The 144,179-nt window shown below is 32.8% G+C and overlaps 1 pseudogene; it reads left to right on the forward strand.

Moving 5' to 3' along the window:
* Positions 1 to 50,999: 50,999 nt before the first annotated feature.
* On the forward strand, positions 51,000 to 108,032 carry LOC149579789 (serine/threonine-protein kinase Aurora-2-like; annotated as a pseudogene).
* Positions 108,033 to 144,179: the final 36,147 nt, after the last annotated feature.

Raw genomic sequence — 144,179 nt, forward strand, 5'->3', positions numbered from 1 at the left:
GATTAATGATCAGGATGGTGTGGGGCAAACAACATTGGACATAGCAGTCACAAATATGGAGAAAGACGACCTGCATTTCTATGAAGAAAAGAACATTTTTAAGGAAGCAATTAAAGCATGCCACCTCACACCATACTTGCCAATTAATTGATTATCAACCTGCGGCTTTCCTCCATAATGGAAAACATTTTCAAGAGCTGGAAGACATAAAGCTGCCAACATTTGCTGTGGATAGACAGCGATACATATATATATATCAACTCGCCAAATGTGTGCAGCGATACATATACATGAAGTTGGTCTCTCAAAGTGCTGCGACCTATTCGAAGAAATGTCTGTGAACCTAAATGTTTTCCAATTCTTCTTTGATCATTGTACACTCATTGATAACGAGACTGCATATAATACATTCACAATGTATTTTCAGATTACCGTAGCATGCACTATAGAGTGCATTATCATCTTTAAGCTAGCAGGGCGAAGATAGTTCAAAGCCAAGGAAACTGAGCCTGCGGTTTCTTAAAATATTTATGTCACCTATTCATTCTATTGCCAGATCTCAACCTTGAAGGTGCCGATAGGGAAGGCTTCTTAAGAGCTTTCATGGTGGAATGTTTGCAATACTTGAGATTGCTCTTAACTTGTTTGACATAATGCCCAAATTAAAAAAAAAGGTGGTGAGCATGAATAGAACATATAGAGCGCTAGGGAAGCATGCAAAATTCTTAACAAAATGAAATGCTTGTTCCTAACCTATAGCCATGGAAGCTTCATTGATTACGTCACTCAAATTCAGCTGGAAATAAAGAATGTGGTGCGGGGTTGAAGACATCCACCATATTTGAAAGAAAGATTGGAAATCAAACCATGAAGTACAAGTACCAGAGGCCGGATTATGCTCCTATTTTAAGAAGTACACTTCCAGATATCAGTGATACCATTTTAGGAAGTATCTGCCTTCAAGACTTCTGGTCATCTCTTGTAAATGAAGAAAATACTCCATTAGCTAGAAAGATATTGGAAAGTGGCTTGGCCCAAGCAGCCGGACATCCCATTTCAGTACAATGCCTAGAATTAGTGTTGGAGTGCATGAAGGATTATCATCCCAACACTAGAGAAGTTATTTCATTGAATAATGAAGCAATTGTTCGTCTAGACCCTGCCTCTATTGCTATTATTTTTCGATTGCCCACTAGGATGCAATATGCTAGCATTAATCTGAGAATTGCCAAGGAATATTTTACTGCCAATCAAAATCAATGTTTAAATACTGTGGCAAGATCATGGTTCTTCCAACCAAGAAGAGGAAAATCTCAATTAGGCAAATCCATTCATAGATCATCACTGAAAGAAGATGTGGCAAACATGGTAACTTTGTTGAGCAAGATCGTTGGTCTTCGAGATTCACACGAGTTCAAAGGTTGGATGCTTCTATTCATTAATATGGTTTGTGAAGGAAAACAATATATTAATTGGGCTGAAATTATCAGCGACTCACTGCATAGACAACTCACGGGACTTCAAGAAAATGACTACTTTTATATGACTTCATATCTTTTCTATGCTATTGCAAGTACCAAAAGTTGGCCAGGACTTAACCAACAGGGCGTTTATGATGACACAACCATCATTTATAATCATCTTCCTCAAATTCAGTATGATAATAGCTTGCACCATTTCAGAAGAGTGAATGACGTATTCACCATGCTAATTGTAAGGGAAATTCAGGGGAACATTGGACTCAGGATTTCACCAGAAGCAGCGATGAAAGTACAAAAATATGGAAGCATTTTCATACAATTCCCAAAGTTCACTTATATCTGGCTAGCCGCCTATGATGGGTGTCCGCTAATGTTACCTAAATTTGTTGATGATAAACTAGTCTTAATTGAAATGTGCAGGCAAATTAGTCAAATCAATAAACTTTGCCAAAATAGGAGGATAGATGAAATAGCTTTTCCTATCGACATCGGATATTATAGTTGTGATACTACATCAGATGCTAGGAACATTGAAAGATCTATTGCCACAGTAAATTTGCATCCTTACACGATGCATTTCCCTTATGACAGTAAGGGCTATGCAGTGAATGAATTAAAGTTAAATCCCAGTCTTGGTCATTTCTCAGCTCTAGAAGACTTTTGGGAGGATTGTGAAAATGACTTTGAAGTCAGGAAGAAAGATTGGATGCGGCTTACAGTACGACAAGTAATAGACTTCAAGTTGGACATTGATGTGATAGGTGTAGATGACGATGAGGTTTCTTTAGTCGATCCTTACTATTATGAGAAAATTGAATTGCTAGAGCTCCCTCCTATTGATTGGTCAATTCCTAAATTAAAAAGCTTGAAGGAGAGGTCTTCCTATGTTCTTAAAAGAACAAGAGACTGGATCGGTAAAGTCAGAGCCGAAAAAGTAACTGGTGAATTTCAAAATAAAGAGAGGAGAAATAATATAGGGGAATCGTCTCCGATGGCGATAGAGGAAACTTCTAGTGAGAATATACAACAACTAGATACAGGTGCTCAAGATCGAGATGAAGATCTGAATCAACCAGATAAGTTTACAGTCAAAAGAAAAAGGACAAGAATGAAAGGTAGAATGAATCAAGAATGAATGAATCCAGTGAAAAAGATCAAAGAACTCCTCAAATTGCTGAATCGCATGTCCCTGTTACATCCCCTCATGATACAGTGATTCCTCATTTGAGTCTCCCTCCTCCTGATATGCCAATAATAGACATCACGCAGTTAGATAACCCATTATCTAATTCAGAAGACTTAATGATGGTTGCTAAAAATGTAACAAGTGACGTATAAGCTTCAAAAATTACACATTCGTGGTTCCAGGATAGTCTTCAAAAGAGGAAGAAAGTTGTTCAAATTGTCCCACCTCCATTTGATATGATCTCTAGCATTCTTCAGAAGCCTCCTAAGGTGAAAAAGACCAAGGTGATGTCCAAGTTAGCTATTGATAAAAATTCAAGCAATTTGTGTGTCGAATTAGCCAAGCCTATAATTGAAAAGAATGTTGTTGAAGCATCTAAGTCAGATTTCATTCTAGAAAAGGTTGACCTTGGTCCTTCTAATGCAAAAAGAGAGTTTCAAAATTTTGAACTGATTGCCACTCAGATGTTGCAAAGGGCGAAGGAAGAGAAAAGAGCCAAAGAGAAACTCAAAGAACAAATTTAGATGATGGTGGCTTATATTAATTCAATCAGCAATCCTTCTAATGCCCAAGCCATGGTCACTCTACCAGTTCTAACAGGTCTTGATGGTATTTTAGATCATACTGTTGTTGACAGAATCGACCAACACAAGTCACATAGTATGATGATTGAAGCTTGGATAAACAGGATGATAGAAGATGCTTCAAAACTTATAACTGGAGTGAAAGAGATATATGGGAAAGCCATCGCACAGATATAGGAAATTTCTAAGGAGCTGGAAAATAGCAAGGAACATAAATCCAACTGGCAAAAAGTAGCTGATGAATTAAAAGAAATGGCCAAGTTAGATACGAGCACCCTACTTCTTGAGAAAATTATTGCTGATCCAAGTGACAACCAAATACACATCTGGGGTAAAAGTGTTGGTTAGAAGGTGATAAACATCAGCAAAGGGATCACTGAATTTGAAAAGCTAATAGCTTCTTTGGAGCAACTGAAAGCAAAAAGTACAGATGAATTAATCTCTACTATCACAGGTGGGGTGCCAGTAAGTGATCTTCAGCATGTTGATTGTCAGTTTCTCCTTCATTCCTTCAGTGTTTAGATTCATTTAGAAATAGAGAACCATGTATCGGATGCTAAAACTATGATGAAGCTTAGCCTAGTTGCAGTCACGCAGGGAGATTGTAACATTTCAGCCTATCGACAGGAGTCAGAAGAAATTCAAGATAGATACTTCATAGCCAAACTCAGGATGGAAAATGTGTTCATTCTGAACTATGAATCAATGATGATCATCCTAGATGCTTACAGGGCTTTCCGAGATAGATCAATTGTGTCTGGGTAGATAGAGTTAGTAGCTAGAAGAATCAATGATTGTATATGCAAACATCTTTAGGAACTCTACCTAAAGTTTTGTTTTTGCAAGTTTCCTTGTAAAAGGTTAATTTTCTTGAGGTTAGTTAACCTTCCAAAATTACGTATTTTGGAGGTGGTTATTAACCATGAAGAGGTAGTTATCAACCTCTATGTCTATATAAGGAAACCTTTTGGCTTTGTAAAGGGACTTTTAAGTTGGAAAAATAAAAGAACACTGTGCTGAAATTTTGATCTAGGGATAAATTTTGGAAAGTATGTACACTTTTTATCTCTGAATTGAAAAATCTCTATTGCTTCCTTGGTGCAAGGAAATGAAATGAGATGTGCTTTGGGTTTCTTATCTTAAAATCCAAATTGTTATATGCTATAGTAGACATTCTCATGGTGCTATGCAAGTGTTTATGAATGATAATGAATGTGCTTAATAATACTGGTTGCTTTCAAGCGTAGCTCTTAAGCACCTCTGTTATTGATTTTGTTTACCGAAGAAGGTTGTGATGGCGTGTGGTGCATTCGTATTCCATGACTTTCTCCTGAACTTTGAAGTTTTAGATTCTTTAATCGAAAAGCCCTTTAAAAATTATATCATACAAGGGAGTTGCCCCTCAAAACACAGAGGAAGGTCGCATATTAAGGGCCTATCCAACTGTTGTGAACGGTTTGCCACACACTCCATTGGGAAATTCTACTGTGACAAATCTGTTTACCAACAATTTCATTCAAATTTTATTAGTTTTTTGTAATCTTCTATTCCATGTAAACTTGGTGCTAATCTTTAATTATATGCATTGTTTAGATATTATTCTCTTTGGGTAGACTCATGTCACTGTAATTACCTGTAAATGTTGTTGTGGGGGTATAATGGCCACGTGTTGGTTACACCCTTGATCGTTCTCTATTTTGATCTGTTGATGTCAACATCAATTTTACTGATCGTGTGTTATTACCCCACGGTTAAAAGACATTTTTATTTTTAATTATAATATTATTTAGTTATATCATGTTATCTTATTTTGATTTTAATAAAGCCAGGAAAACTTATGTTGCGTATTTTATAAAATTATGAAATAAAATCAAATTAAAATTGGAGGATAACTATAATAAGTTAATCATATTTATTGAAGAAAATTTTGAAGTCATATAGTGAATCATTTACTTTAATACTAATTAAAGGAAAATTGTGCATAATATTGTGAAATAGTTAGTGCACATCAAAGCAAAAGTAAATATAATTTGTAAACATAAACTATTAATTTGATACTTAACGAACCACTACAATTTGTACTGAATGCATTACTACAATTAATTAGATACATAATACATCACAATAAATAAATTTTAACATATCACTTAATAGGCATTCCAAAATTGGATATTGTAAAAAATACATTTGTTAAGCATGTAATAGTGTATAAAGTGTTACAAATTACTAATGTGTCTAAAAAGACTTTTAGTAAAAGCAATGGATAAAACATTAAAAAATAACATAAATTAGGTATCAATTATCCTCAAGGTGCCTTATTGTATTTTCTTCATGCTTATGCATGGAAATTTGTCTACCCTTATAATTTTCTCATAACGATAATATGTGAAAGGAGGAATTATCCTCAAACACTGGAGAGTATTTACATGTGAAACTGGCACAAATGTCAATTGGTGTAGGGGCACCTAGGGATTACCTAGGCAATCTAATGTTTCATTTTTATTTTGTGTGGGTGTGAGCCTTAGGACATTTTGGATGTGTTGGATATAAGGTCATGTTGACCATGGTAGTACAGTACAATTGGTATTTTGTTCATAGGGTCTTAGAGCCTCTTCTCCTTCTTGCATCAAGCTTCTTCCTTCAAGATGGTAGTGGAGTTTGGCTCTAAGGAGAAGATCCATCCTTATAATCCATTAAAGCTCTTCTATTATTAATCCATGGAATGTTAAATACACTTTGATACATGAGGTTTCAACTTCTTTGATTTTCTCTTTGGTTTCTTTGAGTCAAGGCTATTACACTTACATACTTGATGATGCACTAGTACATTTGGGCTCATTTTTTGACCTTTATTGGTCAAAATTTGGACCAACCAATTGGTTGAAATATTTGTCGTCAAAATTTTTACCAACTTATTGGTTGGTCAAAATTTTGACCAATACATTGGTCAAAAACTGTCAAAATTTTTGGCACAATTTCTGCGAAGCATTGTTCAAATTTTTTTTGAGGCTCACACTTGTTGAGGTCCACTTCGGCAATGGCCCTTCTTGTGAAATTTTTGTCTAAAACCTTTCTAATGAGATAATGTTTTATGAGCTCTTCATTAGTGGGATGGAATGTGAATCTAGGAGGTAGTTGTGCATCACCCATATCATGACTGTAACTAAAGTTAAGAGCCTCTATTATTGATGCTTCAATAGAGTATAATAATAGAGGCTCTCAACTTTAGTTACAATCATGATATGGGTGATGCATAACTACCTCCTAGATTCATATTCCATCCCACTGATGAAGAGCTCATAACACGTTATCGCATTAGAAAGGTTTTAGACAGAAATTTCATAGGAAGGGCCACTGCTGAAGTGGACCTCAACAAATGTGAGCCTCAGGGAGGGTTCAATTCCCTCCTTTATTATTCACTATGTGTATAATCCCACACACCCATTTGATCTCAAATGATGATATGTACTAAATGCTGAGTGTCTATGCTGAGTGCTCCAAAACCATCCATTTCATGCCTTCATTTTTACACAATGTCTTTCTAGTTTCTTTCTACTCGCATGCCCATTTCATTTCATATGATCATCTAAAAATTGTGTCACTCTAAACTCTCAACTGTTTCCTCTTGATTGATCATCTCATAACTACTGAATGAGAGCTTTGGGATAAGCTATAGGAATCCATCAAAGCATAAAGGATTTTTTCAGATGGTGTAGATGAAGTAGTAGTATTTTCCTTGGGAGACATGCTTGAAAAATGGAAGCATAGATAAGTCATGTGAACTATTTGATAGGATGCCTGAATGTAATATGGTCATCAAAAGCCATGGTTGCTGGATATGCACAAAATAGATATATTGAGAGAATATATTTGTTTAAGTTGCAACTACCTTGGTAGACATGCATGAAAAATGTGGAATCCTCGAAAAATATTTCAATTGAATCCTCCTCTTGGAGGAAGGCTACAACAAATACATAGTTCAATTGAATGGTCTATAGATACCATCATGATCAACATTTTGAACAATCCATGGATGTTGTAAAAGCTTGTGTAAAGGCAACCTCTTTGAGGAATCTTTTGCAGTAGTTGTGTAACCATGATAACTAAAAATTTATATAAGTAGTGAGATAGACATATCTAACCAAATTATCTTCAGAATATCAAGGCAACGTATACTAACTTGAGATATTATATCTTTAGCTGTAGCAGAAACAAGTGGCTTTAAAGGAAATTTCAAATCTACTTTCACGATCTTGCATAAAAAAGCTAGCCATGGTCAAATCCATGCTTGAAATAAACGAATATAACAACCCTTCAAGTATAAGGCCTGAAACAAAAAAATATATATACTAAGAACTAAAACATAGTATGGCTTCTCAGACCTTTTGTAAGTGTCTGAATGATCAAAAAGACATCCTTGCAAGTTTAAATTGAGTATCATTACAAATATATTCATCCTTGGCACTTACCTTTATGCCAATTAACAAGTTCTCTAGCTTGATATCTTGGTGTATGACATGCTTTTCACGGCAATATATCAAATAATAAATTAAAGAAATACCAGGGAAGGCTTTGATGAAAAGTAAATGTCACCCAAAAGATTAGAACATTGTAGGATATGCACCTGATCATAAAAGTATCCAAACATTCGAAGTATATTTGGATGGCAAAAATGACTCTGAATTTCAATCTCCCTATGCAAATGGTGCTCTACCTGTGACTGCTGGAGCTGGTTCTTGAATAGAACTTTTAAAGCCACAACAAATTTTCTTTGTTAACACAAGTGAAAATAACTAGTAAATAATTAAGTGATAGTCCTTCACTAAAAAAAATTATGCCATTCAAAATCTTATTTCTCTTACCATATGATAAATGGGAATCATGCATTAAACTTTTCGTCTCCCTTGGTTGTAAATGGGAATCTCACTATTTATAATAAAAGAAAACATAAGAAACATTTTTTAATGGATACAAGAGAGCAAATATAACCCTAGGGGCAGGATCTAGGCTATAGGGATGTCAGTGTCATGCTGTGGAGCACCCCTCAGGCATATTTCTAGAAGAATTTTTTTTTTGAAAACAAACTAGGATCCAAGCTATAGGAATGTCACTGTGGATTAAGGGTTATGTGTTAGCCCAGGCCCCATTCTAATAAGATGGCCATGATTAGCTTGTTATAAAAATCTAAAGCCACTAAGGCTGAGGCTAGGTTTGAAACTCAGTTTCTGTGTATTTCAACATGGGTATGGAATTGAGTTTTAGTTATGTGATAGCCTATATCGATTAAGATGGCCATGATCAACTTGTTAGGTAGAATCTTAAACCAATGAGCCTACTCAATTTCAAAGTAGCATTCCCCATAGAATCACAAAAACACTAAAAGACATTGGCCAATTTTACCATTGGATTTGGGATTTCCATAATGTAGTCCAATTGATTAGATGTCAAGACAAAAATGCATTAACAATAATTGAAAACTAAAAGTGAGCTAAAAAATTGACTATGGTTGAATTAGAGAATTCTACGAAGAGATTTAGACTTTCACTGACACTACAATTTCACCCACAGAAATAACTTGTTAGATAAATTCTAAAACCAATGATGTCATTTTTTAAACTCCATTGGATTTTCCTTTTCTTCTGTCAATGTCTACTTGGGCGGGGATTGAGTTATATGTTAGCCTAGGCCCCTCATACTGATAAGATGGCCATGATTAGTAGATTATAGATGAAACAACATGCTTTACCTTATAGACCTAAGGAGTGCACATATAAGAATCATAGAAAATCCTGCATATCATCAACGAGCATAAGTACCTGTACCACACATATATATGGACACATGACAAAACTTGATTTTTTAAAATACACCAACAATCCAAAACTAGTCTGTAGGTCAAAAATAAAATCAATTTCAACCCACATAAGGAACAAACCAAGCACTATTTCACTGATCAACCATCTGACTACAAAATCATGAGAGATCACAACATTGCTAGTTAAGGCATGCCATTTCCAACGTAAAATTATAGTGTTGAGGCATGTTTAAATTGTAAACCCTCCTAAACCATACTAAAATAGAAACAAGAAACAAAACACCCAAACATTAAAATTCTTTCATATCTCAGCTGCCATAAGCTCTTTGTAGATAGAATTTTAATTTTCATCTTCAGTTGGGAAAGATAATATTGGCATAAACAATAGATAGATGTGAAGACCAATACATGGATCTATTTGCATTGTGTACTTGTTACAATAGAGATCATATATAGATGTGAGCAATTATATTTACATAATATAGTTTTTAACATTAGTAGATCACTGCACAACCCTATTTGCATTGTGATACTTGCTACAACATAGATCATTTGTGAAGTATCTAACATCATGAATAGTTGAAAGCACTGTTACATGAATATCTTATGTTTCAGCTAAGAGTTTATTTGTAGACTGAGTGCACAAGCATATACTTTACAATGCATGGTGGTCTTCAGCTGTTATATTTTGAAATGACTGTGCCAAAATTTGGTGTTAAATACATTTTTATATTCATATCATCTTTTGTAATGTGCTCTTTAAGTTCTTGTCATAGAACTATTTGCAAGAGACTATTAGCATTTAACTTTTTATTAAAAATTACTTTTCTAACAAATCATATATAAGATATTTGTCCCATTTCAAAGTTTTTTGACTTAATTTATATTGTTTGAGCTGACCAATCCTACTCAACCATACCCTTGAGCCAAGTCTCACCAAATCTTGGAGAGTACCTAGTTAAGTCCTGCTCCAAAACTTTTGAGTCTTAGGCTTGTCCTGAGCCTTAATATTGGAAAATTCTAATACCTGAACATAACAGCCCTAGTGATTGAAATTTCAAATCTTGAGAGTTGAGGGTCATATGATATGAGTAAGATTTGAATTATATGATAAATTGATAGTCAAATTGGATTTTTATGTTCTCTAAATGCTCTAATTTCATTTTTGTGCTTAATTATAGGGTTTTTGTTTTGTTGATTTAGTGTTGAGTTTTTATATCAATTCTATGTTGTGTCCTAAGTGTGAGTCAAAAATTTGGAATGCCAATCAAGTCTGAGTCCAAATCTTTGAACTATGCGTTCTTGTGCATTTCAGATACCGCGATAATTTCCATATTTGATATTGAACAAAGATCTGTTGATTTTTACCTCAAAATTTGTGGTGTAATCATGACTATGCCATGAGACAATTTTACATATAGGTTCCAGTAAAAATTCTTGAGAGAAATTGATGGAACCAAATTTCTTCATGCATTAACAATAAGGTGACTTAATGAAGAGAAGATGAATATTATTGTTATGTTTAATAAAAAGACAACTAGTCAACAAACTTCCAATTGTTTTCAAGACAAGAATTATAAGAAATAAAAGTTCTAAATAATGCATTTTTCTTTAACTAACAAGCTATGAAAGTCACATTTCGTTGAAACGAAGACAAAAATGGAGGAATGAATTTGCACAAAGTAGATATGGGAATCATATTTAAATTGGAAATAAAACACATTTCAGGCTTACAAATAAGGGTTGTGCCTTCAACACTATTATCATTTTTGCTAATATCCTAACTCTCTGATGTCGAAACTGATGAGGGAGTTTTAACATTTACATCATTTTGATCCAACTATGACCTTGATAACAACATCTTGTTTTTAGCCCAAAAATGTAGTATTCATCACAACAACTCTTGTTGTTATAGAACACTGGGTTATTGCTTCCTGATGTATACTGACCTACTAGGAACATAACTAGTTTTACCAAACAGTTGATAAAATCTATTTATTTATTATATTTATTTTTAATTTATACATTTGAAAAATGGCTTTCCTAAAATCTTAGAAGAATACCATGTTGCTCATTGATGAGGGTAGAATTAAATTGAAATATTTAATAAGGCACCCATTAAGTCTAAATACTATGGGGAAGTTCAACGAATTGAGAGCAATGAGAAAAACATCCCAATTGTTTGCAAATTTTATAAATTCAAGAAGGAAGTAAATGCTGAATTTTTAAAATAAGAAACATAAAAAGAAGTGTACTTTTATAATACCTATATTTCAGGAAGCATCCCTATATTATATGCAAAAGCAAGATTTGCTGCAGCGCCAATTGAGCTAAAAAATTTGGTTGCCTTTGTGCCATGAATCCTGTAATCCCTTGTCGAGCTATTGATACCTAAATATCAAGATTAATAGAATATTCTTATAGATAATCCAAAGAGCCAATGATTCATATAGATAATTTAAATTAGAGGTTAAAATTAAGATTTATTATTATTATTATTTATTAAATTCAAATAGACTGGAATCTAAGACCTTTCGTATAAGAAACTCTCAAATTAAGATTGTATTATATACTAAAATGCAACTCTTAAATGTTATACATTAATAAATAAATTAAATTTGAAAAAAAAATTAATAAACATAAGAAAAAATATTGAAACAATTACCAACAATTTTAATGAGTCAAGTTAATACCTATTTCCCCATTGAGCACGAAGGTCAAGAATCAAATGTTCTTCCAGTGGAGTTATATTGGTGTGGTTCAAATTAGGGCAAAGATAGTTAAGCCATCTTAGTTTGCAACTCCTTCCACTTCTATTCAGCCTAGCCTCATTCTCTAAGAGATTAGATAAGAAAAATTCAAAGGGATATTGAAGAAATCTAAACAATGATAGAATTTTTTTCTTGAATATCATGCAACTCCATGCAAATAAGGAACTCCATGCTGATAAGGTTAAAATGACAATATGAAATAAAAAAAATTATACATAAAATTAATATCTATATCCATCTATCAGCAACAAAAAAATGCATGATTAAAAGATTAAATGGTGGACAATATTCATATTTTAAAAGAAAATCATTTGCTAGAAAACAAAGCTAATGTAATGTATATTAGTTTCTGCATTTTTTTCTCTATGTTTATTTTTCATCGAGTCATACTCTATGATTTGTCATCACTATGATTTTTCAATTCATTTTAATGAAAAGTTTATGTAAAGAAAACGTCTACAATTAAATCCTTCAAAGTTCTATCATAATATACCTAGTCTACTATATGGTATGTCTATGGAGAATTATGTATTGAGTAGGGTTGGAGCCCCAAAAATTGTAGACTTGTTGTTGGAGTTGTTTGGGTTGGTACTCGTGTAACATTGTGTAAGTTCATACTTGTGGTGTATAAGAGCTAGAGTTCTCAAAGAGAGGGATTGTCGCTCCTTAGAGTTGAAGCACTTAAAAGTTGTAATTGGATTGAAGATTTATGAGACTGGATTAGTTTTCTCCCTCATTGGGTTTCCACATCACATTATTACATTTTGTGCTTTTTGATTTCATAGCATAATTTTCTATTGTATTAGCTTGGATAGATGACTCAGGCCATAGGTTGAAACATGATTACAAACTTGAGGGTGATACCCTTTCACATCATGGGATGATTAGTTACTCTCCAAGGACATTGCCACTTGTGATATATGCAAATGAAGAGGTAGACTAAGAGTGCATCATGCTTGTTATGGTGCTTGGGAATGTAGTTTCCTCATGTGATGCATTGGTCTTGGGGATTAATCTCGGTTGGGTGTCAATATTGGGATTTCTCAACAAGAAGTAATGGAATTGGTTGGGATTCATTGGAGTGACCTTGGAAGATATAAGGATTCATTGGACTTCTAAGGCAATTTGGACTAAGGCATTACTCAAAGTTCATGCTAAGATTATAGGCCACTCCTATGCTATGAATAGAGTGTTGAAATTGCTGATATCAAAATGTATTTCACAAATTCATGTTATGGGTAGCACTAGTCTTGGATCATTTTAGACCTACCACATGCAAAGTGTCCATTTTATGTTATTTTGAGCTTCATTTGGTTTCAAGAATACTATAATATTCTCTACTTAACAAGGCCAACCACATAAAGGTGGAAACTCATATAGCCTCACACACTCCCCCTAACATCAATCTAAATTACCCATTATCATCTAATTACATACTTCTTTCATTCATTCATCCATTTAGGAACTATAACATTCAATTAATACAATCACATAACATTCATTAATATGATATAAAATTCAATAATATCACAATACTAATCAAGACTTCATTAACACATAACAATATTCATTAACATAAAATAAAAATCAGTATTAATACACATCATTCATAGATAATTACTTTAAAAAAAGTTCTTTAATTATCCAACAAGGTTTATCAAAGAGCATTTTTAAAACTTCATTTCTCCTTTTTGTTTTTCTTAGCTCTCTTAAGAAAAGAACTCATAGGAGCATCCATATCTGCATCGTTCTCCTCCTCTTCTGGCATGTGTAATGTCAAATTATGATGACTCCTTCTCTTTGGAGGAGCAGGAGGTTGCTACACTAAAGGGGGCTCTGTTGCAAGAACAAGTAAATAGGATAAATTGGCATACTCTTTTTCTTTTTTTGACTGTTACAAGTCTATAATTAAGTACTAGTACAACATAACATGCATTTTTCTTACCTGACAATGCCACATCATGTATATTAACATTTTGATCCGCCACCATGTCAACATGTTGAACACTTTGAACATGCTCTACTCCTTTAGCATGATGTTCAACATGCTCTGAAATATTCAAAAAAAGGATACACGTCAAATTGCAATTGAAGATGTTAAATTGTATTCATAATTTCATAATTTAATTCCAATAGAAAATTAATACCTCCACCACTATAATGCACATCATGGCCTTTGTCACGAGTAGGTTCTGTGGTAGGATATGAAGGCTGCAGTAAAACGTTATGCACATTGTTATGTAGTCAATTTACATTCAAAACTAATACCAAAAAATAATCTTCTCAACTATTCAATTTCATTTACTTTTCATCTAACCAATTTACCTATGAGATATCATTTGGTCCATTGGATTCTTGGGCAAGTCTTTCAAATTCTTCACATAGGTGTGCAACCATGACTTTGTAGCCTTCCTTCAAGGCAATTTTTCTATCTTCATCTGTGAGCTTCACATTGAATTCTGTGCCCTGTATTTTTTGCTTAATATCGTCATTTTTCCATGTATGGTTTCATTAAACAAAATTGTTTGCAACATTATATAAAAAAATGAAAATGAAATTTCATTACTCCTACTTACAACTCGAGACTAGAGATTCATATAGCCACCAGAGCCAAGTTTGTGTTGGCCAAACTTTTCTAGTCTCACTTTTGCAGCCACAGATGTATCTTGCAATCTATGAACAATTTCAAACATCTTAGATTATATATTTACAAATATAAATAATTAGTGCATCATTACAATGTACTTAATACTATCATGACATACCTTTTTTTGGCCTGTACTACTTCATTTACTCTATTTTCACATAGCCTTTTCTCCTTCACATCTTCTATTACTGCATTCCACTCCATTGGTAGAATCATAGGAGGATGGTCGTACTTTGTGTTATCTTTAAGAGCCCTTCTATATTGATCCCTTGCAGTCTTTCTATGCTTTGATGCTCTTTTGAGAAGTAGGCCAGTGTCAAAAATGTTTTTTCCAAATTTCTCCTCAAAAGATGCAATAAGTTGATATTTTAATTCCATAGCTTGTAAATTCCACCTTTTAAAAAAAAGTTAGATTGTTAGATCAATAATTGCATCCCTCCTAAAAAAAGATGCTTCAAATCATTGTGTAAGAAACACTTGTAAATCATTAAACTATAATTTATTTGCTTGGTCATCGTACTTGCATAAAAGAGACTGTGTTCATAACAATGCAGGAAGGACTTTGTAGCTTACACTGAAGTCTACTTTCAAGAGTTTGGAGATAGAGTGAAACACTAGATCACTTTAAATGAACCTTATGCCTACATGGCTATGGAACCATTGAAACCATAGGAACCATTGAAAACCACAAAGAAAAATAGTCATTGATTCCTTTCGCTCTTGTACTCTGTAGGAACCATTGAAACCATTAAAATCTGACAATAAGTTATTCTATTTAAACCATACTAAGCCACTATACAAGCATAAATCAATACAAAGTCACATTCAAAAAACATTATCAATAATAAGTATTAACTCTTGGGAAGGTAAAAGCTAATTTACATAGTATAGCTTCTATTTAAAGAAAAAAATAAAAGCACATTTAATGATCCCCAAAGAGGTGTAATAGAAAAGGATTAGGTTTAACTAGCTCACTAAAGTTAGGCACAATTCAAGAGGTAGTTACAATATTCCTCTAGTTTGATTCTTCCTACTTTCAAATGCATTGCATGAAATAAAATTCAAAGACTTGCATTTATATATTTTAGTTGCTTTGCAATCTGACAACATACCTGTGTAGATGACTAGTATCAATAGGTCAGGAAATTTGGTAGGCTATAATGATAAAATATAGAACATATGGTAGGCTATAACAATAAAATATATCCATCCCATGACAATTCATGTCAAATGGGATCAATTAAATCGCATGTTAAGCTTTGAGTTGACTATACAATAATGCAACACTCAAATCTGAAAGAAGAATCTCAGTATTGGAACAGCCTACATCACACCTCCACAAATTCACCACCACTATTCCTTGAACAATACAATTATACAGACATGATTCCATGAAAGTTGTGAAACTTAATTGAATAGTATCATAAGTTTACAACCACAAGCCAAAACTAAGCCAAGTAGGCATATATACCTTAGATCTCTCAGGTTTAACATCATAGGAAAATCCCCTTGTACCCCACCTAGCCTCTGGTTGCATAAATTCCACCTAAATTTTGTTTTAGCTATAACCAAAAAAGATCAAAAGGATGATTCGCAATCCACAATCTTAACAAAACTAAGATCTTGGGAGAAATAGCCCATATTATCTACATGAATGGCAGTTTTCTTTATCATCCCTATATCCTATGTGAACTCACAACTACCTTAATAACTACAATCTAAATTAATCAAGGATGACCTCCATCAAGCACACTATACAAATTTCTTTAGTCAAAGCCATACCTTTTGCTATATTAGTGGAAAAATTTCTCTAATCATCCATCTTGATTGAATTGATTCCATAAATAGTTGTGTTCCTACATATTATTCTTTTGAAATATTAGAGCACTCAAATATAGTCTCTTAAACCCATACATACATCACATAGACTAATTTTGTTTAATCAAGGGTAACTCTCATAATCAAACACATCAAAATTTCATCAAGACATCCCCCATCTATTTGTTTAGCTCATCTTTGCCTAAGTTTCTTGACATTCACTTTATCTTGGGAGCTTAAGTTCCTTTACAAGAAACCTTGTAGAGAGTGTTGCATTAACCTTTAAACAAATATGTGTAGTGTAGCCTTTACCTTCCCACTTTAATCCTTAAGTTAACCGATATCCTGATTTTTGAAGAAGGAACCTATCTTCAAAGCAATGGGTTAAGGATTTTAATGATGATAGTCTAAACATAACAAAAATCAGTCTAGATTAAACCACTTAAGTTATGTAGTAACATGGGCATTACAGTAGAGGATTTGACATGCCTTTCACTAAAATCTAAAAACCAATAATTATTTCATAATGGAAACATTTATGCCAGCTTGGTTTGTATCTCAATTACAAGAAAACCATCTGATATTCTTTCTAATGGTAGGCTTTGATAGTATCAAGGGCATAATGAAGCACTTTGCAACAATCACAAAGGAAATCTTTTAGTTTTCCATATACTAGTTCAAACTTAGATATATCTTACTGATGTAACAACATCCCACCATTAAAAGTGCTAGAAAGGAAAGAATATGCAAACATTTGTAGATTAGCATAAGATCCATAATACTAAAATGTACTTGTAATATGCACTTGGAGATGATGCATAGAACCTCTATCTGCAAGAGTCATTCTATGAAAATTCCTACAAAAATAACAAAGTTCCAGATACAAGCAAACAATAATGTGCTACTCATCTTGCATCCTATGCCTTCCCACACCTGAGATATTAATATCTTTAATTTATGAAATATTAAATGCTGCCACCAGAATCTCTTCAAATTTTCAAGCTACCAACTAGCAGCCTGTATAATATTTTTGCACTTTGATTCTCATTCAACCACCTCAAGCTACAGAAGCCTCTTCTCATATAAAAAGTATGCTACCTTCAAAAAATTAAGTTATGCCTCTCAGAGCCTGATTCTATTCCAGCCTATGGAAGCCTCATGATCACATATCTATATGCCATAGAGATGTGTTAAGGAGACATCATACTTTAAAACCACAAAAAAAAAACACTTTAAAACATCTGTTTGATAAATAGTTCAACCATAACGAACACTTAAAGACACAAGTAGTCTAATCGTATTTGTCTGTGATACTGGAGAAAATGTTTCATTATAATCAATGCTTCCTATTGAGTGTACCCTTTTTCTATCAATTTACTAGCTTTATTCTAGAAGCCATGGGAATAGGCATGAGATAATTGATGTCAAGCTTACTACTTATGTATGTAAGATATATTGCAGAGGAAAGCCTATTAGCTAATCATGTTTACAAATTTGTGACTCCTCGCAGGCTTAGAGCAATAGCAAAGTGCCAAGTATGAAGAACACTCAATGACTAGATCATGTCAAAACTATAATTATGGAACTAATAGTCAACAAAGGTTTATAAAGGGCTTTTTTTTTTTCCTTTCATCCTTCTTTTCTAAACATTCAAGTGGCCCCTGCTTTTTAGGTCTTATTTTGAAGGAATTTTGATTGATATTGTTTCTCCATTTTGGGCAGGTGGACTACATCCTGGTTTTGATTCCCATGAGGATGTTGTACATGGTTGGGTATGGATCAAATTACCCAGAGAGAGTTCACCATAGAGGCTCATCTTTGCCTTCAATTGCTCAGCACCCATAGGCCATTGGATGCAACACAAGCTTCCAAGCCCTAAATAACAATTCCCCCAATCTAAATCTTCTAATTGGAGTACTTGTGGGTGGCCCAAATTGCAATGATCACTTTTGTGATGATAGAAATGATTATGAATAGTCTGAACCTTCTACCTATATCAATGCTCCACTAGTTGGCTCTCTCACTTATTTGGCCCACTCCACTCACTCTTAAAACATACTACTTTTTCTCTATCAATATCAGTATGGTGATAGAGTTGGGTTAGCTACTTTTAGTATGATATATGGACTCTTGAGAGTGTACTCAGTAAGAGTATGTTTAGCTTATTGTGAGGATGGCTCAAAGTTAGAGCCTTAGTCCCCCATTGCTTGATTATGTTGTGTTTTTCCTTGTGATCAGCTTTAACAAATAGATAATGATGTTTATGAAGCATGAAAAAAGGCTTTTGAGATCACTCTATCATTTTTTCCTAAGTTTTTAATGTTGGCTCTGCCCTCTTTGAAAATATTATGATTAACAAAGGCTCTTTTTGAATGATATTCCATCTGCCGCCAATCTGAGTACATTGTGAGTGTCTTAGTAGCGAGAGATCACAACTATAATTGAGTATAAATTTTGAAGGAATTAATATTTTTCTCTCTTTCCTATTAAAAGATGTAAAATTTGACATTTACTAACTAATTAAAGTTCTAAAATTTGACATCTACTAATTGAGTCTGCCAAAGACTATGTCTCTGAATAGATAAATCCATTCACAAAGAAGAAGTTATAGACCTTATTTTTCCAAATGCTTCTAATTTTATAACTTCCATTAACAATGAAGTCTAGGTAATGCTTCATCGAAATAGGACTTAGAACTACAAGAAATGGATCAAAATACTTTTGTTTAAAATGTTAGGCTTTCATTGTCCCATATGAGAGTCGATAAATTAGATGGATGTTTCCCTAAAGTGACATTTCTAATTTGAATGGATATGTCTAGTTTGGAAATATTGTGGAAACACTTCTCTTTAACACATTTTTTCAAACACTTGGCATGTACCCTTAGATTCCACACCTTTTGCACCCTTAAATCATAGTAGCTCATTAAATTGTGCACTCAATAATAACATCTAAGGATAAGATATGATGAAAAAGAAATAGACATACTAATGCTCCAAGAGTTTAAGGCTGTCGGGTTCTCTCTGGATATTACCTTGAAATGTAAATGGAAAGGTGTGACAGTATTCACCTCTTCTCACCAGAAAGGACAGGGAGGGGATGCCAATTTAGTAGGGCCTAAATGAACCAAACACATTCCAAATTGGAATTGTTCCCCTTGTCATTGACTAGTTTGGAACACACATAAAATTGATGATAAAGAGATAGATATCTCCAATGTTTATTCTGGCAATGATCATAGAGATAGAATTGAATTGTGGAAATGGATGTTTCAATTAAATAGAATTCCATAGATCACTAACAGTGACTTTAACATCGTTGAGGCTCCTCAAGACAAGATTGGAGGTGACAAGTTTGAATGGAAAGGGTGTGAAATGCTCTTTTGGTACAATATGATTAATAAGCATAAACTTTTTGACTCCTTAGCTGGTTGCAAGTACAATTATAAAGGTAATTTGGCATACTTGGTATAGTTTTACAAAATGGAAATAAGAGACTTAAGAGATTTTATGTTCATATGGATGTTTTTAGTTTTAGGAATGATGACACAAGTGTCAGTGTTCAAGTCAGCCCCTATACCCTATTGAATCCCCACCCTATTATTGTTGATATTTTTCAAATTGGTAGGGCTTGTTTGGAGAAGGGGGGAAAGATGGATTAGTTTTGAAACTTACCTAGCTAAAAGATGAAGATATTAATACTACTGTTAATATTATCAAATGATTTAATGAAGTGGTGGTGAAGCACCAACTTGCTATTGAGAGTTGATCCCAGAACATCAATAGCTGCTAAACCCTTTTTGAGGTAGTGCATGACCTCATTTGGGATATTTAATTTGATGGGTTGAAGTGATGAATGGGTTATGAAGTGGGAGTTATTTTGATATCCCTTGAAGGAAAATCAATTCCTCATTCCTTTTACCTAGAATTCCACTAGACAAATTATATCATTGAGTACAAAGCCCTAATCGTGTGGGTATATGTTGTGATTACTATAGAGATTAAAAGCCTTCATATACATAGAAATTGTATGTTGATAGTGAATCTAATAACAAAAATCTATAAGGGGAACCAATCTAGGTTGTCTCAGTATATAGAATTAGCATTGATTTTAATCAATTCTATTGCTGCACCATAGATAGTATTTCAAGGAGAGATAATTGGTATGCAGATTCAAAGGCTAGTGTAGCCTCTTTGGTCTAACCTGAAATCATCACCAATTCATATCAATTTGTGCTACAAGTGTTGAGATCTCATGTAGTATCTAAATTGCCAAGCCTTGGTGATCCCATTTGTATACATGTAGACTCAGAACAATGGTTTGTTGGCATCTATGGGTATCTGAAGAGAAAAAAATTTCCTAATAGAGTTGATGAAAATGCTTATATTAGGATAAGAAAAATCTTTGGTTGCTATCTTGTCTTGTCAAATGTCTTGCATTGGAGATCCTATAATGGTCTCCTCCAATGATACTTAACCAAGGGTGAGATACCACTCATTTTTTGAGAGGCTCATCCAGGCAACACTAGAGGACATATAGGTGGTAAGGCTCTAGTTCAAAAGCTAATTCATGTGTAATACTATTAGAAAATGATGGAGAAAGGATCCTTTTCATTTATCAAGAGTACTCACAATGCCAACAACATAGAAATTTGATTTAAGCTCTTAGACAGGCTCAGTAAGCTCAAAACTCTCCATGACCCTTCTAGACATGGGGTTTAAATATAATTGGAAAAATATCTCTGCCACTATTTAAAGGCCATATTTTTATCGTCACGACCTCATAGTATTTTAGTAAGTGGGTGGAAGGGGGCCCATTAAGGTCTACCATCATTGAAATGATCTATAAATTCCTACTAGACAATATCTAGTTTCATTTTGGTTTATCTTCCACTACTGTCTCAAATAATGGGACATATTTTAAAAATGAGGTAAAATAGTTATAGAAATATTTTGTGTCCTACATCACTTCTCTATACCTTATTATTTTCAATCCAATAGTTAGGCAGAAGCCTCTCACAAGACCATTGAGAAAATATTGCAAACATTTGTAACTAAGAATGGGAGAGATTGGCATACCCAATTAACCTATGCTTTTTGGGCTTATTGCACTAGCGTCTTTGTAGATACATGATCTAATCCTTATAGCCTAGTTTACATAGCTGATGCTATCATGCCCCTAAACTAGAGATACCATCATTATGTGTCTCCCTTAAGGGAGTGATCAGTGATGACACTAATAGTTTGAATCATATGCATGAGTTAAAAATGTTGGATGAACATACTCTATGCCTTTGAGCTTATTAGAAAGCACTCTTTAGGAAATATAATCAAATTTTTCTTTCTCATAACTTTAAGGTAGGTAATATAATTCTTTGCAAATCCAAATGAATGTAAATGTGTCACCTAGTCAAAGAAGGAAATTTAGCCCAATTGGCTGGGGCAATATGTTTTCAACTTTTACTTATAGGTATGGAGCCTACAAGTTAGCCCCCATGGGCAATACCCCTCTCAAGGAACCCATGAATGTGGTACATTGATGATGGTGTTATGCCTATATGTATCATGCAGTATGAATCCAAGTGATCCCCATCACATATTGTCATCAACATGAGTGTTTATCTTTGTGGTAAAAACCATGTTTGTGATATGTGTGTGCATGTATGGTGTGACTACAACTATACAACGTACATAAAGAAAGCCAAGATAAGAGAAGAATGTAATTTGAAATCCAAAAACCTATATAATGCTAGAGTTCCTATAGAGTAACCTAGTCAATATTTCTACTAAACAAGAGTTTGAGGCCTAGTCCAGAGACTCCTTCTAGATGTTGCAATATTTCAAGAATCAAGGTGTCAAAACTAGAGAAAGACTTAATTGGATCAGCCATGGTAATAAGGGTGCTAGATACTTCTTCTAGACCCAAAGTACAAGTCAAAGTAGTTACAAGATATCATAAAGCACCATACAAGCCTCAAAGGTTGTTGCACCTCCTAGGCTCTAGCACACGAGTCCAAGTCATTGGTGAGCTATACACATGTAGTTGCAAATGATGTCAGCCGTATAGTTTACAAATGTTTAAATGTTCAAATCTAACACTAACAAATTATTTTACAAAAATTGATATAAGTATCATACATAGATATGTTATCACATTTGGTCATTGTGGCATGTAAGACCTAAAAAATATACCATTACAAAAATGTTCATCCAAAGAACATATTTTTGTTTTGAGGGTTTACATTTACTTGATTGATGAGGGTTTGCAAATTCTCATATATGGTTGATCAACATTAGTTTTAGTCACACTTTGGCATCTGCAACTAGGTATTGAAATTGGTTTATTATTTGAGCTTGCACTTTGCTTTAGATTTTATATATTTTCTTAAGGTTTTTCGACTAGGGAAATAATAAGATTTTCCTTCTTTACTATTTTCAAAGAAAAATAAGATAGAGAATGATAGTCAATTCCCTTGCAACAATCAAAGATGCAACATTCTACTCTGGAATCACACACACTACCATTGCACCATCATGCCATGGAGTACAGGCTCTACAAGAGACAATTAGTGAAGATTAATGTTGATGTTCAGTGAAGAAATAAAACTAAAATAAGCATGCAACTTCAGCATTGATTGACTCCACTTTAAACTCTAGCTCCACCACTTCATCTTCACTGTTTCACAAATGATTTCTAGTTTACCTAAGTTTAAGAGTAGTTTAATTTAGTGTTTAAGCAAGATGTGTGCTTTCCATATGGCATGCATTAAATTATAGTTTTTGATGGATAGTTTACTCTCCTGGGATAATAGTGTTCAGTAGTTTGAACTACCATAGATTATTATTTTGTAATAAATCATGTTATCCTTGCATATGTTATGATGTGAATGAGTTAGTTTGGTTTGGTTTAGTTTTAGTTTTCTTAGGAATTAGAGCTGAAGTCTACGGTGATTGCAGACTATTAAATAAGCTTCCATTTTGTAATTTTTTATTAGCTGTGAATAAAATCTATGTTGTCTCTCCTAAAAACAAAGAACCCTTGTTTTGAGTATTATTTTTATTGTGTTGTTGTTGTTCTTTAAATCCTACATTTGGTATCAGAGCTTAAGGTGTTTGGAATATAGCAGCATGGAAAAAAATTTGCAAATTCTAGAGTTTGATGGAGTTGATTACTAATATTGGTCAATCAAGATGAAGACTTTTTTTATTGGAAAAGATTTTTGGGAGATTGTTGAATCAGGATATGAAGAGCCTGCAGATTGGAATACTCTCCAACCTAATGATAGGAGACTGAAGAAAGAAGCTGAGAAGAAGAATACAATGACATTGTTTCACATTCAGATGGCTCTTGATAAGAGCTTGTTTCCCCGAATTGCTAATGCACAGACAATAAAAGAGGGTTGGAAGACTCTAAAAGGTGCTTACCATGGCAATGATCAGATCAAGGTTGTGAAGCTACAATCCTTAAAAAGAGAATATGAGAACTTGAAGATGAAGGAGATAGAGAGTGTGGGAGATTTCTGTGTGAGACTAAAAGATGTGACTCATAAAATGGCCACTTTGGGTGAATGTATTGCTAAAGAGAAAATAATACAAAAGGTATTAAGATCTCTAACCCCAAGATGGAATAATATACCAATTGTCATAGAAGAAAGAAAAAATTTAACTACCATGGAGTATGATGAATTAGTTGGATCTCTCATATCACATGAGGATAGAATAAGGGACACATCTACTAGTGTTAATGAGAAGGCTTTTGCTTCCCAATTGCAAATTTCAAAGAATGATGGTGCTAGCAGTAGTAGTAACAAAAATAAAGGCTCAAGGAGGGGCCAAAATTAGAATTTTTCAAGAGGATCCAGAGGAAGAGGAGGTGCTCAAGGAGGAAGAGGTAGAGGCAGATTTAATAAAAGGAACATCCAATGCTATCATTGCAGTAAGTATGGACATTTTGAGAGAGAGTGTAGACTGAAATCAGGTAACAATAATGCAAATTATGCCCAACAAGATGAGGATCCTCCCTCAGGTAATTTATTTTTATGTTATGGGAAAGATGAGAGTAATTTGAATGATGTTTGGTATTTGGATTTTGGATGCTCTAACCATATGTCTAGTAACAAGAAAATATTTTTAAAGCTTAACAATAGTTACAGATCCAATATTACCCTTGGTAATAACAATATAGTGGATGTTGCGGCCAAAGGAGCCATGGATGTTCAAACAAAGGAAGGTATAAAAAGTGTTCAAGATATTTATTATACTCCTAAGCTAAAGCATAAATTATTGAGTGTTGGGAAGCTATGTGAGAAGAATTATAGAGTGGTATTTGATAATATGTAATGTACTATCTATGATAAGAATCAAAAAAATAAAGCGATTACAGTTGATCCTATGACAAAGAATAGGATGTTTCCTTTGAAGTTTGGTCAAAATGACAATCAACTTGTCAATATGGCTTATGAGGATAAAAGTTGGTTGTGGCATCTTAGGTATGGCCATTTGAATTTCAATAGTTTGAAGAATCTAACATCAAATGCATTAGTTCTTGGATTGCCTAAGGTTGAAGAGCATAAACAGATTTGTGAAGGGTGTGCAAAAGGAAAACATGCAAGGGAATCATTTCCAAAGGGCAATGCATGGAGGGCCCAATACCCACTTCAGCTTATTCATTTAGATATTTGTGGTCCAATACAAACACAAAGCTTGGGCAAGTCATCATATTTCATTACTTTTATTGATGATTACTCATCCATGTGTTGGGTATATTTTTTGAAGACTAAGGATTAAGCCTTTGATACATTCAAGAATTTTAAAGCTCATGTAGAGAATGAGAAAGGGAACACTATCAGATGTTTGAGAATAGATCATGGGGGAGAGTTGTATTCAAAATATTTTTAGAATATTTGTGAGATGAATGGGATCAAAAGACAACTCACAACTACATACACACCCCAATAGAATGGAGTGGCTAAAAGGAAGAACCATATTGTGGTAGAAATGGAAAGGAACATGTTACTAACCAAGGGTTTGAACAATTCTTAGTGGGTTAATTTAGTTGTTATAGCTGTATATATTCTCAATAGGAGTCCTAAAAGTGCCCTACACAAGATGACTCCATATGAAGCATGGTATGAGAAAAGGCCTAATGTAAATCATTTTAAAGTTTTTGGTTGTTTGGCTTATGTTCACATCCTTGATAAGAATAGGAAAAAGCTAGATGCTAAAAGTGAATCATGTATTTTTGTGGGTTATAGTGAGGAAAGCAAGGCTTATAAATTATTCGATCCTATTACTAATAAGATTGTTGTTTCAAAAGATGTGACTTGATGAAGGGGGAGTTTATGGTCATAAAAAAATACATGTTGAAAATCCAAAATCAATTTTGGATGATAATGATAATGAGTAGCCAGCTAATGGTTCTATTTCAAGATCACCAAGCCCACCAAGAAACCCCTCACAAATTCCAAGAGCAAGTCCATCCTCAAGTCCTCCAAGAAAATAAGAAGATTGAGTGATATCTATGAGAGGTGTCAAAATCAAGCACATGAAGAAGATCCAATAGGTGAAGTAGTAAACTTTGCATTACTTGCTAAAGCTGATTTTGAGGCATCATGTTTTGAAGATGCATGTGCTAATGACGTTTGGATGCAAGCAATGAATAAAGAGATGGATTCCATTCATAGGAATTAAACATGGGAGCTTGTAGATCTTCCACATGAGAAGAAGAAGATTGACACAAAATGGGTCTATAAGACCAAGTATAATAGTGATGGGAGTCTTGAAACACACAAAGCACGATTGGTTGCTAAAGGTTTCACTCCAATGCATGTCACTGATTATGAAGAAACTTTTGCACTAGTAGCAAGACAAGAAACTATTAGGATGCTAATCTCTCTTGCAGCTCAAAAGAAATGGAATATTCATCACATGGAATTTAAAAGTGCCTTCTTGAATGGGTACTTAGAAGAAGAGGTATATGAGAGACAGCCACAAGGTTTTGAGATTCAAGGCAAAGAAGATCATGTGTACAAGTTGAAGAAGGCTTTGTATGGCCTCAAGCAAGCACCATGTGCATGGTATGCAAGAATTGATGGATATTTTTAAAAAAATGGATTTAAAAGAAGTACGAGTGAACCTACCCTTTACTACAAACAAGAAGGTAATGATATTCTCATTGTGAGCTTGTATGTTGATGATTTGTTATATATGGGTAGTAGTTCAAAGATGAAAGATGAATTTAAAGTTGCTATGATGAACGAGTTTGAGATGAAAGATTTAGGTCTTATAAAGTATTTTCTTGGCATGGAGGTTTATCAAGGTAAAGATGAAATTTTTATTTGTCAACAAAATTATGCAAAACATATGTTGAAGAAATTTGATATGGCTGATTGTAAACCTATTTCCGCTCCAATTTCTCATGGAGTTACATTATGTAAAGATGATGTTGCTGAAATTGTTGATGAGACATTATATAGGAGCATTGTGGGGAGTTTGATGTTTTTAACTCACACAAGGCCTAATATTTCTTATTCAATTTCATTAGTTTCAAGGTATATGAAAAATCCATCAAAGGAACATATGAAGGCAGCCAAGAGAATTTTGAGGTATGTGAAAAGCACAGTAGATTTTGGCATTCACTATTCTAGTAATAAGTTTGACCTTGTTGGCTTTAGTGATTCAGATTGGGGAGGTAGTTTGGATGACCAAAAATCTATATTTGGTAATTGTTTTTCTTTGGGTTCCAGTTTGATTACATGGAGTTCAAAGAAGAAAAGTATGGTTTCTCTCTCTTCTACAGAAGTGGAATATGTTGCAGTCACTTCAGCTAGCACATAGGCTTTATGGCTCAAAAAGCTTCTTGAAGAAATTGAAGAGATACAGATTCACCCCACTGTGATTTTTTGTGACAACATAAGTTGCATTAAATTGGCCAAGAATCTAGTTCATCATAGTAGGACCAAACACTTTGATCTGAAACAACATTTCATCAGAGATTTGGTACAAAATAAAGCGGTTGAGTTTAAGTACATCAACACAAAGGAGCAAATCGTAGACATCTTCACAAAGGTAGTTGCAAAAGATTAGTTTTCAGTACTTAGAGATCAAATTGTGAGTCCTCTTAGCATCAAGGGGGAGTATGAAGATTAATGTTGTTGTTCAGTGAAGAAAGAAAACTAAAATAAGCATGCAGCTTTAGCATTGCTTGACTCCACTTCAAACTCCAACTCCACCGCTTCATCTCCATAGTTTTACAAATGATTTCTAGTTTACCTTAGTTTAGGAGTAGTTTAATTTAGTGTTTAAGAAAGATGTGTGCTTTCCATATGGAATGCATTAGATTATAGTTTTTTATGGATAGTTTACTTTCCTAGGATAATACTATTCAGAAGTTTAAACTATCGTAGTTTATTATTTTGTAATAAATCATGCTATTCTTGCATATGTTATGTTGTGCAAGAGTTAGTTTGGTTTGGTTTAGTTTTAGTTTTCTTAGGAATTAGAGCTGAAGTCTATGGTAATTGTAGACTATTAAATAAGCTTCCATTTTGTAATTTTTGATTAGCTATGAATAAAATCTTTGGTGTCTCTCCTAAAATTAGAGGACCCCTATTTTGAGTATTATTTTTATTGTATTATTGATGTTCTTTAAATCCTACAATTAGTAATGTCTTTATGAAGTAAAGTGATTAATTCGTCTACAAGTGGAATATCTAATCTGTGAGATCAAAACATAAACATAAAATCCTGCATTTGAAATATTAGAAAACAATCAATACTAGACTCAGATTAGCAAGCTATTCCACTGCCAAGGTCAAGACCTCAATCTTCAGGTAAAAAGAAAAATATTCTAAATTAGACCAAACAACAACATAAATCATAGTTGAAAAGTAAATCGGCACTCCATCATTTTTAAATCAAACATATATACAACTTTGTCGTCAAGATAACTCTTTTGACATATATTTCTTAGATATTCCATTCTATTCTAGCATTGCTAGCAAAACTTTTTTCTTTCTTTTTCTTTTTACCTTTTTTTTGGTTTTTGGTAAAATTAACTTGTTTTCATTATAAGAGGTGGTTCAAAAAATCAATTTTTCAAAAGAAAAAAAAAAGCACTTTGGTTTAGAAAATATATTTTTCAAAAGAATGGATGAAATACTTATATTCATTGTTTTTAAGTGATGTTTATATGAGTGAAGCATAGTCTTGGAGATACCCTATTTGAGACGCCTATTCTCATAATGTGACTAAGTGCGATATGTAGATGCCTCAAAAGAATATCTCTTGACTTTATATATACATATATACATATATGTACATATATATACACATATACATACATATACATATACATATATACATATACATATATGTATATAAATATACATATATGTATATACATATATGTATATGTATATATGTATATATGTATATGTATGTACATATATGTATATATGTATATGTATGTATGTATGTATATATGTATATATGTATATATATGTGTATATATGTGTATATATGTATATATGTATATATATTTTTATGTATATATATGTATATATATGTATATATGTGTATATATGTATATATGTATATATGTATATGTATATATATGTGTGTATATACATATATATGTATAAATATATGTATATCTATATCTATATATGTATATATATATACATATATATACATATACATATATATATACATACATATATATACATATATATATATACACGTACATATATATATATATATACATATACATATATATATACATACATATATATACATATATATATATACACATACATATATATATATATACATATATATATATATATACACATATATATATATATATATACATATATATATATATATACATATATATATATACATATATATATATATATACATATATATATATACATATATATATATATATACATATATATATATATATATATATGAGCTAGTTATTTTATGTTAAATAATTATACATTTGATATGAAGAATTCGTACATATTTATCAAGCAATAACATAAGTTACATAATTGATTATTTATATTATTGAATAAATTGATACTATAAACTTTACATTCTCACATCATAAATATTCAAATGTGTATCATGTTATTTAATGCTTAGAACTAATAGATCTAAAGTATAAAATAGTCTTCACTAATTTCCATATACAATAATAATTAATACATAGTTTGTAAAATAATTTTTTGCCTCAATTGTATTTCAGGTGTAGCTATGATATTGGTGATAGATTTGGGCCAGCTGCCTCCTATCAATGATAGAGAAGGATATGACAGCAATAGATGAGCAAAGTTTCTATGACAATAATTCAAGATTGTTGTTACATTAGATAAGATAATCAGACAAGATGGGGAAAATCTTGAACAACAAATATTTTGACAACTTTTGAGAAATCTAAGAGATGCAAACCCACCACAAATTGATGATTGGAGGTTGTTGATGTCAAGGACCCCTATCGACATAGATGTTGCAACAAATTTTTAATTTGATAATGTTGCTCGTTCTCAATAAATGGAAATGTTCACACTCATAATAAAAAAATGCTACATTCATTGAAGCATCCCATTGCACATAGTGCTACATAAAAAACAAATAGTGTCAATACAATAGAAAATTGTTCAAATGATGAGCTTGATTTGGATTTACTAATCTATAAGGATTCAAGAGTCGTGCTAAATTCAAATCTATGGATAGAGGTGGTTTTTTAAATGGAGATCTTGGTTATATTCAAAAAATTATTTATAGGCAAGGTAGTGCTCCACCTAAGCCTCCAACATATGTGATGGTTGAGTTGGATAATTATTTAGGACTACCATTCGAAAATCATTGCCTAAAAACAATTCCAATAACACTATTACTAAAGGGTATAATAGTTCAGTTTCCATTGAGAATGGCATCAACATTGACTATTCACAAATCTTAGGGATTGACTCTTCCAAAAGCAAAAATCAATAGAGGATGTAGAGAAAGAACAAGATTGATGATAGGCAGATTGGATGGACCAATCACTGCCTCATGCTTCTAGTCTTCTTAAAGACTTCAAGGGTGTCTTTCTCTCCTACCCTAGCACCTATAGGACCCTTTTCTTAGTAGGATACCTTGGTCTCCTTAATCCAACCTACCTACCAATAAGTTTGGTATGCTCATTTCACTTCTTGTTGCATTCTCGCTCAATTGCCTTAGCCCTTAAACCATATTCAAAGGCCTAAATCCTTCATATGCTTTAGACAACCTTGTAGAGGTATAGAGGTGTCCTTAGGGACTTCAATGCAATCAACTAGATGTGTTAGATATCTCTCTTAGTCTAGTTTCTTATCTGATTTCAACAAATTCCCCTATTAGGTCTATTAGCCCTATTACATCTCCTACTATGAGAAAATAAGGTTTTTCTCATATGCTTTCCAAAGGAACCCTACAATATTTTATAGGTTTCCTTGTTCATTAGACTTCCTCTCAAATATATTTTGGGTCTTGAGGTCATATCCTTCCATCCATTGCCCTAACTCAAATAGTTGAAAATTAGGCTTGTTAGGCTTCATAAACTGCTCCAACAATCAAGATTATTTTGGGCTTGTTCTAGCATTGGTAGGATCCTCTCCACTTCATGTAATGTTTGTAAGACCTCCTTATTCCATATCCAAAAGTAATTTGAACTCTATCTTTTCTTCTCTACAAGTAATGATGTACACTTTATGGTCTTCCCTAGTCGGACTCACCACAAGCTCACCTAGGGAAAGACTTTAAAAATGCTTCATCTATCTTTGATGGCCCTTTCTTCTATACACATTTTTTACATGGAGTCTAATCACTATTCCCAAGAGGTCGTACATAATGGATTGTGGGAAAGTGAGTTAAAACCCCATCTTTAACAACTACCTAGACAAAACTAATGACTATGTAAAACCAAAACTATTTCACCAAAAGAAAAGAAAAATGATCACAATCTCCATATACCAACATGTTGAATTGAGAAAACATTTAATTCAAAGGATACACAAGTTACAATACTGATCTTGAAATTCTAACCACCTAGTATCATCAATAACAAAGAAAATGTATTTAAATTGCTTTAAAATATTGATTGCCAAAATACTCAAGCCATACAATGAGCATCCAACCTTTTTCATTGATCTTGGCATGTCTTATATAGGGTAGTTGGGTGGTTATTTACCCCTTATGACTCGTGTCCATCGAATTGCAACTTTCTTGACAATGTTGCTCAAAAAGCTTTTTAAAAGCTGTAAAGTTGCACAATGCAAATTTTACATATTTTTAGTAACTTTTCCCAACTTAGTCAGATGGGCTCCATTTCTTCCCAAACTAAAACCAAAAACCTCAACCAAGGTAAAAACCTCACCCTAACCCTTCCTAGACTCTATTGACCATGTCATGATGTTATCATCATGCTTTGGGCCAATCAGAGGGCTTTACAACTTGCTAGCCCCTAATTGCACCCTCTATATTGGGAGAAAAAATCCCTTTATGCTTCTCCATTTCTTTAGCAATCATCTATTTATCCAATTTAGGCATCACTTGGGCTAGTGTTGTTTCCCTAATTTGTCTTTCAATTATACTTTTTCTCAACTCTTTCATATAAAATATTTGGTAATGAGTTGGAAATATCTAGAGGATTGGTCATAAAAATTACCATCATGCCATATATGGCTTCCTCTACATTATTTTTCTCTATGCCTCCTAACTTGTCAAAATGAACATGTGTAAAACCTGAACAATCTACATTGGCCTTAATTTTTTCCCACAAGTTACCAATTTTAGAATAGGGATTGTGGCTTACCACCTTGAATTGGCTCAAGTCATTAGACTCTATCTTCTCCTCATCTAACTATGCATGTGGCTTGTACTTCTTTCTCAATCACTTTTACTATGACTGCTCCACAGTCTTCTTAGGTTTCTCCACTGGTTTTTTCTTTTCTTTTCTCTTTTCCTTAGTTTCCTTAGGTGTTTCCTTGATTTCTTCTTCCTCAGAACCTTCAGCATCATTGCCTTGATCTTTTCCTAGACCTTGTGTTAGTTTTAGTGGTTCTTGGCCTTTTTCTTCTTCTTCTTATTTTTCTTCTTGTCACCAAATCTTTATTTGATTTTCTTCACTAGTTTTTTCTTTTTCCTAAACATTGAGGAATTTTGTAAGTTAATAGTTATTCTAGAGTTAGCCTCATCATAGTTTCCAAATGATGGTGCATTCACAATTTCCTCTGCTAATAAAGTCATGATTGTTGCTATGACTTCATCTAGATTGATCTCATATGGCAATGATTTTAACCATCTTACCTTGGGTATTGTTGCTTGCACATATTTGTAATCTCCATCCACTAGGAAACATACATTATTGTAATATTGTTTAACTAATGATACATGAATCCTCATTCTCTATTTCATGGATTTCTCAAAATCCTCAAAGTTGTCTCCAAAATACTCAATCAGCTCTACAATAAACTATGTCATTGGCCTATTGGTTTCTCACACCACTTTACCAAAAGTGGGAAATGTGTTTTTCACATAGAAGAATGTACAAAAAATCAATTATCCATACTTACATGATGCACTTTTGGCTTTCCTAATGGATTCCCATTTTTCTGATAGATTTTGTAGTTACACCTTGGTAAGGTCATAGGAATGATCTTTATTTACAACTTTATAACCTAAATCCACTACCATACAAGAAACACTATTCAGTCAACTTGGGTCAAAGAATTTGTGAGATATCACCCTAATTGCAAAGGCAACCAAGGGATCTAAAATAGTACCTATAGACATCCATCTCTTGTTCCACACAACACCTATATTCTTTTCAATAACCTCCTTTGTATTAGTCTGCATGCTCTTAGGTCTATCTAGGGTAGGGTACCCATTACTCTATTCACAATTCTTCTTGTCATTCTAATTGGTCTATTCTCCAACCAAATTTGATTGTCATGTTTGTAGCTCGATATAATTGTGATTCATTTTGTTTTAAACATCCAAAGAAAGTCTAAGGCATGAGTTAACCCTTTCTTCTTGCAAATTTTATTCTCTTCCCTCAAAATTCCATTATCACATAGCTTACTATAGACATTTCTAATATCCATGTCTCCTACCTCGTGAACCTTGCAAGTATAACAACATCTCACATCCTAAATCATTAAAACCTTTCATGGTATCATAGATAATGCACTAGATCATTCTCCCTTATATGCAATTTCAGGAATAACATAAAATGGGGGTTTTCTTACATCATTACTAATTAATTGAATATCAAAAATTTCCTTCCACTCTTTACTAACTATTGCAAAAGAGCTAGCTACTATTTTTTCCTCCTAGCATTTATAATAAACAAAACAACATAACTCAACACAAGTTAAATACCTCTCAAATTTGTCAAACTGTATCGAGTAGCAACTGAATCTAGTTTGCAAACACTTGAATATCCTTTATCAATTCACCTATATGCTCTTTATGCTCTTCAAACTCTAGTAAGTGCAAATGAGTCAAAAATTGACTATAGAACCCTTCAAATTTGACATTAATTTCTCAGTTCTTACATAGTTGTAAGATCTGATATCATAGGAATTTCAACATGCTTGACTAATATAGTGAGCTTGACACTAACTACCATATCTCCTTAACATTGCTATAACTATAATTCCCTTTATTCCTGCTAGCAAATAAATACTTTCCATGCTTGGTGCAACATAGAAAACAATAAAAATTAGATTTTCTCTTGGTTCTAATCACTTCATTGCATCTTAATTCATGCATATATAATATTTTCAGATCGTAGATTCATGGAACTGATGCATAATATAACTTTTAGATATCAATTCCACACATACCTTTGATTGCCTAGTTGCGATAGTGTGATCACCTGATCCATTGGATGAAGTGATATCATCTACACTTTGTGTACTAAAATATTCCTTCTTTTCCTATGTCTTTCTCATCTACATCTTCAACTTTTCCAAGTCAACCATTCCATTATCTTTAATAAATTCATTGCTTGGTGTAGGTGATCAAGTTGGAAAATTTCTACTAACATGACTAGTCTTGAGATAATTAAAGCATCCAATCTCATTCAACTATCTATTTTAGTTACCTCTAAAATGTGTCCTAATACAATTTTTAGAAATGCGACCATAGTCTTGGAAATAGTGGCAATTGTACCTTGTGTTATAATCCCAATCATATGAATTTCTATTATGTTTTACCTTTTTCTTTCTTTATTGATGTTCACCTAGATTTGGATGTGCATTCATATGCCTTGTGTCCGTACTTATGATAGTTGTAATAATAATCTTCAAATTTTTGAGTGTTGGTGATCTTGTTCCTACATTCATGTGCATGTTGTGCTTTCTTCTTGCACTTGTGATAGTGTCCCTTGAATTTTTTCTTAGAGTTCTAATTTCCATTGTTGCTCCTATAAACATTTTTTGTGTGCCCCAATTTTCCTAAGTGATAAAAAGTGGGCTTGAGGTTCTTTCCTATATTATTCCTTTGTTCACCACCATTACATGATTCTCCTTTTTTAGTTGTTGAATAGCCTAAACTAGTAGCATCATTGCTTGATCTTGGCGATTCCATTAGTTTTTCAAAGTATTTGATTACTTCACTAAGCTTATTGAGCTTCTCTTTTTTAGTCTTCAATTCACTCTTTAGTAGGGTATTCTATGTTTCCAAAGTAGTAATTGCAATGCCTTTCCTATTCAATTATTTATTTACAATCATCAATTGATTCATTGTATCATGTTTGAAAGCTTTCACACATATGATGTCTTCTCTTCAAATCTATTACCTAAAAGTCTTTTGTTTTCTTCAATAATGACTTTATTTGAATGTAAGATTTTATTTTTAGTTTAGTTGTATCACACAACAATATTGATTATGCCTCTTGTTCCCTTTTGAAATTCTTGACTTCTTCATTTAGGGTACCATTCCTTTTCATTAGATCTGCAATTGTTGCATCAAACTCTCCTGAGTTTCCATTCTCAAATAATCTAGTAGTATCTACTTTTTCATATTGAGTTTCATCTTGTTTAATAGCTACATCTTTCCTTCTCTTCATTAATGCTTCAATTCATATCTTTCCTCCTTGAGTTGATGTACAGTAAGCTGTATTTTAATATTCTAGTTCTCAATATAGTCTTTCTCAATTGGTAGACTTCCATGTTCAAGATCTTACCTCCAAAGTTGTCAAACTTTCCTTCAAGAGAACAAAGCTCTAAGAAAAAAGCTATGATATGAATTGTTGGAAATAACAATGGGAAAGTAAGTTCTGAGATGGAAAAGGAGGGTTGGGGGGGTTAAATAAAAACTTCAAAATTTTTCCTCTAAAACATATCACCATCATCCATCTCATAACTTAAGATATAAATTGGAATAACTTGACATGCATCACATCCATTACATAGAGCAAATAAACACATCACACAATAAATTTGGTTTCCCAGAAACCCTCCAATGAGAAGGTAAAAATAGGGTGGGCATGACACGAACAAATTTTCAGTACTATAGTAGTAAAGTGTGACCAATTATGGTTACGAAGTGTTTGATCATAAACTATGATTTACCCTATGAGGGGTCTACCCTATTAAAGGCTTACAAAGTCTATTAGGTCTCACCTTGCTAGAGGATTTTAACTCATAATTAAGTAAGGACTCGGTTAAGAGATTTACAATAGCTTGTTAGGATATTTACTCTGTATCGCTTGTTAGAATGATTCAACACCATGATCGTTTGGTTAGCACTCTTTTTCTTAATGTCAGATCTTGTCTCTATTGGTTGATTTTTTATCCTTCTGATAATATCTATCTTTCTTTAACCTTTCATTTCTTGTTTTTGTTCCTCCTAGACTGATTATGTATTACATAACTTTGTCATATCCTCCATAGCCACCATGAATGCTCTCTCTGCTCTTAGCATTCATCTCATCACGCACACACACACACACACACACACACACACACACACACACAAACTCCCTAGATTTTTCCTACTTAAATAAATATAGTGGAGATGGGCTAAGTAAAAATCAATGGCTATGATTGACTCATATTGTTTCCTTAAACTTCCCTTAACATGATTGGTTGCATCTATTGCATAGGGATTTACAATATGATTACATACTTATCTCTTATAATCATAAATTCATGATTATGCCAACCAAAAATGGTTTACAAAGGAGTTTGTGCCATAACAAATAACTATGCCAAATATTGTTCACTCGGTATACAAAGGATCTAATGCTTGGCCTTCATTGTGCTCTTAATGTTGTAACTTGACTTTTGAATAGCTCAACACTCTTTGTTTACTCAACACCTAAATCACAAGGCATGTGTAGACTACTCAGCACTAGAGTGACTCAACACATGCTATCTACTCAACACATACTAGTGGTTGACACTAACTAGTCATATTTTCTAAGCATGTATGGTCTGGTAACTTAAAGTCGACATGCTTTGATCACTTGGCTCGAACTAATTTCTCAGCTCACTCAGATCACTCAACATGCACTATGCACTCAGCATGTACTATAATTCTTCTAGATAATGACTAAGTGTTTTGTCACTACCTTGTCAAAACCAACATGAGATTGGCAATTTTCCCATAAAATTTCCTTGTCATGGTCATATATCCATTCAAATCTCCTATCAAGGATTTAACAAAGTGATTCTTATTTAGTATAGGGCCTTATATTGACAAATTATCTAAATACAAACTCTATAAACTATTCAAAAACTACTACTCCATAAATTTAAATTTATAGTCAATTTATATTTCTAATTAGTCATTTTTAATTTGAAAATGCAATCTACAATGACAGAAAGGGTAGATTGGGATTGTGCGAGTATGTTAATGTTAATTTTTAGCTCTCTAGATTAAATTTGACAACTATCTATATGCAAAAAAAATTAATCTTATTATTAAGAGAATATGCTTAAGCAAAAATTAGTAAACACTACATAAAATATTTGTTCTTATTTATTAAAGTGGGGAGGGCCTAAACCCACAAACTTAAAGTAACATCAAGTCTTAGAGAAAATGAACTAGAAAGATCACAAGAAGTGACCCTACAAAAAAATAATTAACTAGAACTGGCAACTTTAAAAAACCTGAAAAACCAAATATCATAATTATGTTGGGTGAATAAAAAACCCCAACCAACTAAAAAGTTAAGATAATGCAAGTTGCCACCAGCTAAAGCATAAAGATTAAAAGGTTAATATCACAAAGGTCCAGAATAGACCAATCCAAAAACTGACACCAACCACAATGAACAAACCAACAACCATAAATAAGCAAGACAAACACTAGGTACTAGCAACATGAATCAACCACCTACTTCTATAGCTCCTTGAACAAGTCTAATAGGGACAACTTAGGGTGAGAAAGATTGAAGTCACTTAACCCCCGAGAAGTCTCCTATTGACCTTCCTCATTTCTCTAAGGTACCTCTATGTGAGCGTTCAAACTCCCAATTTCCCCTTCCATCATAGTTTGGACCTAGATGCTTTAGGTGATGAAATTTTTTTATTTCCTTGCCGAGTTGGGTCTGCTCCTTTTAAATTTACACAAAGGCTTTTAGCACCTTGTAAAATGAAGCCGTCTTTGTAGATTGGAGAGTCAAAGTATCCAAATCAATAGTTCTATCCTCTTTTTTGGGACTAGACCACACAAGGGCTCTTTGGATATGCTAGGGTTATCAAGGTAGCTTAAATCCACCATGGGAGAGGCTCCATACATAGTAGAACTTGAGGAAAGAGGGGTCAAAATTTGGGACAAAGTCTCTAGGGTCCAATCTATTTTAGTGGCCAAGGAGCCTTTCTCTGAGTCCTCTAAAAATTCCACAATTTTATCTTTGAAATCAAGGAGCTCATATTTTTTATTCTTTGGAGATATAAATCATTAGATTTTGTTTAAAATTCATATAAACAACTTAAGTTAGCACAAAGAAATAAATGTAGATAAAGAAAATATAAATAGAATTAAGTCTATTAAATATAATTTTTCTTTCTGAAGTGCATATCTATAGACATTTCCTCAAATAGATTTATTTAAGAAATATATACTAGTTGCTACATTAAAATGTATATGTTTCTATTCACCACCTTTTGAATCATATATAATGACAAACTTGTGTTCATTTTTAAGAAATCATTTATCGAGATATCATTAACTCTATAATTTTTTCTACTTGCCTCCACTAATTTCTAAAATTTATTAAATCAATATCATAGATCTTACATTTAGTATATAGTTGTCTAGTTCAAATTCATAGTTACATGATTGTAGTTGGGACATTTGAAATATTATTCCTATATTTATTAATAAGCTTTAATCCATAGAATTTTTTTATAGGTGATATATAGAAACTTAAATTATTTATTATTTATTAATATTTTTAGACCAAAATGGACTTCACCTTAAATCACCGAATTGGCTAAAAATCACTCACCTTAGTACGCTCATGGGATAATGATACACATGATTAGATAGATGACGTTGTACTTTTGCTCTATAATATAGACTCCACTTTTAATGAAAAGATAGTATATTAATGACTTTTAACATATGGATAAATCACCATATGTAGACTTGTCATACCAAACTCGACATAATAGCATGCTTAGATTTAAAGTAGGTAGTTTCCTCATTATAAAAGGTGGTTCAAAAAGCTTAATGTGATTTTCAATTTAATTTTATAAAATTTTAATAAAAAGTTTTTAATTATATAACTCGAAAGAAATTATTGTATTTTTTTTAGCATTCAAATATTTTTTTAAACAATCAAAATGAAATTTTAAAAAAATCCACTTCATTGTAAAATTAATTAATAAAGAAAAATGTATATATATAATCCTAAACACTATTGCTCTCTTTAATTTGGAAAGCATATTTTATTTCATATGAAACATTTAATTATATTGGTGACCTAAGAATATAAATTTTTTTGGTCTTATATAAAATTTGTGGAATGCAAATGTAAATTTCATGAGAATCTTAATATGAACAAAGGATCTCAACAAGCATTTAACATCACATTGAATATTAATGGTTTATAGATAACAAAAATATCTTTGATAGATATATGGGAGACATTAGGAAACAAGGGAATATAAGAGTAGCACACACAATATTCAATGGAGAAAATGAAAAAAATAAAAAATAAATTAAAATTGAGGATTGCAAATGAATGTCATAATATTTGTGAAGAAATAGGATGAGGGAACAAATTTGAATGTAAATATTGAGATATTTAATGTTCTTCAATTAAAATTGGTCCTTTTTTTCTATTTTGTTAGTTATAAAGAATTAGTCATTTTATTTTTGTCATTTTGATTTGGATTAAGGTAAAAATATATTTTGAGGGTACCCGAAGCCCAATAGAAAAAGCCAAAATCAGATCATGATCAATAGAATAAAAGTCCACCAAGACTTTACAAAGACCTAGAACCTATAGTTGTGGCAATAAACCAAGAAATCAATTTTTACAAGGACCTGGAACCTAAGTACATGCAATACATAATAGGATACTAAAACTAATACAAGACCAGTAGCGAATATTAGAACCAAAATCCATGACCAAGGAAAATAGAGATGCCCTACGCCAACTCCATTGTTTCCTTTTATTTCCTTTTATCATTTATTTTCTCTGTAGGATTTATTATTTTATCTCTCTCTTCATAAAAGTGTTAAGCCTCTTTGGAGTCCAAGTTTTATTAATCTATCCTAATATTGCTGATATGGAAGGCAAGAACCACTAAGAGAAAATTAATTTGTGAGCCTTTCATGTTGGAGGTCCTCGGAGTCTACTCGATATTAATAAATAAAATAATTAATTACAAAAAATAGTAATAACTAATCTAGGCTTCGATGCATAGCAATCAAATGAAATATGAGTGACATGGCAAACATTTAAGCATAAGAAAAGAGAAAAAGTTGAAATAAAAGATATTCAAAATACATCAAATAATTATAGATAGAAAATCCTAAAAAAATACATGAATAAATATTAGAAATCAAGTAAACATTCTAAAAATTAAGAGACTCAATAACATATAGATATCAAAATAACAAGCCAAATTACCATATAATTAAGTGTGACATAATTGTAAGTTATCTATAAGAAATTCAAATTATATATATATATATATATATATATATATATATATATATATATATATATAATTTGGATTGAAATTCCTAAATAAGAGAGTAGTATTAAGAATTGCATGACTTTAGAAAAATAAATATAAGTATTAAAAAGATTTAATAATTTTAGTGAACAATAACTATATAGAAAAACATATTAGAAAGACATTCACATTATTTGATAATATTTATTTTTTATATACATATTTTATTTTATTTCACTAAAGTAGTTTTTCTCAATCATTCAGATCTAGTGATTCTAGTTTTAAAATCTGAGTTTACCAAGTCATTATTGTACTTGTCGCAAGCTAGTACTATTGTACTCAGTTTGCACTTTTACTCAATTAGTTTTAGAACTATGCACCAATCATTGTGAATTATTTTTTGATTGATAAAATATTCATAAGGTTTAATAACAATTTATTAATATACTTTATTATTGAAATTATTTCTCTCAATCATGCTTGGTTCATTTGATTTTGTCTTATAAGACCCCTTTTTGTGGAGGTCTCTGGAGCATATTGCTTTATTTTCAGTTATTTTTCGCTTAATTTTGTTTGTTTGTTATATTTTCACCTAATTTATTGTTCTCATGAAATTATTTATAATTTTTTGATAATTAATATTATCTACCTTTTTATTAGTTGATACTTACTTTCATTTCAAAATCATTAATAACATTACTATTTTAAATTTATTTTTTATTAATTTTTCTTAATTTTTTTGTTGATTAAATAACATGCTATATATTATATTTTGTTTGATATTTTACTATAAATAGTGTATGGTAAAAAAATATTAAGATATATTCATTAACAAAATAGTTCTCTCATTTTAAAAATGAAATCAACTAACATTAACTTATTTTATTTTATTTTATTTTATTTTATTTTAGAATATATTTTATAATACTATACTACATAATTAAAAAAATGATTTATTTATTTCTAAGTATTTCATATACTATATTGATTAATCATAATACTAATACTAAATAACTATTTCTATTACAATACATTTACAGCAAGTACATGCCACTACGTGGCACTTGTTATTTTTTTTGACCATGAGTCCAATTTTTGACAAATTTGGTTTAAAACTTGGCCCTTATGAGCAAGAAAATAAAAAATGGTTAAGCACCTATATTTCTAAATTTTGACTAGGCATTATTGCTTCCAATCCATCTCTTAAGTGGATCATTAATTTTTAATCATACTATATTAATTGATTTACTTATACCATAAAATAATTTTATTTTACTTGAAAAGAATAGTCTTGTTCAAATGTTTCATTTTTATTAGGAAGAAAAATAACTCTCTAGGAACCTTCTATCATTAGATTATCATCACTATCATCAACATTTATGTTATTGTTAGTTAAGGCATACCTGTTTTTGTATGATATTTTTCTTATCTTTGTTTACATTATTCTAGTTTTCCATGTTCATCTTTAAAATTATTTCTTTCCAATGGAAAAATTTCTCTTAAGCTCTTATTATTTCCATTTGAAAGAGGTATGTTTGATTTTCATTTTCCTTCATCTTCCTAATAATAAATATTGGATCTATTAGACTTTGTTTATGAATTGTATATTCCAATTCTATTCATCATCAAGAATCACAATATTGCTCATGGGTTAGGTCCTAGAGTATGTTACTATAACGCCCCACCAAGGGATCCAAAAGAATTAATCTAAATTTTTATTAAGTTTTCCAAACAATTTTTTTTTAAATCATGAAAGATAAACCATTCATATCAAACACATAGTAGTAGAAGCATAATATACAATCAACCTAAGCATACATAAGCATACATAATGGTTACATTCTTTAAAGATGCCAAGACATTGAGTCGCATTTAATCTAACTAATACTAAGTCTAACAACTATGACATCCACATGAAAGAATAGTTAAAGAGTCCAATGTCCATATAATACATTTAAGATTAGTTAATAGTAGGAGTCTAATTAATTATTAGTCAATTTTAGTAAATGGATTTTTTTAAATGAGGTCAAATTAAAAGAAAAGAGATATTAATAAGTGGAATTAAATAATTGAATTATTAATGAGATTAATTTTACTTAAAATCAATGAAGATTATTTTAAATAAATGATTGTTCTTGAAGTGTTTTAAGGAAATTGTAAACTAATTATTTGAAGGTTGATAAGTATTATTCTTATAATTTGAATAATGGGAGATGCTCTTGGCATTAAGGGAGTTTCATTTAATTATTAGTAACATTGATTTTAGTAAATAATGCAACAATTTTATTAAAAGTCAATGGGAATTAGTTTAATGATTTAAATAAGTAAATAATTATCTTATGATTGTTTCATAAAATTGTTTTAAAATAATGGAGGGATAATTCGATGTTTTATTCAAAAAATAAATGGGTTGAGTTGTAGATTAAATGAAGAATCTTATACACTTGAAATGTACTTGGAAACAAAATCTAAAACTTAATATTTGGCTTAACCATGTGATTGTGAAAGCAAACTAAAATATGTGTTTGTATCTTGTTCTTTATGCTATCCATGTTTGGGGTTTGGGTGCTCCTAGAGTGTTGACCAGTTAGGATGTCTACCAGAGGCTTGGGAGTTATGCAAATGTGATAGCATGTTGATGTTATTTGATCTCAATCTTTCTAAAACCAACCATGGTAATGTGATGGCATGCTCTATGAGATGTTTGTATTTACTAATTGTTATTGCTTTCTAGTCTTCTTGTGTGAAGCTGAGGTGTATGTATTTGAGACACTTAACTTAACCATTTTTGAGTCATCGATCAGTTATACTTGGACTACTTTCCAGTCACCATCATGGGACTGAAGTGTTGATTTATTTCTTGATGTTTTCATATTGTGACATGTTTTGACTTGACCATTTTGGAGTCTTCGATCATTATTATTTACTTTGAGATGCCTTTTTGGTTGCTCTTTGAGAACAAATTAATATGGTGATTTATAATTGATATGGACATTGAGATTTATACAGTTGCTTGATGACGACCAATGGATATTGTGATTATCTTTGATATTGTGGATATTTGATGTTCTTATTGTGGATTATCTTTTGGTATTTTCCCAGTCGCTTGTATAGGACTGAGGTCATTTTTTGATTTATGATTCCATGAGCCTAGGGTAGGTTATCTACTTATAGTGCTGAGAAGTGGCTTGCAATGGGGGCCGAGGCCCTAAGTGGTTCCCAGGGTAACTCATTATAAGTTATTTTAATAATTGAAAACATTTACACTAAATGGGGATTAAATAAACCTAATAAGATAATTGTCTGTTCTCACCCATGCCTCGAGTGCTAGTACAGACTAGGATGGGAGTAGAGAGAACACTTGGTTGCAACTTTCCATTCTGTAGTATGCCTCATCTATATGAAAGGATACTAGTGGCTGCATAGGGATCACTAGGGAGCCAGGGTCTATTGAGAGACTACCAAGGTAACTCTAGCATGATCTGTGCGATGACACTTTCCCGCTTGCATAGTAGGTTTCCTACATGTCTTTGTTTGCCTCTAGGATTAGATGTTGGTTTGCATTAGAACCTTTGAGTTAGTATACTTATAGGATTCCCTGGACCTAAAGAGTATTTGTGTTATTTGATTTGATATCCTATTTGGGACTTGAGACTATCTCCTCAGCATGGTGGGAGTGGGCCATTTAGGTCCCATGCGGTCAGGTGGTAGTGCTTTTTCACTCTTACCATATGAGATTTGTTTGAGACACTATGGCTGATGCATTCTTTGTTGGCATCTATCTTCATTATGTTCATGAATTATGATGGTGGACACGTATCCTTACATTGTTGATTGCATATTTTAGACAATGACTATCTTATGCGTTATTCTTGCATGTTAGATTTCTTCATGCATATGTTGTAGTATGTTTTAGGAGTGACATCCCTACTATCATAATACCAATTATCTTTTTGGTGATTTGGGATGTTACGCATGGAGGGATGGCTAGGGCCCATGATGATCTAATGATGTTATTTACGATTGGGAGGAACCGTGCACTTAGATAATTATGTGTTATGATTTACGGTTATCTTTTACGATGGTTGTTTTATCTTTATTGATGGATGGATGTATCATGTATGTTAATGGTTTCATTTACTTTATTGCACTTGTATCATGGATTAGATTAGGATGATGTATCTTTATTTCTACATATGTTTATTCTTTTAAGCCTTTCGTACCCTGTGTCATGTATAGTGGATGATTGAGCATTTCGAATAGGCATTTGAAAACAAATGTATTATATGGACATTGGAATCTTTAACTATTCTTTCATGTGGATGTGGTAGTTGTTAGACTTAGTATTAGTTAGATTAAATGTGACTCAACATCTTGGGATCCTTAAGGAATGTAACCCATTATGTATGTTTATGTATGCTTAGGTTGATTGTATATTATGCTTCTGCTACTATGTGTTTGATATGAATGGTTTATCTTTCATGATTTTAAAAAAAATTGTTTTGAAAACTTAGTAAAAATTTAGGTTAATTCTTTTGGATCCCTTGGCAAGGCATTACAGTTACAACACATCTATCTTTCCACAATAATTATTAATAATAATGATTTCCTTATTAGTAATGTTCAAAAAAAAAATTCACATTTGTATTATTTCCTAACTACCACAAACTAGAGGCATGGCTACAGAATCTAATAATCAAAATAAAATATATGCACAAGGTTTAAGATTATATATGCTAGAGAATTCAACCCTAGGGGTATTAGAATGTAAAGGAAATTATGATATTGAATTACACACCCTATCCATAAAATGAAATTCAAGTAAGTTCACACATTTATTGGTATCAAAAGATAAATCCTTTTATAACTATTTATAGAAACAGAAATTACTTTTCTTTTTTATTTATATATTAAAATCTAGAGAAACTATTTAATGATTTATCAAAGACTACAATAGAATAAAAAAAATATTTTATTGTTATTTCAATAAATTATTTGTCTCTTGAAAGAATTTGGTTCGCTTAATCTAATTACCTTAGATTAATAAATATTATATTTTTATGATAAATGGAACATCTAAGCCTAAAAGTGAATGAAGCCTAGAAAATTTTATATTGTATTGTATTGTATTTCTTTTCTTGTGCCTTTGGATATAATAATTTAAAGTATATAAGACATTTCAAACTATAGAATCATCATCAAGAGGGATCCTTGGTACATTTTATAAACCTTTATTTCTAAGAGCTTGCATTCATGGAAAGTTATTGAAATTTTTCATCAACCAACACATTTTGTGGTTGTATTTTGTGATATTGTAATCAAACATGAACCTAATACCCAAATCCCTAAATGGACAACATAGTTCTTTATAGTTATTGAGCTTCTAATTCCATAGCATTTCTCTACAATCACAATGATGTAACTCTATTTGCCAAATGTTTGAAGCTAAAAAGTGTTGGATATTTGAGATTTTCATTTATATTAAGCCTTTTGGGATCCAATTTCCCACAAAATACACCACAAGACTAAACTCTTCTATTCAAATCCTTGGTGGGAGGTTTGGAAACAATTTAGGAGAACCTCGTTTACTCATTTCAAAATTGGTGATGGGTTTCCCAATATTATGCTACACTTTACAAGATTAATTTGATGCAAGTAATCTTAAGTCCTTTTCTTCTTTATGCTAATATATATTTATATACTTTAAGATGCAATGCAAATTATTGTAAGTGAGAAAGAATGCATAACTATGTATTTATTTATTTAAGATTAAGTGCATTAGTGTTTAAATAGAGGGTTAGTTTTCATGGTCAATTGCTAAAATGTGGATCCATGTGTCATAGGATCTACTTTGGTGGAACCTAGGCTAAATTATTTTCTTTGGTTTCTTTTGTACCAAGATCTTCCTATAGGGTTTTAGTCTAGTTCATTTAGAAGAGATTGTTCCTCATTGTTACTTCCATATTAATTTAGAAACTATCACGTATCTTATTTCATTTTATCCTCAACACTATAAATATTATTTCTTGATGTCATTATTTCTTTCTTGATACTTTCTCCAATGTGTTAAAAAATAGTGTTAATAGCTCTATGTTAAAGGTACATAGATATAATTAGATCTATCTTTTTTTTAACTTGGAGAGGCAAAATTGATTTTGAATTAGATAGATAGATTCTTTGTTTTAACATGGAAAAACAAATTTGATTTTCAATTGGATAGATAGATGGATATGGTCATGGATAATAATTCCTCAATGTATATGAAAATAAGTACAGATTATTCTAATGTTATGCTACTAATTCAAATTAAAGTAAAGAACGTGGATTTAGAGGTTTCTCTTGTAATTGATTATTTTACGTTAAGATTATTTGAGTTCCCCATTCCTCTATTAGTAGAGATTTTTATTTTTATTTTTATTTATTTTGTGTGTGTGCATGTGTGTGTGGTGGGGGGTGCCTCTGCAAGACAAGACCATTATTCTTTGCAAGGCCCTTTACATCCTCCAAACTCATAAATGAATCCCTTCTCCATGTAGTCATTCCTCTACTACCTAGTTAGGCACAAGAAACCTTTCCCACACAGACCTTGGTTGTTTTAGCATGTTATTACTACCATGTTGAAGACACATGGTGAAGAATATTCTATTCAAAGTTAGAATCTCACTAATTCCTATGTGCTCTTGCAGTGCAATTCCAATAACATCTCATGACCAACTTAAAAATTTGAAAAAATAATAATAATAATCTTAACATGAATATTTCAAAATTTAATTCAGTTTCAACAACTTTTATATAGATTATACATTACATTTGATATATTAATATATCAAATATGTCATTCTTAAACATGAAAAAGAATATAAAACAGCAAAATATAGATGTGAGAAAAGGTTTTCCTTGAACCCAACTATGTACAAGAATAGCTAATAAAACAAATCACGTAGGAACATACACACAGTTAATTGTTGAATAGCGGATCAATTCCTTTTCGCTGCATGTGATTCGTACCTGTTGGTTTAAAGCTTGTTAGCTTGATTTCAGACAATTGCCGGCTTAAAAATAATACGACTCAATGTTTTGACAACTAATTTTTCCCGAAATGTTATCTAAATGATATGTTTTCCTCTCGCTTGCGTCTATATCTTTGCTCGCAGCGTCATCTGCGTTATGCTTTGTGCTGTCTGAAAAAGTTAATGATTGTGCGCTTATTATTATAGAAGATGGGGAAAAGGCCGTGTTGCTCAAATGTAGGAATGAAGAAAGGGTTTTGGACACCGGAAGAAGATTTTCGTTTAATAAATTGCATTCAAATTCATGGAGAAGGGAATTGGCGAATTGTTCCTCTGATAGCAGGTTGATAATCTATGCCATTTGTAAGTTGCTTATTAAATGTTACAACTGTTCTGACAAAGCTTTCCTGAAAATTTGTGTTATTTGAAAGGGTTGGCGCGTTGTGGAAAGGCATGCAGGCTGCGTTGGATGAATTATCTTCGTCCTGACATCAAGCGCGGCCATATCTCAGCAGATGAAGAGGACTTGATCTTAAGACTTCACAAGCTGGTTGGCAATCGGTAAAGCGTTTCTTCAGCTCTTCCCATTTCCACTGAATTAGGTTTAAAAGTTTTTTTTGTTTCCTTCGGTAAAGAAAACTTGTTTCATGAAACGTAGGTGGTCGTTGATAGCTGGCCGCATTCCTGGTAGAACGGACAACGAGATTAAAAATCACTGGAACACTCATTTGAGTAAAAGGCTTGGAACACCCATGCCAATTTTCAAGAAATTCAGGCACACTCTGCTGGGAAACCACCAAGTTCATAAAGAGCCCATGCAAAATTTCAAGCAAATAAGTGATGGTTACTATTGCAACATTCAAATTCCCTCAGATTCCACCACAATGTTAGGAGCAGAGTATGATATCTCGTTAGATGCTCTCACCGTCATGAATGATTTTAGCAGTTCCTTCAAGCAAATAAGCGATGGCTACGGGGATCACCAGTTATCTTCTCTTCCCATGCCATTCACTTCAGCAGGTTATGAGAACATGATAGACCACATCAATTCTGGTGAAAATCTTGTGGGGAGAGAGAGCAATATGCAGCTACAAAGTACATTGTTAGGAGCAGACCGCAACATTCAGATTCCTTCATCTCGAGTGGAAATTGATAAAGTTGAAGCTAAGCATGGGAAAAGTATGGTTGTTAATCCAAGTACAATCACTGCTGAATGTTGGGAACCCTTCTCTGCTTTGTCTGATTGGCTGAATGCACCGAACGGTTACATTCGTTCTGTTGAAGACTACTGGGGATAGGTGCTGAGTACCATGACGACATTGTTAGCAGATTTGGGGCTATTTTGAGGTGCTTCAAATAATCAATGTAATGCTTTGTAATGTACATCTACGCGTGGGAGCAGTAAATTAAATAAAGATTTGTCTTAACATTGTGCAAGACAAATAAGATTTTTACATTTTATTAAGCTATTTAATTAAAATCTCCTTTCACTAATTTAATTTAATTTTAAAGAGGTAGGAATGATGTGGAAATATCTCAAATATTTGTCGCTTTAGGGTTTAGTGGTTTAATATGTAGAAATGTTTTAAGATCTGTTATGAAGTATTTACTTGATTAAGATAATTAAATAGGTATGAAGATGAATAATATAATAATTTAAATATTTGTAATATTTATATAGAGAAATTAAAAGTAAAATTTTGTGTGTGGGGTATTGTTGGTCCATCTATATTCATCAATAACAAAGGTTTCATAAAGTACAAAAATCCTAGTGAATCATGATGTTGAAAGTAAAAAATTATGAAATATTTCAAATCTTGTTTTAGTTAAAATAATTTTATTTCATATTAGATGAGAGACTTATATTGTAAAGTCCATGGCATAACAAGAAAAACATATAGAAGATTCATGCATATAACTTTTGGAAAGATAGATATTCATTTGCTCTATCAAGCCATTTACATCTATAGAAGTAGTATTACTAAAATCATACATTATTGTAATAGTTGAATGTGCATGTTTTCCTCCCTTCCATTCTATTTTGAAATGACCTAAAATTTATTTTTTCACACTATGTTTATATATAGAATCCAATTTATGTTAATAGTTGACACATAACTAGAATTTTAATTGATTTTGGTTTTTTGCACTTAAAGGAACTGGTCTGTATAATTAAAATTATCAAATTTGATACAAATTTTTAGATCTACAAGTTTTTTAGTGACTTTGTTAAGAAGTGAAGAAGTGAGATTCCATCATTGGTGGATGTATCTCACTGTACAACAAGACCACCATATTGTGGAGGCAATCTCACCATGCGGTGAGGAGATAAGGTGTGTGCGTGGTGGGCCATACAACAATTGGAGACTACCATACATGAACTTGAGCATATAAAGAACAACTTCACCATATTGTGGGACAAATCTCCCACAATCATAATATAGGTATAGTGAAGGAGAAATTGGTTTGGCATACAATCATACTATAGATTATAGAGGTTGAAGGGAGTGTTTGTCATGTAGTGATGCTCTCAGCCAGTGATCAACAATTGGATTGGTAGACTATTTTTCTTATAATAGTTTATGTACTAAATCCTAAAATGAATTGGAGTATGAATTAAAGGCTGCAAAAATTTATTAAGTATAAATGTGATAAAAATCAAGTGGATTAAATAGGAAAATATGAGCCTATGAAAATATCCAGAGTCATTCTATGTAAAAATTGTTTATAGTAATACAAAATTCCTCAAGGTGTTTTTTGGGTGGTGCATTTTTCATGGAAGGGTTTCCCACAGTAAATCTGGTGTTTTCTCTATAACTTATGTCTGATATTTTATTTACTTGCACATATCTACAAATTTTTTGTTCTATATTTCCCTATTAATTTGGCATTTAGAAAATGTTTCCACACCGTTGCTTTCGTAAAAAGTTGTATTAGAGCCTAGCCATTTGTGTTATCCTTGTCCGGTAAGGTTTGGTTTTTTGTGCCAACTTGGTTTCAATGGAGTTAACAAAATGTTTTCTTTGTAAATTGAGATAGATGGTACGTCAAGAAGAGTGGAAATTTAAAAATTCAATGGCACAAATTTTGAGTTGTGGAAACTTAAAGTTGAGGATATGCTAGTCAATCGAGACCTATGGACTACTGTGTCTCACATCAAGCCTTTAGGTGCAAAACAAGAAGATTGGGAACTTGCAAATCAAAATGCTAGAGGGTTGATAAGACTAAGTCTTGCAGACTCAGTTTTATTGAATGTTCATGAAGACAAAACTACCCATTCATTATGGAAGAAATTGGGAGGCATTTATGAAGGAAAATCTTTGGTAAACAAGACTTTGCTAAGAAATAAATTTTACTTCTTGAAGATGGATGAAGGAGTGGCTATGGAAGGGCAGTTAAACTAATTTAATATGGTGATTTCATAGTTGACATCTATTGGTGTGTCCATTGATGAAGATGAGTGTTGCATGTTGTTTTTGTGCTAGTTGTGTGACTTGTGGGATCACTTAGTAATGGCCATTGGAAGTACAACTAGCAAGTCAAAAATGGATAAAGTAGTTGCCACACATCTATCAGAGGAGATGAAAAGGAAGTCCACTGATGTAGAAAAGGAAGCCCTCGTTGTACAAGGAAATTCTAATGACAAGATTAAGAAAAAGTACACAAAATCAAAGTCTTCGGAGCAATTTGGCACTCCTGGAAGGAAGTCCAAGGTGAAGGGAGGGAACCACAAGAAGAAAGGTCATACCCAAAATGATTGCAAGGACTAGAAAAAGAAGAAGAAGAAATAAAATTTTAACACTACATGTTCTCAAAGTGACAATGATCCCTTTGTAGTGACCTTGATAGTGCCTACGTTTGATTATGTATTGGTGGTGGATTCAAGAGCATCATTCCACATGACATCTCACAAAGAGTGGTTCTTAAAATATGAACTATATAATAGCGAAAAGGTATTCTTTGTGAGTGATTCCACACTCGAGATCATTGGAAGAGGAAGAGTCACAATCCATTTCTCTGACAAAAGAGTAAAGTGAATTGATGGAGAACTTTACATGCCTAGTCTAGCTCAAACTGTACTTTCTATCAACAAGCTAAATGATTGTGATGTGAATATCAGGATTTAACTGTGTGATTTTTGAGTCAAACTCGATGACCCATGTTTCATGAGTAGTGATTCAACATGAATCTATCTCTCATGAGAATAAATGGAACACTTAGCACTCATTGGATCTAGGTGATGCTCACAGGGGTGAATTCGAGTTCAAGTAGCATTTGTCCATCATGGTTACAAGATGACTAGGGGCTCTACTATTTTAGCTAAGGGTGAACGCATTGGAACATTGTATAAGTTGGATACCAGACTTGTATGTTGTAATAGCATATTTTACAGGTCTGATAAAATTAATATGGAAACACATGGTGTAAATGTGATGAAAGTTAAAATTCCTATAGATAAAAAAATGCTCTAACATTATAGGCTTGGCCATATTGAAAAGAAAGGTTTCAAAACCTTGAAAAATGAAAAATTGGTTGAGGGGATGGTTGATTATAACCTTGAATTTGATTTCTACAAACATTGCATATATGAAACCATGTTAAATTTTATTCTGGTTCTAAAAAAATATTCTTGTTTGTTCGACTATTTTCACTCATATGTATTTTGTCATGTGGATGTTCCTTCTCTATCTAATTGAAGAAATTATGTATAATTTATTGATGATTATTTAAGATTCACTTTCATTTAGTTTTTGAAGAATAAATTATAAGTGTTTATTCATATTAAGGAATTTAAAAATCTTGTTGAAAACTAGACTAGTAAGCAAATTAAATGTTTAAGGATAGATAATAGTGGTGATTTTTGTAATACATATTTTGACAAATTCTATGTAAATCATGGAATTAAGAGGCATAAGACAAAACCTTATAATCTTCAATAGAAGAGAGTAGCAGAAAGGATGAACCAACCATTGATGGAGATAGCAAGGAGCATGTTGGGAAGTGACAAACTGGAGTAGAAGTTTTGGGCCAAAGAAGTGGTTGTGGTGTGTTATTTGTTGAATCTTTTTCTTATGGCAACACTGGTCAATAAAATTCCCATGGAAGCATGGTCTGGTAAGAATCCCTCATTATGAAATTTGTGTGTCTTTGGCTATAAGGCATGCACTCATGTACCTAAAGTGAATAGGTCCAAGTTGAAGAACAAAGCCATTAGATATAGTTTCTTTGAGTATAACATTGGTTTGAAGGGATACAAATTATGGAACCCACTTAGTGAAATATTGAAGGATAGAAACACATGAATTGTTAGGAATGATCAATGTCCCCCACCTAGTTTTAGTGATTGTTCAAACTTTAAAGCTACAGAAGAAAAAATTGGTGCTCTATCATCAATTCTACAAAAGGTTGTAAGAATTCAAGATTTAAAAACTTGTTATTTGTGCAAAATCAGAGAAATTAGAGATTTTGAGTTGAGTATAGCTTGTGAGAAGTTGTGCAATAATGGAGTATTTAAGGATGAATATAATATTTTTTCTTAGAACCTGTGCCCTAGATTTTCCTAAATTTTTCAAAGAAGAATGGATAAAGATTGTATTGGGTTGTATTCATGATATGAAGGTATAGTTAGAAGGTAGGCCAATTAAGATAAAAAAAATTCATCATACACTAAGTAACAAGATACCCTACCTTGGACAGACCAAAGTCAATAAGATGCACAACAAAAAATCAAGTTGAGAAATTGACAAAAGGTATATGGAACAATCAAGGAATGTCAGACCTTGTTGTCAAAATTGCACTAAGAGTGATTACACATAATTTTTATCACTTGAGCAGATTAAATAGTGTGCCATGCATTAAAATCAACCTACATTACACAATTATTAAAAAATGGTCATAGTTATGATCTTGCCAAGGTGTAACTTCTACAATTGATAGAGATTCTTGGAGCTATAAGTAAAGTGAAGAATACATTGTGTAAGTTTGGCTCTTTGTTAGTTTATATATTTTTATATGTACAAAATTTATTTCCTACCATCAACATAGTAGCATGGGATAGAAACAGACCATCTATAGAGAAAATAAATGACTTGATAAGTTAGCTAAGATAAGATTTTTAGGTAATTATGGATAGCTATTTTGAGGAATTCAACAATAAAATGAGAAATTGTATGAGGATTCCTAAATACATTATAGATAAGTATTTTGATGATATATGTTTCATGGTAGACACAAATTTTTGTTGTGTGTATATTGTACTGTGTAGATTTGTGTGGTCAAGGCCAATGCCTTATGAGGTAAATGTTGATGAAGTCACAATAGTAATGACTACACTTTTGTTAGAGGATATTCATGTGAATTTCGAGCCACTTGGCACATATGACTAAATAAAGGAAAAAATAAATATAGAGACAAGTGAGCCCAAGAAATATAAGAACAGAATGAGGACAATCAAAGGTCTTGAGGGAAAAGATGACAAAGTAGAAGAATTTGAACATACAGTTGAAGCAAAGGAATCTAAAGGGAAAGAGCTAGCTATTGTTGAGCCCAAGGAAACAAAACACAAGAAAATAATAATTGTTAATCCAAAGATTAAAGAAGATCACAAGAAAGGTGTGTAGAATGATGTTACACACTAAGAGCAATAAGGTAGAATACTAACAATATCCAAGATAGCTTAGCCCCCAATTGCTAAACCAAAATAAATTCTAGTCAAGAGGAAACCAACCAATTCACTGAACCTACCTAAGAGACCAAAGAAAAAGTAGTTGTAATACAAAAGGAAGATGATGATGAAGAAACAAAGTGACAATCTAAAAAAAATTAGATTATGTTGAGATGGCCTCCAACAATTGTGGATAAGGTATGTCAAGAGATTAGTGAATTAGAAAGTTTGATAGGATTTAAAGGCATCAATTTTGATTATTTACCTATAGAAGATCAAGAGAGTCTTGAAAATGCTATGATAGATATGATGATAAATTCAAATCTACACCTATAGAGGTGAGTAAGAGAGCATAACTATATTGGAGGAAGAATATGAGTTTCTTATTCCATGGATTGATAAAGAAGACAAGGAAGGAGAATAAACAACTGGAAAAGTCAAGGAATAAGAGGATGATGTAGTAGAAGTTGAAAATCTTGTAGAGGAAATTAGGAAATTGATAGAAGGGAATAAAAAACAAGAAGTTGTCAAAATTGAGGACATTCCTAATTCAACCCTACAAGATTAGAATGTGTTGACTGAAGAAGACCTTAAAAATATTGAATTAGATACCTCTCTACCAAGAACCAATCTAGTATTACTAAAAATCAAGGATTGTCCAAGGATTAAAAGTACCAAAATTGATAGTTTTGATGTTATATTAGTTACTGTTGATACAAGTAGCAATGAACAAGGCAAGGCTATAATTGTGTTTCCACAACTTACTTGTATCCCATGTGCCATAAAGTTGAGAAGGTTGAAGAAGAGAAAGAAAAATAAATGGAAGGAGAACCCAAAGAGCAATAGGATACACAAGCTCTTATACAACTGTTGAGTGCCAAGTTAGCTAAGATACTAATTGTTACACCTAACTAGTAGGTTATCTCTACTCAACATGAGCATAAATAGGTATCTAGATCAATTGAAAAGGGTAAATAATTACAACTATCACTACCCAATGATACAACTCCTTGATCTCAGATAGTAGCAAAATCATATGAGATGATAGAAGAGTCAATAAGTCTAGATGAGGTAATCACTTTACCCATGTATGACTTAAATAATTTTACATTGGAGAAAATGAAAGAATTACAAAGAAAGAATAAATGAGAAGAGAGCACAAAAAGAAGAAGGTGTTACATAAAATCACAAACAATTTTGTTGATGTATTTAGAATGACTAACATTAATAGTTAGCATCCAATTTTGGATCAGTTAGTGTACATAGTTGAAAAAGTTCAAATAGATGATATTGAGACTAATGATAAATTTATGCAATGGTCTGAGAGAAATTTTGAGCACAAATTTTTGTAAAAAGTCTCTGGGGAACTTGTAAATAGGCAAGTGGAGCTTTCTAGTTTAGTCAAACAAATGGAAGAAAAGTTGAATATTATTCATTCTTTATATATGAAGCTAAGTGACGTTGAGTTCTTCACATTGGAGGATTAACGATCAATTGATATGATTCAGGAAGATATGAAGGAATGTTCACATTCATTTGGCAAGGATGCAAGTTCAAGCTCACCTTCATATGATAAGTTGACATTTGGTCAACTTGTTATCCAAGTTACTAGCTAGGGATAGTGGCATACAAAACAAATTGATTGCTATTCAATTTATGCTACTACCACATTTAGAAACCATTCAAAAGGAATTATGCATAGCATAGAGTCCATTAAAGAAAGAAACATATCTTTCAAATGTTGAGAGCTTAATTGATCTAGCTATCGAGCTAGAGATTCATATTCAAGTCATGGAATCCAGAAAAGATGGATGGAATAAAGGACTTGATGAAAATTTGGCTACTCATAAAACATATTTTCATAAGTACAAGATTGCCCCAACAAACCCCAAGTCATAAGTGAAAAAAAGGGAGAAATATCTATAGATAACAAGGGGAAATATAGAAGATGACAGAAATCAGAGACAACACTATCAGATGGAACAACATCAAAGATTTTAGAATTGTATATACTGTACAAAAGAGATTCAATTTTTTTAAACTAAGTTACAGTCTCAAGGGGATTATTATTTTTAGCATGGAAAGATAACTCATCAAAAAGTATTTTTCCCACTAATATCAAAGGGGGAGATTGTTGATCTCTATGCCTAAGTTGCCTATTAGTTTCTAACACTTAGTCATTTCCAAGGTAGCATTGGATGGTCGTCACTATGATTGAGCCATCCAAACAAGGCTGAAAAACAAAGGATGTAATTATTTGTCATCACATACTAAGAGAGAATATAAGCTAAGTAATATAATTGAGACCAAACAAGAAAAAAGTTAGTTATTGCCGAGTGAACAGAGTATATTGAGTGAGTAGAAGAAAAGTTAAAGCATGAATGTTAGTTATGTCCAAGCATCAGAAATTTCAAGTGCTAAGTAAACCAGTATTGACATATGAGTTTGTAATTGCACAAACACTTATGTACAAATCATTTTAGCCGACCTCTACACAATATTTATAGATCAAAGAGACAATTAAGGAGGAGATTGCATCTTTTTTTAGATGGCATTAATCTCTAGACGAGAAGATTAACCAATCATAAAATCAAAATGGAAAATGGCAAAAGGATAAAATATAGATCATTGATCCTAATCTAGAACCTTCTAGGATTATCTATTTAAGATGGGTTCCTACCCTAGAATTGTAAGGAGGAGTGTGTATGTGAAGAGAAGCAAAGTGAAGGACAGAACAATATAAGTGAAAATTGAAGGAGTTCAAAGAGTGAAACAAGAGAAGTGAAAGACAAACAAAGGTATCAGATAAGGAGATCAAATTGAGATTTTAAAGAGAGGAGATTCATAATAAGATTTTAGAGGAAACCAAATGGTCAGGTACTGAATTAGTTTTAATAGATTGAGTCAAGGAAAATCTCTTAACAAAGTGGTTCTAATAGACCTATTTCCAATCTCTTAGAAAAGTCCTTACTTTATTGTAAATATAAAATCCTTTAACAGGGTAAGACCTAACAGTCTTAAATTCTTTTAACGGTGCAGACCCCTCATAGGGTAGATAATTTGATGGGTAAGTGCAAGAAGTTGGGTCTCACTTTTGGGCAAAAACTGGAAGTGCTTTTCCTATTTTTGAAATTTCTTGTCAATTGATGTCAAAATTTGAGGCATTCAGATATTGAATATAAAAAAACTTCAAAAATAATTTTTTTTGTGTTCAAAATCTAGTTTTTGAATATATAATTTATTTTTATACCCATATGATAGATTTTTTTTTTTGGTATGGATCTTTAAAGACCACTTTTTCAACATGCCTATCTCAGGACCATACCGCACTCATGTACGGACAACATAATTTAACACAAATAAATGAATGTTTATAAATCCTTTTAAAGAGAGTTACCTAGTACACCGAAGATTCATGACAATATTTTTTCTTAATTTTTTATTGAATAATTTTTATTATTATTAATTATTAATTGGCTATAAAGGTAAATTTTAAAACCTCTCATGTACGGACACCATAATTTGATCAAAATTTTACTTTTTTCAAAAAATCATTTTTTTAACGTCAAAAGAATTGTATGTAGATTGATGAAATATAAATTAATTTAATAAAATTTATAAAATAAAAAAGTTATTAAAGTTTTAGTGAACTTCACTATTTTACATTTAGGAATGACCTTTCATTAAAAAATAATGTAAAAATAGTAAATAAAATCATAGCACTATAAAATTTATATTTTTGGAATTAGGACAATGAGAGCTCTAATGGATTTTTGTTTCATAAAAAAATTTGATCAAGATGATCCTCTAAAAATTATGGCAAGGCGTCAATTTGTTAGTTTCATGCCTTAGCCAAATCTTGAGAGGTCAAGGCATAGGCTCGGCCTCACCAAGCCTATCCCAAACCAAAATCTGAGGTAGGAGAAAAAAATCTTGCCTAATGTTGTAAGAAATGGGTACCCATTATTTAAATTCAAAAAATGGGTACCCATTTTGAAAAAGTCAAATCGGCATATAAAATCCCCCCAAAAAAATAAAATTTTAAATTTTTAGAAATAGGTACCCATTTTTTACTTTTAAAAATTGGGTACCCATTTTTAAAAATATAATTTTTTTATGTTTTCAACAATGGGTACCCATTTTTTGAAAATAAAAATGGGTACCCGATTTTTTTTTAAATGGATGCCCATTGTTTAAATTTTAGAACGGGTGCCCGAGCCTAAAATGGGTACTCGTTTCTAAAAGAGTATGATCTCAATCCATGGACTTCTGCAGAATTGAGACACAACTCCTTGCTTCTACCCTGATATGATCTAATTGTAACCCTAATAAGTTGAATTTGTTTTTGCAATAGTGAAGATTTGTGGATTTAATCCCTAGCCCAATTTTACCTTCATATTGAAGTGTTTCTAGGTAACCCAAATCATTGTGTTATAGGTTGATGATTTTCATAAATGTTATGTTTAGATATATTTCATTTCAGAATTACATGTTTATGTTTATATCGTATAAGATCAGAGATATGAGATGAATTAGGTGTGGATTATTCTATCAATGAAAATTAACATAAATCCTAATTCCCCACCCCTGCCCCCACCCCCCCATATTTTGTTTCCCATTAATATTTCCAACACCATTTTTATCTATACAATTCATGAAGAATTAAGTGAGTGAGTGAGTTGTTAGTGTAATTGGAAGGTAGTAGATTTTAAGTTAGGATCTCATAATTACTTTTCAATTCTTATTTCCTTCTATATATTGATTTTCATTCCTCTTTTATAAATTGAGTTAGAAGAATTTTATGAACTTTATATATAAAATCTTAAAATTTCACACATAGAATAGCCTTGTATTTATTTGGGTATATATGTCTGCTCTCATAAAAACTCAAATAAATATATTTAATAAACCATCATCATGAAATTAAAATGAGAATTGAATCATGAATGATGATATCTTTAAATCAATTAGAAATAAAATCCCAAGTGCTTTGATCTAGGCAGTTGACTCTAGAATAGGTCCTCTAAGATCAAGGTCCCTACATGGACCGTGGATTCATCTCTGAATCAAAGGATAATATAGAGGCTTTAGTACCTATTCCATCACACACTCCTATCACTAAAAAAACCAACATAGAGGCTTACAAATACAAACTTGATCATATAGAAACATTTCAGTTACTGATAGAGGCACTAGATGGGTTACTAGGGTTTATTTTTTGAAGTCTATAAAAATTGATAATCCTTAAATGAAAGAATACATAATGTACCACAAAAAGTGTAGTAGAAAAACTCATCATGTGAAGTATTAACTAGCATCCTACTATAATCATAAAACACATGAAGGAAATGTAGTGTCTCAAAAATAAACCCCAAATCATGTCACTAGGGTGGTATTGTGCATCCATTCAAGGAAAAAACATATTTTTATCTAATATCATTTCTTAAGAGAAAAAATTTCTAAACAAGAAGACAAGTTAGAATATTTACCTACTAAGGAATAATTCGGAGATATTTTTATTATACCATTAGAAAAAGGACACCTTTGTGCAACTTCATGATGAGTTAGGCATTAATTCCTCTCCTCCTTTAAACTAAATACATAGAATAGATGCATATTTTTATGGAAATGAATTATAGTATATATTATGATTCCTAAAATGATGCAATTTCTACTCTTTGGAGGAGTAAAGATTTTTTTTTTATAAATATGTGATGTGCTAAGACAAGTAGATTGTGAGACCTTAAAAATTAAAGTTCAAGATCACCAAAATGGAGAGTCCATTTAATTAATTTCTTTTCTATTTTAGTAATTTGAATTTTTCATTGATGTCAAAATGATTTGTGCATTAAAGATAACCTAATGTAGTGATGTATGAGGAGTGTCATAAGGATGATATGAAATAAAGAACATTTGAAGTTTCATAGGTAGGATATATTAGGGTATCATATATATAGAAGATGGAAGTATGTGATATTTGAATATGTAGAAAAGAATATTTAAATTCCTTAAGATAGAATACTCTATATTTTCTAGTATAAGAAAGTGATGGGTTGTAGTTTTTATAGTATAGTTTTTGTTATCCTTGATTGATGATGCAACTAAGAATGCTATTAATGTATTTAAAAGCGTCATATTCATTGTTATGTTGTCATTGATGTCATGTATTAGTTCATTAGAAATTATGATAACTTAGTAGAGTGTTATATCAAGTTGATTGATGAAGAGGGTTTGATTGATGAGAAGGATCCAAAAAAATTATGTTGAAGACAAAGTTGATAAGTATGGTATTCAACGGGCACTTGAATGAGTTGGAAAATGATTATGTAATGTTAGTTTGATTAGTTTACATTCATGTAATTGTAATGAAATGTGTTGTACATGCTACATTGAGTGACAAGGTAAAAAAAAAGAAAGGCAATATTCACCAAGTGACTACAATATTTACTGAGCAGTTGCCTCAGCATGTAAAAATTTAGTGTTACTTTTAAATGAGTTCAGTATTGTCAGAATGATGTTTTACCCAAGTGAAATTTTATGTTAACCGAGAAACATCAAGAAGAACAAGTTTGTAAAGATGGAACCTAAAGCCAAATTTTGATGGAAATAAAGAGTGTTCAAGAAGTATAAAAGCACAACTTAAAGTTTGAGAAGGATAAGGATGAACACAAACTTCTATGAAAGATCTATTTTCTAAGTGGCTAAATGCAATGAATCTAAGATTGAAAATTGTGATTAAGCCCCAATAATTGGAAGAATCTTGAAGCACGAAGACTACTATTTAAGAAGTATTTGAGATTTTTTTTGGTTCCTAGTTGAATGTAGATCAAATATTAAGGATAGAAAAAGCACAAGTTATGGAGATTTTTTCAGCATAAAAATAGATTGCTTCGGTAAGAAAGAAATAGATTTGTATTTCACAATTTACTGCTGAAGCTAAGTATGTTGTTGTTGTAATCAATTGCTCAAATATTATATATGGATTAAGAAATTGTTGGAAGGTATGCAAGAAAAGATAACCAAGCCTATTACTATTTATTGTGACAACACTAGTGCAATAAGTATGTCGTAGAGTCTAGTGATGCATGCAAAGACAAAGAATATATCAATCAAGTATCATTACTTACACAAGTAAGTACAAGAGAAACAAGTGAGGCTTAAATATGTGAAGTCTAAAGAAAAAATTATAAACATATTTACGAATGCATTGCCTATGGATGCTTTTAAGTATCTAAGAAGTAAACTGGGGTCCTGTCCTATCAAAAATTCACTAAGTGAATATACATGTTGTATCAATTCATGGATGAATTAGAAATATCTTTGTTGAGATGATGCAAGAGTTCATAGTTTAGGAACATTTCTAAAGTTGTGAAGATGACAATGATGAAACTAATGTAAATTATACATGAAAGGTACAAGGATTATTACAAAGTTTTGTAAGTTTCACATTGGATATTATTATGACCTTTGGCATTATTTTCAAAGGGTGAGAGGACAGTAGAAAATTAAGGTAGAGAATCTATTAAGGGGAGAGAATCTGTAAAGAATAACATGTCTCAAAAGAAGAGATGATATAAGTAAAAATTAGAGAATGCTATAAAAATGGGGAAAATTTTGGAAAGAAATAAAGTGAAGCTAACAAAAGAAGATCATATCCTAAGGGGAATAGATGTTGATGATTGTTGTTGCTAAAGGAATAGGCTAAGTTACAAAGAATCTAATGATTAAGACAAAGAACTAAACTATTTTATTTTTTTCAATGCATACATTTCATTATCTTATGTAATGTAAAATCATATTTATGTGTTACCATTAATGCCAAAGGGATAAATATTTGTCCCCAGTTGATGATCCAATTGAGAATAAGATGAATGTTTGTAAAAGAGTCATATCAATTTTTATGTTGTCATTAATGTCAATTCTTAGTGGATTAGACATTATGCTAACTTGTTAAAGTGTTATATCAATTTGATTGTTGAAGATGACTTGATCGATGAATAGGATTTAAGGAAAGTATGTTGAAGACAAAGTTGATTAGTATGGTATTCAATGGGCATTTGAATGAGTTCGATAGTAAATATATAATGTTAACTTGACTTTTTTACAATCATGGAATATTATAATGAAATGTTTTATACAAGCTACACTGAGTGACAAGGTTAAAGAAGGAAGACAATATTCACCAAGTGACTATATAGTGTTTACTATACAATTGGCTAAGCAAGTGAAAATTTAATGTTTTTTATAAGAAAATTAGGTTTTACAGGGATCGTGAAACCCAATAGTTAAAACAACAATGAAGTCCGATAATAAGCATGAAAGCCTAGCCAAAACAAAGGCAGCCTAAAAGGCCAGTTCAACTTACATCGAAAAAGCCAAAACAAGAAAAAGCCAACTTAACAAAGAACGACATTAAAATAATAGCAAAAGATAGGAAAAAGTAAACCATGATTATTCTTCTATCTTTTGCTCGAGCCCTTGCATTGTCTAAGCTACTTCATAGACTTTGTGAGTCTCCTTCCCAATCTACTCTTGACTCTTTTGGGCTTCTCGATCAAGGCTGATGAAAGTAATTTCTATTGCCACATCCTCCTCAACCCTAGCTCTTTCTCTATCCTTGTCCTCACTCTCATCCAGCAGGCCTCTAGCTTCTAACATTCTAGTAAGGAATAGAATGTTATCGTTGATAGAATTGAGGATGGAGATCATCTGATTCACTAGATTATGATTATAGTTTTATAGGTTTAGGATTCTCTTCTTAGCTAAACTGATTCTTTCCTCCTTATTCTTTTGATTTCCCAAACCTGGCTCCTTCCTATTGTTTTCCATTTGGCCAATTTTTTCCCTAACCTCTTCTAGTTCATAGTAAAGCCTTTTGATTGACCTGGAGTTGTCAATCATGCTATTGTGAGAATTATTCAACAAATTCATGCTTGTTTCCCTACTGTTATTGCCACCATAGTAGGATCAATGAGATCTTCAAACTAGAGTTGGCCCTATTTTTCTTCCAAAATTTGAGGATTCATTATCTCTCTAACAATACCCATCTTGGATGTTCTAACATTGAAATTTCTCCAAGAATTTTGCCTATCCTTAATAATCACTTCTCCACCCTCTCCTCCAATGTTCTCCTTCTCCTACTCTTAGGAATGGATAGGGGAAAGAGGAATAGCAGAGATATCCGGTGCTAACCCCAAAACCCCCTCAACATCCATCCATTTTTCCCTCTTTCTTTTCTTAGCAACAGGTTCCTCCCTCTTAATTTCTGTCTTCTCTACCTCCTCATCATCAAATTTTATTTCCTCCCCTTCCTCATTGTTTTCTTCATTTTTAGGCCCATGTCCTCTAGGGCTCTTCCTAATTGGGGTAATAGATGAGGGTGATTTTTTCTCCTTCTTACCAAAGGAAACATTCTTCTCCCCCTTTGAACTAATACTTTCAATATCCTCCAAGCCAGAGGAAAAACTAGAGTAGTCTAATTCCTCAGAGGCATCCGCGCCAGGCTGAAGAGATTTGCTTAAAGTTTGAGCTTTAAAATGCTCATGAATTAACAATAATAATCCCTCATGTAGGGTAGGATTCACAAAGGGTTTTATCTTATATGATGTGATGGCCTTGCTCATAGAAGTAAACAAGTAAAAGGGGAAAGAAATCATGATTCCATGGCAGAAGTGGTTGAGAAAAACAAAATGATGGGTTCTCACACAGTCAAATCTAGTATCCAATGAAATGTACTCTATAACAGCTCGTAAAAAATACCTCCAAAGTTATTTGATGGAATCCATTTCATAGTATGTTTCACATTTCACCAGATCATTCCTCTCCTCTATTTTCTTTGCAAAATCCTTGATGGCATTCACCAATAGCTTCTTGTCTCTATAAAATTTAAAGCCCTCCACCAAAATTTTAGACATAAAAGTAATGACTTCCTCTATTATCTAAAATGAAACTCCATTCACTTTGACTCTCTCATCCTTCCAAGAGTTGACCATACTATTAGTTACATCTAGATCAAAGCCATTGAGTTTAGTGATGTAATTTGCTATACCTCCCTTCTCTAATTGCTCCCATACTTTTTCCCTTTCTTTATATTTTTCTACTTCCCCCATAGGCTCCTTTCTACTTCGTTCCCCCACCATTTCTATGCTCTCCACCCCTACAATTCTCATAAATAGCAACCTTTGCAGACCCTTCTCAACCCTATGAAAGCTCTAGCTTTCACATCTTTGAGAAGTGCAAAAATAATTTCGTATACCCCAGGAAAAAAGGCAAATAAAAAAATCAACCCACAAAATGTGTCAATATGACACTAATAAACTCACTTCCTAATTGTGTTTTCTGTAAACACCATTATTACAATCACTCATACCCTAGCTTCCACTAATAAACATTATTGCATTAAGATCTCCACTGTACCATAGATTTTTTCCAGTTCGATAAGACTCCTTACTTCTGCCAAAATATTCCCACCTAAATTCTAGGTCATCACCTTATCTTGCTTGACAGCTTCATTGGAAAACTAGTCTACCATAGGGTTAGCTTCCCTGTAAACATGGGTGACATGGACACATTCAAAATTCTGAAGGAGATTTTGGATTTCTTCAATTAAATTAGCAATAGACCATGACGGTTGAGTGATTCCTTTAATCAATTTGATAATGTTATTAGAATCACCCTCCAACCATAATTTTTTAATCCCCATGTCAAAGGCCAGTTTTACTTTAAGGCAAGTAGCACTAGCTTTTGCAAAATGATTAGTTTGCAAACCCAATGGATGAGATAAAGCCGCCACCCCTCCACCATAAGAATATTTTATGATTCCTCCACAACCCAAAGGGCTAGGGTTACCATTTGATGCACCATCAAAATTTTATTTATGTCATCCCTCGAGAGGGAGCAACCATTTCACATCCTATGTTTTTGTCCTCATGTTCTTTTCTTTCTCCCTCTTATTACCACCATTTTCAATATCTCCCCCCTTCATTACCTCATATTTTTCCTTTATGCTTGTATAAATCTTCTCTCCAAGAACAAAAGTAATTTCCTCTCTGTCTTTGAAAATTCTATTTTTTCTTTCCTTCCAAATTCCCCAACAAAAATGAGGCAAAGTCCAGGTACTAAAATCTAGCATGTTTGAACCCTTGAACATGCTTTTCCAGTGGCAAAAGAAGTCTAGAAGATTATCTAGTTTGCACTAGCTTACCCCAAAAAAATTTGTTATGTTATCCCAAACCTCCCTTGAGAATGAACAATGTATAAACATATGATTGATCGATTCTTTCTGATTCTTACAAAGGATACACCTATTAGGCATAATATGACCTCTTTTATTAAATTATCCTATGTAAGAATTTTGTCTTGCAAGGCCAACTAGTAAAAAATATTGATCTTTGGGGTAAGACTAGGTATCCAAGCTTTCGCCCAAGGGGGTTTCTCTTTTAGGCTCCAAAGAGAATTGTAGCCCAAAGTTACCGAGTAAAAACTATTAGGATTATCACCTAATATAACTTCATCCCTCTTGTTATTAATAACCATAGAGTTCAACATTGTCATGATTGGCTTGAGATCCTCAAAGATGAGAGACGGGTATTTCCATCCCTGGTCAGTTCTATGATCACTAACTTTCGAACCAAATTGCCTAATACAATCATTAGCCCACATTTCAAAAGTAGGATTATTAATAAGAGGTCCTTGTAGCAACCAATGATAAGTCCAGAAGAGAATATCCTTCCCATTCCCCACTTTCCAAACTACATTTGCCTTGGCTAGCTCTCTTGCTTTAAGAATACCATTCCAAATAATAGACCTGTTCAGAATATCTTCATTGTTTAGTAAGAACTAGATTGACTATCTTCTAAGGTACTTATTAACAAAGATATCTCTCCATTCCCCAGTACTATTAAAGATGTACCAGATTTTTTTGGCTAGGAGGGTCATATTAAGATGCTTAAGTTTCCTAATACCCAATCCTCCATAGCACTTTGGAAGACATACACTATCCCAAGCCACAAGGGGATAACTATTTTTCCCTTCAAGACCCGACAACAAAAAATCCCTCTAAATATTTTCCATCTTCTCTAAAAATTTAATTGGAATACCAAAAGGGCACAAAGCATACATTGAGAGGTTTTGGAGAGTGGATTTAACCAAAGGGCATTTTCCTGCTTGACTAAGAGAAGCCCCTTTCCAACCCACAAGCTTCTTACTAAACCTGTCAATGATCACATTCCAGAAGGAATCAGGCAACTTAGCACCCAAAGGGAGTCCAAGATAAGTAGAAGGAAGCTTTCCCATTCCACATTCAAGGATCCTCGCAATTTTCCTCTACCTATCCTCGAGAGTATTAATAAAGAAAATTGAGCTATTTTCCCAATTAATAAGTTGTCTAGATCCTCTAGTGTACAAGTCTAGAATCTCCTTAATAACCTTAGCCTCCTTGACTGAAGCTTCCCCACCCATTATTGTTGTTGGACCCATTTGCCATTGCACCAAAAGCCATGACTGTTAGTGAACATGGAACACCACCTGTGGGCAGGGGAGCACGTCGCATCACCCAAAAATCTCCCTCTCGATGCTCATACAAGTATTAAACTACTTTAGGGTTATAACATGTCACCCAATGCCTAGGCTACGTCCACCAAACAGCAAGTCTGGTCTTATTACAATCCAGTGATTACAACCTGATTATAATCTGTAATCCCTTACAGCTCAATACTGCCGCAAGAACCAATTTTGCATCACAACATAATAAAAAATACCCAACCCTAAACCCTTTTATACAAGTATTAAACTGCTTTAGGGTTATAACATGTTGACCATAATTAGCCATAACTTTAGTGGCGAATCTACGAGTGGTGAATAGTACCAAAAAAAAAATTGTATGTACAATACTTTCCTTATCAGTCACCACAATATAACAATTGTGTCATACAAAAATTGTTGATGAGAGAAAGGATCACACCTAGAAGATGGTTTAAACCCTTTTAGGCTTCCTGCTTGTTTGTTCTTCTCAATTAACCTTCCAATACATTTTGCTAAAATAATAAAAAAAATTAGCAAGAGGGGGTCCCCTGTCTAAGCACTCTCATAGGCTTGAAAAAATTAGAGGGAGCGCCATTAACCAAAATTGCAAGAGAAGAAGTAGAAATTAGCTGAGATATGATCTTACAAACTTTTTGATCAAAGCCAAAAGCCTAGAGCACCAAACCAAGAAAAGTCCAGCTGACCCAATCATAAGCTTTTGAAAGATCCAATTTGAAGAGCATTCCATCTTTCTTCCCTGCTTCCATTGAATGGATAACTTCATGCACCATCATGATCAAATCCAAAATCTATCTTCTAGGGACAAATCTTGTTTATTGTTGAGATATGATCAAAGGAAGAACACTAATCATTCTAGAAAGAGTTACATAAGCTAATTGGTCTAAATTTATCCAAAGAATCAGCTCCAGGAGTTTTAGGAATGACAACCAAAAAAGTAGAATTAATCTCTTTTAAAATACTTCTAGCTCCAAAGAATTCTTGAACAGCCTTCACAACATCTTCCATAACCACCTGCTAGTAAATTTGGAAAAAAAAGGTAGGAAAATAATCTAGGCTTGGGGACGTATCTGCTAGCAAGGGAAAAAGAGCTTCTCTAACTTCCTAAGCACTTGGTATAGCTATCAAAATTTTGTTTTGATGGGGTTGAATAATCTATGGGATACATGAGATAATTTCAGTCTGATCCAACTTCAATAACAAAGGGTCCCAAGACAAAAGAGAGGAGAAATAGGAAACAGCCTCAGCAGCAATTTCATTCTCTTTTGTCAACATATCCTGCCCCTTTTTTAAACTAGAAATTTTGTTATTAGCTTTATGCTTAAGAGGTGAAATGTGGAAGAACCTTGTGTTCTGATCCCCCTCTTTTAGCCAATTAATTCTTGATCTTTGCTTCTAGAACTTCTCTTCATTACTTATAATATTATGCAAATTAGATAGAATAGACAACTCAACATTTCTGTTCAAATCATTGTACACTTCTTGTTAAATAGTTTCCTGAATAGCAGTGAGTTTGACAGACAGGTCCTCTTTATCATGAAAAATATGACCAAAATCCATCTGATTCCAAACTTTTATCATTCTCTTCACATTACTCAACTTCCTCGCTACCGTAAACATGGTGGTACCTTCCACTTCTATTCCCCACCAGTGATAAACCTTATTCAATAAATCAAGATGTGAAGTGCACATCTTTTCAAACCGAAAAGGGATATTCCTTCTTGGTTCTATAAAGACAACCAAGAGAGATATAAGGGAGTGATCAAAGCAATCTCTAGGAAGTAAAGATAGCTTACAGGAAAAAAAATGCAACCAGTCCAAAGAGATATGAGCTCTATCCAACTGAACCTAAATACACTCCCCTCTAGTTCTTTTATTTGACCATGTAAAAGCTCCTCCTGAAAAATCTATAACCAAATAAGCTAAGCTATTTATGAAATTGGAGAGGTCCATTTTACTTTCCCAATCAGACCCCAGACCTCCCTTCTTCTCCTCATCCACTAACGAAGTATTAAAATTCCCCATAATTATCCCTTTTTTATGCTACTGGTCTGAACCAAATCATAGACTTTGGACCAATAATTCTTACTCTCCCTTTTAGAATTAGGAGCATAAATATTCAAAATGAACCAAAAATAATTGGAATACATATGGATAACTTTACAAAAAAGAATGTTACCATTGTTATACAAGGTAGTGAATTTGAACTAGTTATTATTGAAAAGGGTCAATAATCCTCCCAACACTCCTTCAAAATCCAAGGCTTCCCCACTCATGTTATTACTAAAGGATATTTTAACCAAACTCTCTTTCTTCATCTTAGTTTCTTGTATCATCATAAAATCAAGTCTCTGATCTCTAATCATATTCCTAATGATTTCCTGCTTATGGGCACCATTAAGGCCCCTTATATTCCAAGAGATTATCTTCATTTAAAACTAGGGGAACACTCTGAAAGTGTTCTCTGGCTTCCATCTTCCAAACATCTTCTAGTCTCATCTTCTCTGACTTGGCTAGCATGTCTCCTTCCTCTTGATCTTGACCTTAAACTTAGGTCTATTTTACTACGACTCCTGGTCTTAGCTAGTGAAACTGGAGAGGGTTCTTGATTACTTTTCTTTTTAGGCTTAGGAGATAAGGATCTTTTCCTCTCTAATCCCTTTTCCAAATTGCATGAAACATTTGGATCCTTCTTACAAGGTAAGGGGATAACCAAAACATCTTCTTATTTTTCCCTCACTAACTCCCATTCAAGAGAAACTTGTTCCCCCACTTCTTGTATTTGAGAAATAGACATCTTCAAATCCTGAGGTTAGCTTTCGACCTCTATCCTACTCTCCTCTTGAACAGTAACCGGTTTTGCTCCATTTGCCTCCTTGGCTTTTAGAACTATAGGGTTAGCCTCTGCTTCTAAGCATTCAGGATTCATTGACAAATCTTCCTCCTCTCTAATAGATGAAACAACTATCTCATCTTCCCTTGATTCTCTAAGGACTGTCTCTTTACTTCATTCAGCAGAGATTTTCACTATCTTCTATGGTTGTTCCACTTTCATTGCTAGTTGTGTAGTCCCATTAATCTTTAGTGCTAGTTTAGCCTGCACATTAGTCTTTGGTCCAGACATGACATCCTTATCTACCGTAGAAGACATGTTGGCTAGTTTATGACCTCCTTTAGTAAGAGCATTCTCAACCTTCTAGCCTCCCTTAATGTCCTTCCCTTTCAAGATCATTTTCTCCTTTCCTTAGGAATAGGATGAACTCTTCTTCCTTTCTGCTTTAACCTTTGGGCATTGATTTGCCTTATGTCCAATTTTCAGACAGTGAAAACAAGCAAAAGGGATACTTTCATAGACAAGCTGTTGAGTATGTGTTCCCTGCTGAGAATGAAAGCTCACAACCTCTAGCATGTCATCCCCTTCCCTAACTCTGATACATATCCTTGCATATGTTAGCCTACTTTTAGAAGCTATCACTTGGTCTATTGAAAAAATTTTCCCAAAGGAATTTTCTACTCCCACAAACACATCCTCATTCTAGAATTCTAAGGGCATCTCTCGAAGTTTGACCCAAACTAGTGCTTGCACAAAGAATGATTCATTCAAATCTAGTTTCGATGAACATTTTGGAAGCACAAGAGTAGACTGACCTATACTCCAAGGTCCTCCACACAAGATGTTAGACGCATCCTCTTTACAAGTAAAATCAAAAGATAAGAAGCCTTTTGCCATGGTGATTACATCGACTTGTCCCTTTAGATGTCATTTCTTCCGAGTGAAAGATCTCACTATGTCTATGTTTGGCCTCTACCCTATAAACTTTCCCACCAGAGTAGAAGCCATTGAGGCTATAGAATGGTCTACCATCTCGTCCGAAATAGCAATTGCATAAGACCCCTTACCCAAACTAGAAAGAATCTTAATCGGTGGGAAAGAAGACTTACCAAAGGGTTTAATACCAAAAAGAGACAACCATTTTGTTGGACACCCAGACTAGTCCACCTTGGGTGGTAGAATAGGTTTTTCTGACCTCTATTCTTGTCACATGGGTCCCCATCCCCATTCTCCATCGCATCTCCATTCTCTATTGTTCCCTGACACTCTATAGACCCCTCCTTCATTCTTGGATTCTAATTTCCTCCTCCCTGTGGAATCCCGCCTAGGATAGGTTTCAAATTTTGAACACTGCCCTATCCTTTCCCCTAACCGCTCCCACTCCCACTCACCATCCCTCCTAAAATTTTATTAACCCTTGGTTGTAAGCACTACAGGCAAGAATCCCCATTATTTCACCAAGAGTGAATGGAAAAAAATTCTCAATTAAGATCCACATTAGAGAATGGCACTGTGGGGACTTGAACCTTAGTTGTAGTTTCTACAAGAAAGAAGCCCCACCATTTCACCTAAGGGACAAGCCTTATAAATTTTATTAACCCTTGGTTGTAAGAAATACAGGCAAGAAGCCCCACTATTTCACCAAGAATCAATGGAAAAGAACTCTCAATTAAGATCCATAGTAGAGAATGGCCATGTGGGGACTTGAACCTTGGTTGTAGGCTCTATAGGCAAGAATCCCTACCATTTCACTAAATGGACAAGCCGAGTGAAAATTCAATGTTACTTGAGCAAGTTAAATTTCTTTTTAATGCAATTTTATCTAAGTGAAATGTTATGCCCACTAAGAAATAGCAAGAAGAACAATTTTGTAAAGATGGAACTTGAAGTCAGCTTTTGATATAGAAATAAAGAATGTTTGGAAATTTTAAAAGAAGGATTCAAAGTTTGTTACAAGATCAATGATTGGAAAAATATAGTGAACATTTGATGATGAAGAAGGATAAGGACGAAAGAAAAGTTATATGAAAGTTTTATTTTCTAAGTGGTTACATACAATGAATTTGAGATCGATGATTTTGATTAAGCGATAGCAATTAGAAGAATCTAGAAGAAAAAAGAAATTTATTTACGGATTACTTGAGAATTTTTTTGGTTGTTATTTGAGTGATGATTGCATGTTGAGGAAGGAAATCAAACTCTAAAGTTTATGAAGAGGAAAGAATAGCCATGAGAATAGAGAAAAGTGAAGGAAAAGGTTAGAGTAGAGTTATAGTGAAATAGTGAAAGTGTGAATCATCCAACAAAGAGATAGGAAGATAGAGATTAGAAAGAGACCGAGAAGAAAGGAGACTTTATAAAGAAAGGTAGTGCTAAAACAAACATATCAATTTATATAGTTAATTTCTTATCAATGTAGAAAAAATAATGTTAACCTAGTATACCTAATAATTTTTTGAAATCCTACATGGTAACATCAATTAGTGATGTTTGTAAGTCCTTTAGAGTAGGCCACTCCTTAGACATGATCAAGGAGTAACAATGTTTAGATGATGTTTTGGTGTAAATTCCCTTACAAAGACACATGAACAATGTGTATGTCAACATTTAACAAGGTTGGCTCTTAGCAATGCTCATTTTAGAAGAGTGAAAATTTTAGCTTATCAGTCCCATGTGGTTTTTCCCTTTATAGGGTTTCCATGTTAAAAATCTTGGTGTCAAATGTATGATTTTTTTATATTGCAACTTCATTTTTATGTTATTTACTTTTTAATGCAACTCCATAACAACTAAGCTATATTACTGACATTCGGTAATAGCAACTATAGTGAATGGATAGTTTGGATTAATTTGATTATGCAAATAAATTAAGAAGTTGAATGAGAACATCGAGTGTTTTCTTATGATGTTTATGAATTTTTTTGGTACTAAAGTGTTTGAAGGACTCTAGAATAACTAGACATATCTTATTCACCCCCCCCCCCCCCCCCCCCCCACCAAGTTATCTAACAAGTTTATGGACTATGAATGTTGTAACATCATATTTATAGTTCCACAATAGCTTAGAGGGAGATGTATTTTTCCTCCACTTTTTGGCATAGAGGTATATCATAAAAAATCAAGTCATGATAGGTTTTGAGAAAGATTTGAATTTTTCCTCACTCATATTTCAAGTTGTACAATTTAGTGAATATATTCCTATATGGGGGGAAATAGAGCTAATCCACCCTATAAAAAAATGGAGGGGTAAGACCAAGATCCACCCCTTAGGATTAGATCTAATTGAGATAAACGAGTATCGATGCAAACTCTAATAAAAAAGATATGAATAACTTGGATTTAATTCCCTCTCACCTCTACCTTAAGATGGTTTAAGGAGGAATATAAAAAATATAATTTTGAAATATAAATATATTGAAAGATGATTAAGTATATGGAAATTAAGAAGAAGAAGGTGATATACCTTAAAGATACAAACATCAAAATGAGCTATCAAAGGATGGTTGAAACTATTGTTACCCTATGTCTAGGTTGAAATTACAAAACTAGCAAACCTTAGAAATCGTTTAATGTTATATTATGAGGGAACTTGATGATTAGGGATGGCTTGATCATGGTTGATACATTAGGGCTGGCTTGGTTGGCCTTGATAGAATGTATGTGATCCTAACTTTTATTTCATAGTTCTTTAGATAGCTAAAAAGGATATTCAAATTCACGTGTTCATCAATCAAAAATTCAAAACCTAAAAAGTAAAGGATTTTTTTTTTGGTTGTGGGGGGGCTTTCTCAGTTGAGCCCCAATTTAGGAGTTAACCTTGAATTGAGATGGAGATAGAATTCCAATAAGGAGTAATGATAGATCTATAATAAAGAAATGTGCATCTTTGAATATTCTCTTGAATTTGGAATATAATTAGATATGTATATGTAATAGCTTTGACTCAACATCAAAACCCTTGAGAGCACATCAATGTGAAACCAATAACTTTATGAATGTATGTGCTTTAAATTTTCCTTTTGAATGTATTTAGATGAATGTAGATCTCAAAGAGGATGAGTGTAGAAGATATAAAAAAATGATCTTGGATGTATGAAGGGAGATCTTGAGTGCAATAGAAGATATAGTATAAACTCCTTGAATATCTCAAATCTGTGAATCCTTGATCTTCAAAGGATTGAAATCGCTTCAATGCATTGAATGTTTGAAGAATTCTTGAGAAATTAAAAAATTGAACACAAGTGATTAAGCCTATGAAACATGATGTGAAAATGAGGAAATAGAAGGGTTTATATAGAGCTTATAATTGACTAACCCCCATAGGTTGACCTTCCTCATAATTAAAACCCCAAAAGTATCCAGACATGATACCTAAATAGAGAACTCAAAATAGGACCCAATCAGGGGTGCACTATTACCATGATTGGTCAAGGCCACAGTGCACCCCTAACAACTAGGGGCAACAATCATTGGGATACATTTCCCAAATAGGTCTCACATCCCACAAATGAGGTATAGATTCTAAGATATAGTTGTTTCATTGTAGAGAGAAGATTCCAAGCAAATAAATGAAAAAAAAAGTAGGATGTACAAGGATAGATCCTAGCTCACAATCAACACCATAAACATAGGAACTTTAGAGAGGATCTTATTATGTTTTATGCCAATTCCACCTAGGAGAAAGGATAGATAAAGGGGAGAAAGGTAGAAAGATAAAAATTAATGATGACCTCACCCTAAATGGGTGCTAAATCATCACAAAATTTTAGTGCATTGAATTTAAGATGGTGTAATTCCTAAGACCTATGCATTATTTTAGTTTCAATATATTCTGGTAGTCTCATATGCAATTGAAGATGTGATTCTCTATGTACAATATGGTTATTATTATTGGTCTCTGATTGATTTATCTAATTTGGGATTATCATTAAATGAATTATCAGTTTTAATATATTATAAAAAAATTATTTAAGATGTCAAACGAGCCTTTTCTATGACATTTGATGGTGTACATGGTGTTATGTAGATTTGAGAGTGGTTTAGGGATGACCTTCTTACATACCTTAATCATTTATAAAATTTTCATTTAGTCCCAATCTTAATGGTTGTTGTGATGATTTTTATTAAATTAATTCTCTCTTGAATGATGTATTCTGAATATTTTTGGTCCCTTTTATCTCGTACAGTGGAAATCATTGAATATTTATGTGTATAGTCACTAACTTTGTACAAAAATCAAGTTTTTATCCTATGAATGCCTTGGTTAAGTTTTCAATGATCAATCTTGTAGATATATGAATAAAAAAGCATGAATTAAATCTGGAATTATTTTCAATTATATGTGGATTAGATAAAAGGACATAGAATACATATGAAAAAGAGAAAAGCTAGAAGAGTATGACTTTTGCATAATGATGTTGAAATTGTGTGTGTGTGTGTGTGTGTGTGTGTGTGTGTGTGTGTGTGTGTGTGTGTGTGAGAGAGAGAGAGAGAGAGCTAATAAGTACATTAGATATATAGTTATATATTTCAAATTCATAGCTACATAATTCTAGTTATAAGAAACTTCCACAATAACAAACATTTAGTTTTTAAATTATAAGGCATTTTATGTGATAAAAAATCATGTATTACAATATATCTACATAGTATTTCTTTCTAAAAGTAATTTAAAATACATCTTACATTTATTAATAAGCTTTAATCTATAGTTTTTTTAATATGATCATTTCTTATTCTTGGAAAAATATTTGGCTACTAAAATCTAATTTTCTTATGTTCATATTTTATGTAAATAATTTTTATAGTCCATTTCATTTTGGAGAAGCTATTAATGCATGTCATTTTATAAATTTATCTTCTACTTTTTATCAAAAAATTTGTTCAAAAATTCATATTCTTAATATAATTATACACTAAAGCTTGATTTGACATTGTGTTTATGTAAGTAAACAAGTGATTTTAATAATTATTTGAACTTGCTAATAAAAATTAGTGCTAATGATTGTGTGATCTCTTTAAATATACAATTAAATATTAAACATGAATCAAAATAAATATGCATATGAAACAAATGTAGGAAACTTACTATAATGAATTGTGTTAAACATTAATCAATAGGAATATGAATAGGTAAAGGATGTAGAAAACTTACCATAATAGATTTTTTTTAAACTTGAATCAATAGAAATATGAATTTGAAAATACAAAGATGTAGAAAACTTATTGTAACTCTGCAGTAGTGAATTGTGTGTATAATACATCTTCACAAAAGTTTCGACCTAAATAGAAATTTGTAAGATTAAATTTATAAAATTAGTGCATGGAAAATATTTACTAGTTGCTCCAGTTAATTTTGCACATCTAGAACTCCTAAATCATAAATGGGATTGTACTTCTGTAGGTGAGTGAAATGCTTAGTGCAAAGTGGTCCAAAAGTGTCATTCCAAAATGTCTGTTCGGCCAATGACCAACCAAAAAAATAAAAAATAATTGCCTATTAATACATGTATAATTGACTATTAGTACATATATTTGTATTTTGTTTTGGAATTCTTTCAAAAATAATGATTGAAAGGTATCTATGACCAAAACTATATCAGTTATTAGAACCCTATTCATATGGGGTCTTTTCCCTGTTTAGAAACAATTCATTTGGTGAGGAAGATGAAACGAACAATCAAGAATATAGTCTCTTATTTGAGCGAAGAGCAGCTCAGGAACAGTAGTTTTGTAGCGGAACATTCAACCGATGTGGCAAAAGCTGAGATGAAAGACGGCTAGGAGACAAAATATCACGTACCAGTGTTAGCTCATCTCTGCCATAAAAATTTCACACTAGCAATTCAAATGGTCATGGTTTTAGTACATCATATAGTAAGGTTGGCAAAAATTTTCAGGACTTCACAACCATTGCTATCTTTCCTTTTGTAGATGCTATACATGCACAAAGTTTGATATATCATACTCAAGGCTTGCTTTAATTGTCTTTAACTTGGATAAAAGATTTCAGAATAACATAGCCATCCATTAAAAATTCTTTCTTGATTGAAAGATTGAGAACATCACATACGCGGTAACTTTCCTTCGAAATTCTCACCGTTCTTGTAAATCTTTATCTACCATCTTATAATAAGGTTTCAAGGATATAATTCACTTCAATGAAAGTAGATAATCTTCTCGTTATAAAAGGCAGTCTATTCTCCTCATAAAGTTTAATGTGTTCACTAACTTAACTGACGTAAAAATCAACCTATATGTTTATATTTAATTTTATAAACATTATAATGGAATATATTTTAAACAAACTAAATGATCTACATAAGTAATCAATTTAATTGGATAATGAATTAAAAGATACAAAAATATTTATACATGTAGCAATCTAAAATATCATACTCATTAGTTCAATTGCCTCTTTTTAGTGCACACAGAAACTATTTATGAACCTTCTATCATTAGATTCTTTGAACCTTCTATCTATGAACCATAATCATTTTAAATTTATTTATTTTTAATAGAAAAAATCCTCTCAACACTTTAATGTATCCTTTGAAAGAGTTATATTAAATTTTTAATTTTATTAATCTTTCTAGTCGTTTCTAGTGGATTCATTAGACATTAATAATCTTTGCTTCCTTTCATTATTGTGTGTGTGTGTAGATATATGGGCATATACATGTGTGTGTGTGTGTGTGTGTGTGTGTGTGTGTGTTTGTGTGTGCACGTGTGTGTGTGTTTGTACATATATGTATATGTATATGGAAAGTATTAAAAGAAGATTTCTTGAGATCTTAGATATCATTTTGATGTGTCTTTAAACCACTGTAAATCTTTGGACAAGGATGCTAATATTATATTTTAGGTCAATGCAAGAAGTTGGGTCTCACTTTTAGCTAAATAATGGAAGAGTTTTTCCTATTTTTGAAATATATTGTCAATTGATGCCAAAATTTGAGTCATTTAGAGATTAAGTATTAAAAAAAATTAGAAATAAAAATTGTAGTGCCTGGGATCTTCTTTTTGAATATGTAATTTATTTGTATACTCATATGATAGATTTTATTTTTTGGTATGGATCTTTGAAAACCACTTTTTCAAAATGTCTTTTTCAAGACCATACCATGTTCATGTATGGACACTATAATTTGACACAACTAAATGAATTTTTGTGAGTCCTTTTAAAAAAAAGTTCCCTGACACACCAAAGATTGATGAGAATAATTTTCTTGAATTTTTTAAGAATATTTTTTTTAATTAATTTTTAATTGACGATTAAGCTAATTTCTAAAACCTCTCATGTATGGACGCCATAATTTAATCAAAATTTTATTTTTTTTAGATTTTTTTAAACTTTAAAAGAATTGTGTGAGAATTGATGACATGTAAATTAATTTACAAAATATGAAAAAATTAAAAAGTTATTAAAGTTTTAGTGAATGTCACTATTTAATATTTAAGAGATACTTTGATTGATATATAATGAAAAAATATCAAATGAACTCATAACACTACAAATTTTACATTCTTGAAATCAAAATAGTAAGACCTATAATGGGTTTTTGTTTTTCAAAAAATTCGATGGGGACGACCATATAAAAATTATGACAATCCCTAAAATTGTCAATTAAATTCCTTAGTAAAAAATTAGTTCATAAAGGCATAGCCTTGGTGGGACCAAGCCTATGTCATGCCTTTCCCTAAGGAAAAACCCCCTACAAATTTGCACCCATGGCGAATTCACACCATGGCACTAGAATCAGGCACCCAATTTGCAATTCAAAAATTGGGTTTCCAATTCAAATTTAGCTGTTAACCAAATTGGGCACCCAATTTATAAACAATTGGGTACTCAATTCTAATGTAGCCATTGGGCCCCAAAAGATGTTCCACAGACTATTTTTTAATGATTGCAATGATTGAATGATAGTTTTGAACTACAATAAAGAATTTTTGTCATAGTTATTATGTTTTCATGTCTTCTTCTACAATTTGCAAGCTGTTGATTCCAATTCAAAACTGGTGCAAACATGGGATCAAAATAATGAAAAAGAAAGAAAATAAAAGTTCTAAAAAATGAGGAGATTACAACAAACAAAGAGAATGAAGCACAACATCAATGAGAGAGAAGACAAAGAATTTGAGAGTTGGGCAATGTTTTAGAGGAGAAAGACATTGATGATACCACGAAGGATGAAGAGGCTAAAGAAGAGAACCCAATACAAGGAGATTTAGGTGCACATTCTAATCAAATATTCAATATAAGTGTTTCTCCAAACCCTCCATTTTTTTCTCATGATGAAATTGGTGATTTTTTAGAAGTAGCTTACAATTTAAACAATTTAATTTTTCTGCATGAGAATAGATTTTCAAATGATCATGCACAAAAAACTCCAATGGAAATGCACACCCTGAAAGAAATAACAAGAAAAAATGAAAATGAGATTCAAATTCCAAATAATGGTGAAAATGAAATGTCAATTGAAAATAACAATTTTATGCATGTAGACATGGAAACATCAATTACTAAACAAACATGTTAGAATGATACTAAAGTGCTTGAGCATAATTTTCATTTTCCTAATGATGTGCTAAATAATCTTGAGGGATTGGTTTCATGGAGAAAAATTAGGACACGTGCTAATAGATTATATAGCCATTTTTTTTATAATAAGAAATTTGGGTTTCAGTGTCAGTTGATTTTGTAACCAATTAAAATGTCTAAAATGTGAAAAGTAATGAAATGGTTAGGAATGTATGCAAAAATCAAGAATAAAAATGAGTCTTTAAAAAAAGTTGTATCCACTGTTGCTAGTGTCTGTGATGTTATCGGAAAGAGAAGTCACTCTAAAGATAAGAATCTAGCACGACAAGCAATAACAACTTTAGTTAACAAATCAACAAGTGACAAAAGATTGATTAGTAACATAAGTGGATATCTTAATATGAATTGTAAGACTTTAGAAAGAGATGTAAAGAGAAGGGTTAACTTTGAATGTGATTCAACAAATATTTTGTGGACTTCTAGTGGTAGACTCCTGAGATGTGATATGAAACTTACTAGTGAGGTCAAAATTTTGGTTGAAATTTTTTGGCATGACAATACAAGAGTATCATCTAATTCAAGCGATGTTCTTAAATCGAGAGTTAGCTCAAAAATATGTGATCCACATCCTAAACACTTTTTGGACATAACTCAAATTGAATTGTTCAAAAAATTTGTAGATGATAAGGTGTTAACTATTACCATTAGTCAAAGATCTTTTGAAAAGTGTAAACCATGGTATGTAAGGATTAACAAGGAAAGAATCACATGTTGTCATAAAAATAATGTTCAATTTCCTTACCATTACGATGTAGTTTGATCTATACATGGTACCATGCATAGTAAAGAAAATATTGTATGAATGTGGTATAAAAATACCACCTAAAACTATAAAAGATTTCATATCAGACTTGTTTCGTAAGCCACCTAATGATCAATACTTTCTTCTCAATGCATGTCTTTTTGGTACATGTGATATGTGTAGCAATCTTTCTTTGTTAGGTGAATATTTTCATGAAAATGCTTTGACTACTTTTGGACAAAAATTAGTTGATGTAAAAAGATTCAAAACTATTGAAAATCCATTGAAGGATGTGAAGATTGGAAGAGAGTGTGATCTAGTTACAGATAATGTTAGTTGTCATGCATTTATGGATGAGTTTAAGAGTGTGAGCATACCAAAATATATTAAACACTCTCAATATGCTAGATGGCTTGATGGACAATCCTGCATATGTAAGAATACATTTCCAATTGGTACTATACTTTCAGTTTTTGACTTTGTAGAGAATGACACACTCGCACCGCAAGATGAGGTACAACAAAAATATTTCAATTCAGTGCAAGTAACAATTTATGTTCATATAGTTTATAGGCATGCACCTGATAGTACAAAGGAGGATTGAAAAATATTGAGAGAGTACCATTTCTATATGAGTGATAATAAACTTCATTCATCTAAGTTTCTCCAAAATTGTTTCAAGGTCTTTTATGATAATTTAAAAGAGAGACAAATTCAAATGATACAACATTAGATATGGTAAGATAATTGTATAGAACAATTCAAGAGTGCTAGAATGTTCTATTGGTTGAGTAGGACACACAGGCAAACTAATATCCAACATGTGTGGAGTTTTTTTGAGACTGGACATGATAAAGGAGAACATGATGGTACTAGTGCATGCGTGAAGAGAGCCCTTACTAGAGAAAAATTAAAATTTGAGGAAAAAGCCAAATTTAAAAATGCACATGAGATTGTTGAATGGTGTAACAAATATTTATACATAGGATCAAGTTAGAACTCTACAATCAAATTTTTCTTCTACCTAGTTGAAGAGAAGAATATCTTTTCAATATATGACTGTGATACAATTAGTGGGTCAAGTAAATGACATTCATTTAGGAGTTCAAATTCTAAAACTTTGACTATATTGACTAGGGAGCTTGTTTTTTTTTGTCAATTTTATCTTGCAAGTGAATGGGAAGAATGTGAGAATACATAATGGGTTGAGAATTGACAAAAAAAATCATTAGCACCTACTGATGCACATTTTCAAGATGATATAGTAAATGAAGGCCAGAATGTTACTTTTGCATCATAAGACTATGGTTGTATTTCAAACCTCATACAACCTGGTATGCATAAATAAATAAATAAATAATTGTGATCATGCTTCAATTTATATTATTTATTTATGAACATGTCATTAATATATTTAAAGTACATGTCTTTAATATATTATTTATATATGTACACATGTGATTAAAGTGTTTATGTACTTTATCTTATCTTGTAGAACATGTTTATGTTGTTATTGTACCTAATGATAACGATGAACAAACTGAGTATTGGCTAGCTATATGCGTGGAACCTAGGAGAAAATTGATATGTCATCAAGTAGATTATGATGATTTTGGGTATCCAATTGGGTCTATCGTTGTACGTGGCACCTGGCTAGGTATGTACCTAATAAGAAGAAATGGTTTACTAACATTTGAAGACTACCAATCTGAAAAGAATATTTTTTCCTCACATTTGAAAGTTGGGATTAAAGATAACCTTCACATGTGAGCTTGGGAATAAAAAGAATATGTATCTTTTAAATCCAAAATCACATATGTATTCTATCCTCTTGTGCCTCCAAGTGATCTTGAGTGCACAAAAAATATGTTGTCTTTTTTTATTTTTTAGGAGACCTAATTGGGGATTTGATCACCTCTGAGGATGACGTCAGCTCCCTTGATTTGGAAGAGCATAAATATTGGGAGGTGAATCCAAAAACACCTCTCCTAGTATTAGAATATGTCTCTCTTAACTAAGCCTTAAATATCACTTTTACTTTGGGAAATAAAGGTGGAGATTTGGGTTAGTATCTCATCCCATTTGTATGACATTATTATCTTTCATCTATGGATTTGGGCCTCAATTACCTTGTGTTTATTGAGTACATCCTCTAGTTGAGCTTGTAAATCCTACTTGAAGCCTGGATAGAATTCTTTGTGTATTTGATACAGCTGAATATTAACAACCTTCCCCATGTGTAGCTAAAAGAGGACACACCATCCAAATTAAGTTTTAGAAGTTTTGTTTTTACAGGATTTCATTGTATATTTTCGATTTTAAACTCAAAAAACCAAAAAATGACATAAAACTTCAAAAATCATGAAATTTGAAACTGCCAAAAACATTACAAAAGGTTTTTTTTTTAAATCAAAATATTTCAAAAAAACACAATTCTTGTTTAAGTATACTTAGTCAAGCTTTCTAGATCATGTCTTCTATCTATCAACTTTATTATTGTTTAGGGGAAAAAGGGAGACAATTTAATAGGATTGTAGATCTCCAATTTTCTAAGCCACTAAGCCATTAAAATATGTGTGTGAGGGAAAGAGGGAAGTCTCCAAATATGATTCCTCTTATAATCCAAATTAGATTAGCAAGAACCCAAAGGAAGAAGGCTTCCAATACTAAATTTCAATTATAAAGGGGAATACAAGGAAATGCACTCTTTGGCTGCTATAGGATAATGTGTACGTAAAATTTAACCAATTGCTTAAATAATGTAGATGTAGATGCTATGTGTATATAATTAATGCAATCAAAATATAGATCTAAGATATGGATATGAAAGGAAATAAAATATAAAAGACATTCCTTGAATTACACAGAGGAAGATGTATTTTAGCTCTAAAATTTGTGGATCTGAGCCTATTTCTGAACATCTAACTATTAACCTCAAACGAATCCACGAAAGGAACAAAATGTAGAAATCATTCGTTAATATAGCAGAAAAGACTAGGTCAACCTAAAGAAGGATGTCTTCCCACAAGTTGACATAGTCCAATGAAACTATAAAAAATTCAAACCAACTTCTCCATAAAGCTTCCATGGAGTTATTTTTAGATCTACATGTGAAATGTTGGTGTCCTACTCCTAGACATATAAAATGAAGGGTTTTTGTTGTTGGGTTGGATGAGGGCTTGCCTTGATCAAGCCCTAGGTTAAGTAATTAACCATAAATTGAACTATAATTGATAAATGAAGTTCTTGCATGTAGTAGATCTAAATAATATCAAATGAGAGATACAATTACCTTTGAAGATGCAATGGCATTTGATATGTCACTAGTATATTTGACCCCATTTTTAGACCAAAATTTTTTACCATCTAATAAAATGGGATCAAATTGGTCAAAATATGGAAGGAAACATATCTTTTTTTTTAAATACATGCTCGTGTTGGTTGAAATTTTGACCAACACAGGTTTCATTATTTATACCCGTGTTGGTGAAAATTTTTACCAACACGGGCTCCATTATGTCAATATAAAAAAGCTCTTTTGTGTGCTCTAAATTCATTGTTATGCCAGGACCGGAAGACTTGTGTGCTTATTTCCTACACTGCAAGCGACATTTTCCCAATTGAGTCTTGAATTTGGTCTACATTGGTGGAGGCAAGGTAAATAAATGTTTGAATCTTTTCTTTTGGTATTTTTATTTCCTTTTGAAAGCTTTTTTGTTTTGAACCTATGTGTATTTTGTGGCTAGGACTACATGCCAATAGAGTTTGATAGCTTCAGTGCAAATGTCATGGTGGATGGGAGTACATTGAACCTTGGCCTTTGGGATATGATAGGTTAGGGTTTCAGTTTCAATTTTACGGTGCCAAATTTGGTCAAGATTTGAGATAGAAGATATGATATTGGAAGCTATCCTAGTATAAATCTGGAGGAATTCTTTGTCCATCCAACTAATATTATTTTCATAGAGCTCCACTTGGATTCAATTCAGCCCAGGGGTCTTTTCATTACTCAAATTCTAAATAGCATTATTTTCATCCATAGTTAATATATAGGTTTGTCAAGCATAGTTGCCTCTTTAGTAGGCACCTTTTTAGGAATGATTCCACTGAGTTTTGACCTAGAATTTTCCATTTCTTGTCCAACATCTTTAGAAATGAAGAGTTTATTCTATTAATTGTTGGAAATCATTGAAAGGATCATGAATGAAGAATAATGGAACTAGTAAAGAATGCTTTCAATCATTTTTTTGTCATTTATGTCAAACTTGCTACTTGTAGGAATGACAATTTTTTAAGTGATCCAAGTACTATCAATTGGTTGATTGACAAGGAGGAGGCAATCAATAAGATGTAACTAGAGCACCTAGAGAAAGGTTGAAGTTATGATGTTGAAAAGAAGTATAAATATTAGCTAAGCCATTGATGAAATAGTGTATTGATGACATACTCTAAGACATAGAGAATTGACACACTAAGACAAATCAAAGATGTAAGGTTTAACTAAGTTATTTGAGAGAGTCGAGAAAATTCATAGTTGAAGCCAAGAAAGTCCAACTTCAGTGTGTGCCGAGCAAACCTTTAGGTGCTGAGTAAGACAAAATTATTCAAGTGTCGAGCATCAGAAAAAGGTAATGGATGTCAAGTAAGCCTTCAAGTGTCGAGCAAAGTAGAAATGGTATAGGTGCCAAGCACCAGTAAAACAACAGTAGGAGTCGAGTAACACAGAAGGTGTCGAGCATTAGTAAACGAATGATGTCGAGTTGCTACATTATTTGTTAAGTAAAAGATTCGCCAAATTAGTAACGATAAGTTTGTTACATTGAATTTTGTGAATTAGTTGGATGATAAGGATGATGAGTAGATGTCACAGAATTCTATGTAAACCATGCAAACCAATTCAAGGCAAATGCTGGTGGACTTATCATGAAATTTCTAGAAGAAGCAATTTGGAGGGAAAACAATACCATTTTCTCAAGATCAAATCAAGATTTGAGCAGGAAATGAAGAACAGAACTTCTTTATAAGGAGGTATAGGTCCGAGATCAAATAAGTGTGAGAGGGATTTGGTCATAAGTGTTATCATGCGAAGAAGCCAAGTGAAGGCTAGTGTGAAGTGTCAAGAAGAGGACACAATGAGGAGTAAGTATAGAGCAACAAGACTCTGAGTCGATCAAGTGGCCATAACATGCATTGGCATAACGAGTAGAAGAAATCAAGGAGACAAATCTTGAAGGGTGAACAAGTTGTCAGCACTGCAAGGGAGAAAAGCCAAGAAAAGAAAGGAACTGAAGAGTGATCTAAAATATGCAAGGATAGGGTTGCAATCTTTATCAGGTCAAAACCCTTCTAATACTCTCTTACCATTGTATTAGATATTGAAATCCTACATTGCTAGGTTAGCTTAATAGCTAGGTGGATAAGCTTCAGGAAAAGGATAGAAGATCCCCAAGAGAAGGATAAGAGATCCTTAGGAGAAGGATAGGAGATCCTTAGAGAGGGATAAAAGATTCTTTTGAGAAGGTGACAATAAATCCCATGGACTTGGGTGAGCCTAACAGCTCTATGTAAATCCTTTAACAAGGTAACATTCTAAGTTGAATGTTCTTAAGTCCTCTAACAGGGTGCACTCCTAACAGGATGTAGAAATCCTTTAATAGGGTCACATCTGACAATGTGTAAAGCCTTTAACAGGGTAGGCCTTTAATAGGAAAAACCATCAAAAGTGGTTGAAATCAATTGCACAGTTATTTTGTGGGTGTCATCCCCACTCTAGTTTTACCTTCTTATTCCTAGAGGGTTTCTAGGTCATCAAAATCCTTTGTGTTATGTGGTGATGCATGATTACTTTTCATGATTGTTTAATGTTTAATTACATGCATGATAAGAAAGTAAAAAGGATAGTACTTCTGATTCACCTCTGTTTTATTAGAAATTTTTATTGGACAATATTGGACCTCGAATAACTGATTCACCCCCCAAATTAGTTATTCTAAAGAATTCTAACAATTGTTATCAGAGCACATTGTTGATTGTTTCAAGGTATTAGCAGCAGGAAGATCAAGATGTCCAAAAGAGAAGTTCCCAAGCTAAACAAAGACACCTTTGTTGCATGGAAAAGTTTGATGAAGCTACACCTCAGATCAACAGGTGACTATGCACAGACCTCAATCATAGTTGATCATGTAGACCTTGCAAGACCCCTCACTACAGATGACATGAGCAAGAAGAAGGAGCACAATCAAGTGATGTTAGATATTGCTTCAAAACTAAGCTATGCCGATTATGATGACATCAAAGAATTTGGTACTACACATCAAATGTGGGAAACATTATCAAGAATCTATGGAGGTGACGATAATGTCAAGAGAGCCAAAAGAGAGAGCCTAAGAGGAAAGTTTGATGACATGAAAATGGAAGAAGGAGAGAATGCTGCTCAATATGGTGCAAAGATGAAGGAAGCGGTGAGTGCCATAAGAAGCCTAGGAGGATAGTTAGCAGAAGAAACAATATGTAGAAAATACCTAAGAACTTTGCTTCCTATCTATGCTATAAGAGTATCAGCAATCCAAGAGCTAAGGTGTGTACCAGGCAATGCATTGTCATTTGAAGGAATAATTGGAAGACTCATTGCCTTTGAGCTATCCAACTTTGACAATTACAAGCCAGAAAAATTTGAATCTACATTCAAAGCCAAGATGACAATAAAAGATAATGAGGAGGTGCAACACTGATGAAGATGATGTAGAACAATTGGAGGCATTAGTAGCAAGAAGATTTCATAGAGGAAGAGGAAAATTCAAAGGTAAGCTACCAATCATTTGTTTCAACTATAATGAAGTTGGTCACATTGCAACCAGATGCATACTAAAGAAAAAGAACAAAAAGGAGGACAACAAGGACTACAGAGGTAAAGGCAAAAGATGCTACATTATTGAAGAAGACTCTAACGAGAATGATGATGAAGTAGTCTATGTGGCTATGAAAGATGAATCGGATGAAGATGAAGCAACTGCCCTGGTATCCTACATGAAAAAGAATAACAAATGGATCATAGATAGCAGATGCTCTCATCACATGACTGGGGATAAAAGTAAGTTCATTTCCTTTACTCAATATGAACGAAATAGTGTTAGATTTGGTAACAATGCACCATGTCAGATCAAAGGGAAAGGTAGTATCAAGCTTACTGAAAAGATAACATGTGATAGTGCATACTATGTTGAAGTCCTGAACTATAACTTGTTAAGTGTCTCACAGTTAGGCAACATAGGATGCAAGGTTGAATTTGAAAATAGAGTTGCCAAGATCTATGATTCCTAAGGAAGTCTATTAGGAAAAGGTGATCAGACTAGGAGTAATTTGTTCTACCTAGACATGGAAGATGCTTCTTGTCTGATTGTTCAAACTAATGATGTATGGTTATGGCACAAGAGGCTATGTCATGTAAATTTTGACAATTTGATAAGCATCAGCAAAATGAAGAAAGTCAGATGTCTACCAAAGTTGAAAAAGCCTAATAACACCATGTGCAAACAATGCCAACTAGGGAAGATGACCAAGTCAACTTTCAAAAGAAAAACTTATACTTCTAATGAAGTATTAGAGCTAGTTCATACTGAGTTGTGTGGTCCTATTGAAATGCAAAGCTACAAAGGTGATAGATACATAATGCTATTTGTAGATGACTGTTCAAGAATGATGACAGTCATGTTCCTGAAACAAAAATTAAATGCATTCTAAATGTTCAAATGGTACTTGGCTAGAGTTGAGAAAGAGACTAGGAAGAGCCTAAAATGTGTCATATCTGATAGAGGAGGTGAATTCACATCAAGAGAATTTGAAGAATTTTACAACGAAAGAGGAATCAAAAGGAAAACATCAGCACCTAGGGCTCCACCTCATAATGGTATAGCAGAAAGAAGGAATAGATCAATTATTGACTATGCCAGGACCTTAATGATGGAGAAAAATGTTGCACTCAAGTACTGGAGAGAAGCTGTAAGTACTGCAGTCTACACACTCAACAGAGTTCAAGTCAAGAAGGGTACAAATGCAACACCTTTTGAATTATGGTATGGCCATTCTCCTAATGTAAAACATTTCAAAATATTTGGATGCAAATGCTATTTATATAAATAGTCTAGAAATGGAAAGTTTGATGCGAAGAGTGAGGAAGGCACATTTCTTGGTTATTCTACTAGAAGCAAAGCTTATAAGTGCTTGAATATTAATACTAACAAAGTAGTAGAAAGCACAAATGTAACATTTGATGAGATTGTAGAAGTTCAAAGTGGTTAGAACACCAAGAAAGAAGAAGAATACAAGACCTTTTTATACTTTTATGAAGGTATACCTAATAATGGTGAAGTTGCAACTCAGAATGACAATCAGCAACAAAATCCAACATCTGCCAAATCATAGACAGTGAATGTCAAGCAGTAGACACATTTAGAAGCCAAGCTGCAGAATATAGAGAATGTTCATTCAGATTCTAAGAACTGTCAACAAGAAGAAAATGAAGAAATATCTAATGAAAATACACATGAAGGTTCAGATTCTGAAAGAGACAACATGCAAACAAGGAAAGAACCAGTATTGGCAAAGTATGTAAGAAGAAATCATCTTGCAGATCAAATTATTGGAAACAAAGAGGTAGGACCAATGAAAAGGAATAGACTCAAAAGTGAGACATGTCTGCTCAGCAAAATGGAACCAAAAATAATAAGTGAAGCCATAAAAGATGGTGATTGGTACAATTCTATGAAAGAAGAAATAGAACAAATTGAAAAAAATAAGACATGGACCTTAGTCTCAAGACCAGCTAACAAAAATGTAATTGGAACTAAGTGGGTGTTTAGAAACAAGTTAGATGAGAATGGTGAAATCACAAGGAACAAGGCAAGACTAGTCTGTAAAGGATATTCACAAGAAGAAGGACTAGACTATGGAGAAACTTTTGCTCTAGTTGCCAGAATGGAAGGAGTAAGGACTTTACTGGCATATGCAGCCTTCAAAGGATTTAAAGTCTATCAAATGGATGTTAAGTCTGCATTTCTAAATGGTATACTTGAAGAGGAAGTCTACATAGAGCAACCAGAAGGATTTGTTGATGAAAATAACAAAAATAAGGTGTGTGAATTGCGTAAGGCTCTATATGGATTAAAGCAAGCCCCTAGAGCATGGTATGAGAGACTTCACAAGTATCTAGTGCAAATAGGATTTGAAAGAACTGATGATAACAAAAACATGTACATCAAATCAAAAGAAGGTAAGGATATCCTTGTATCTGAAATCTTTGTGGATGACATAGTTTTTGGAGGAAAGGAAGCGCTTTGCAAAAGTTTTGCTAACAAAATGAAACATGAGTTTGAAATGTCTATGTTTGGAGAAATCAAGTTCTTTGTTGGATTACAAGTACATCAACTAAAAAATGGCATATTCATAACACAATCAAAGTACATCAAAGAGATACTTAGAACGTTTGGATTGGAAGACTCCAAACCAATCAGCACACTAATGGCAATAGGACATAAGCTATCCAAAAATGATAAATCAGCTAAAGTCAATCAAACAATGAACAGATCTATGATTGGAAAACTACAATATGTTGTACATAGCAGACCAGACATAGCACTAGCAATTGGAATAGTGGCTAGATTCTCTGCTAATCTTAAAGAAAATCATCTCATGGCAATAAAAAGGATAATGAGGTATCTCAAAGGAACTGATGATTTTGGCCTATATTACAAAAATAATGAAAATTTTGAGCTCAATGCATACACAAACGCGGATTGGGGAGACAATATTGATGACAAGAAAAGCACAAGTGGAGAAGCACTATTCTTAGGAAGAAGGCTATTTACTTGGACTAGCAAGAAACAAACATGCACATCTCAGTCCACTAAAGAAGCAGAATATGTAGCAGCAGTAGCCACTTGCACAAACATTGTATGGCTTAAACATCTATTTAAAGGAATAAAAGAAGAGGTAACCAAACTTGTGATACTATATTGTGATAATACAAGTGCTATAAACATATCCAAGAATCTAGTAATGCATGCAAAAACCAAGCATATTGCAATCAAGTATCACTATGTAAGAGAATTGGTGGAAGAAAAACAAGTGAAGATGGAGTACATTCACACAAAGGAACAAATGGCAGATATCTTCACCAAACCATTGCCCAAGGATACTTATGAATATCTTAGAGGGAAGTTGGGGGTAATGCCCCTAACTCAAGCAGTCTAAAGGAACAAAGAAGCTACCTTGCATCAATAGGAGTAGATCATTGAAATATCAGTAGAATGATGCAGAGGATGACAAAAGGAACAGAAATTCCATAACAGTCACAAGCATGGTGACAGAAGGAGAAAACATGAAGATGCAAAGCTTATATTTAGCATGCTGAAGATGCTATATCTTTGGCATTTATGTCAAAGAGGGAGATTTATGAGAAACTGATCTAATAAAAAGTCAACAAGAAGATGTATGAGATCAGTAGTAAGGATGCAGCAGTCAAGAGGAAGATATGAAATGTCAACAAGTTTTTTGTTTGGTATCTAATTTTGGTGGTAACTAAGTTGATTAGCTCAATCAATTGATCAGTTTGGTTTGCCATCAATGCCAAAGAGGGAGATTGTTGGAAATGATTGAAAGGATCATGAATGAAGAATAATGAAACTAGTAAAGAATTTTTTCAATCATTGTTTTGTCATTGATGTTAAACTTGCTACTTGTAGGAATGACAATTGCTTAAGTGATCCAAGTACTATCAATTGGTTGATTGACAAGGAGGAGGCAATCAATAAGATGTAACTAGAGCACCTAGAGAAAGGTTGAAGTTATGATGTTAAAAAGAAGTATAAGGATCAGCTAAGCCATTGATGAAATACTATATTGATGATATACTCTAAGACATAGAGAATGGACACACTAAGACACATCAAAGATGTAAGGTTTAACTAAGTTATTTGAGAGATCCGAGCAAATTCATAGTTGAAGCCGAGCAAGTTCAACTTCAGTGTGTGCCAAGCAAACCTTTAGGTGCTGAGTAACATAGAATTGTTTAGGTGCTGAGCATCAGAAAAAGGTAATAGATGTTGAGTAAGTCTTCAAGTGTCGAGCAAAGCAAAAATGCTATAGGTGTCGAGTGCCAGTAAAACAAGAGTAGGAGCCGAGTAACATAGAAGGTGCCAAGCATCAGTAAACCAATGATGTCAAGTTGCTACATTATTTTTTAAGTCAAAGATTTTCCAAATCAGTAACGATAAGTTTGTTACATTGAATTTTGTGAATTAGTTGGATGATAAGGATGATGAGTAGATGTCACAGAATTCTATGTAAACCATGCAAACCAATTCAAGGCGAATGTTGGTGGACTTATCATGAAGTTTCTAGAAGAAGCAATTTGGAGGGAAAACAATACCATTTTCTCAAGATCAAATCAAGATTTGAGCGGGAAATGAAGAATATAACTTCTTTATAAGGAGCTATAGGTCAGAGATCAAATAAGTGTGAGAGGGAGTTGGTCATAAGTGTGATCATGCGAAGAAGCCAAGTGAAGGCAAGTGTGAAGTGTCTAGAAGAGGACACAATCAGGAGTAAGTACAGAGCAACAAGACTCTAAGTTGATCAAGTGGCCATAAAATGCATTGGCATAATGAGTAGAAGAACTCAAGGAGATAGATCTTGAAGGGTGAACAAGCCGTCAGCACTGCAAGGGAGAAAAGCCAAGCAAAGAAAAGAATTGAAGAGTGATCTGAAATATGCAAGGATAAGGTTGCAATCTTTATGAAGTCAAAACCCTTCTAATACTCTCTTACCATTGTATTAGATATTGAAATCCTACATTGCTAGGTTAGCTTAATAGCTAGGTGAATAAGCCTCAAGAAAAGGATAGAAGATCCATAGGAGAAGGATAAGAGATCCTTAGGAGAAGGATAGGAGATCCTTCAAGAGGGATAAAAGATTCTTTTGAGAAGGTGACTATAAATCCCATGGACTTGGGTGAGCCTAACAGCTCTATGTAAATCCTTTAACAAGGTGACATTCTAAGTTGAATTTTCTTAAGTTCTCTAACAGGGCGCACTCCTAACAGGGTGTAAAAAACCTTTAATAGGGTCACATATGATAGTGTGTAAAGCCTTTAACAGGGCAGGCCTTTAACAGGGAAAACCATCAGAAGTGGTTGAAATCAATTGCATAGTTATTTTGTGGTTGTCATCCCCACTCCAATTTTACCTTCTTATTCCTGGAGGGTTTCTGGGTCATCAAAATCCTTTGTGTTATGTGGTGATTCATGATTACTTTTCATAACTGTTTAATGTTTAATTACATGCATGATAAGAAAGTAAAAAGGATAGTACTTTTGATTCACCTCTGTTTTATTAGAAAGTTTAATTGGACATTATTGGACCTGGAATAACTTATTCACCCCACCTCTTATTTATTCTCAATAATTCTAACATTAATGTGCAAAAGCCAGAAGAATTTCATCTTGGGAGTTAAGTTCTTTCTCTTCATTCCAAATAGACTCAATCCTCTCTCTAGCTTCTTTGGATTTGAGGACTTGGAAGAAGAATCTAACACCCTTATTACCATGGCTGATCCAATTAAGTTTGGCTCTAGTTTTGATACCTTGATTCTTTAAATATTGCAACCTCCAGAAGGAGTCTCTGGATTGGGCCGCAAACTCTTGTTTAGTAGCAATATTGACTAGGTTACTCTGTAGGCACTCTAGCATTATATAGGTTTTTGTATTTCAAATTAAACTCTTCTCTTATCTTGGATTTCTTTATGTACATTGTATATTTGTAGTCACACCATACATGCACACACATATCACAAACATGGTTGTTACCACAAAGATAAACACTCGTGTTGATGACAATATGTCATGGGGATTGCTTGGATTCATACTGCGTGACACATTTAGGCATAACACCATCATCAATGTACCACATTCATGGGTTCCTTGAGAGGGGTATTTCCCATGGGGGCTAACTTGTAGGCTCCATACCTATAAGTAAAAGTTGAAAACATATGGCCCCAGCTAGTTGGGCTAAATTTCCTTCTTTGACTAGGTGACACATTTACATTCATTTGGATTTGCAAAGAATGAGATTACCTACCTTAAAGTTATGAGAAAGAAAAATTTGATTATATTTCCTAAAGAGTGCTTTCTAATAAGTTCAAAGGCGTAGAGTATGTTCATCCACCATTTTTAACTCATGCATATGATTCAAACTATTAATGTCATCATTGATCACTCCTTTAAGAGAGACACATAATGATGGTATCTCTAGTTTAGGGGTATGATGGAATTAGCTATGTATACTAGGCTATAAGGATTAGATCATGTATCTACAGAGACACTAGTTCAATAAACCCAAAAAGCATAGGTTAATTGGGTATGCCAATCTCTCCCATTCTTAGTTACAAATGTTTGCAATATTTTCTCAATGGTCTTGTGAGAGGCTTCTACCTAACTATTGGATTGAAAATAATAAGGTATAGAGAAGTGATGTAGGACACAAAATATTTCTATAACTATTTTACCTCATTTTTAAAAAATGTCCCATTATTTGAGACAATAGTGGAAGATAAACCAAAATGAAATTAGATATTGTCTAGTAGGAATTGATAGATCATTTCAGTGATGGTAGACCATAATGGGCCCCCTTCCACCCACTTACCAAAATACTATGAGGTCATGAAAATAAAAATATGGCCTTTAAATAGTGGCAGAGATATTTTTCCAATTATATTTAAACCCCATGTCTAGAAGGGCCATGGAGAGTTTTGAGCTTAGTGAGCATGTCCAAGAGCTTAAATCAAATTTATATATTGTTGGCATTGTGAGTACTCTTGATAAATGAAAAGGAGTCTTTCTCCATCATTTTCTAATAGTCTTGTACATGAATTAGCTTTTGAACTAGGGCCTTACCACCTATATGTCCTCTAGTGTTGCCAGAATGAGCCTCTCAAAAAATGAGTGGTATCTCACCCTTGGTTAAGTATCATTGGAGGAGACCATTATAGGATCTCCAATGCAAGACATTTGACAAGACAAGATAGCAACCAAAGAGTTTTCTTATCCTAATATAAGCATTTTCATCAACTCTATTAGGGAATTGTTTTCTCTTCAGATACCCATAGATGCCAACAAACCATTCTTTTGAGTCTACATTACACAAATGGGATCACCAAGGCTTGGAAATTTGGATACTACTTGAGATCTCAACACTTGTAGCACAAATTGATATGCATTGGTGATGATTTTGGGTCAAACCAAAGAGGCTACACTAGCCTTTGCATCCGCATACCAATTATCTCTCCTTGAAATACTATCTATGGTGTAGTAATAGAATTGATTAAAATCAATGCTAATTCTATATATTCAGACAACCTAGATTGGTTCCCCTTATAGATTATTGTTATTGGATTCACTATCAACATACAATTTCTATTTATATGAAGGCTTTTAATCTCTATAGGAATCACAATATATACCCACATGATTAGGGCTTTGTACTCAATGATATAATTTGTCTAGTAGAATTCTACGTAAAAGGAATGAGGAATTAATTTTCCTTCAAGGGATATCAAAATAACTTCCACTTCATAACCCATTCATCACTTCAACCCATCAAAGTAAGTATCCCAAATGAGGTCATGCACTACCTAAAAAAGAGTTTAGCAGCTATTGATGTTCTAGGATCAACTCTCAATAGCAAGTTGGTGCTTCACCACCACTTCATTAAACCATTTGATAATATTAACAGTAGTATTAATATCTTCATCTTTCAGCTAGGTAAGTTTCAAAACTAATCCATCTTTCCCCCTTTCTCCAAATAAGCCCTACCAATTTGAAAAATATCAGCAATAATAGGGTGGGGATTCAATAGGGTATAGGGGCTGACTTGAACACTGACACTTGTGTCATCCTTCCTAAAACTAAAAACATCCCTATGAAAATAAAATCTCTTAAGTTCTCTTATTTCCATTTTATAAAACTATACCAAGTATGCCAAATTACCTTTATAATTGTACTTGTGACCAGCTAAGGGGTCAAAAAGTTTATGCTTATTAATCATATTGTACCGAAAGAGCATTTCACACCCTTTCCATTCAAACTTGTCACCTCCAATCTTGTCTTGAGGAGCCTCAACCATGTTAAATTCACTATTATTGATCTATGGAATTCTATTTAATTGAAACATCCATTTCCACAATTCAATTCTATCTCTATGATCATTGCCAGAATACACATTGGAGATATTTGTCTCTTTATCATCAATTTTATGTGTGTTCCAAACTAGTTAATGACAAGGGGAACAATTCCAATTTGGAATGTGTTTGGTTCATGTAGGCCCTACTAAATTAGCATCCCCTCCTTGTCCTTTCTGCTAAGAAGAGGTGAATGCTCTCACACCTTTCCATTTAAATTTCAAGCTAATATCTAGAGAGAACCTGATAGCCTTATACTCTTGGAGAATTAGTATGTCTATTTCTTTTTCATCCTATCTTATCCTTAGATGTTATTGTTGAGTGCACAATTCAATGAGCTACTATGATTTAAGGGTGCAAAATGTGGGGAATCTAAGGGTGCATGCCAAGTGTTTGAAAAAATGTCTTAAAGAGAAGTGTTTCCACAATATTTCCAAATTAGAAATATCCATTCAAATTAGAAATGTCCCTTTAGGGAAAAATCCATCTAATTTATCTACTCTCGTATGGGACAATGAAAGCCTGAAATTTTAAACAAAAGTATTTTGAGCCATTTCTTGTAGTTCTAAGTCCTATTTCGATGAAGCATTACCTAGACTTCACTGTTAATGGAAGTTATAAAATTAGAAGCATTTGGAAAAAAAAGGTATATAACTTCTTCTTTGGGAATGGATTTATCTATTCAGAGACATAGTCTTTGGTAGACTCAATTAGTAGATGTCAAATTTTAGATCTTTAATTAGTTAGTAAACATCAAATTTTACATCTTTTAATAGGAAAGAGAGAAAAATATGGATTCCTTCAAAATTTATACTCAACCAAAGTTGTTATCTCTCAATACTAAGACACTCACAACATACTCAGATTGGCGACAGATGGAATATCATTTAGAAAGAGCCTTTGTTAATCATAATATTTTCAAAGAGGGCAGAGCCAACATTATAAACTTAAGAAAAAATGATAGAGTGATCTCAAAAGCCTTTTGTTATGCTTCAAAAACATCATTATCTATTTTTTAAACCTAATCACAAGGAAAAACACAACATAATCAAGCAATGGGGGACTAAGGCTCTAACTTTGAGCCATCCTCACAATAAGCTAAACATACTCTTACTTAGTACACTCTCAAGAGTCCATATATCATACTGAAAGTAGCTAACCCAACTCTATCACCATACCGATATTGATAGAGAAAAAGTAGTATGTTTTAAGAGTGAGCGGAGTGGGCCAAATAAGCAAGAGAGCCAACTAGTGGAGCATTGATATAGGTAGAAGGTTCAGACTATTCATAATCATTTCTGTCATCACAAAAGTGATCATTGCAATTTGGGCCACCCACAATTGCTCCAATTAGAAGATTTGGATTGGGGGAATTGTTATTTAGGGCTTGGAAGCTTGTGCTGCATCCAATGGCCTATGGGTGCTGAGCAATTGAAGGCAAAGATGAGCCTCTGTGGTCAACTCTCTTTAGGTACTTTGATCCATACCCATCCATGCACAACATCCTCATGGGATTCAAAACCAAGATGTAGTCCACCTGTCCAAAATGGAGAAACAATATCAATCAAAATTCCTTCAAAATAAGACCTAAAAAGCAGGGGCCACTTGAATGTTTAGAAAAGAAGGATAAAAGAGAAAAAAAACCCTTTATAAAACTTTTTAACTGTTAGTTCCATAATTATAGTTTTGGCATGATCTAGTCAGTGAGTGTTCTTCATACCTGGCACTTTGTTATTGTTCTAAGCCTGTGAGGAGTCACAAATTTGTAAACATGATTAGCTAATAGGATTTCCTCTGCAATCTATCTTACATACATAAGTAGTAAGCTTGACATCAATTGTCTCATGCTTGCTCCCATGGCTTCTAGAATAAAGCTAGTAAATTGATAGCAAAAGGGTACACTCAATAGGAGGAATTGATTATAATGAAACATTTTTTCCAGTATCATAGATAGATACGATTAGACTACTTGTGTCTTTAAGTGTTTGTCATGGTTGAACTATTTATCAAACAGATGTTTTAAAGTGTCTTTATTTGTGGTTTTAAAGTATGATGTCTCCTTAACACATCTCTATGGCATATAGATATGTGACCATGAGGCTTCCATAGGCTAGAATAGAATTAGGCTCTAAGAGGCATAACTTATTTTTTTAAAGGCAGCATACTTTTTATATGAGAAGAGGCTTTTGTAGCTTGAGGTGGTTGAATGAGAATCAAAGTGCAAAAATATTATACAAGCTACTAGTTGGTAGCTTGAAAATTTGAAGAGATTCTGGTGGTAGCATTTACTATTTAATAAATTAAAGATATTAATATCTCAAGCGTGGGAAGGCGTAGGATGCAAGATGAGTAGCACATTATTGTTTGCTTGTGTCTGGAACTTTGTTATTTTTGTAGGAATTTTCATAGAATGACTCTTGCAGATAGAGGTTCTATACATAATCTCCAAGTGCATATTACAAGTACATTTCAGTATTATGGATCTTATGTTGATCTAAAATGTTTGCATATTCTTGCCTTTCTAGCACTTTTAATGATGGGATGTTGTTAGATCAACAAGATATATCTAAGTTTGAATTGGTATATAGAAAACTGGAAGATTTCCTTTGTAATTGTTGCAAAGTGCTTCATTATGCCCTTGATACTATCAAAGCCTACCATTAGAAAGAATGTCGGATGGTTTGCTTGTAATTGAGATACAAACCAAGCTGGCATAAATGTTTCCATTATGAGATAATTATTGGTTTTTAGATTTCAGGGAAAGGCATGTCAAATCCTCTACTGTAATGCCCATGTTACTACATAACTTAAGTGGTTTAATCTAGACTAATTTTTGTACATTTAGACTATCATCATTAAAATCCTTAACCCATTTCTTTGAAGATAAGTTCTTTCTTAAGAAAATAGGATATCGGTTAACTTAAGGATTAAAGTGGGAAGGTAAAGGCTACACTACACATATTTGTTTAAAGGTTAATGCAACACTCTCTGCAAGGTTTCTTGTAAAGGAACTTAAGCTCCCAAGATAAAGTGAATGTCAAGAAACTTAGACAAAGATGAGCTAAACAAATATATGGGGGATCTCTTGATGAAATTTTGATGTGTTTAATTATGAGATTTACCCTTGATTGAACAAAATTAGTCTATGTGATGTATGTATGGGTTTAAAAGGCTATATTTGAGTGCTCTAATCTTTCAAAAGAATAATATGTAGGAACACAACTGTTTATGGAATCAATTCAATCAAGGTGGATGATTAGAGAAATTTTTCCACTGATATAGAAAAAGGTATGGCTTTGACTAAAGAAATTTTTATAGTGTGCTTGATGGAGGTCATCCTTGATTAATTTAGATTGTAGTTATTAAGGTAGTTGTGAGTTCACATAGGATATAGGGATGATAAAGAAAACTTCCATTCATGTAGATAATATGGGCTATTTCTCCCAAGATCTTAGTTTTGTTAAGATTGTGGATTGTGAATCATCCTTTTGATCTTTTTTGGTTATGGTTAAAACAAAATTTAGGTGGAATTTGTGCAACTAGAGGCTGGGTGGAGTACAAGGGGATTTTCCTATGATGCTAAACCTGAGACATCTAAGGTATATATGCCTACTTGGCTTAGTTGTGGCTTGTGGTTGTACACTTATGATACTATTCAATTAAGTTTCACAACTTTTATGGAATCATGTCTGTATAATTGTATTGTTCAAGGAATAGTGGCAGTGGATTTGTGGAGTTGTGATGTAGGCTGGTCCAATATTGAGATTCTTCTTTCAGATTTGAGTGTTGCATTATTGTATAGTCAACTCAAAGCTTAACATGCAATTTAATTGATCCCATTTGACATGAATTGTCATGGGATAGATATATTTTATTGTTATAGCCTACCATATGTTCTATATTTTATCATTACAGCCTACCAAATTTCTTGACCTATTGATACTAGTCATCTACACAGGTATGTTGTTAGATTGTAAAGCAATTGAAACATATAAATGCAAGTCTTTGAAATTCATCTCATGCAATGCATTTGAAAGTAGGAAGAATCAAACTAGAGGAATATTGTAACTGCCTCTTGAATTGTGCCTAACTTTAGCGAGCTAGTTAAACCTAATCCTTTTCTATTACACCTCTCTAGGGATCATTAAATGTGCTCCTATTTTTTTCTTTAAATAGAAGCTATACTATGTAAATTAGCTTTTACTTTCCCAAGAGTTAATACTTATTACTGATAATGTTTGTTGAATGTGACTTTGTATTGATTTATTCTTGTATAGTGGCTTAGTATGGTTTAAATAGAATAACTTATTGTCAGATTTTACTAGCTTCAATGGTTCCTACAGAGTACGAGAGTGAAAGGAATCAATGACTATTTTTCTTTGTGGTTCATAGTTTCAATGGTTCCCATGATTTCAATGGTTCCATAGCCATGTAGGCATAAGATTCATTTAAAGTGATCTAGTGTTTCACTCTATCTCCAAACTCTTGAAAGTAGAGTTTAGTGTAAGCTACAAAGTCCTTCCTGCATTGTTATGAACACAGTCTCTTTTATGCAAGTACGATGACCAAGCAAATAAATTATAGTTTAATGATTTACAAGTGTTTCTTACACAATGATTTGAAGCATCTTTTTTTAGGAGCACTACAATTATTGATCTAACAATCTAACTTTTTTTTAAAAGGTGGAATTTACAAGCTATGGAATTAAAATATCAGTTCATTGCATCTTTTGAGGAGAAATTTGGAAAAAACATTTTTGACACTGGCCTACTTCTCAAAAGAGCATCAAAGCATATAAACACTATGAGGGATCAATATAGAAGGGCTCTTAAAGATAACACAAAGTACGACCGTCCTCCTATGATTCCACCAATGGAGTGGAATGAAGTAATAGAAGATGTGAAGGAGAAACAGCTATGTCAAAATAGAGTAAATGAAGCATTACAAGCTAAAAAAAGGTATGTCATGATAGTATTAAGTACATTATAATGATGCACTAATTATTGATATTTGTAAATATATAATCTAAGATGTTTGAAATTGTTCATAGATTGTAAGACACATCTGTGGCTACAAAAGCGAGACTAGAAAAGTTTGGCCAACACAAACTTGGCTCTGGTGGCTATATAAATCTCCAGTCTCGAGTTGTAAGTAGGAGCAATGAAATTTCATATTTATTTTTTTATATAATGTTGCAAACAATTTTGTTTAATGAAACCATACATGGAAAACTGACGATATTAAGCAAAAAATATAGGGCACAGAATTCAATGTGAAGCTCACAGATGAAGATAGAAAAATTGCCTTGAAGGAAGGCTACAAAGACATGGTTGCACACCTATGTGAAGAATTTGAAAGCCTTGCCCAAGAATCTAATGCACCAAATGATATCTCACAAGTAAATTGGTCAGATGAAAAGTAAATGAAATTGAATAGTTGAGAAGATTATTTTTTGATATTAGTTTTGAACGTAAATTGACTGCATAACAATGTGCATAACATTTTACTGCAGCCTTCATATCCTACCACAGAACCTACTCATGACAAAGGCCATGATGTGCATTATAGTGGTGGAGCTATTAATTTTCTATTGGAAATTAATTATGCAATTATGAATACAATTTAAATCTTCAATTGCAATTTGATGTGTATCTTTTTTTGAATATTTCAGAGCATGTTGAACATCATGCTAAAGGAGTGGAGCATGTTCCAAGTGTTCAACATGTTGACATGGTGGCAGATCAAAATGTTAATGTACATGATGTGGCATTTTCAAGTAAGAAAAATGCATGTTATGTTGTACTAGTACTTAATTATAGACTTGTAATAGTCAAAAAAAGAAAAAGAGTATGCCAATTTATCCTATTTACTTGTTCTTGCAACAGAGCCCCCTTTAGTGCAGCAACCTCCTGCTCCTCCAAAGAGAAGGAGTCATCATAATTTGACATTACACGTGCTAGAAGAGGAGGAGAATGATGCAGATATGGATGCTCCTATGAGTGTTTTTCTTAAGAGAACTAAGAAAAACAAAAAGAAGAAATGAAGTTTTAAAAATGCTCTTTGATAAACCTTGTTGGATAATGAAAGAACTTTTTTTAAAGTAATTATCTATGAATGATGTGTATTAATACTAATTTTTATTTTATGTTAATGAATATTGTTATGTGTTAATGAAGTCTTGATTAGTATTGTGATATTAATGAATTTTATATCATATTAATGAATGTTATGTGATTGTATTGATTGAATGTTATAGTTCATAAATGGATGAATGAATGAAAGAAGTATGTAATTAGATGATAATGGGTAATTTAGATTGATGTTAGGGGGAGTGCATGAGGCTAGATGAGCTTCCACTTTTATGTGGTTGGCCTTGTTAAGTAGAGAATATTATAGTATTCTTGAAACCAAGTGAAGCTCAAAATAACATAAAATGGACACTTTGCATGTGGTAGGTCTAAAATGATCCAAGACTAGTGCTACCCATAACATGAATTTGTGAAATACATTCGGATATCACCAATTTCAACACTCTATTCATAGCATAGGAGTGGCCTATAATCTTAGCATAAACTTTGAGTAATGGCTCAGTCCAAATTGCCTCATAAGTCCAATGAATCCTTATATCTTCCAAGGTCACTCCAATGAATCCCAACCAATTTCATTACTTCTTGTTGAGAAATCACAACATTGGCACCCAACCGAGATTGATCCCCAAGACCAATGCATCACATGAAGAAACTACATTCCCAAGCACCATAACAAGCATGATGCACTCTTAGTCTACCTCTTCATTTGCATATACCACAAGTGGCAGTGTCCTTCGAGAGTAACTAATCATCCCATGATGTGAAATGGTAGCACCCTCAAGTTTGCAATCATGTTTCAACCTATGGCCTGAGTCATCTATCCAAGCTAATACAATAGAAAATTATACTATGAAATCAATAAGCACAAAATGTAATAATGTGATGTGAAAACCCAATGAGGGAGAAAACAATGATGATAATAGCTAGTTATGATCTACTATCTTAATCCAGTCTCATAAATCTTCAATCCAATTACAACTTTTAAGGGTTTCAACTCTAAGGAGCGACAATCGCTCTCTTTGAGAACTCTAGCTCTTATACACCACAAGTATGAACTTACACAATCTTACACGAGTACCAACTCAAACAACACTAGCAATGTTCAAGTCTGCAATGTTTGGGGCTTCAACCCTACTCAATACATAATTCTCCATAGACATACCATATAGTAGAGTAGGTATATTATGATAGAACTTTGAAGGATTTAATTGTAGACATTTTCTTTGCGTAAACATTTTTGTTTATTACACCATGTAATCCAACTTTAAAATTAATTGAAAAATCATAGTGATGACAAATCATAGAGTATGACTCGATGAAAAATAAACATAGAGAAAAAAATGCAGAAACTAATAAACATTACATCAGCTTTGTTTTCCAGCAAATGATTTGCTTTTAAAATATGAATGTTGTCCACCATTTAATCTTTTAATCATGCATTTTTTTTGTTGCTGATAGATGGATATAGATATTAATTTTATATATAATTTTTTTTATTTCATATTGTCATTATAACTTTATCAGCATGGAGTTCCTTATTTGCATGGAGTTGCATGATATTCAAGAAAAAAATTATGTCGTTGTTTAGATTTCTTCAATATCCCTTTGAATTTTTCTTATCTAATCTCTTAGAGAATGAGGCTGGGCTAAATAGAAGTGGAAGGAGTTGCAAACTAAGATGGATTAACTATCTTTTCCCTGATTTGAACCACACCAATATAACTCCACAGGAAGAATGTTTGATTCTTGACCTTCGTGCTCAATGGGGAAACAGGTATTAACTTGAGTCATTAAAATTGTTGGTAATTGTTTCAATATTTTTTCTTATGTTTATTAAAAAAAAATTCAAAATTTAATTTATTTCTTAATGTATAACATTTAAGAGTTGCATTTTAGTCTATAATACAATCTTAATTTGAGAGTTTCTTATACGAAAGGTCTTGGATTCCAGTCTATTTGAATTTAATAAATAATAATAATTAATCTTAATTTTGACCTCTAATTTAGATTATCTATATGAATCATTGGCTCTTTGGGTTATCTATAAGAATATTCTGTTACTCTCTATATTTAGGTATCAATAGACTGATAAGGGATTACGGGATTCATGGCACAAAGGCAACCAAAATTTTTAGCTTAATTGGCATTGCAGTGAATCTTGGTTTTGCATATAATATAGGGATGCTTCTTGAAATATAGCTATTATAAAAGTACACTTCTTTTTATGTTTCTTATTTTAAAAAATCAGCATTTACTTCCTTCTTGAATCTATAAAATTTGTAAACAATTGGGATGTTTTTCTCATTGCTCTCAATTCGTTGAACTTCCCCATAGTATTTAGACTTAATGGGTGCCTTATTAAATATTTCAATTTAATTCTACCCTCATCAATGAGCAACATGGTATTCTTTTGAGATTTTAGGAAAGCCATTTTTCAAATGTATAAATTAAAAATAAATATAATAAATAAATAAATTTTATCAACTGTTTGGTAAAACCAGTTATGTTACTGGCAGGGCAGTATACATCAGGAAGCAATAACCTAGTGTTCTATAGTTAACAACAAGAGTTGTTGTGATGCATACTACATTTCTGGGCTAAAAACAAGATGTTGCTATCAAGGTCATAGTTGGATCAAAATGATGTAAATGTTAAAACTCCCTCATCAGTTTCAACAGCAGAGAGTCGGGATATTAGCAAAAATGATAACAGTGTTGAAGGCACATCCCTTATTCGTAAGCTTGAAATGTGTTTTATTTCCAATTTAAATATGATTCCCATATCTACTTTGTGCAAATTCATTCCTCCATTTTTGTCTTCATTTCAATGAAATGTGACTTTCATAGCTTGTTAGTTAAAGCAAAATGTATTATTTAGAACTTTTATTTCTTATAATTCTTGTCTTGAAAACAATTGGAAGTTTGTTGACTAGTTGTCTTTTTATGAAACATAACAATAATATTCATCTTCTCTTCATTAAGTCACCTTATTGTTAATGCATGAAGAAATTTGGTTCCATCAGTTTCTCTCAAGCATTTTTACTGGAACCTATATGTAAAATTGTCTCATGACATAGTCATGATTACGCCAAAAATTTTGAGGTAAAAATCAATAGATCTTTGTTCAATGTCAAATATGTAAATTATCACAGTATCTGAAATGCACAAGAAGGCATAGTTCAAAGATGTGGACTCAGACTTGATTGGCATTCCAAATTTTTGACTCAAATTTAGGACACAACATAGAATTGATATAAAAACTCAACAGTAAATCAACAAAAATAAAACCCTATAATTAAGCACAAAAATGAAATCAGAGCATTTAGAGAACATAAAAATCCAATTTGACTATCAATTTGTCATATAATTCAAATCTTACTCATATCATATGACCCTCAACTCTAAAGATTTGAAATTTCAATCACTAGGGCTGTTATGTTCAAGTATCAGAATTGTCCAATATTAAGGCTCAGGACAAGCCTAAGACTCAAAATTTTTGGAGCAGGACTTAACTAGGTACTCTCCAAGATTTCGTGAGACTTGGCTCAAGAGTATGGTTGAGTAGGCTTGGTCAGCTCAGAGACTATAACTTAAGTCAAAAAACTTTGATATGGGACAAATATCTTATATATGATTTGTTAGAAAAGTAATTTTTAATAAAAAGTTAAATGCTAATAGTCTCTTGCAAATAGTTCTATGACAAGAACTTAAAGAGCACATTACAAAAGATGATATGAATATAAAAATGTATTTAACACCAAATTTTGGCACACTCATTTGAAAATATAACAATAGAAGACCACCATGCATTGTAAAGAATATGCTTGTGCACTTAGTCTACAAATAAACTCCTAGCTGAAACATAAGATATTCATGTAATAGTGCTTTCAACTATTCATGATGTTAGATACTTCACAAATGATCTATGTTTTAGCAAGTATCACAATGCAAACAGGGTTGTGCAGTGATCCACTAATGTTAAAAATTATATTATGTAAATATAATTGCTCACGTCTATTTATGATCTCTATTGTAACAAGTACACAGTGCAAACAGATCCACGTATTGGTCTTCACATCTATCTATTGTTTATGCCAATATTATCTTTGCCCAGCCAAAGCAGAAAATTAAAATTCTATCTACAAAGAGCTTGTGGTAGTTGAGATATGAAAGAATTTTAATGTTTGGGTGTTTTGTTTCTTCTTTCTATTTCTTTATGGTTTAGGAGGGTTTACAATTTAAACATGCCTCAACACTATAATTTTACGTTGGAAATGGTATGCCTTAACTAGCAATCTTGTGATCTCTCATGATTTTGTAGTCAAATGGTTGATCAGTGAAATAGTGCTTAGTTTTTTCCTTATGTGGGTTGAAATTGATTTTATTTTTGACCTACAGACTAGTTCTAGATTGTTGGTGTATTTTACAAAATCAGGTTTTGTCAGGTGTCCATATCTATGTGTGGTATAGGTACTTATGCTCATTGATGATATGCAGGATTTTCTACGATACTTAGATGTGCACTCCTTAGGTCTATAAGGTAAAGCATCTTGTTTCATCTAGAATCTACTGATCATGGCCATCTTATCAGTATGAGGGGCTTGGGCTAACACATAACTCAATCCCTGCCCAGGTAGACATTGACAAAAGAAAAGGCAAATCGCATGGAGTTTTAAAAATGGCATCATTGGTTTTAGATTTTATCTAACAAGTTATTTATGTGGGTGAAATTGTAGTGTCAGCGAAAGTCTAAATCTCTTCTTAGAATTCTCTAATTCAACCATAGTCAAATTTTTAGCTCACTTTTAGTTTTTAGTTATTGTCGATGCATTTTTGTCTTGACATCTGATCAATTGGACTACATTATGGAAATCCCAAATCCAATCGTAAAATTGGCCAGTGTCTTTTAGTGTTTTTGTGATTCTGTGGGGAATGCTACTTTGAAATTGAGTATGCTCATTGGCTTAAGATTCTACCTAACAAGTTGATCATGGCCATCTTAATCGATATAGGCTATCACATAACTAAAACTCAATTCCATACCCATGTTGAAATCAACAGAAACTGAGTTTCAAACCTGGCCTCAGCCTCAGTGGCTTTAGATTTTTCTAACGAGCTAATCATGGCCATCTTATCAGAACGGGGCCTGGGATAACACATACCCCTTAATCCATGGTGACATTCCTATAGCTTGGATCCTAGTTTGTTTGCTAAAAAAAATGCTTCTAGAAATATGCTTGAGTGGTGCTCCACAGCGTGACACTGACATCCCTATAGCTTAGATCCCATGCCTAGGGTTATATTTTCTCTCTTGTATCCATAAAAAATGTTTCTTAGGTTTTCTTTTATTATAAACAGTGAGATTCCCATTTACAACCAAGGGAGAGGAAAAGTTTAATGCATGATTCCCATTTATCATATGGTAAGAGAAGTAAGATTTTGAATGGCATAATTTTTTTTTAGTGAAGGACTATCACTTAACGATTTACTACTTATTTTCACTAGTGTTAATAGAGAAAAAAAAATTTGGCTTTGAAAGTTCTATTCAAGAACCAACTCCAGCAATAACATGTAGAGCACCATTTGCGTAGGGAGATTGAAATTCAGAGTCATTTTTGCCATCCAAATATACTTCAAATGTTTGGATACTTTTATGATCAAGTGCATATCCTACAATGTTCTAATATTTTAGGTGACATTTACTTTTCATCAAAGCCTTCCCTGGTATTTCTTTAATTGATTCTTTGATTCATCAATTTACTCAGAGTAGGGTCTATCTTATTCTTGAATATGTTGCAAAAGGTGAGCTCTACAAAGATCTCCAACATTGTAAATGCTTCAATGAAAGGTGGTCAACTACTGTAAGTACACTTGGAAGTGGCTTATAATCTACTTTTCTTTTTTTAGTCTAGAAACTATTGACTCTTTTTTTGTACAGTACATTGTGTCTCTTGCAAAAGATTTTATATATTGCCATGAAAAGCATGTCATAGACTAAGATATCAAGCTAGAGAACTTGTTAATTGGCATAAAGGTAAGTGTCGAGGATGAATATATTTGTAATGATACTCAATTTAAACTTTCAAGGATGTCTTTCTGATGATTACATTATTAACAAATTCACTTGTCAGGGTGAGCTGAAAATTGCTAATTTTCATTGGTCTATGCACACTTTTGATAGAAGGCGAACAATTTGTGGAACCTTGGATTACTTACCTCCTGAAATGGGTATGTTAGTGTGTAATATTTACTTTTCTCTTCATTGTTACCTTCTAGATTATTTACATATTTGAAAATGTCTATTCCAATGGAAAATAGGGACCATGATTTTGGGGTAGAAATATGGAGTTTGGGGATCTTGTGTTATGATTTTCTTTATGGGGTTCCTTGTTTTGAAGCAAAGAAACATTTAGACACTTACAAAAGGTCTGAGAAGCCATACTATGTTTTAGTTCTTAGTATTTTTTTTTTTTTGTTTCAGGCCTTATACTTGAGGGGTTGTTATATTTGCTTATTTCAAGCATGGATTTTACCATGGCTAGCTTTTTTATGCAAGATTGTGAAAGTGGATTTGAAATTTCCTTTAAAGCCACTTGTTTCTACTACAGCTAAAGATCTAATATCTCAAGTTAGTATATGTTGCCTTGATGTTCTGAAGACAATTTTTTTACATATGTCTGTCTCACTACTTATATAAATTTTTAGTTATCATGGTAACACTTTATCATGGTTACACGACTACTTCAAAAAGATTCCTCAAAGAGGTTGCCTCTACACAAGCTTTTACAACATCCATGGATTGTTCAAAATGTTGATCTTGATGGTATTCATAGACCATTCAATTGAACTATGTATTTTTTGTAACCTTCCTCCAAGAGGAGGATTCAATTGAACTATTTGTCTAGGATTCCACATTTTACATGCATGTCTACCAGGGCAGTTGCAACTTAAACAAATATATTCTCTCAATATATCTATTTTGTGCATATCCAACAACTATGGCTTTTGATGACCATATTACATTCAGGCATCCTATCAAACAGTTCACATGACTTATCTATGCTTCCATTTTGCAAGCATGTCTCCCAAGGAAAATGCTACGACTTCATCTGTACCATTTGAAAAAATCCTTTATGCTTTGATGGATGCCTATAGCTTATCCCAAAGCTCTCATTCAATAGTTATGAGATGATCAATCAAGAGGAAAAAGTTGAGAGTTTAGAGTGACACAATTTTTAGATGATCATATGAAATGAAATGGGCGTGCGAGTAGAAAGAAACTAGAAAGACACTGTGTATAGATGAAGGCATGAAATGGACAGTTTTGGAGCACTCAACATAGACACTCAGCATTTAGTACATATCATCATTCGAGATCAAATGGGTGTGTGGGATTATACGCATAGTGAATAATAAAGGAGGGAATTGAACCCTCCCTAATGCTCACACTTGTTGAGGTCCACTTCAGCAATGGCCCTCCCTATGAAATTGTTGTCTAAAACCTTTCTAATGTGATAATGTGTTATGAGCTCTTAATCAGTGGGATGGAACATGAATCTAGGAGTTAGTTATGCATCACCCATATCATGACTATAACTAAAGTTAAGAGCCTCTATTATTATACTCTATTGAAGCATCAATAATATAGGCTCTTAACTTTAGTTACAATCATGATATGGGTGGTGCACAACTACCTCCTAGATTCACATTCCATCCCACTCATGAAGAGCTCATAACACATTATCTCATTATAAAGGTTTTAGACAACAATTTCACAAGAAGAGTCATTGCTGAAGTGGACCTCAACAAGTGTGAGCCTCAAAAAAAAATTGACCAATGCTTGGCAAAAATTGTGCCAACAATTTTGACAGTTTGCAACCAACGTATTGGTCAAAATTTTGACTAACCAGTAAGTTGGTAAAAATTTTCACGAGAAATATTTCAACCAATTGGTTGGTCCAAATTTTGACCAATGTGAATCAAAATTTTGACCAATAAAGGTCAAAAAATGAGCCCAAATATACTAGTGTGTCATCAAGTATGTAAGTGTAATAGCATAGGTAAATTCCAAAATGTAAGCAATTGCAAGTGTTAATCATTTTCATTAAGATAAAATTTCTTTACTCTACCATAGAAAAGCTTGAGGCTATATTAGAATGACAGTGATTTACTTTAGACAAGCTCGAGGTTGTAAATTTAGGGGAGTGCATGGCATATAGGGGCTGGAGATATTCATTTTTGGAGCTACAAATAGGTTCATAAAGCCCTGTGACTTTATCATTTGACCTCTATTACTTTCTAGATACAAAAAACTAATTAGTTACTAGAGCAAGTGAATTGCAATTTGGATCAGAGTGGAGGTAAATGAAGATCTAATCATTTACAAGAGGTTGTGATTTCTTGGCTATTGTGCTAGTCAAAGAAAAATTCATCATTTGAGCGAGATATCTCTTCCAAGCCAATGAACCATCATTAAGAGGTAGTGAAATAATTGAAGCAAATTTTCAAATGAGACAACAAATTTACCATAAGGACAAGGGACTTTTTTATCAAATTTTATATCTGACGCAGAAATCAATATAATACAAGGTTAATTGCCATCAGAAATCATTACCATCGAATAGAAAAGAAAGAAGCAATATAACAATAGGTGATTTAACATCAAAGAAAAAATAATTTGCAAGGAATAAATAGTAATACCTTGGAAACTAAGATTGCAAGAAAATTTAAACTCGAATCTATTAAATACGAATGGGTCAAATAATTACAAAACTGATAGGATTTTAATAGGATGAATATCTACAATAATGCACTCTTCTCCTTTAGTGAATCAAGAAAACTCTCACCCAAATGTCTAGTGTTTTCAAAGATAGAGTGAACATTTATGGAGAATAAAATATGCTCTCTCTTTTTACAAATCCCTTTTTCAGATTCATGTGGGAGAAGATGCAAATGATGGATGGACTATGGTCCAATCCCTTAGGTCTAGCAAGAGATAGAGAAAATTCATGGTAGATCATAAATATTATTTCCCCACAAAACCTAAGTATCAACAAAGAAACCAACAGTCTTCAAACCCCTTTGGCCGTCTTTAGGAGAAAATGGAGGAAGTAAGGAAAAATGGTTCCACAAAACTACAAAAATAAAATAAAAATAGTGAGGTTTACCTATAGATAATCTCAAATGCCAAAAGGAAGTATCACAACATCACCAGAAGGAAATCTAGTTATCAAACCAACTGGTGGGATATGATGGCAATAGATGAGCAAAGTTTCTATGGAAATAATTCAAGATCGTTGTCACATTAGATAAGATATTCAGACAAGATGGGGAAAATCTTGAACAACAAAGATTTTGACAACTTTTCACAAATCTAAGAGATGTAAAACCACCACAAATTGATGATTGGAGGTTGTTGATGTCAAGTACCCCTATCAACATAGATGTTGCAACAAATTTTTAATTTGATAATGTTGTCCATTTGTTCTCAGCAAATGAAAACATTCATGCTCATAATATGCTACATTCATTGAAGCATCCTATTACACATAGTGTTGCATCAAAAGTAGGTAGTGCCAATACAATAGAAGATTGTTCAAATGATGAGCTTAATCTAGAGTTGTTAATCTATAAGGATTCAAGGGTCATGCTAACTTCAAATATATGGGTAGAGGTAGGTCTTGTAAATGGAGGTCTTGGAGACATTCAAATATTGTTTATAAGCAACATAGTACTCCACCTAAGCCTCCAACATATGTGATGGTTGAGTTTGATAATCATTTTGGAGTACCATTTGAAGATCATTACTTGGAAAAAAATATAATAACACCAATACTAAAGGGTAGAACACTTCAATTACCATTGAGAATGGCATGGGAATTGACTATTCACAATCTCAAGGATTGACTCTTTTAAAAGTAACAATTTATATAGTACCAAGAGAAAGAACAAGATTGCCATTTCTGGTAGTTTCATGTGTAAAACCTCTCTAGTGTTTGAGAATAATGCCTCCTTTCACATATGATCATTATGAGAAAATTAAAAGGGTAGACAAATTTCCAAGCATAAGGATGAAGAAAATAGACTTAAGCACCTTGAGGATAATTGATGTCATTTATGTTATTTTTAAACATTTTATCCACTGCTTTTACTAAAAATCTTTTTAGACACATTAGTATTTTGAAACACTTTCTACACTATTACATGCTTAACAATTGCATTTTTTACTATATCCAATTTTGGAATACCTATTAAGTGATACATTAATTATTAATTGTTGTGATGCATTGTGTATCTAATTAATTATAGTGATGCATTCTATACTAATTGCAGTGATTCATTAAGTATCAAATTATCAGTTTATGTTTACAAATTATATTTAGTTTTGCTTCGATTTGTACTTATTGTTTCACAATATTATCAAAAAGAATTCTTTAATTATTATTAAATTAAATGATTCAATATATGACTTCAAATTTTTCTTCAATGAATATGATTAACTTATTATAATTATCCTCCAATTTTAATTTGATTTTGTTTCATAATTTAAAAAAATACTCAACACAATTTTTCCTAGCCTTATTACAACTAAAATAATATAACATGATAACACTAAATAATACTATAATTAAAATTAAAAATGTCTTTTAACTGCAGAGTAATAACACATGATCAGTAAAATGGGTGATGACATCAACATACCAAAATAGAGAAGGATAAAGGGTGTCACCAACATGTGGCCATTATACTGCCACAACATCATTTAGAGGCGATTTACAATAATGTGAGTCCAAAGAGAACAATATCTAAACAATGCATAAAATGAAAAATTGGCATTGAGTTTACATGGTATAGAAGATCACAAAACACTAGTAAAATTTGCATGAAATAAAAAAGAAAAGTGAATCTAGGGAAGAAGAGGAACAAATTCATAGTAGTAACTATGAAAATTATAGAAGAAAATTCCAAAATTAAAGATCGAATTTTAGATTTGCATAGGAAAATTTCATAATATAAGCAATTGCAAGTGTTAATTATTATCATTTAGATCAAATTACTTTAATCTACCATAGGAAATCGCAAGGGCATATCAAAGGGCAACTATTTACCTTAGACAAGCTTGAGGTTGCAAATTTAGGGGGTTATGTGGCATATAGGGGCTAGAGATATTCATTTCTGGAGTTGTAAATCAGTTCATAATGCCCTGAGACTTTTTCTTTTGACTGTTATTACTTTCCAGGGTCTGTGATCTATTATACAACAAATGGATTAATTACTAGAGAAAATGAATTGCAATTTGGATCAAAGTGGAGGTGAATGGGGATCTAATCATTTATAGGAGGTTGTGATTTGTTGGCTATTATGCTAGTCAAAGAATAATTCATCATTCAAGCTATATATCTCTTCCAAGCTAGTCAACAATCATTAAGATGAAGTAAAATAATTGAAGTAGGTTTTCAAATGAGACAACAAATTTACCATAAGGACAATTGATTTTTTTATCAAATTTTTTATCAGATGGAGAAATTAATATAATACATAGGTTAATTTCCCTCAGTGATCATTACCATTGAATACAAAAGTAAGAAGCAATATAAGAATGGCAATTTAAAATCAAAGACAAACTAATTTACAAGGAATAAATAGTAATACCTTGGAAGCTGAATTGCAAAAAAATTTAGACTCAAATCTATTAAACACGACTAGGTCAAATAATCACCAAAGCAATAGGATTTTAATCTAATGAATATCAGCAAAAATGTGCTCTTGGGGGAACTATCACCTAATTGCCTAGTTTTTCAAAGGTAGAGTGAACATTTATGGAGAAAAAAATATGCTCTCCCTTTTTAGAAATCCCTATTTCAAATCCAGGTGGGAGAAGATGTGAATGATGGATAGACTATGGTCTGATCTTGTAGGTCAAGAAAGAGATAGAGAAGATCTATGGAAGATCATAAATATTATGTCCTCATGAAACCTAAGTATCAACAGAGGAAAAAATGATCTTCAAACCCCTTTGGTTCTCCTTAAGAGAAAATGAAGTAAGAAAAAATGGTTCCACAAATTTGTGACAATCCAAAAATAGGGAGGTTTCCCTATCTGAAAGACCTACAAATGATCTCAAATACCAAAAGGAAGTATCATAACATGACTAGAAAGTAATCTATTTATCAAGCCAATTGGTGGGATAGGTTTAGAGGATATGTCAAGAACAAGGCCTTTTCGCTCATTGAATAGGTCCAGGGATGGTGGAAGATCATAGGAAAAATTGGCTAAAAAATGTCCTATGTAAGCATGTTAACTTCATACTAATGGAAAATGAATTTATTTATTTAGCCTATGATAAAATAGATCTTAAGGATATTGTTTCTTATGGTAATACTTTAGTTTTTAAAGGTTATCCTATTAAATTCCTATATTGGAGTCCCTTTTTCAATCCAAATAAATTCGAGGTAGAAAAAGCTATCTTATTACCAAATTGGCCAATTGAATTTTTGTATAAGCACATTGTGAGAATAATTGGATCTAGTTTTGCTACTTATGTAGGTCTGGTAAAATCAAATTTGGCTATGTCTAGTACAATTATTACTATGAAAACATATGTTAACACTATTGAATTTAAAATCTTAGATATTAATGTTGATGATAAAAAAAAATTGTTAAACCACAATTAGTTCAAGGCCTCTTCAGTTATTATCAAGATTTAACTTCATCTTAACCCCATCTTGGGGGTAATCTAAGGAAGGCATAAAACACTCAAACTCTAAGGAGTGATGAAGATGAGAAATTTTTGATCCACCAAGAAGATGAAGAATAAGAAGGGGAAATTAGAGAATGACATCCTTGCCTCAACTCAGTCATCCTTATTTCGAATCTAGATGGGATAGTTGACCCTCTAGAGGTTCCACCCCAATTACTAGTAAGCCATAGTAACCAAACTACTATAGAAAGATAATATTTATTAAGTTAGTCAACTCACTCTTAGGGAGATCAAAGTGAAACCTCAAAAGGAAAGGAAGTAGAAGTTAACATCTTGATAGGAGCCTTGAATAATATGGTTGTTGAAGATATTCTAAATTAGTTCATTGATGAGATTTATGATGAGGAGGAACTCATGTTGCAAAAATCTATTTTGATCTCTAAAATATAGGAAGTAGAGGACATGGAAAGGAAGACAAGCCACATTGTCATCAAAGAAGGGTTAGTAGAGTTGGCTAAGAATTTGATAGGTCCTTTAGGATATGGAGTCATCCTCCAAAGTAGGGAAGGTCCTAATTGTACAAAAGTTTTAAGAAAATGAGGGTAGAAATCCTTGGAAGAACTATGTCTAAAAGATGGGGGAGCTAAGAGTCAAACTAAATTAGCTAATATTCTTAATTTTGGGAAGGGGAAGCTCCTTCCCTAGGCACCATGAATGTATTAACTTGGAATGTTAGGAGCATCAATGCTCCTAACAAGCAATGATTCCTAAAACATTGCATTACTAATAGTAAAACTGACATAATTATTCTTTAGGAAATGAAACTTTATAGTTAAGAAATGAATAAGTTCAAAAGATCATTAGAATTGAGGGAGATGAAATATTTCATTGCTAAAGGGACTTCTAGATGTCTTTCCATAATATGGATCCTAGAAATGTATCAATTTCATCTAAAGAAATTCATAAAAATTGGATGAGTGGTATGGTGCAAGGAATTAGATCTGAATTTCATTATAGGTTGTTTAATTTCTATAGTCCAATTTACAATAGAGATAAAGTTAGGTTATGGAAAGAGCTAAAAGATATCCTAATGTTATATCATGAAGGTCAATTCTAGGAGGATATTTTAAAGCTATTCTTTGATCTTCAAAAAAGAGAGGAGGCATAAACACCCTCTCATTAGCATCAAAATATTTTTTAATTAGGTAAATAGGTTAGGTATTCTAGAGTTGGCTAGATCAAACAACACCTTCAATTGGAACAATAAAAGGAAGGGGCTTAATAATATTGCAGAAATATTAGATAGGTTTTTATGTCATGGAGATCTATCAATGGTATCAGATTCATTTCAATTTGAAGTTAAACCAATATCAAGATTGGATCACTATCCTGTAGGGCTTTAAAATATGGGAAATAAATGACCTATCAATTGTATTTTCAAATTTGAGCAAATGTGGCTCAAAAAAGATAACTGTATTAATTTTATTAGGAGATGCTGGAAGGAAATGAAAGTCTCAAGATCCAAGATGTTACAAGTACTTAGTAAATTGAAAGTAATCAAACAAAAGTTAAAAGAGTCAAACTCATAATTATTTGAAAGTAACTTTGAGGTTAAGATAACTCTAGAAGACAAACTAGAATCATTAAAGAAAGAAGCTATGGAAAATCGAATGGGAGAGGCTCAATTCCTTGAAGAAAGAAAGCTTATGCAACAACATGAATAAGTTACAACTAAGGAAGAACTTTTTTGGAGAAAAAAATTGAAAGAAACATCATTAGAAATCAAGAATAATAACACCAAATATTTTCATAATAGCACTAAGTAGAGAAGTGGTATTAATTGAATTGCTTCCATTAAAGGAATGGATGGTAATATAAAGAACTCAGCTGAGGATATCAACTTAGAATCAATTTCTTACTTCAAAGGTATTTATAATAATGGTGAAAGTTCTAGTCTAATAGCTCAAAGGATTTTTCTCTCTAACATCCCAAGATTAGTCTTCGTAGAACAAAACAAAATCTTGTTGCTAAAGATCACCAAACTAGAGGTTGAAGAAGTCCTAAAAAAGGAATCTGGACAAGTCTCTAGGTCTCGATGGTTTTTCAACCTTTTTCCTTTAGAAATGTTGGGACCTCATAGAAGAAGATGTAACGAAAGCCTTGGAAGGAGTCAAGATCTCTAGAAAATTGTTGAGAGAAGTCAATAATACTTTTATAGCCCTTATTTCAAAAAAGGATAAGGTGTGATTTCAAACCCATAGCTTTATGTAATACTCTCTACAAGCTCTTTACTAAAATTTTGGCCAACAAACTTCAAAAGATGCTATCTTATATTATAAATAAGGAACAAACAAGTTTTGTCCCAAGAAGATCAATATATAATGACTTCATTCTAGCCCGGGAGGTTATTCATTTAGTTCAAAATAATAAATTACCAAATATGCTCATCAAATTGGATATTATGAAAGCACATGGAAAGGTAGGCTAATGCTTTTTATGCAAATGTCTTAAAGCTTATGGTTTCTCTAAACAATGGATAGAGTTAATCTTTAAATGTATATCTACTCCAAAAATGTATGTTTTAATTAATAGCACCCTGGTAGGCTTTTCTAGTATTTCTCATGGACTAAGATAGGGAGACCCTATTTCTCCCTTTCTATTTATTCTAATGATTGATGCATTAGGGAGGCTAATTACATGAGAAAGAATGAAAAGAGCCATCAAAGGTATCTCAATAACCAATGGGGAGGAACCATCTACACATCAACATTTTGTAGATGATACAATATTATTTGGAGAAGGATTAGCTAGAGAGGCCTATGCCTAAAAGGATATTCTGTGTAACTATACCAAGGTGTCAAATTGGGAGATTTTAAATAGAGATAAATTAGAGATATTTTTCTTCAACACTTCCAACAATTTGGAAGCTCAACTTTGTGCAATTTTAAACTTGAACAAGGTTATCTTTCCTTGTAGATACTTGGGTCTCCCACTTAATTAGAGTCACAAGGTTTCTAAACTATTTGATCTCCTAGTAGAAAAATTAAAAGTAAAAATGGCTAGATGGAAAGGTAAGTGGCTTTCCTTAGTGGGTAGGAAGACTATGGTTCATGTTATTTTGTCAACACAACCTATTTACTAGCTTTCATGTTTGGATCTCCCAAATTAAAAAGTGTATGAAATTGAAGGTCTACTTACATCCTTTTTTTCTGGCAAGGTAATGTAGATTGACATAATTTTTCCCTTCTTTCCTAGGACCGAATCTGTAGGCGAAAAAGTCTAGGTGGAGTTGGTATCAAAAATATTAGACATCAAGGAATGACCTTAGGAGCAAGGTTATTATGGAGGATAGTTAGGTTCCCTAACCTCAAATGGGTTAATATTCTTTCCCAAAAATACCATCCATTCCCTAATCTAGTCAATGTCTTTAGGGAGGCCAACCCTCCCAAAGGCTCAAGATTCTAGAATTTCCTCTTGAGATGCAGAAATATTATTCAAAATAATCTCTCATGGAATTTTAGGGATGAAAAGGAGGACTTTTTGGGGAAAGACTCTCGGGGTGACTATAAACCCCTTGTTCATTATCCTTCCCTATTGAAAGCCAAACCTTCTTTGGTAGAGAGACGGGGAACAAAGGTGAAGGACTATGTGATTTTTGGAGAAGATGGATTTCTTTGGAAGTGGAGAAATCTTTATGCTGAAGACACTCCCTTAGAAGATAAATTTCTTCTTTAGTTAATTATAAGATCTATAATGATCTCCTTTAAGGGAAGGGATGATAAACTCAGATGGAATGGGAACAAAAAAAATGGAGAGTATAGCTCAAAAATGGGCTATTTGTATCTTGAATCTCTTCAAGGATTCTCTCTGTCTCCTTTTCCTCTTTGTCTATGTTGGGATAAGTTTTTCCTTCCCAAGGTGGGATTTTTCTCATGGATTTTCCTTCACCAAAGGGCCCTAACAATGAAAATTCTTGAAAATTTTGGGATTTAGGGGCCTAGAAGATGTCACTATGTGAATCTAATGAGGAATTGGTTGACCATCTATTTCTTAACTAGAACCCTTACTCAAGCTCATGTTGGAATTGGCTTGGCAACTAGGGGTTATGTTTGCTTTTCCAATTTGATCAGGAGTATGTTGAATTCTTAGCCTCCATCAAGAATAGATAGTGTATATCATAGCCTTTGAATTACATCTCTTTCCATAACTCTATTGGAACTATAGAAGAAGAGGAATCATAGAATCTTCCAGGAAAAGAAAATGCATGTTGATCAATTAAAGAAAATTATTGAAGTCTCTCTCATTGAATTAACTAACAATAAATTTCTTAATTATCTCCCCAAACACACTAAGAGGACTCATTGGGATGAAAGGATGAGAGATAGATGGATTGGTCTAAAAATTCCTCCCTTTCCAAGTGATGGAGCGACTCTAGGTAAATTAAAAAGATATGAATCTATTTGGCAAGCTCTATAGGATGGTTGGTTCAAGCTCAGTTTTGATGGAACCTTTAGAGAAAATTTGGGTCAAGCAAGTATAGGGTATTGCATTCACAATGATCAAGGGATTGAAGTAGCAAACTTTTCCAAATACATAGGTGAATCTACTAACAATCCGAGAAAGATTTCTACTCTAGTGGAAGACCTTTGGTTGTCTAAATCCTTAAATATTAAATTTTAAGAGGTTGAGGTGGATTACGCCATGATAATTAATGCTCTTAGAAAAGGTTTCCTTCCTAACTAGTGAATAGATGTAAAATTAGCTATAACTTTAGAACTTTACAAATATTTTTACAAAATTATTTTCATTAATATCTATCTGGAAGGTAATAAGGGAGTGAATGAATTAGCTAATATGGGGATTACGCCTTTCTATCATTGAATGTTTAATTATTTCCTCATCTTCCTTATTTATTATTAGTTACAAGGATTAAAAAAACTAGTAAGTACAAGTTGTCTTTTAAGTAGGAAAAGAGAGATATCATTAGTTTTTGGGCACTTCCCCTTACTGAATCATGATTGCATTTGCAAGATCTGATTCTTTATGAATTTGAATATCTCAAGTTGTAAAGGGGTCTTTTATTATGCCCTTTAAGTAATTCATAGAAGCCTCCCATCTTTAAATATTTTTTCCTTTCTTACTCTATGTTTGATCAGATTTAGAGATATATCAGTCTTATTGGTATGTAGAAGTATTTTAAAAATGTATTATGTGATGTTATTGATTAGCTCTACGTGTTTTGATATTTATTCAATTTGATGTCTTGATCTTCTATTTAAATGCTTATTAAGACTTTGTGGGCTTATGATCCTCAAACTTAGATAGCCTTATGCAATTTCTTATTTTTATCTTTCTAATAGTATCTTTATTTAAGTTTTTCTAACTCCTAGTAAAGAAATATGGAGTTGTTTGTTTTGGTTAGCATTTCTTTGAAATTTCAGGTAATTTAAGACATAAGAGTGGATCTCTTTGGAGATAGAAAATTTCAACCATTACATGTGGAATAAAGGATATATTTTTAAAATTTGGGTGAAACTGAGAGACCATCACTCAATTCTATCCTTTCAATGCCTCATGAGATGGGTTGTAGTCTTTTTCATATATAATATATGGCCTCAACCTCTTGCTTATAAAAAAAATTTAAAAAGTCTTTCAATTGACTTTATGTAGTCTATATTAAAGTACTAAATTTAATTTTTCTATTGTATATTAAGTATAATCTATAATTAATTTTTTTATTTATATTGATGTTTGTTTAAAAGTTTGCAATATACCATTTGAGTTATGGAATCCTCTATTGGAGAGTCAAACATCATTATTACAATTCTTGTTGCTTCCCTGACCTCAAATAATTTCTTTAAGACTTATTTAGATAAATGTGAATGAATAATTTGAGAGTCATGCTCAGATATAATCAAATCTTTTGAGAACATAGTGTTATCAATTGATACTAATGATGAATAAGAAATAATCTAAATGGCAAATGTTGTCAAAACTATGCATGACACATGCAAAAATAGATGCATTTTTTGAAATGATGAAATAAGTCTACCACATTCATTGCTCTAATAAAGGTCGCAACACAATCTTGATCACTGAGAAATATATGTTGTACTTTCATCATTACAAAGAAAAAAAATTGTTTATAGTTTTTCATCATTTTTCTATACTTCATATAAATACTTATAGTCAAGGGCTTATATTTCCTATTTCATCTATGTGAGTTTTATGAACAACATAAATAAATAAAAATTTAAGATTCAAGTGATGTACTCATATTTTCAATTTTATCTATGTGATTTTTATGAACAACAAAATAAATAAATAAATTCCACTCTTGAAGTGATGTTTATAGCTATACTTACAATATTTTGCAACATATTTTATTCAACTTTTTTTTCCTTATATTAATGACCTTCAAATTTGTGTGTCACAATTATTGTTTCATCTATGCTAGTTTTATGAATAAACAATAAAATAATTCTCAAGAATTAGAGGACATCTTACTGATATGTTAGATGCTACATTTTCTATGTGTATGAATAATCATAAAAGCTAATACTAAGAAGTATAAAATTGACAAATTTTATATTAAGTCTTACAAAATTAATTGTTTAGATGCATTACACCAAATTTTATTCTAATATTTATTAAGAATTAAATTATTCTAGAACAATAAACCAAACTTAATAATTGAAAACCCAAAAACCCTAGAAGGATCCTTACTGTTGGAAACCCTAACTAAAAGTAAAAATGTATCCACTAAAATTAGCCCTGTTGGAACCCTTAAGAAGAGTAAAATCCTTAGGTAAATTATTGAGGTGGATAAACAAGACTCGAAAGAGTCTAACCAGGATGAAGCGAACAAGGAAATGAAGGCTTAGGGTTATCATATTGAGTCCAGCATTGGTGAAAGGAGATCAGAGAGATTGAAGGTTAAAAAATGTAAGAACTACAAGAAAGAAAGTAGAGAGGAATCCAATAAAAAAATGAGGATGATACCAATGATAATAAGGTTGAAGATACTCTAGAGAAAGTGTAGAATAGTGCCACAGAGGAGGAATTTGAAGCCAAAGCGGATGGCAAAGAGTTAGAGGAGGTTGAGCAAGAGTCCTAAGAAGCTCATATTGAGATAGCTATGGGTCTTGATGTTGAGGTCCCAAACTCAACAACCTTGATGTGGAAATTAATCCATGGTTAATATGGAGACTAGTGACAAAAGTAAGGTTGAAAAGATAAAAAAGGACCAAGAAGATTAGATTAAGGTCGTCAATGCAATAGTGTTATCTGTAAACAACAAGTTTGACAATGTCATTACTGGCATTGAGCTGGGGGTGTGGCTATCTTGACTATATGTAGGGTCCAAAAAGAGATGATGAGGAAGGCCATCCTTGGAATAGTCATGCGTCATAGCAAACTCAAGAAAGTTAGCATGCAGAAGAATGATGTTAGTGTGGAAATGAAGAGCATGGAGGATGTTCACAACTGGACTGAGTATCTCAGGTACCTTGTCAAGGACTGGGGGAACATTAAAAAGGCCTAGCTTTTCCTAGCCTTGACTTACCTTTTTTATTCTTTTTAATGATCAGTACTTTTAATTTAATACTTTTATGGTTCATTGTGCTCCTACTTGTAATTTTGGGACACTGTTTAAATAATGTTATGTTTTATTTGGTTTATGTTGAACTTCATTACTCCAAGACTTAGTTATCCTTTTTCATTATCAACAAGGTTTCAACTAATAAGTTAGACTCTAGTATTAGTAGAAGCTACTATATTTTTTAATTAAGTTTGGGTGTGTGGAGGATCTCTAACAATTTATGTTAGTGATGGTCTTTCCTACTACTTGGTTGTAATGGCCTAGAGAAAAAAAGTTGTGTGTCCTTACTATTTCTCAAGTTCAGGACCCCTTTACTATCTCCTTTAATTAAAAATAATTGAAACTAATATTTTTTTAAAATATTAAAATAATTAAGAAAATTGAAAATAGCATATTTAATACTTTGAACTAATAGATGTAAAGTAAAAAATAATCTTCACTAATTTCCATAGACTAGTTTTATTTATTGGTCTATATATAAATATGAATTGTTGCTTACAAATTTCTAATGAAAATGATAGAATACAAGAGTTTACATTTTTATATGATCAAGTGAATGATGAAGGTTTTAATAGATTAATATGTCAAAGGACACCAGCCATAATTTGAATTATAATATTGCTTCAAAAATATATAATTAATAAACATTTTGAATATACATACTATAAATTATATCTTTAGATAAATTAGTACAATTAATTATCTAATTAGGCTATTTACTATGGGATTCTCTGTCAGTAATTGTCTCGTCCAAGTTAGAAAAACCTCATGGAATGGTTTACTATTTGGAGCCAACTAACTTTAAGCTTTTGTGTGCCAAAACATTCCACCACTGGTGAATTGTCTATATTGAAAAGATTTAGACAGAGTTTCTTGTAGAGTTGTTGTCACCATCAAAAATTTTGACACCATTCTACTTGCAATGGTACTGCCATCTGACTGTGACAGATTATCATAGCTCACCAAGACAACTTTGGAAAGTGGTACATCATGATCACCATATGTAAAGAATTCATCTCCATTAGTATAGTGAGATCAAAGAGAGCTTCCTAATCTTCTTCCTTGTTCACTGCTACAATAGGAAATTTGTAGGACTATTTCAACTTTTTGATAGGTGTCATATATTTCTCACTTTTTAAATTTCTTTTAATGTCGTAGTGTCAAGTGTTTTTAGGCTTTAGTCTCATTTATTTTTCCTAGATTTGATTGCGTATACATCTTTTTTCAGGTTTTCTCAATACAAATCACAATTTTTGGTTTTAATTTTTTCCCATAAACACTCTTTATTTTTAATTATGGTTGGCAAGGTTTGATTCCAGTTCAAAATATTGTTACAATGCACCTAGTGATACATGTGAGTTGTTGTGCTTTGGCTCTTTTCATGATCTTAATATATACTACTAAGTTGATAATTTTTTTATATTTGTAGAGTTGTATATTTCTTTTCAGCTTCTTAGGTATAAAACCTTTGGTAGGATGACTTGGTTTCTGACAAAGTAAGTGTCAGCATCCTTTTAACTATAAAGAAAAACTTGTCCTGTTTCATTATTTTTTAATCCTTTTAATTTAAAAAAATAATAATAATAATTGGGATAATATAGCCCGAATTATGAATACTTATCTAATGTAGGTAGTTAGCATTTTATACTAGTTCTAAAGGTATATTAATATTTTGATTCCTCATTCGAATGTCAAATGCTTGACAAAGATGCATTTTATACTAGTTCTAAAGGTGTATTGATCTTTTGGTTCCTCATTTGAGTGTTATATGCTTTAGAGAGATACTTTGGGTTATCTTTTTTCTCAAACTTTCATTAGTTCTCTTACTGATACTAATTGATAGAGTATCTGCTAAAGAAATATGCTAGCATACATATGAGGATGTTGTTTAATTTTTGTTGGAAGGATGTACTTAGCTACCAACAACTTGGAAGAGGCATTAGTGCTTGGACACATTGATTCACTAAGATTGTCATTGAAATGGTCTCTTAGATAAAGAGATTACTATTTTCTTTAGGAGCAAAAGAAAAGAACTAGGAATTGTAGAAAATACATCAGTACATTTATTGCATTTAAAAAAGTTTTGATGAAGAATTTCACATTAACATTATTTCTCAAAGGTAAACAAGCTAGTAGATATTTTTCCTAAATTGATGTCCTCTTTAATGGTTTTCTTTATAATAAAAATAGTATTTCCTTTTTCTAAGATAGTAGATTTTGAAGGTAGAAAAAGTAAGAGGCTAGAAATTCCCTTACCAATTTAAAATTTAGTTTGTAATAATCTTAATTTAAATTTTTTTTATCAAATTAGAATTTTATTATTTTGAATAAAGAGATAACAATATCTATAGATTCTATAACTTTTAAGTAAATTATAAAACCACAAGCTTTTAAATAATTTAACAAATAATTCAACAACATGTAGTGAAATTGTTAAGGAAATGTTTAGGAAGCAACCTTAACTGGTAAAAACAATCTAGCCTCACTAAACTATTCAATTTTACAATTCATAAAAAAATTTCAAATAGGAACCACTAGAATTATTTTTGAATTACTTGATAAGAAAAATCTGGCTACTCAGCGATTGTCATTTCTCCAGTCAATGTGATAAAATTCTCCCCAAACTCAAATTTCCTAAGAATTTTAATAAGGAATTCCCTTCTCACCTTGTCATAGGCCTATAAAATATCAAGCTTCAAGGTCATTAGAAGATTACCACTCCTTTACATGGAGTGTAGGACCTCATGGGAGGTAACCACAACATCCATGATCTACCTCCTGGGAACAAATCCATTATGAGTAGAGCTAATAGTAGTATTCAAAATCGGTTTCATTCTATTCACCATCACATTGGAAAATATCTTGTAAATAGTCTTACAAAGGCTTGTCAATCTGAAGTCTTCCAACTGGGTGGGATCATCAATTTTAGGGATCAAGACAATAAAAGTCTTGTTTAGCTCTCTAGCAATTTCACTAGTCCTAATGAAGTCTCTCACAGTATGAACAAGATCATACTTGATAATCTCCAAAAAATCCTAGAAGAACATTGGGGAAAATAATTTGGTCTAGGGTCTTTGAAGGCTCCCATAGAAAAGACCACCTTCTTAACTTCACTCTTTGTCACTTTCCTCATTATGTCCTGATTAGTTCTATCATCAACAACTAGGTGTAAAACTTCCTGAAAGTTTGTCTCGGTTTGAGGGCTAGCTTAATTTTCTAGGGGATTGCATATATCTTGAAAATAATTGGTAGTCTACCTACCAATTTTCTCCTCATCATTGAATTCAACATTATCATTATTAATCACCTTCCTAATAGTGTTTCTTTTCTTATGCTTAGAGGTTGACTAATGAAAAAAACCATGTTCCTATCTCCTTCCAAAATCCATTGTACCCTAGATCTTTTTTTCCAAAAGACTTCCTCTCTTCCAAACACTTGATTCCATTTCCTCCTCCACCCATATTCTTTTTCATGGGTATCCATTGAGTGTTCTCCTTCTGCCACCCTCCCTTGTAATTCCTCTAGGTTACTTTCAATTTCTTTTTTCTATTTGAAGATATATCCAAAGTAGGTTTTGCTCCACTTCATAACCTCCCTTCTGATAATTCCAAGCTTCATTTCTATGTGGAACATATTCGTTCCTTGAATTTTAGTTTTCCACTAGAAGTTAATCTCATCTCTAAACTAAGGGTGTGAATGCCACATTATTTCATAGTAGAAGGGTTTCTTCTTTTGGTGATTATTGTCAAACCAAGTGAATAAAAGCATAGAGTGGTTCGAGCAAGATATTGAGAATCCCTGGAGAGAAGTATATGGAAAGATATCACATTCCGTTGATATGAGCATTGTATTAAGCCTTACCTAGATTAGGTTGTTTCCCATGCAGTTATTGGACAAGGTGAATTGGACTCCCTATAGGTCAAAATCCATGAGGTCATTTCCACTTAGGAAACTCTCCAAATCCTACATGCTCTCAAAGACATTGTCCAATTTTTTCACATCACTTTTTGGCACACCATGATCTTTCACATACCCAAAAACATGAAGTGGTTTTATATATGATTCAAAGCCTAAGAAAGAAAGAAATATTATTTTATTGCAAGCTAAGTAAAGCAGCTGGGCTCTATATATGTAAGATTGCAATAGAAAACTTGTAATTGGATTGGATTCTATTGTATTCTAGAAGATAAAGTTTGATGTTAGGATGAATAGAAGATCCAAACAGTTGTAGGTTTTCCCCAAACTAGGGTTTCTTGGGTATATTTGTGTTATTGTATTTGTGTGTTTGACTTCTATTATTTTTATTTCACTATTTAGTTTTAGTTAGTTAATCTAGAGTATTAATTGTTATAAATCATATAGAGTATCTTTCTATGAATTTATTATGCAATTGATCTGTAATTGAGCTATAAGAAATTAACATGAAATTTTTTTAGATATAGAGAGGAGAGGAAGATATAGATAGATATCAATATATAAAGAGAGGAGGGTGGGGGAGAGAGGGCGAGATATAGAGGATATGATAGAAAGAGATATAGGTAGTGAGATAGATTAGTAATGAGATGAGAAGTTCTAGAGAGGATGAGACCAATAAAAAGAAAAAAAAATTAATTGACCTTTCATACATCCATGATATTTCCATTGCACATTAAAGTGTGATGCTAGTATGTAAATTAGTTTTTCTTTTAACTTTAGACAATGTGGCAAGATAGAACCATGTTTTTCTTCTCACAAGCCTAGGATTATATTAAAATCATGGCCCTCACTTTGAAACTTTTTAAATTTTTCTTTTGAAATAATGTAATGATGATGTATGGAAATGGATATTGGCATGACAAGTGGAGGATGTGAGTTGCACGATCTGACATCATCTCATGGTTTTGTGTGGTTATTTTTTACTCAACAAATGGATGGTAAAAGATCTTTTGGATTTTATTCATCATCTAAAATGTATAAGTCTCCTCCTTAGTAGCAACAAAGTTAAAGAGATGAGAAGTCAATGCCATGAAATTTCAGAGAGTGGATCAGCAATTTATTGGAGTAGGATCTTCAATACCAATTTAAAAACCTTTTTGAATGAGATGCATAAGTTCATGGATTGTAAGCTGAGAAAAGGATTTTTTATGGATATGATGTAAGAATTTGATGTATTCTTTTGAAGTTAGTCATCGATTTAAGCAACTTCCTTTTAGCTAAACGTATCATTGATTTCAAATTTGCACTAGAACTTTTTAAAAATATTATATTTTTGTTTTGTAAACCTTAGGAGAACCATAGGTTCAATTTTTTTGAATTACAAACATTTCTTGTTGCATAATAGAGTGACCAATATCAAAGCCATGTTACTATGAAGAGCAATCAGTATATGCAAAGGAAAAGTAAGAGAAATGGTTCTATTAAGCTAAAGAAAAATACAAACGAGAAAATTAAATCTAAAACTAAATTAGACAACTAAAAACACAAGATTTAACAAATAGATTTATAGTGGCTCATCTAGAATGTCTAGATTACATCCACTCTTCAAGCAGTGCAATATCTCTATTCAAAATATAATTCTTAGTACAATACAACAACATCAACTAGCTTTTTTTATATTATATACCAGTAACATTCAATAAAAGATGAAAAGGTTGAGAAGAGGAAGATTTGGTAATGATTGGACAACACAAGTAGAGCCATTACATATTCCCCTATCAAAATTGTTACAATCTCCCATTTGAAGTGCAATGAGTGTTGCATAGAGATATCTCTTACTTGGACTACTTATAGCTATGTTGTAACAATGTCAAGAGAATCTCTACATAATTTGAACTTCTCTCAAGGTATAACCTTTGTAAACACATCAGCCGGATTAACCTTTGTATCAATCTTCTCTAACTATAGCCTTCCCTCTTTAAGAGCATGATAGATGAAGTAAAATCTAGTTTCTATATGCTTCATGGCATTGTGGAAAGCTGAATTTTTAGCAAAATGAATGGCACTCTTGTTGTCATAAAATAGAGTAAAGTTGGATTATTGAAATTCCAACTCTCCAAACAATCATTGTAACCATATCAACTCTTTAGCCCCCTTAGTAAGGAAAGAGCAACAACTTGTTGCTTACGAGAAGTCTAGCTAATCGCTACCCCGAAAAAATCAGTAAACACCTAGCTTGTTGTAGACCTTTTTTAATCTAAGTCTCCAACCATATCAGAATCAACATATCTATAAATATAAAGGTTCATACTATTAAAATATAAAACATGAGAGGAAGTGCCTCTCAAATACCAAAAAATCCATTGAATTGCTTGCTAATGAGTTTTACCCAGATTACTCATAAAACCACTTATAACTTCCACTGCATGAGAAAGATCTAAATGTGTGCTAACTATTGCATACATTAAACTCCCAACTACTAAAGAATAAGGAATACTATCCAACTCAAATTTTTCTTCTAGAGTGGAAGGACACATCTTTGAAGACAATAAAAAATGATCAGCTAATGGAGTGGTAGCCGATTTGGCATTTTCTTGAGAATATCCTTCATGGAAAAATGAAGATCCAAATACAACTTCAACTCATGAATGACTTGCATACTATTTCTAGTAGTCAACATATCATCAACATACATAAGTAAAATCACAAACTCATTAGTAGGAAGCCTTTTGTAGTAAACACACGGGTCTGATTCGGAGTGAGTGAATCCTTGTTGTGTCATGAAGTTATCAAACTCTAAGTACCATTTCCATGGAGCTTTCTTTAGCCCATATAAACTCCTCTTTAACCAGCAATATAAATGTTCATGCCCTTGTTTAATGAATCCTTCTAGCTGCTCCATATATAATTCCTCCTTAATATCCTCATGTAGAAATGTATTTTTGACATTGAGTTTCACAAGCTCAATATCCCAAGCTACTGCTATGCCTAAAACCAAATGAATGATTTTCATTTTAACCACGGAAGAGAAAATTTCATTAAAATCCACACCTTTTTGTTGAGAAAATCCCTTCACTGCCAATCTAGCCCTATACCTTTTATGTCCTTCATCTTCCTCCTTTATCTGGGAGACCCATGTTTTTTAGATCCTTATGATTTGGTAAAAGAGGAACCAAATCCCAAGTCTAATTGGTATGTAGAGACTCAATTTCATCTTTCATGGCATCCATCCAATGCACCAAATTTACATCATTATAGGCTTGCTTAAAAGTTTGTGGCTTTTCCTAATCAAAACAAAAAGAAAATAATAACTCATAATCATCAAACTTACGAGGACATTTTTTTTCTCTGGTAGACTTCCTTAGGTGAGCATTTGTGTCACTGGAATTAAATCTATGTAGATTTTGTAGATCCTCTAGATTTTGGACTGCACTAATGGCCTCTATATTTTGAACAACGAACTCATTAATATCCTCTGTATTTCTCTATTTATCAGTAGCATTTGTCATTTCTCTCTCATATTTATTGTGATAGGACACCTATTTATTTGTAATAAGTTGGGTTGCATATTCAAATGGAATGCACTCAGGTCCAAAATATTGATTAGTTGGTTTGGTGGAGGATCGAGCATGCCCTACTAGAGAATTGGGCAAGGTAGATGAAGTTTTATTGGCATCGTGTAAGTGTTGGTGGATAGGAGGAAAATTAGTAAATTAACCTCGATGAGGGATAGGTTGTGCAAAGTCTCCCTACGACTAGTTAAACAAGGGAGGAGGACCGATCATTGGGACTGCAATAGGGTAGTGTAGAGTATTGGTTACATGGTGATCTGTATTAACAAAAAAAATAGGTTATTACATGCATGGATGATCTGTTGCATTGTCACTGCCAACTATGTGAGCATCAAGTGCAAGGGATTTCATTGGATTGATGATCTGAAATAAAGAACATGACACTTCTTTGTCTCTTGTGCTTAGCAATGTAGGAGAACTTTGCATTGACATGGGAGGAGTAACTATGGGAGGTGCTATGAAATTTTTGGTGGAAGGGATATTAATTGGCAAAAGCCCAATAGTAAAAGGATGAAAACTTATAGTGGGTCTCTTTGGAGTAAAAGTAACATATTTGGAAATTGAACCATTATTGAAAATATCAAATTCAATAGAATCATTTGAAAGAGAATTCAAAACTTTCAAACCTGAGAATGATTTTTCATTGAACACAACTTCCCAACTCCAAATAACTTCCTAAACTACTAGATCCCACAAGTGAAATCCATACTGATTTTCACCATACCCCAAAAATACACACCTTGTGGACTTAAAATCAAATTTTTTTCTTTGCTCCTTAGGAATGTGAACATATGCATCACACCCAAAAACTCAGAAATGAGAAAATGAAATTCTTTTACCAGTCCATCTCTCCAATGGAATATCAAAATCAAGATGTGATGAAGGAGAAAGATTAATTAAATAAACCATTGTATTGCACACCTCTACCAAAAATTCCTTCCCTAAATTGGTATTAGATAACATACACTAAGCCCTTTCCAAGATAGTCTAATTCAACCTCTTAGTTGCACTATTTTCTTGAGGTGTATAAGGGATTAGTTTAATCCTCTGAATACCATGATCGACACAAAAACTATCAAACTCTAAAGAGTAAATCTCACCACCATTAACCATTTGTAGACATTTGATTTGTTTCACAATATAATTTTCCACCATAGCTTTAAAAAGTTTAAACTTTGAAAATACTTCAGATTTCTTATTCACCATATAAACCCAAACTTTTTGAGTGCAAACATCAAGAAATGTGACAAAATAGTTAGCACCACCGAGAGAAGTTACCTATGTAGGACTAAAAACATCAAAATGCACAAGCTCTAATGGAGAAGATTTATTCTCATGACCCATCCATACAAAATTGGTGCAATTTTTATTGTCATAAAGACAATGCTCACACAACTCCAAATCATGAGATTTAAGACCCAAAATCTAGTCTCTTTGAAGCATGACTTCAAGACCCATTTTTCTCATGTGACCAAACCTCTTATGTCAAAGTTCAGCATTACTTTTTGCAACTACCATGGCTGCTCCCACTTCACTATTGTACTCTAAAATATATAAACTTCCATATTTTTTCCTTCAACCAACAATAACTAACCTTTGGACACTTTCCATGAATCAAGATCAAAGTTAACATTATAGTCTTGTGTATACAACTAACTAACTAAAATTAGATTGCACTTAACTAGCTCCGATACCAATTATTGAGCTAAACAAAAATACAAACAAGAATATAAAATATAAAACTAACTCAGACAACTAAAAACACAAGATTTAACACACAGATTTGTAGTGGTCCATCCAGAATGTCTGGATTACATCCACTCTTCAAGCAGGGCAATATCTCTATTCAAAATACAATTCTCAATACAATACAACAACATCAACTGACTTTTCATATTATATACTAGTAATATTCAATAGAAGATGAAAAGGCTGAGAAGAGGAAGAGTTGGCAATGATTGGACTACACAATCAAATTTGTTACATATTCCCTTATCAGAACTATTACAGTTTCAATTCCAACTTGAAAAAACTTAGATACATCATTGTTGTTTGTCGGCCTTAGCCCCTCTTTCTCTTCTCCCTTATCATAATCCAATACTTGAGAAAAGTATTTCTTGCTTATTTGAGTGGAGGTGAGGTGATGATGGAATCTTTTCATATTTAGTCAATAAATGTAATGTCTCATTAGTTGAATAGAATTACCAATCAAACTACTCTCGAAAAGTGGGGCACACGTAAATCCGATTAGTTTCCCAATTAAAAATTCACGATCAGTTTCCCAAACTAAAAAGAATTTTTCTTTGATCAATGGTTCTTTCATCAATATTTTTTACTCCATCTTTTGTTTTTAAAAAAATGACCTTTTGAAAGGTTCTATTATGCCAATTTGGCATGTCTGATAGCGAAATGCAAGAAAAGGTTGAGAGATGTGACATATTCCAAATAGAAGGGTATTCTTTGTATTCCAAATAGAAGGGTATTCTTTGTACTCTAACAATTGGGACCTTAAGCTTTAAATGAACCACCGACCCAAAGCTCACCTTATAACAACTCAACTCAACTAACTTGACAAAGAATATAAAAATACAAATACCTCTCAATTTTATGTGGTCAAAAAATGAAAGTAGCTCTAGCTTAAGCAAAAATATCTGCAAATAGAGGAGGGAGAAGAATGATAAACATGCATTATTAAAAGTATGAAGATTCAGAGCTCTAAACTGACTAGAAAATAAAAACAAAAATATCATGTGTGTAGCCAAGGCCCTAAAAGTTAGTAGTGTATTCCAAGGTTTCCCTTATGGTTAGCTCCCCAAGTGAAAATTGTGTTGACTACTATAATAAGACATTCTTTTTGGGATGAACTCATCCATAATATGCCCATTGTACCCCATGACAATGTTGGGATATGAAGTGCAGCAGTCATTGTCATTGTTCAACTTTTTTGGCTCTTAGTTTGAAGGTTGAATGTAAATGTATATATAGACATGGATTTTTATCTACTAGTTGTATTAGATATTCCCATAAAGATTTCCCTAATCAAGTGTGGACATAGGCAAGTTTTTCCAAACTAAAATAAATATTGTGTTTTGTGTATTTGTCTTCTTTGTTTACTATTTCATTTCACTACTTGTGGAATACTTACAATTGGTATCATATCCAAGGTGAGGCTAGAGAAAAGATGGAAGAAGGTGAAGTTGATTTCATCATCAACAAATTTCTTGGGAATTTGGTCTATACAAAAAATGAGGTTATGTCTACTAAGAATAGAAGAATCTGCCATGTGCACTAGTGGGATGGCTGGAAAGATAAGTTGGAAGCTAAAGTGGAAGAAAATTTTAAGGCTCTTACATCTGACCTTAATGCAATTCTTGAGCACACAAGTAATGATGATGCACAAAATAAGAAAGTTGTCATGCAAGAATTGTGGAAGTAGAAAAGAAAAGATAATAGTAGTGAATCTATAAGATGTCTGGTGTTAGCATATTATAAAATGGTTTCTCTTATTTCTAGTTCAAACCTCAATTATAAATAATTTTGCTTCTAGAATTCATAGGATGTTGCAACTAAAATACTTTGAAGAGCATGAAAAGTTCCTGGTGAAAGAAGATGAAAGGGTAGATGAGAATTTTGATGTAAAAAATGTTGAAAGGATAACTAATAAAGGGGAAAATGTAACTGACATGATGAAAGAGAAAGTTCAAAGAAGAGGCTTGTATATTGACCAAGAAGAAGGTAAAGATGCATAGACTATTGCTCATCCTGAAAACTTTGAAAGTAGCAGCTTAGGTTTGGATAATTCTCTACAATCATGGGATGTCAAATCCCAATTTTGCAACGTGGAAAGATCTCACTCGAACTGGCTACAAATGTCATTATTGGAGGATGAATTTGTAGAGCAGAGCAATGGCAATTCATGGTGCTAGCCACATAAGAGGGAACTGTGTGGATACTAATGCTAAAAATCTAATAGATAACATGCTTGTAGAACATGGAACAAGTCTTAGTAGTCAAAGGAATTGGCAGTCTAGATGGACACCTCTACCAGAAGGACAATTTGAAATGGATAGTGCTAGTGTTGATATGGTGAAGGCCAATGGTCACATTATCCTTCCCTCCAATAAGTGTGTCTCTTTGTTTCATGAGATCTTTCATATGTAATATTATTGGAGACTATTTATATGCTACTCCTATTCATTTGTAATTATCTTTTATACATTAATCCAATACTCTGTAGTTTGGATGTAGCCACTATTGTGGTGAACCATGATAAATTTGGTGTTGTGTATTTTGTATTGCATCTACTTTTATTTCTTTGTTTTCTAATCATTTCAATTGGTATGAGAGCACAAGGTGTGCAGATTGGAAATCAGTGTTGAATTTCCAAAAAGATGGAGAATATGAAAATAGAGAAATTCACAGTTAAGAATTATAGCTTGTGGAAAGTGTAGATGTGTTCTTTGCTGGTTAAGTAAGACTTATCAGTTGCAATCAAAGGAAAGTCTAAGAAACTAGCTACAATGTCAAATGAAGATTGGCAAAAGACAGATGAGAAGGTGATGGCATCAATTTTTCTCTCGCTGTCACAAAATGTCTTGTTCAATGTCTCAAATGAGAAGACAACGAAAGAAGTTTGAGACAAACTTCAAAATATGTATCAAATGGCATCAGCTACAAATAAAATCTTCATTATGAAGAAGATCTACAAACTGAAAATGAAGGAAGGGACTACGATATCAAATCATATAAATTATTTGAACACTCTACTATGTCAAGCAACCTTGGTTGGTATGACTCAAGATGACGAAGCCAAAGCCATCATCTTGTTATGTTCTTTACCTGACAGTTGGAATTCTATAGTTACAGTTGTAAGCACTTCAAACTCCACAAAGTCAAAGGTGGCCTACGATGAAGTTGTTTCCACCTTGCTACATGAAGACATGAGAAGAAGTAACAAAGACTCCTCATCTGATGATGCTCTCACCATGGTCAGCACCAAGTGAAGGGGAAGAAGCCATCATAGAGGTAATAACCATTACAATCAAAGGAAATCTAGAACACTCAATCATTCAAAATCAAGAGGTAGGAATGGAGAATGTTGGTTTTGTGATAAGCCTAGCCACATAAAGAGAAATTTTCAAGCTTACAAGAAAGCACAAGAAAAAGTGAGAAACATTGAAGCAAATATAGCCTATGAGAAAGATGAAATTATTTTAATTCTTTCTGCAAGTGACTCAAAATCAGATTCTTGGGTGATAGATTTTGGAGCCTCCTTCCATGCCACTTCATGTACAGATTGTTTCACAAATTACCATGAAGGTCAATTTGGAGAGGTATTTCTTGGAGACAACAAATCTTGTGAAATAGTTGGCACAGGTGACATTTTGTTACAATTGGAAGATGAAGGACAATGGTTGTTAAAAGATGTTCACCATGTTCCCAAATTAAGGTGAAATCTGATTTTTGTTAGTCAGCTTTTTGTACAAGGATATTATCCATCCTTACATCTGAATACTTGGAAAGTCACCAGGGGTTCGAGGATCATTTCCAAGGGAAATAAATTTGGTAATCTTTACCTTCTTGAAAAGCCTACTAAAGTAGGGGCTGTTATGACATTCATGGGAAGCAATGCAAAATTTTGGCATCAAAGGTCAAGCCACATGAGAAAAAAAGGCCTAGAAGTAATGCTCAAAAGGGATCAACTATCAGGTCTCCAATCAAGAAATTTGGAATTTTGTGAATATTTCCTTTATAGAAAGCAAAAGTAGGTTAGCTTCTTGAAAGATGGACATAATCTAAAGGAAAAACCATTGGAACTTGTACACTCGGATGTCTTTGGTCTAGTTGAGGTAAGTTCTCTAGGAGGTGAAAAGTTTTTTGTTACTTTCCTTGATGATTGTACTAGGAAATATGGATATATATGATGGCAAATAAATCTGAATTTTTTTCTAAGTTTAAAGTTTTCAAAGATTTTTTTGAAAACAAAAGAGGCCATAAGATCAAATTCTTGAAAACAAATAATGGAAGTGAGTTTTTTTCACTGGAGTTTGACAATTATTGTGCAGATAATGGTATTTGTAGGGTGAAAGTTCTCCCCTACACCCCTCAAGAAAATGGGGTAGTGGAAAGATTCAACAGGACAATAATGGAGAAAGCTTAGTATATGATTTCAAATGTAGGTTTGGGAAAAGAAATATGGGTTGAGGGATGTAATATAGTCATATATCTCATTAATTGGAGTCCTTCTTCAAGGTTGAACTTCATAATTTTAGAAGAGAAATGGCAACACAAAAGAGTTTCATACTCTCATCTTAGAGTATTCGATTTTCAAGCTTTCGTACATGTGCCCAAAGAGAAAAGAAGAAAGTTGGATCCTAAATCCAAGCCTTGCATATTCATTGGATATGGAGAGAATTGCTTTGGCTTCAAACTTTGGAGTCTAGCTGATAAGAATATTATTAGAAGCAGAGATATTGCCTTCAATGAGAAAACATTTCCAGCACTGCATTCTCAGGAAATGTCTGAAAAAGAATTTTTGTCAATCTCTACACAAAGGAATGTTGGATTGAATCCACAAATAGTACCTAATCCTATCCCATATAGTCCCATCTCTATCCTAGCTCTAGTTCCCTCTTTATCTCAATTAGTTGAATCAGGGAATATTGATAGTAACAATATTACTAATCTTAGCATAAGACATCAAGCCTTCCCTCACTATGAGGATGTCACACAAAGAAACAATGTACAGTCTAAGATATTGCATCCATATGATAGGCATCATACAGCACTAGAAGAAGATATTCATCCTACAACCACAGGTAATGCAAACACTATTTCCAAGCATGATTGACATCTCTTCAATGAAACTGAGCACTCCATCCATCATAGCCCTAAAGACTTTATTCATCCCCATAGCATTGAGGAAAGTCACAACTTTGCTAAGAACACTCAGCACATTGGTGCTCACGATGATATCCAATGCCAAACAAAGGGAATATGAAATTTCATGCAACTATAGGTAAAAGGGGGGCTAGAATTTGTGCTTGATCACGCAGCCTATGGTGGGAGCACAGGACATAGTTTTGATATCGATGGGTAGTGTCATTTTTCACAGGGAGAAATAGTTTTGATATTGATGGGTAGTGTCATTTTTCATAGGGAGAAACCAGACCACAACTTGGGCCATGTTGTAGAGAAATATGGGCTTCCATTCAATGATTCAGCTCACCCTTATCATCACAGGTAAAAAGGAAGTTACTTGAAATAGTTTTTTACCAGCCTACAAGATCAAAGGAATAATGGATTCAATAAATTACCTCCCCAAATCACTAGTGACCATGTTATTAATGACATTGCATGAGATACTCTTTCTCCATCTATCAACTTTGGGTGTAATGAATCTCACAAGCATTTAGACTCCATCCCCCTAGCTAATAGTCTTGGTCAGGCATGTTTTGGGCATCAAGATAAGGTTTCTCCATTTGATCAGTCTGAGGATTATACACATAAAATGCCCAATCAAGAGTATAATAAAATAGAGAAGTAGAAGGTTACTTCGAATCATGAAAATACAAAGGATGTTCAGCCTTTGACTGGAAGAATTATGGTCATCGGTTCTCCTTTTGAATTAGTTCAAGCTCAAATAGAGAACTTAGAGCCACAATCGAGAAATTCTAGTAGAGAAAGGAGAAAGCCAGCCAAATACTCTGATTATGAATTATTGTACGCTAAAGAAGCAGAGCCTTCAATTCTAGTTTTAGAATTTCTAGAATTGTCTACACTAAAAGCAACTCTCAAAGATGTCAATAGTGATAAATGGAAAATAGTGATGCATGACGAAATGGATTCTTTACTCAAGAATTGAACTTGGGACTTGGTCACTCTTCCCCCTAATCGAAGACCACTTAGGAACAAGTGGGTATACAAGTTAAAAGAAGAAGATGAAGGTAGAAAACACTTCAAGGCTAGATTGGTGGTAAAGGGATTTGATCAAGAAAAAGGGATAGATTTCAATGAAATCTTCTCACTGATTGTCAAGATGACAACTATCTAAACTATTCTAGGATTAGCAGCAGCTTGGGATCTTGAGTTAGAACAACCTAATGTGAAAATTGCATTCCTACATGGTGATGTAGAAGAGAAACTATACATGGAGCAGCCTTAAGGGTTCATAAAGAAGGGACATGAACATCTTTATTGTAGATTAAAATTAGAGCTTTTCTAGGCTCATACAAGCCCCAAGATAGTGGTATGTAAAATTTGATCACTTCATGGTTGAACATAATTTCACAAGATGTGAATCAAACCCATGTGTCTACTTCAAGAAACTTTCGAATGGTGAGTTTGCCATCCTTCTTCTTTATGTCAATGACATGTTAGTTGTTTGCACAAATAAAAGAATAGTTAATGAGTTGAAGGAGAAATTGTCAACCAAATTTGCAATGAAAGACTTAGAAGTGGCCAAAAAGACTATTGGCATGACGATCACAAGGGATAGGAAAAAGAGAGAAATCACTTTGTCTCAAAAACAATGTATTGACAAAGTTGTTGAAAGATTTGGCATGGCTGATGAAAAAGTAGCTCTTATTCCTCTTACTGGTCATTTTTGATTAAGTTCTTAATTATGTCCAAAAACACAAGAAGAAAAAGACTTCATGGAGAAAATTCCTTACAAATCAGCAATTGGTAGCATTATGTATGCTATGGTTTCCACTCAACCCAACATTGCTCATGTGGTGGGAGTTGTGAGTAGGTTCATGAGCAATCCTAAGAAAGATCATTGGGAAGCTGTCAAATGGATACTAAGGTATCTAAAAGGAACTTCCAATTATGTCTTATGTTTTGGTGGAAACAAAGTTTAGCTACAAGGTTACATTGATTCTAATCTTGTCAAAGACTTGGATAAACAAAGATCTACCACTCGTTATACCTTCACATTTGCTAGAGCTACAATCAATTGAGCTTCATGGTTGCAACATTGCATTGCTATTTCTTCAGCTGAGGCTGAATACTTAGCTCTTTCCAAAGGTGCAAGGGAAATGATTTAGCTTTAGCAGTTGCTTGGTGACTTGAAAGTTCATCAAAGTGAATATAATCTATTTTGTGACAACTATAGCGTAATCTTCATGGCACATAATCACTCATCACAACATCGCTCCAAGCACATTGATGCACATGCTCACTTTGTTCATCATATAGTCAAACAGGGCAAGCTGAAAGTTGTTAAGATTGACACCAAGATCAATCTGACTAATATATTCATGAAGGTTGTCACTAAAGAGAAGTTCAAATGTGTTAGAACTTCTCTTGGACTTGTGAAGAAAAGATAAATCATTCTTTGAGCAGGGTATTGGGTGATCAGTTGCAGCATTGGTTTTCGTTTAGGTGGGAGTTTGTTCATATGGTGAAGGCCAACGGTCACATTATCCTTCCCTCCAATAAGTGTGTCTCTTCGTTTCATGAGACCTTTCATATGTAATATCATTGGAGCCTATTTATATGTTGCTCTTGTTCATTTGTAGTTATCTTTTATACATTAGTCCAATACTCTATAGTCTGGATGTAGCCACTATTGTGGTGAACCAGGATAGATCTAGTGTTGTTTATTTTGTATTGCATCTACTTTTATTTCTTTTTTTTTTAATCCTTTTAGCTAGGCCAAGAACAATAGCAGACCACTCACTTGATGACATTATGGTTGGGGATATGCAAACCACATTTGGTATGTAGCAAGGAGACAACAATTTGGTATGCAATTTGGAATCCATGGGCTAATGATAACCATAATCCATACACAGTATAAGGCAAGAAGACTTATGGTATAGCATTGATGAAGATATGGTGCAAGAGGCACCAAAATCATTTTTCAATGATGCCAAGCCTCATAGCTTCGATTGTGCTTGTGCAAATACATCAAGTGGAGAAGGTGCCAAACATCTCCCTTGCACTTGGTAGCACTGTCAATTTTCCAATAGCGAGATTGGTGAGTAAAAATGGAAATATTCCAAAGAGGTCAAAAGCATTTGTTAAATCCTTAGAAGAAGCAAATATTTTTGGCAATAATTTTGATATTATTTTGGGAGAAAAAGACATGAAGGTTCATGATGTACGATATGAACCAAAGGAAGCCCTGTAGGTTTTACTACTACATGAGGAATTTAATCACTATTTAATTCCCATGTTACCCAATTTTTGTCTACCACAATTCTTTCAAATTTTTGCTCGGATAATTTTATGAGAGAGAGAGAGAGAGAGAGAGAGAGAGAGAGAGAGAGAGAGAATTAATTGAGTTAATTAATGGAGATACTGAGAGAGAAAATAATTATTTTCCACTATTTCAATGTTTTCTCTCTCCCCACAATTTAACTTCTAGAGAGAAGTTTCAGTTTGAGTTTGGGTTTCTTTCTCTCCCTCAACAACTTTCTCTCTCCATGTACTACCTCTCTCTATGTACTCAAACTTTTAGAGATAAGTACGAGGTTTGGGTTTTCCTTCTCTCACACAATCCTTCTCTTTCCACATACTAAAATACTCTCTCACTATGTACTCCAACTTTTTAACTTAATCCTAACCTCAAGATTGTAAGAACCCGAAATCCTATATTTTCAAGAAAATAAAATGGCAATTATAATGCAGGGCAAGGAAATGGCCAATAAATCTTGAAGGCATGGAGAAATGTAATTAATAGTTTGAGGATGAAAAGCTTGGTCACATTGATTATTAATCAAAAGAAGTTTATTCACTTACTCATTGCAATTCATTCAATAGATAATGTTTCTAGACAGGTGGTGGCATAGTGTTCACTGCACAAAAACAAAGGCACATGAACATGATGTCGACAAAACACATGAGCAGACAAAGGTGAAGAAAGTTTGTAAAAAAGCTTGCATTTCAAATGATTGGAAATTATGGAAGCATCCACTATGGCAACCATCGAATGAAGGTAGAAGGCAAGCAACATTAATGGCAACCATTAACAAAGCCATAGTGGAAGCTTTAAAATGATGTTTACCAAGTGGTTGGAGGACATTTATAAAGAATGGTACCTACAAAAAGTCTCCAAAATAATCATGTTGAGAGTTTTATCAAATTCAAAGCATCTGGATATGCTTATTCCAACATTTTACATGCTCTCTATTTGGCATAGTGTTGTTGCCTCATCACTGTGCTCAAAGATACTCAAACAAAAAAATATGGATGTCAAGAAAACCTCGTGTGCCCAAGGCAAAGAAATTCATAGTAAGGTGTTTCATGAGCTATTTAATTTAGTGCTCAATCAAGAATGTAAGGTTCGTAGCTAAGTTCATATTGCTACTTACACTAAATTTTAAGTCCATCTATATCAAGCGACACTCCAATGGGACATAAGATAGGTGTGTGGGAATGAATTGCATAAGAGTTTTAAATAATACCAATTCTAAAACTAGTGTGGCCATCTTATTGACGTGTCTACTACAAAGGAATTGTATGGTCTTAGTGAGGAAGATACAAAATGTTATATGTGAACACCAAAGTAAAAGGACAAGTTCAAATGAAAGTTGGCAAAGCATGTGAACTATTTGATGGATTACCCCAACTAAACCACAGCTCAATACCATATAACTCATGCTTCTGGAGAATGAGAGGCCCAATTGCAAGCAAAAAGATATGTGAGAATGTTTCAAAACTCCCAAACTACTGCACATTGAAGGAAGGAGTAGAAAATAATGCAAGATAGGTGTGTTTTTTCATTGAAGTTTTTTCTTAAGTAAACCACGGTATTTAGAATGGTGGTCAGCCATAGACAAGGTGAATGACATCTCTGGCAAATTGTCTTTCCACTTCTCCAGCTATGCCACTACATGGAACCATAGACAAGGCATATGAAACGTTTGATCAAAGATTTTCAATTCAATAAAGCCAGAAGTATTAGAAAGGTGCAGGACTGTTTGATCAAAGGTCCCCCTCACATATTAGGGGAAAATAAAAGCATAGACAAGACATGTGCATTGTCCCATTGAAAGCCAGTCTTATACAGTTTGCAAGTTTGAATGGGAGATTAACACACAATTAGAAAGAAGGAATGACACCTCGTGCAATGTACACATCTACCTCCAACCTCACTATGTAGATATGAAATTTTTGAAGTCTTCAATTGGGTAGCTTAAAGTCTTGGGTGGCACAAGCATGCCAACTACTTGACTAAATGCCCCTAAATCATTAGCTTCATAAGTTTACTAAAATGGATGCACACATCGCACATGAAGTGAGATATATTCATAAAGAGAAGCATTGGAGAAGCTGAGTAGACACATCAAAGATTAGTTCAATGCTATTATAGTCCACTTACTTGAAATGATTTGACAAAAATTTTGAAATCCATGGATGCACAAATTCAAAAAGTATGCAAAGATATCTAAATATCATGGTTGTGTTGAATAGAAGATGAAGAAAAGTTTCATTAAATTCTACTGATGGTGGAAGCTCATTGAGTGCATGTCTTTCTCAAATTTTCCCCATGCCCATGAAAGGTGAAATAATTAATGATCAAGATGATACACATTATGATTGTATCCAATGGATGTAAAGCATAGCAGTTCCTCCAACTCTTCAAACATAAATAGGATCCTTCACAATCTAAGGAAAGAGTGATGGCTATGATTTCTAAGAGGTCGATCTCATCAATAAAAATCTCCATGTATCAAGCTTAAATGATCTAGAAAGCTATGAAATGGAATAATCACTTTAAGATTTTGAACTTTCAAATAACCCAAAATTATTCAGGATTGATATGTGTGCTATGGTGAGATGAAGTTCTCAATGGAAGATGATTTGGCTATCAAGGTTACTCATGGATAGAGGAAAGAAGCCAAACTCATTTTGTAGGCATGACTACGTCAGAGACATTTAACTATTCAAGTGGTGAATTGATGACAAATAAAGAAGAGGAAAGAAGAAGTAGATAGAAGGCTACCTCAGTGAAATCAGCATTGTGGTCTTTTATCTAAAGTAGATTTTTAATTACCTTATAGTGCTAAGTGATTTATGTTGCTTATTGCAACTAGAGTTAGGATCTAGAGTTTTTATTGATATGAGTTAGAGTTAGAGTTAGTTTTCAAATGCATGCCAAATTCAAAAATCTAACTTTTTGAGTGGTTACAAACCCGAAAAGTTAGTTAAGATAGAATAGATATAAATTGTTGAATCTCATCATAAGAAGGGACTTTTTTGGACTTGGAGATAGGGAACACTTATGTTTTGATAACAAGGTAATTTTTGGAAAGTACATACACTTGTTGTTTTCATGGTATTGTGCAAATGCTCATGAATTATCGAATCAACATTGTGTAAGTGATAACTCTCAAGCATAGTTCTTGATTATTTTCAGTAAAAGTTTACATTAATTTTATGGAAACATTATAGTTGTGTGGTGCATTTTCTATCAATGGTTCCCTTTTTATTTTCTATATTCTAATAACCTTTATCGAAAAACCAAAAATTTTAATCTTACGAGGGAGCTACCTCTCTAAGTGTAGAGGAAGGTTGGATACCAAGGACCTATCCAACTGTTGGAGATATTGATTTTCCATGCAATCCATTGGGCTAAATCATATATTTTCTAAGTGAAAAATATGTTTACCAATAGATTTTTGGCTACACTTCTAGAGAGACTAAACGAGAAAAGATTGTTAATCACCTATAATGAAGTGCAATGGTACTACCACATGAGAAAAAATTTCATGTTCTCCAACCAAATCTTGGCTTCTAGGACACATAGGAAGATATTATTTTAGACTTGAACACTCTAGCCTAGAGGTGTAGACAAAGTGCTCAACAATGTCATCCGGTGAATCAAATTCTAAAAGAAGAAGAAGAATTTGGTGAAATCTTGCGAAGAGCTCCTATTGGTCAAAATCTTGTGATGATTGAAAGAATAGTTTCTATTCCAAGAAGAAATAGGAAAAATCTTGATCACATCCAAGATCAAGTGAACAATAACCAGTAACATGGTTGATAAAAGGTACCTTTCCTTGAATGAAGGTTGGCAACTCTATTTTAAAGATTGATTATCAGTGACTCTTTTTGAAGGTGGTGATTTAGAATCATGATTTGGTACAAGGGAAAAGTTGAAAGTGAAAGTGATAGTGGTGATAATGAATACTTTTCATATCCCAAGAAATAGATTCTTCATGAGCCTCTGCAAGTTGAATTCTTGAAGAATTTTTATGGCAGCAAGAGGCTAGATCCTAAAATGGTTCATCCCCACTTACTTTAGGTTTTGCAAAAGATCGAAGAAGAAGATGGAAAGGACTATGGTTTTCTTTTTCATGATCAAGAATCCTTCTTGGAAAAAGATTCAGCATATAAAGATAAAGAAAGCCTTGCTGAAAAATATGCTTCATCTAAATCAGCAATGAGGACTACTAAAATTATCTCTCATGCACCTATGTCTCAACAAAATCAGATTTTCATTGATCCAAAGTAGGCTAGCTTCTTGAAGAATTTCTATGGTGGACAGAAAATAGATCTAGAAAAGATTCATCCATCTTTGCTTTGGACTTTGCAAAAGATAGATGAGGGAGACGGTAAAGATAATCAGTTTTTCTCTCACAAGCCCAAACCATTCCTAGAAACAAGTTCCATGTGCTATAATAAGGAAGACCTTGATCATAAAAATGATTCATGTGAATCAAGGATGGATAATGGTGGTCAAAAAAATAGCCCATGCCTGCACCTATTGCTCATCAAAATCATGCTTCCATTGACCCTAATCAAGTTAAGTTTTTAAAAAGCTTCAACAAAGTACATCCTTCTTTACTTCAAACACTACAAGAACTTGAGAAAGAAGACCCCTACAAGAATTATTTTCTTTATAAGAGCACATCACTAGATCCAAATGTCTTGTCTAAGTCTTCATGCATGAATGAAGACAAAGATTCTATGTCTCATCAAGGAGATGGTCAAGAAATGGTGCATATAGAAGAAGAAGATTCGAGTAATGTATCGAGGCATCATTGTGAAAATTTTCAAACCCAAGAGAAAGTATTCAATCATCTCAGTCCTAATGAAAAAGTAAAAGAAAAATCAAAATCTCAAGGAACTACACAACATATGATTGAAGATGAGGAAAATGTGGATCAAAGTGAATTTCATAATAATTTTATTCCTACTTGGTGCCTTGATGCTTTAGATGATGACTTCATTTGTGGAGAAGATCTTCTTGTTCA

The sequence above is a fragment of the Cupressus sempervirens genome, chromosome 1 (genome assembly GCF_028749045.1).
Source record: "Cupressus sempervirens isolate cs-2001-9-10 chromosome 1, ASM2874904v1, whole genome shotgun sequence".
NCBI classification, from domain to species: Eukaryota; Viridiplantae; Streptophyta; class Pinopsida; order Cupressales; family Cupressaceae; genus Cupressus; species Cupressus sempervirens.